Source organism: Pezoporus flaviventris, unplaced genomic scaffold, assembly GCF_033815535.1.
Source record: "Pezoporus flaviventris isolate CSIRO_AGI_PZ_B2104156 unplaced genomic scaffold, CSIRO_AGI_Pfla_v1 ptg000001l, whole genome shotgun sequence".
Lineage (NCBI taxonomy): Eukaryota > Metazoa > Chordata > Aves > Psittaciformes > Psittacidae > Pezoporus > Pezoporus flaviventris.
The window spans coordinates 963,330-1,098,235 of NW_026892549.1; the positions used below are offsets into that span (position 1 = coordinate 963,330).

At 45.9% G+C, this 134,906-nt stretch overlaps 1 protein-coding gene across 3 annotated transcripts; it reads left to right on the forward strand.

Moving 5' to 3' along the window:
• The first annotated feature begins 13,417 nt into the window (after positions 1 to 13,417).
• Positions 13,418 to 121,641, forward strand: MARCHF4 (membrane associated ring-CH-type finger 4). Of its 3 annotated transcripts, XM_061459123.1 has the most exons (5): positions 13,418 to 14,367; positions 14,482 to 15,749; positions 88,640 to 88,801; positions 97,414 to 97,606; positions 118,100 to 121,641. In XM_061459123.1, the coding sequence occupies exons 2-5, from the start codon at positions 15,276 to 15,278 to the stop codon at positions 118,459 to 118,461; spliced, it is 1,191 nt and encodes a 396-aa protein (XP_061315107.1). In that variant the 5' UTR covers positions 13,418 to 14,367; positions 14,482 to 15,275; the 3' UTR covers positions 118,462 to 121,641. The 3 variants fall into 3 exon arrangements, with proteins under 3 accessions (XP_061315107.1, XP_061315019.1, XP_061315201.1); XM_061459035.1 differs by having other exon boundaries at positions 13,418 to 15,749; XM_061459217.1 differs by having other exon boundaries at positions 13,418 to 15,749; positions 88,640 to 88,795.
• Positions 121,642 to 134,906: the final 13,265 nt, after the last annotated feature.

Here is a 134,906-nt window from a genome sequence, read left to right on the forward strand (position 1 = left end):
CTTGCTAATAGGCAACCAGAGCCCAAGGCTTGGAGGGTGCTTGGGTTTGGAGGAATGCTGAATCTGCATATCCCCACCCCACCCCATGCCAGTTCTTTCTGGGTATCTTGGACATCTGTTACTCACTTCTACTCTCCCCCTGCCGTCATGGCACATCAAGGACCTGCTGGCCCATTTGACAGCCCAGCTAGTACTGCAAGTTAACTCTGAATCAGGCCCTTTCTCCAAGCATCTTTGCAGCACCAAAGACAAAATTCAGAGTCTGCTGAATCCATCTGCCCTTGAAACTCTGATGAAAGAGGACCTGCAGAGGCTTTTTTTTGAGCTTTTCCAGCATGAGAAGGTTGCTTCCCTCCTCTGACTGCCAGCTGAGTGAAGACCACTTCTTTTTCCCTGCTCTTTGGCCACCCAGTGCAAGGAAAATTAGTCACCCTCCACTCTTTTGAAGCAGCCTCTTTTATCTGCACAGCTTGTTCCTCCCTGGCATGCTGAAGCCCTCCTGCTCTTGTTTATAGTACAACCCCTCCAACAGATTGCAGGGTCTCTTTTTTGCCTTCTGTCCTTCTTGGCTGGATTCCTCTCCACAGCTCCAGTCCAGAGCAATGGTCTGCATAGCACATGGCCTCTGCTTCGCTGCCAGGCCGCTGGCACACTCACAGGGCTGCTGAAAATCTAAACTGACTCTTGATCTTATGCGATGCAGCCCAGGTGTGGGGGTCAGTTTGCTGGCAGATTTTAAAGAGAAAAAACCCACATCATGCACTGAGATACAGACAGTGCTTCCAAAGCTTCTGTGTCACCAGCATTTAATATAGTGTGAGCTGTGATCCAGCTAGGGTGAGGGCATCAGCAATGTGGACTTCCAATGTCTTATAATATGCTTAAGATCAAGGCAGAGCACATCCCTCTGCTCTAAACGACTGTGGTTTTTTTGCTCCACATGCTGAACAAACCTTATCTTAGTGTAAACATTGTTGCACTCACAGAAGGGTGCAAAGTTAGAAGGAAGGACTTGTGTACACACAGAAAATTAACTGCCTAAGCTTTATTTCCATAGGAAACCAGTTTAAAACAAAGTTGCATTCCCAGTTCTATTCTGGAATTTAAATTACTGGCCTGGTTTTCAAGCTCAGAATAAGCAGCTAATCCTATGGCTTTAGTATTGATGTGAAGCCAACTTTTAAGATACTGTTTATTAAAGCTAGCCACAGTTTTCTGCCTTTTCTCTTCCTGTTGCATGAGAGACCAGAGATATGGAGAAGTCCTTTAAGCAGGAGCATCAGAGGTTACTGATGTTAAATAACTAACCACCAATGTAATATTAATGGTCCTTTGCCCTTGCACAGGAGCAGCATCTCTCCTTGGAGGATCTCAAAGCATACTCCAGACCGAGAGGAGCTCGTGGAGCAGCTGTGGAGTTCCATGGGATGCAAAGTCTGATGCCAAGGGGGCTTCCAAGAGGCAGACCTGCAGGTGTGGCATGCCCAAGACTTTCCTAAAAGCTCTGAGCTTACAGTGGGTTCTGATACAACTGTATTGTCTGTTGTGACTTAGTTGGGAGCAGCATAAGACTACTGCTTTAATTAGGAACATGGACTTAGCACAGGACTCCATTCTGCCTCAGTCTTCACTCAGCCAATGATGCAAGAAGGTTGCTGTCATCTTAGAAATCTCTGTGAATCCAGTGAATGGAAAGTGAGCTAGGATCTGGCCTTGGCAAACAGCATACTTACGCACACACTTAACTTCAAGAGTGTACTTAAGCTGGTTGAGCCTCCTCCTTCAACAGAGATGATTTTCCTTTATGTTGGGAGTCTCATCTGCTACAGAAGGGGGGAATCACAAGTTGATTTATTTGTTATACTTTGTAAAGCAGCCTGATCTAGGAAACACTTGCTGTCAGCTGCAGTATTTTGCTACCAGCTTGTCTCAGTGACTTCCACTGGGCTCCATGGGATAGCAATTATTAAACAACAGGGAGAGCTCTTGAAGTGTCTGGGCAGCATTCTCACAAGGTGCTGGTGCAGTCTGCCTGGGCGGTGCTGCCCATCTCACAGTATAAATAACATGGGTCATAGGCAATGAGAATGCACATGCCTTTATTGGGAGGGGGGGCATTTCCCCATTTTGATCACACCAAAAATTGATAGCCAGATCCTAAGAAACAGCTACAAAGTTTCCATTTAAAAGAATGTGGCTACATAAAGCAGATGCTCATCAAGTTAAATAAGGAATTTAATTAGCCTGCATTTTATCTTGTTTTCAGCAATATGATGACAAATCGCATCTTAATAAAATAACATCAGGGAGCAGCACAATTCCAGTGCTTCAGGAAATGAGATGTAGTATATATGCCTCTTCTCACCCAAAGACGTCATTCTCATTCAGAAATCTGACATGATGTTAAGATGGATAATGTTTTAGCAAAATGGTCCTCTGGCATTTAGAAAGATTTACAGCCCCTTTCATCTTTAAAAGGCTTAATATAGGGTGGTGAGGGAGAAGGAAGTGGCATGAATGGCTCAAGGGACTGGTAGTAAAATGAATATTTTTTATTCTTATGGTGGCACAGGCATGCAGGGCTCTTTACAGGTGAATGAAGAGTTGTTCTTCCTGCACTGGGACTATACTTAAACATAGCGTACATTGTACAACAAGCAGTGGGTTTAGTGTTTGTCATGTAGTCGAGTATGCCCAAATTCAATTACAAGCTCGCATTTGAAAAGAAAAAAGAGAAAAGAGTAGTGTAACATCGTGAGGACAGGCCGTGTCTCACCCTGAGAAAGGTTGATGAAGGATCTACAGAAAGTTTGCTCATGTAATGGTTTGGTAGGTGTAAAAGTTTGTCTAAGATCAGTTGTAACTTCTGAGACTCAAGAAACTAGCATTGTTTGGAATATTTCTGCCCAGTAAAAAGCATTACAAAACACAAAAGTTACCACAGTAAAAGATGATGCGATTTAGCTTCATTATACAAGAATAAAGGAACTATTCATCCCATTCAGCATGATTGTCCACTGAATCCTTTCTTTTGTCTGCACCAGGGATTAGATCCATGCTTTAGGTGATAAATCGTGGGATTGTCACATGGCTGGCCATGATAAAATGCACGTTTTGATCCTGGGTGGTATCTTGAGGCGATATATTTCACTTGCTGATCATAAAATGCAACAGCAGTTAATCCTGGTGGTCTCTGATATTTTCTGTCTTTCAGATTCAGTGGTTGCTCCATAGCTTTTGTATTAGGAAAGGAGAAAAGTGCAAGAGTTGTCTGATTAGATCTCCTGTCATGCAAGGGTGTACACATACACAGACAGCACACACACTGAGTTTATACATGTATACATATTTGCATGTGTACAAATATATATAATTGCTGATATAGTAATTTTCTGGATTTGTGATTTAATGTATTAATCTGAGATTATGCTGCTGCTGCTGAGGACAAAAATGCTTCAGAAGTTGTTGATGAATTTGGAGTCTTCTGCCAGTAACTTTTTGGCCTGCATTTTGCTTAGGTTGATGAGGGCTGAAAGCTGTTGCTCTGACAGCTGTTCACTAGTGTAAGTAAAATGAGTTTATGATTCTTTATTCAGATCCTAGAAAACAGATGTCTGTGCAACAACCCCCACCTTTGCTACTGAGACCCTCAATAACACTGTGTAGAGGGATAGTAATGTAGGTCTGCTTATTGCTATGGGGCAGTCTTGAATCAAAAGACAGTGTAGCCGTACGGGTTGGGAGTGGGTCTTCCCTTTTAACAAGCAACAAATTCCTTTTAAAATTATCTTGCAGGACCTAGATTTAAGGCTGAATGTAGAAGTGTGAGGTTTTCCCTTCTCTCTGTTGGTGGAAAAATTTTTGAAATGTATTGACCTGGAAAATCCAAGCTCAGAAGCAGCAGCTGGGTTTTCAGCAAGTCCCTTGATCCTTTCCCTGTTGTCCATCTGGATTCACTGTAACACCGAGAAATCAGGCATTGCCTATGAGATCAAGAAAAGTTTGGAAATGGCCACCATTTCCATACCGGTTTGCTGGGGTGGGTGGTGCTCTCCCATGCTGTGGGAACACTGCTTGCTGGTTGTCAGGGGCTCAGGTCTGTTAGCAGTTGTGGGCATGAATTTTCTCATTTGCAGAGCTCTTTGCAGAATTGGGCCTTAAGCCCTCCTGGTGCAAATTGTGAAGCAATACATAAGTCAAATCAAGATGCTGACTGTGACTGCATCACAGCACAGTATCATGCTGACGGAATTTGAGGCTAAAAGCAGTGACATTCATGTCTAGTGGTGTCTAATACATCCTATGGTTGTAAAGTGACAACTGAGTCCTGGAGGACAAAGACTAACCCCCCTATGCCCTGCAAATATTTTCCAGTCCACAGACAACTTAAAGACCAGGCCTTTAAAATCATTTGATGCAATGCCTGAACTTGATCTGTTAACAGCAGAACAGGTAGTTCCTTCTGAATTTGCACATGCTGTCAAGTTTTATTCATGGTCATGGCACCATGTGCTATTAATGTTCCCCGTGGATTCAACCAACTTTTTAAATAGATTTTCCAGACTTTTATTAATTACTTAATTGACACACAATAATACAAGAAATGAAGCGTATTCCTATAGGGCAGTCATATTTCAAACAGGCAACAAGCTTCCTGAAAGCAGAATTAAAAACAAACATGAGAAACATTTTCAGTTGTCTCTTCCTCTGTTGAAATCCCTGATTTCAACAATAAAGCTGTTATATTGCCAGTTACTGATCCCACTACCTGGGATTTGTCCAGGTTGAGGACTTATTAGTGCTTATTTGAGGGAAGAGGGAGAGAGAGAGAACACAGCTTGTGTAAATCAGATTAAAGTATTGACAGCTCCTAAGCAATGCTCATTCCAGGAACAAGCTCAATATGTGATAACATCACTGCTATAAAAGAAGCGCATTTTGAATGCATGCCACTTGGCAAATACCTGGTGGGTCATGAGTTCTTAACGCTTAGTTCCTAAAAGAGAAAACAGGGTTGCTGTAGAAGTTAAATACTCTGGATGGAGATTATCTAAATGATAATTATTATATAGAGGAGAGATTTAGCATCCACTGGACCTTGTTTTGTCTGTAGTTGATGGTCCAGAACCATCTTGGGTAAGAGTAGAGTAGCAGTTGTTGTAGCTGATACAGACTATATGAAAAAAATTAGGGTCTTGACTCAGGCCTAGTGGCCAAAGAACTCCACTGTGTGCTGTGATTAGCTTTGGCTTGCACATTCAGTGGGAAAGGCATGGTTAAATGTGAATCTAGAACAAACTCTTGTCTCTCCTCTAAGTGTGGTTGCTGGATGTCAGGGCCATTAATAGTGTATGTTAAGAGTCCCTCCCTCTGCCTGATACACAGACTGTGCATCTGTCTCTGCTTTCAGCCGTGGAGCTCAGCTCAAGCTGTGGACACTGGTGCTTCTTGCTTGGGAGCCCTTAATGCACCTGGCAGCAGGGCAGCTTTGCCACTGGTGTCGAGTCTGGGCTTGGCAGATGGCTTCAGCTTCCTGACTGTCATGCTGGCATCTTGCATCAGCACTAAAACCCTCTGTGTTATTTTTATTTGATACATTAGTCTCTTTTTTGCCTCAAAGCAGAACATGAGCAAAGGATTGGAGGCAACGTGAGATGACCAGAGGAGGGATGGATAGCAGGTGAGTAGGAAGGAACAGAGAGAGCTACAGCTACAGAGATCTTCATTGGCTCTACCAGTATCCCATCCGTTTTCCCCATCCCTCTTTCACAGACACACAGGGAGTTGAGCAGTGGCAGATGGGGAAAGAAAATAGATAAATAAAAGTGTCAGTAGGATGGATTGGTTTGCACTTGGTTTCCTCTCATCTCTCTGCATATGTCGGCTGGTATGTAAAGATCACACAACCAAGGGACTTGGCACTGACCTGCAAAATTTATACCACTGAACATAAAAATTAATCAAAAAGAAAAATGTAGGAAAGGGGTGGTCAGGGAAGAGAACAAAAGGACATTAATTATTTTTTTTCCTGTGTACTTCAGGATTACATTGGGACAGCAGCTTTGTGGGAACACATATTGCCAGTGCCACTGCCAGAGCAGCTCTGCCTCAGTAAAAAAAAGAAGCCTGGTGTGCAGTTTCCTGTGCTGAAATCCCTCATGGTTTTGATCCTTATGTGCCTAAATGAGGGCTTCCCACAGGGCAGTAAAAACCAGACGGGGGTGAGCTCAGCAACAGAATCCAAACACATGATGACTTCAGATAGAAGACATGCTCTCTCTGTATGCAAGCTGTCCTTATATCGCACACCCAAACCACATTGGGCAGGGCAGGAGGAGGATGTATCTCAAGGTACTCTGGGCCAATTTTTCTGTGAGTTTCCAATTTTCCTGTAAGTTTCCAATTTTCCAGTAAGCTGGTGTGCCCGGAGGAAACACTTTCCCTCGGTGTGGTGCCATCATGTAATTGGACAAGCAGCACCCCAAGGAAGAGATTGTCTGCCTGCCTGCACTGCCTTTTGCTTGGATGATGATGTCTTCAGCCATGGGCTTTGTTTAGCATGTGTCAGCAGCAGTTCCTCATCATCATAATTTATATATAGTACATAATGTACACTGCTGCAGACCTGTCAGCTTATGATTTCGCTATGGGTCTCATCAGACCCAAGCCCATTCCCAGAGTTACCATGGTACCACAACACCATGACCTGCAGGTGAAAAAAGCTGGACCTACACTGGGCTAAGATCACTTGACCTATGCACCCTCCTGGGTCCAGGGAGCCTCGGCAGAGACCCGTGACACTGCCACCACGATGGGGTTGGGTGATAGTTGGAAGCAGGAGAAACAACAGCCACCAGCTTCTCTGGTGGGACCAGGGCAAGCTTGAATGCCCATCACTGCTCCTCATGGGGTAGGTGGGGAGGATCTGGGACACCACGTTGCTGGCTCTCCTCCTCCATGTCTGGCATGGAAGCGCTACTCAGGACCACAGACAGCTTCAGTGGTGGGATGAGACTCAAATTTAGCCTGTGTCTTATGTATGGAAACCTTCGTTTTTAGAACATGCTGGAAACTTTTTCCTAAGGCACTGTTTATCCTCCAGGGCATCCTTTCCTCCTTCTCATTGATAGTTTCTACAGAAATACAGGAACTTTGGTGCTTAGTCACTCTACCATTCCTGCTGTTTATTGCCTCCAACAGGCGTAATTCTCTGCTCGGGAGAACTTAGCGAGTTGCTGTGGAAGAGCTGTGGGCTGTTGTCATCCAGTTTCCAGAGGGCAATAAACAGCAGCAGTCAAACTTCCATGGAACAAAGATTGTGTGATTATTCTGTCGTAAAGTGAGGGAAGAACAACAGATATATATTGTGTGTGTGCTTATTTGCACATCACCCAGAGATGTGCAAATTACTTTCAGAAGAGAGCCTTGCTATGAGGTAAAATAGGTCCCCATGTAGTGCTTCACTGGTAACTAGAATGAGGAAATTCTCCTGCCTGTGCCTCGGTTTCCCTTTGGAAATCGAAGGGTTTGTCGCTCTTGCCACCTAGCTTAAGTGCTTTCAGGGCCAGGGGTTTATTCATGCCCTTTGAGGGCAGTTCAGAAAGGCAGGGATGTGAGTTTGAGGTTGATGCAAGGGAGGGAAGTGTTTCTGAGGGTTAATGTCTTGTGTTTTTCCCCTCTTCTTGAATGAGAGCAAGCATTTTTCTAGGAGGAAGGTCCAGAAAAATGTATTAGTCTTAAGGTGGAGGGGGCTGGTATTAGAGCCAGCCTGTCACCACAGCCACCTTCGTCTGACCGGTGGGTTAAAAAAACAACACCAGAGGAGGCTAAAGCTTGTTAGGAAGGAAAAACCCCTTCAACAGCAGGGAATTGCTGCCTTTGTGCAGACAATGGCTTGGGTTGGAAGGGACCTTAAAGATCACCTAGTTCCAACCCCCTGCCACAGGCAGGGACAACTTCTACTAGACCAGGTTGCTCAAAACTTCATCCAACCTGGCCTTGAACACTGCCAGGAATGGAGCAGCCTTAACTTCTCTGGGCAACCTGTGCCAGGGCCTCACCACCCTCACAGTAAAGAATTTCTTCCTAATATCTAATTTAAATATACCCTCTTACAGCTTAAAGCCACTCCCTCTTGTCCTATCACTACATACCCTTGTAGAAGTCCCTCTCCAGATTTCTTGTAAGCCCCCTCTAGGCACTGGAAGGGTGCTGTAAGGTCTCTCTGGAGCCTTCTCTTCTCCAGCCTGAATAAGCCCAACTCTCTCAGCCTGTCTTTGTAGGAGAGGTGCTCTAGCTCCCTGATACTCTTTGTGGCCCTCCTCTGGACTTGCTCTAACAGGTCCACATCCTTCTCGTGTTGGGGGCCTCAGATCTGAATGCAGTACTCTGGGTGGGGTCTCAGAGAGCAGAGTAATTCTTTACTATGTGCCCTTCTCTGATTTCCAGTGTCCCCTCCCTTCTCGAGACCCACTATATTCAATGAGGGTAACTTCAGAGACACCTAAAATGACCTTCTCCTCATACCTGGACCTTGGCCTCTGCCAACATGGAAACTCATCTACTACTGAAGAAACTAATAAGATTATTTGGCTCATAAGTGACTTCACTGCCTGCGTTGTATTCATGCAGTATTTGTATATTTTCCTGCTGATCCAGAAAAAAACTGCTGTAGCTGAGAAAGATATGTGGGCAGCCTAAGATGTTAAATCCTAAAATACAGATTTGTAAGAATTTGGGAAAGCAAGTCTCAGATGTTCAAGATGTTTAGTATACTGAAGCAGAGAATTCACAAGGTTCATCTCCTGGACATCCTGCCATAGTGTCACCACACATGACCCCTTTGTGTCACGAATGGGTCATCCTGAGGACAGACATACAAAGATGCTTCTGTTTTCTTAAGCTGAGTATGGCAGCGTTGTGCCACAGTATAATCATGATGGTCCTAAGGGGAATATCCTCAGTGTTTCTGTGTTTTATTATGAATGCTAGTCACTAAGCAAATGCCTGGTGATGTGCTAGATCCTCTCAGTTCACCTTGATTTAGGGAGCATGGCATATCTCTCAGGATCAGCCCCTAATAGTCTTGTTTAACAACACTGTTTTCTCTCTAAATCCCACATCAGACAAGTGAGAGCTAGTTCAGGACTGTTGCATGTCGCTAAAATATCATACATCTGAGAATGCAATTAGAGACTTGAAACAAATTTGACTTGACTCAGGAGAGTAGTAGAAATATCCAAGGGACCTGTGATTATATACTTTCTCTTTTTTTAATGTCTAAATTCCAGGTCCTTTTAGGTTTGGTATTTCATGATGATTACTGCATTCCTGGGTACTTAAAACCACTCAACATTTGGCTCAGTGCCTTTTGAAGATATCCTGAAATGCACCATCTATTGCACCTGCTCTATTCAAGTCAGAATTCTGACTAGTCACCCAAGGGGACAAGGAATTCCTTTTGTAGGAGTTAGTGTAGGACTTGTTACCAGGAAAGCTCTATGTTTAGGGTTGTCTAGTCCTGAAGAGAAGTGCTGTGGCTTTTCAAGTTTGAATTTGAAATCCAGATCCTAAAGGAGGAAAGGTGGGGGCTGTCCTCATCAGCAATTGCATCAGCTGTCTCACATACTTCTGCACATTGACTGGCCTCAAGACTGCTTGTAGAGAAAGCTCAATAAAGCAAAGACCTGGATTTCTTACTATACCAAAGTCAATGCAGTTGTACTTCCCTGCTTGGGTGCCTGTTGTAGGACATGCCTGATTTTTCAAGAAAGAATAATTTCTTCTTTTCTCTTAGCAGAAAGCAAGCTGCTATGGAGAAAAATAAAACATTTTCTCTGTATCAAATAAGAGGCAGCCCATGATCCTTACAGGATGATAGTGAGTGGAAGTTCAGTCCCTGCTTGGGGAGAAAGCAATAGCACAGGGACTCCCTGTGTGAAGAGTATTATGCTTTTTGTTCCAGCCCAAGGCAGCAGATATACTAAGGCACAGCACTCCAGAAGTTATTTCTGATCTCCTTTGAGATGATCATTGCAATCAATATATGGATTATTTCTGGATGCCTGGAGGATGCATAAACCCCACAGGCTTCCCAGCAGCAGCATGCTTTGCATCAGCATATTTGCAACTGCCCAGAAAGAAAGACCAAAGAAAATGTGACAGAGCTCCTTCCAGCCCACAAGCTTTGTCAACTGAGTTATGGTAATTACATCACTTGAGATTTATTTAATATCTCCATCCGGGAAAAAGAACCAGGAAGTCTGGCTGTGACAAGCAATCAGAGGGTACTCAGCTGATGAGCAGCTCCCCATCACTAAGAGAGCAGTAGGAACCAGCGGTGGATTAGATTTAAAGTAATGGTTTGTCAGAGGGATGAGGCCCATGCCACAGCCATCAAAGCTTCTCTGCACCATTAAGAACCTGTAAGTGGAGCAGGAGGCACAGTGCGGCTATTGACCGAGTAGGTGGGCTTAAAAATGGGTTTAGGTAACTGTTTACTTCCTTAAAGGTGGAAAACAAAAAGACATGTTTCTTTGCAGCTTTCTGGCTCTATGATCCTGGCTGTCTGTATCAGCATTTATATTGTCTGTCTCTTACATACTTGTGCACAATGTTCTGTTCAAGCTGCAGTCCATGCAGAGGTTTCCTTCTTACATTTGCCTTCTCACTATCTCTACCATTTTTAAAATCTCTGACCCAACAATATTAAAAAATAATCTGATATGATTTTTTGTCAGAAGACCACATAGGCAGATCAAGAATCACTGCAGCAATAGCCACCCTTTCTTCCTTTTTCCACATCCTCTACACTGAGTGATGGCTTGTACAGAGAGGTGAGGAGGAGGGACACAAACAATAATTCTAGAGTTCTGGAAGACGAGTTAGAATATCTGCTGTGAAACTGGCCTGGCAGCTGAATCCATCCCAATGCAGGATCTGTAACAGTCGGGCATGCAGGTCTGCGCTGAGATACCTGGGCTTCTCCCCTTCTGATTTACTAGTTGGTAGATCAGATGTAGCCAATCAAGAGGAACAGTTCTGCACTCTCAGCTGATGTATCCGTGCTTTTTTTTTCTCTCTTTGTATCTGAGGACAGCAGGGGTAGTGTGTGCCAGAGCTGGTGCCCCCAGTATGTTTCCTCCCCGTGTTAACCTCATGACTATTAGTGAGCTCGAGACACAGCATACAAAACTCCTAGAGATAGGCCTTTCTGCAGAAGGACAAGGTGTTGAGCATTATTTGCTGCTCGTTGCTTTCCAGCTGCACTGGCCTCCTGACAGCCCCCTGCTCTCACTGGGATCTCACAAAAGTGTCTTGTGCCAGCTCTTTCCAGTGTGAGCATTTCAAGCAAGGCACCTTGATCCATACCGAAATACTTGAATACAGCATCCAAGTGTGAAAACATTGGCTGCTGTCCCATTTACCTAAAGAGGAATAATAATACCCACTCACCTCTGGGAAGCATACGGAACACTTCCGATTTATTATTTGTTTTATTTATTTTGTCACATTTATCAGCCATTCAACTCCCTGGGCATACAGCCCATACATTAAAAACCAGAATATACTACAAACATCTCTACCCTGAGAATATCCTTTCTGTAAAACCAGTCATGGGCAAGAGGGAAGGATGAAAGATGCTTTACAGAAGCAAAGAATGACAACAATGTATATTTTTCTCCAATTCTATTATTGACGGAACCATTCTAAAAGTGTTGGCAACATCAAGACAAGAAGATGTGGGCAATAAAAGTGTTGGCGACATCAAGAAGATGTGGGCAATAAAAAGCATGGGGGATGTAAAGGCCTCCTGAAGCATGGCTACAGAGACTCAGCCTCTAGCCAGCCTGTCTCATGTTCAGGAAGTCCCCTAGAATGCTCTTTACATTATTATTTCTCTAATGACCCCATTAGACACATATGAAATTCTGAGAATCCTTAGATGTGTTGTAGAGAGCCACATTGGCAGATCTGCCCAGCTCTTCTAAGAAACAGCAGGCTGCCGCGATGAATATTTTAGCTTTAGTGCATCCCAATGTGTAATTTATTTGCTGGAAATTAATTTCATGTGCTGGTTTCATTTTCCTGTAGCAAATAATCAGTTTTGCTCCCTTTTTAATTAGGTAACAACATAGATTCCTCTGCTGATCATGGCACAGTGGTTTATGCATGTCATGTCTTATTCTAAGAGAGACAATTTCAAATGGTTTTCTGGGCCCCAGCACAATTTTTGGGTGGCATCAGATTGTCTATCAGCTGTAGCTCCTTGATCACTGCCAATGAAGACCTCATACACAAGACCAACTAGAGAAAGAACTCGGCCTGGGCATTTGTACATGTTCTATCCTGCTGCAACAGGAGTGTGAGGAAACCCTATGGAGAAAGCAAATTGAGGACCCTGAAATTTCAATGGTGTTGACACGATGTCAGACCCAGGCCCAGCTCTATGTCATTAAATCTGGTGGGTGTTCACTTGCACCTGAACTGAAACATTGCACTGACATTAGCCAGATTGCGTAGACTAGAAGTCTTTGGATCATGTGTATCATTGATAAATTCGTTCCACATCAAACCTAGCACCTTTGTTAGCTCTTCCAGCTGGGATGGCAAAGGCAAAGCCCCAGGGGAGAGCTGACTTTCCCCATGCCTTTGAAGGCTGGATGGGGCTGCATGAACACACAGAGCAGGACAGTGTGGAGAAACCCACCTCTGGTGATGTTTGCAGAGAGAAGCTAATGGGCTTAAGTAGCAGCTGCTACTTAAAATTAATCAAATAGGCTGAATAGAGTAAAAACTATCCCCTTTAGCAGCCACTGGTTACTTTCAGCAAATCTCTAATTAAGAGATAGTGTTCAGGCATATCTGCCCTTCACTGGGCTGCAAGGAACCCGTATTTCTACTGAAATATATGCTCCTGAAACAAAACACGTCCATCAGCAAGCAAACGCTGCTGGAGTGAAGTGAAAAAAAAAAATTATCATAGCTATTAAACCATGTAATGCTCTGCAACTAATTAATCTGCTAGGGAAAAAGTTTGTTAGTGGGATTTCGGCTTCCTGCTGGGAATCTAAAGCAGACACCACTACCCGAGAAATCGCCGAACAGTCGGTCGCTGCCACCTGCCCCTGAAAGTTTCCTTGTCTCGTAGGTCCCTGCAGCGGCCGGTGGGAGGTGAAAAGCAGCTTGAAAACGCGCCAGAGCGCAGAGGTTTCGCTGCCTTCCGTCTCCTCTGAGGCAGCGGGGCCGCTCCTGCAGCAGCCGCGCTCAGCAGGGCCGGCTGCAGGGCTCCCCGGCGGCGAGGGGCGGAGGGGCCGGGGCTGCGCCCCGCGGAGCAGCGCGGAGGCGCCGCGCCCCGCCCCGCCCGCGCCTGGTGGAGCTGTCCGCGGTCCGTGGTGCTGAAGCCGCAACGGCTGCCCAGCCCCTTCCTCGCCCCTCCTCCCTTCCTCGCCGGCGTGGGCTCTTGCCGGCAGCCCGGAGCATCAAAGGTTGGGAAGGGACCCATTTCTCCCTTTGATTCTCCCCCTTTCACTCCGCCTTTTTCGCCTTTGTGCTGCTTCCCCTCTCCCCCTTTTTGTATTTTTTTCCTTAAGGCCGGGGGAGGGAGGAGAGCGCAGCCACGTTACACCCCTCCCTTCCTGCAAATCCCCGCTTGCACTGCAAACAATCTGCCTTCCCCATTGCATCTGAGAGAGATAGCAACAGCAACATCATCACGGCAAGCCGGATGGGAGAGCGGAGAGGAGGCTGCTGCTGAGGGAGAAAGACACACGCACACATCAGCTCGGTGTTGCCAAAGCGGTGGGAGCTGCACGAAAAATAAGCCATGCTGCCCCGTGTGTCTGGCGCATTGTGCTCCATCCGAGCCTTTTAGGAGGAAGAAGAGAATTATCTGCTCTGATTTTTTTTTTCCTCCGCCAACGAGAGTGCGACAGACTTGCAATGGTTGAATGTCAATGCCTGTGAGAGAGAACAACAGTCAGAGGAGGAGGAGGACAGAAGGGGAGGAAAATGAAGGTGGGGACGGTGGTGGAGAGAAAGAAGGAGCCTCGTCCAATGCATCAAAAGGAGGTCCCTGCAGTTGCTGATAGAGCCCTGGCCGCCTCGCCATCCACAATGGTCTGTACAAGCTGCCAATGCGTTTGATGACGTTCCTGTTTTGTGAAAGGAGGAAAGGAAACGTGACCATGTAAGATCCACGTTTCCCCGGTCAATTACACGCGAAGAATAGATCCGATTTCGACGGGATTTTTTTTTTTTGGTCCAGAATGGTAACAGTTTAGGGAATAATACAGCCGCCTTCCCTCACCAATTTTGCTCTGATTTTTTTTTTTTGGTGTGTTCCATACAGCTGCTGGAATAGAGAAGGTCAGAATATATAAATATATATAAAATATATATGATATATATATTATATATATACATATATTTATCTCAGTACGTCTGGGATTAAGCTCATTGAATGCTAATCATTTCTTTCAGGACTTTTAATATTTGCAATGAAATCTTTTAAAGGCAACGGTAAAATCTGAAGCCACCTGGGAGTACAGTGTTGGAATCGTAGGGTGTTTTCCCATAAACAATGTGAAGGTCTTTTTTTTTTTTTTCTCAAAGGGGCAATTTTGATAATAACAACAGCTACCAATTTTGCATTTTGATAGCCAGACCAGCTGCTATTTTGTCTGGGTGCACACCGGGTCTCGTGTGATCGGGTTTTATTTTTTAATTGAAAAGAAAAAAAGAAAAAGATATATATAAAAAATAGAAGAAAAAGGAAAAATTACTTGAGATGCCAAATACTGTTGAAAGAACCATATTCTTCCTCCTCCCCACACCCACCGGAGAAGACGTGGACCTTTCTTTTTTACAGGCTTAGGAGTTGGGAAGATCGGGGGCTTTCTCCCGAGCCCGCCGCCCGCGCCCCGGACCCGCGGGCGTGGGAGATTCATTTCCTCCTCCCGCTGATTTCTAAACAAACTTGTGGAGGGGGGAAAGGATCCTCCCGGAACGCAGAGCCGGGGGGGGGGAGGGGGGGGCTGGTGGTTTGGGATATTTTGTTTATTTTGGGGGATTTTTGTCATTGTCATCCTCGCCGGACTACCGCGGGCTGCCGGGGCATTCACCCCTCGCCCTCGGCCCCTGCTTGTGTCGTTTCCTCGCCGGCCAGCGCTCCCCCCGCCGGCACTGAGACCGCAGCGGAGCCCCCCCCGGCCGCGGGGCGCCCGGCTCCTGTCCTGTTCTTTCCCGCCCCGTCCCCGCCTGCCAAGGAAAGGCACATGTTAATTCCACCCGGCGCGGTCATTTTCTGTTACTGCTGCTGCGGGCTCCTCCGTCCAAGACAGATGTTGCGAAACCAAGGCCTCCTCAAGTGCCGCTGCCGCATGCTCTTCAATGACCTGAAGGTCTTCCTGCTGCGGAGACCCCCCGCGCCGCCGCCGCCCTCCCCGCCGCCGCCGCTCCCCATGCTCGGCGGCGCAGAGGCGGCGGCGGGCGGCCCGGCGGGGGCCGCACCGCTCGTGGGGCGCGGGCTCGGCTGGCGGGCGGCGGGCGGCGGCGGCGGCGGAGCGGGTAGCCCGGCCGCCGAGGAGTGGGGCAGCCCCGCCGGGGAGCCGCCCGCCTCCTTGCCCAGCAGCACCTCCTCGGATGACTTCGGCAAGAGCAAGGCCGAGGACCGCTACTCGCTGGGCAGCAGCGTCGACAGCGGCATCCGCACCCCACTCTGCAGGATCTGCTTCCAAGGGCCCGAGCAGGTGAGCCCGCTGGGGGCGGGGGATAGCGGAGGAGCAGCGATGCTCTGGCCTGCGGGAACCGGGGCCTGCTGCTCTCAGGGAACAGGACCTCAAAACCCAGAGGGCATCTTGGCCTCTGCCCAGGGCCTGTACTCCAGGATTTTGTGCCTCGGTGGTGTTTCCCAGGGAAATGTGGGGTGGAGGCTGGCTCCATCCCTCTCTGCTGCCTGGCAGCCTTGGCCCAGGCACTCATGCCTGGCCTCAGAGCCGTGCAGCCCTGGCATGGAATGGACTTGTGGACTCCTTTATGTTGCATGTGTATATTGTCTAGGGGGCTTTTTGTCACCTCCTGGGTACCCAGTTGCAATGAATGCAGAAGTGATGCAAAAGATGTATTTAATGTGCTGTTTGCTTTTAAAAATACAACTTCAGTCTGTATAAACACGTGGCAGGAGGCAGCCCCACTTCATCAGTGGTTCCCAGGGGATGGCTGGTGAGAGCTCTTCAGGTTTACCTCTGCTCCTGTGTTCCCAGTTGCACTAGCTGGAGGAGAAAAGACTGCTGGTTGCATCTAGACCTGCTGAAGCTGCAGCCTTGAGATGCTTCTTGGTACAAACTGAGGTTAGGCCAGTGAAGTTTCCCTCCACCACACAGGAGAATGAACCAAATGCAACATTACTAGAACTAAGGTGCCACCCTGGGGTGCTATTCTCCCTGTTTATGACAATTCAAAACAGTTCATGTATTTTCAGTCTGGCAACTTCCTTACAGTGATATACACAGCAGTATTTGTACCCAATGTGACATAGCTGCAGGTGGAAAGGAAGGCTGCAGACCTCTGCTTGTGAGATCAAGCCCGGATATGCGATAAACTTTATTTCTCAGGATAGCCTTGTTACCTGTGATAAGGGATCCTTGCATGAGAAAGGGTTGTGAGGTTTGACTTGGCTGATACCCATTTCCATTTTAGGCACAGATCGTAGCATGTAAGGCGATACATTGAAATCTTGAGCAAAACAGGTTTTGCCCCATGTCTTCTTTCCCATTCATAGACCTATGTGGTCTGTGAAAGAAAGCCAGTGCTAATCTGAGAGTGGCTATGCTCTAGCACACATCCTGCCTGTCCCAAGGCTGCTCACGTTTATAGTGCAGTGATTGTGCCTTCGCTTGTGTTGGTCTGAGGATGCTGGCGATGGGGGCTGGGAGGTGGGGAATGGGCTTCCATTCTTCTTTGGGAGAAGAGGGGCCTGCCACCAGCTCATCAGAATATCCACAGCTCTGATGGATGTGTCATACCAAGGGTTCTATAGATCATAGCTCAGTGTTCAATGAACTGTAGCCTTCTCTAATGGTTTATGCAGCTGACTGATAGCTGTGAGACATGGTTTTCACCACAGGCTTTCAGATGGGGGGTGGTGGAAATAATTCTTTTTTGAAGATGCTGTATGCCTTCCTCACGTGACTGTCTCCTTCCCATCTCTTCTAAAAGTTGGAAGCCATGCGACTCACTCCATCGGAATTTGCATTATTCCACATTTCTAGTACTCTTCCTTGGCTTGCCATTCTGCCTGCATACACGAGACATAGTGCTTGCAAGATTGGCTTACGTGTCTGAACAAATAGAGTCTAAGCAGAATTAAAATAGAGGCAACTTGCTTCCTTGGAGAACATTAGTGCTTGAAAATAATTGGATGCTAATTCTCACACTGAAAACCTGTGTAGGTTGCATTGTAAAAGTGAGATTATTTGCTGACCATCTGCCAGCCTACCTGAGTGAGAAGCTGAGCAGACGTGACTGGTGTCTAATTGCATTTCACCAGGATTTCTCTTTTTTGCTTCTCACAGTTTCTGACCAGTATAATAAGACATTGACAGCTGGATTCTGCCACTTGTCCTTGAGCACCACCTTATTCCATAAATATTTTTTTCTTCACCAGCATGGCTTGGGGAGAATCTGAAACCCTTTTTCCTGCAGCAGTTGGGAAATGTAAGTCGTTATGGAGGCACAACTCCTCATGGAGGCCCAAATCATGGGGTTTTAAAGCACGTCTAGGTCCTGACACAGCTTCCTAGAAGTATGGTTCAGAATAACTGAGAGCTGAATCAGTTCAGCTGATGTCAAAACCTGCAGTTTGGTTTATTTGGCCCTTACGTCAATAAAACTCCAACAGGGCTAAATCCCAAATTCCTTGTTCCTTTTTACTATGGTGGTTATTACTGGTTTAGTCTTTATTTCCCATTCATTTTCCAGCTCAACAGCTGAGCTAAGACTCTTCATGGTTTGGACCCTCACAACTATAAAAGTCATAGATGCACATTATTCTATTCCACCCCTGCCAAGATCATCATAAAAATTTATCCACTTGGAAAGAAAATGTAATTGCTAGTTCTTTACTCTGCAGATTAATAACAATGACAGATATAAACAGTGTTTTATTTACCTGTCAAAAACATCTGAAACTGCTGCAGCTGTGGGCAAATTTGCGAGGCTGCATCACAGTACGAAGAACAAAAACCTTCATTATGAATTGACTGTTAGGCACTTTAAGCTTATTTATCCAGATAGAATGACAGCGAGCCTCCAAAAGATGTTTTAATCCTGTTTCAATTTAAAAAAAAAAAAAAGTAAAAAATACAACAGCCAAAGAGGTTTCTTACTAATATGGCTTTGCAAGCAGGTTTTATTTAATATCTAACGCAAAACAAAATCGGTAGGGATTTTCACTTTAAATTTATGATTGCCCAGCATGCATGATACTTCAGGCTACTGAATTGCTTATATCTTAAGCTCCTCATGTTTGTTTGTGGCTCTTCTGGGTAAGCTGATTCATTTAAAAATGTGCTGAGGACTGTAGGAAGGAGTAAAGCTCATTATTGTGAAACTGTTCTGATACTTGCATGTTACTCAAGAGAAGCCAGGGATGCAGATGAGAAAGAGTGGGTCTGATGACCAGGTGATCATAGAATCTAGGCTCCTGTTTTGAAGGCATGAAAAGCAAGCCCTGCTCAGGTCTGGCAGTTGAAAAAGGCAACTGCTTTCATTGAAAATGAGAGCTTAACATCAAGAAAGCTGATGGGATGAACTCTGCCCTTGGTAATGGCATTGCCTTTCAGGGCCTTGATCGGCATTTTCAAAGGTTTCACTGATTGAACATCCTGCACCATTGTGTCAGCTAATTCTGCGACCCTGGATTGAATGGGAAAGCTCTGAAGAGAAAATGAGAAAGATAGATGCTGGAGTATTTGCTTCTGTTTTAGTTAATGCTCAGTGTTTGCAGAAATTTGTCTGCATTCCTGGATCTCTGACAGTGTTCTGCAAGAGAAAGAAACTCAGGTGAGCTCTGCTCTCACAAATGTTTCATGGTATTTGATATGGTTCCAAGTTGAAAGCAAGTCATGGAGAGTAGCAGAAAAAGACATGGGTGAAAAGCCTCTTCACATCAGTGGATAAACTGTTTGCCCATGTCACAAGGAGTTAGCAGTACTGTGGAGTTTAGGATCTCAAAGATGGTACTAGCTGTGCTGAAATAAAATAGAAAAGCATTCTTAAATGAAACTGAGTTCATTTGGAAATCAGTGTGTCTCAAGGACTGCTTGTTAGGTTGTCAGTTAGAGTGTGTGCACATCTTTTCTTACCTGTCAGTTTCTGTCTGCGTTTCTCTATTTCTCTGTTCTGGGAAAAAAAATGCTGTAAAGATGGAGATTTGAAAAGTCAGTGCAGATAGGACTGGCTGGCTAAGGAGGTTCAGAGAGAACAGACTGTGAAGTCTTTTGCCTGCAGGCTGCTAGTTTGGCTTGGCATTCAATGGAAGTGTTTGCAAATAAACTATTCCACCCATCAAAGTCCCCTCCAGACTTTAGGAACACCAGCTCATTAATACAAGAACATGAAAACCTTCAAGAAAATTGGAAGAGAAGACAACTTATGGATATTGGAACATGCATTTCCGTGTGATACATAATGAGGCTATGGACATTAACGTGACAAAGAAGTAAACTTAAATCTAATGAAGGATTGCAAAGCCATGTGGTTACTAAGAGTATCTAGAGTAATTGCAATTAATGGTAACACTTCTGAAAGTAAAATTCATGCTTTAGGTCTGAAGCCTATCTAGAGATGATGGTAACACTGAAGAGGAGAGCCCTGGGGCTATTGTCTATTGCCTGATCTCACCAGGCCCTTGTGCATGGGCAGTAGGACTCAACTCTCAAAATGCCTGTTTGGACTTCATGCCTGTGTAAATGTAATGTCTTCAGCATGTAGACACCTGCTATGCTCAGGACCTCTCTAGAGTTAAGGTGACACTGAATTACTCAGTCTGGATTAACACATAGTTCTTGGGGTCCCTGTGTAGGATTACTGAATGGTTAGTACCATCAAATGGTTGGTTGTTAGCATGTGTTGCTTGAAACAACTAGTGAGAATCTCAGCACTGTTCCTGTTACAAATACAGACACAGGCAAAAGCCATCATTAGCTTCCTGTCTGGTGGTGTCTGCAGAGAAGGCATGACCTAAGACAGGAAATATTGCCACTCTACAGTCTGGTCTCTAAGCAGCACAGAGGAGTGGATGAAGTCTCTGGGATGCTTGATTTCTGATTTACAACATTGTAAGACTGAAGAGAATCAGGTATCTCTTTACTGGAGTGAGACAAAGAGGAAAAGAGGTAGCCTGTGACAGAATTCAGGGGATGAGTATGGTAATGATTGAGCAGCAGAAGAAATAACTGCACAACCAGCATCACAAGCATGTCTAAAGCCAGGGATACTCAAGAAGGGGGATGCTGGTGTTTGCCGGGGTCTGTCCAAACTGCCTAGGCCGTCAGGACACTGTTTCTAAACATGTTGAATCACATAAGGATGCTCCAGGCTTCTCATCCATGTCCTTTTCATAGGTATGTTTCCACAGGATTCATTTACTTAGTGTTGAAAGAAGAATCATTCATTGGAAAGCAGCCAGTCCTGCTAAAACTGAACACAAGAGATGCCAGGATGCAGCGCTTTAGATTTCAATCAGTAGGTCATAATTTATGTTGAAAAGGAATGGAAGATACTTTATGTGACATTCAGTCCACTCCTCTGCCTTCCCATCTTTGAATTTTAACACCTCTACAGCTAACTGTCCCATTTCATCTGTCCCAGGATCAAATCTGTACTGTGCAGACAGAACATTTTTGGCTTTGGCAAAACCTTTGCTTGAGCCATCAACTGAAGGGAGCCCAGGATGTAATCTATTTTAGATTTAGACTCTGTTGCCACAGAGTTGATTGTCAAAGCTCCCATTAACTTCAACAGCAAAAGAGTAGGCATCCAGTAGCAGGGACTTGACCCTTGTATTTCAGTAATGTTGTGCACACAGTGGGATTTCTATAAATAATAGTGAGGGCCACTAATCCCGTCGACTTTTAATTGCTCCAGGAGACAGGGCTTTCACCTTTTGTGCCTGCTGAAACTCTGATGCCTGACCCATTTATTTCAGTGCTACTAGATAGCCTGAGGAGCAGTTTTTCTTTTCTTTCACTTTTCCCCATATAAAAGGCTTCATGAAGGAACTTGTCTGTGTTTGTGTCACTGTTTCCTAAATATACATTTCAGGCTATGATTAACAGTAGCTGATGTCAGTTAGTGACAGAACAAGCAATGCAAAAGCATGTAGCTCCATTGTTTGCATCTGTAGAGTCACTGTTTTTTCAACAAAGGCAACACTTGCTCCTGGAAGGGCTCTGTTTATACAAAACTGAATTGCATTCAAGTTGTCTTTCAAGTAAAATTCGTACTCAGTGAGGGCCTCCTGTGTGTCAGCCTTTTGCTCGCATTGGTATTTTTCCATTCAAGGTTAGCCTAGTCCAGAAGTTAGGAATATGGTTGTGCCAAAAATCTGTGATGCTGTGTGTCTGCATATCACTCCTGTGCCTGGAATAAGGTAGCAAGATAGACTGTAGTTGTTATTGATCCATATCTGTGACCACCACATCCCTTTTATTAGCTGATTGCTAAAGGAATAAAGCCAGGTGATGGTGTTAGATGTTAGAGTTTATGTTCATCAGCCCTTCTCTAAACCTGCTGGCCCATTTCAGCTAGATTTGGCAGAGAATGCAGATCTGAAAGGAATTAAATTCCTGAAAGTTCCATGAAAACTGGCTGCATGAAAAAGAGGAAAGCTAGAAATGTCATATTGTGGGAGAGATTATAGCATTGGCCATGCAACACACTAGGTAAAGTCTATGCAGGACAGAGCTTCAGCAAGAGCAACAGCTCTAACAGGAATGTGTATCCCATTAGACAAAAAGAAAAACCCAACATGATATGGTTTCCATGGGAAACCAGACTCAAATAGTACTCGCAGAATAGCTTGTTACCTTTTTATTTTTCTCCTTTTCCTTTGTTAATTAGAGTTACTTGCCTAAAATGAATTGCTTGTTGCTGAAGCCACTCTTAGCTTCGCCATCTTTCCACAACTGACCTATAATCCTTTTCTGATATATCTCTGGTTACAGTAGAACAGATTTCATTGTTGGATGGGGAGAGGGATGAGCGATGGATTTCTTCTGGTGAGGAAAATAACAGCAAGACCTGGAAACCTATATAGATAATAAATCGGCTGTCCCTATGCCCCTCTGTGGAAAGTGATAAGACAAAATGTTGGTGGGCAGATTGATTCTAATGGCAGGGCCCAGATCTTGAAATCCTCACACATCTTTTCTTCTGTCACATAATTTCTTTTTCTTTGCATTCTTTGGTGGTTTTCTCTTACCTCTTCTTTCTTTTTCTTGGCCAAAGTCTATTGACACATCAGCTGTGGTTCCACTCGTCCTGTCTGACTGTATTCTGCACAGGTTGTCCTCTGGTCTATGTACCTTCTTGTCCAAGCACCCTCTGTTTGCAGCATGAGCAATGTTGGCATCACTCACAACAGTCACACAGGTTTAACCCGCTTCCCTGGGTGAGAGTGAGGGAAGGGATAGTACAGATGGGAGAATGATAAGCAAAAATATGGTTTACATGTTGTTTTATTCTTTCTACGTGTGATGAAGAAACCAGGATGTGCTTGGGGAAAACTGTATAAACTCCATGAATGAAAAGGTTAGTTCAATCTTGAATGATTCCTGAGAAAGTTTTGTCTCCTCTGTAGAAGAACTTTGTACGGAACTTCCACTGTGGATGGAGAATAGGACTGTCATGGACTCATAGATGTTTTAGATAGCAAGCTCCATGTACAAGACAACTTTGCAGAACACGAGAGAGAAAATTAACTTGATATTCCACCAGTTTAGGATGCCAAAGATTGGTCCTGTCTTTGTGGTGTCCCACTGTGCCATGTTGCTCTAAGCAGAAGTTTATCAAGGGTTGCTTGATTGACAGTGTTTATGTTTTAGGCAAGGCCATGCGGTCACCATTTCCGTGCAAAAAGGTTGTGTCATTAGCTAAGAGATCCAAGTAAGAAGCACCTTTAAAGTTTGTAGTGCATTGAACATTTGGAGGGGTTTGTCCTCACTGGATGCAGACAGTTCTGTGGCTGTAGCCTCTGTAAAGTCATTCCCTGATGCTACCATCATAACCTCTGGTACTATGTGGGTTTAGCTTCTGTTACTTAATCCACTGATCATGCCCAAGCATCAGGCAATGCCCAGGTCTCTAAAGATCAATTAGTTCACCCATCCAGTATCCTGACAGAGGCTGATCTAACCAGTTCTCAAGGGTGATCATGGATTGGAGACACATCTTTCCTGCTGCAACCCATTTCTTCTTGCCCTGCCCATCAGGAAGAAAGCAGATTATTTTTACTATTTTCTTTTTTTCCAAGCAATAATTTAAGGTATTATCCAGTAGTTACATATAAATACAGTGAAAATTCATCCTTTGAGGACTTCACAAATTGAAGTGACAACTGAAGCCGTAACGCTGCTTGTTATTCTCTAGACCAAACAATCCAAATTCTGCCTTTGCTCTTATGACATAATTCTAAACCTTTAATAATCCTTGGTATTATCCTCTGGATTCTCATCAAATGGTCCATATTTTGCTTTACATGCATTGTCTAAAGTTGGGAACTGTTCTCAAGCTGAGTCTTTCTCAGTGCTGAGCAGTGCAGAAAGGTTTTGAATCCTGTGTAACAGATAACAGATGTCATCCATTCTAAGGCTATGTTTGCCCTATTTATTTATTTATTTATGGTTCAGCAGATTATTGATTGTTACTCAGCTCATGGTCCTGTATAATCTTTATGGCCTCCAGTTCTGCTTTGGGCCAGTTCTCCTCCACCCTGGCTCGCTCTGTGCATTTGGCATTACTGCCCTTGGTGGAGGACTTGTACTTGGCCCTGCTGAACTGCATCCTTTTTCATCCAGTCCTCTCCTCCACAATAGCTGCCCCTTCCAGGTGGGCCTGCAGATGCCGTAGGCATTAACCATTGAGCCTTCCATGTCATTAATGACTTGAGCTTGTCTGCCTTGAATCCTGAGGGGAGTTGGGAGGAAAAGGCTGGAAGAGCAGCTGTGCTTTTCTCTAAGGATCCCTTGGCTGCCAGAGATGAGACTTAGGACTGGAGCTGGTCCTGTCACTGCTCCGTTAAAGGCACAGGGAGGAGGAGAGAATGGATCCTCCTTGCTTCAATTCATGTGTCTGTTCTCTGCCCTCAATTAAAGCTACTCTCAGCAAGATGGAATATGACCTTTCCTGACAGATGCAGACCTCCAGCCAGTCCTGCCTGGAAAGTTGTTCCCACCACCCATTTCTCTCCTGCTTCTATAATCACTTTATCATTTATGGGGTGGCTCACATTTCCTCCACAATCCCCTAACGGTGTCCGTCAAAGCTCCTTTCTCCTTCTCCTTCCCATCTTTCTTCAGCTCATCCACATCCTCCATAATGTCAGCCCTTATGGCTGGCTCTGCAGTCTTTATTTGCTTCAGTCCAACCACAGATCTCCTTCTATCTCACAGACATCTGTTATTGAATGCTCTGGCATTAGCTCAGATTTCTTGTATCCAGCATTTTCCTCCATGTCCATCCTTTTTCTGCCTCTTTCTAGTGCTAGCACTGTCACATGGGGCATTAACCCTACCCTCAGCTTGAGCTTCTTTCCTCTCACTTTCCACCTGTGTATTCATGTTGTGCCCAGATCTTTGTTTTCTTTCTTTTGGGTTGCAAGACACTTGCTTGGATGCTCATTTCTTGTCTTCATGTCTGTGATCCCTTCTTCTACACCTTACCAGCAGAGGCATTGCCCTGCTTCAGATGAGTCAAAACCAAGGTGCAGAGATCACTTCTTTTACTGGTATTTTGGTGGAAGAAGTGGTTTTCCTGAGAACTTCCATGTGCACCTCTGCTCTCATCAGTGTTCCATGTCCTTACCTGTGTAGGTCCTATGGTGTTTTTTACTCCAATTCCCAGTCTTTGGGAGAGAAAAAGAAGAAGGCTTGGTGGATGGATCTGATGAAGACATAACATGCAGCACTGGCACACAGGAATCCTGTGAATGCTTCACCCACATCACATCAGCACCTGCCTTCGCAATTTCATGCAGGTAGTGAACTAAAGCTCAAAGGATGGTTTGTACTTTCTGCAAGTATAGGGCCATGAACTAAAGCTGCTCCTCCAAGCACCCCAGCACTTTCAGTTGTGTCAGGTCATCTTCTCAGCCTGTCTGGTATCTTGCATGACCTTGCCCTGATTGATGAATGAAGCACTTTTCCTTTCCTTTTCTCCTTGTTAAGCACACTAGGACCTGTCAGGATTAAAGGTGCTGGAGAAGTACAAGCCGATTATTATCCCATTCCAAGTGATATTAAAAGAACGTTAAGACGGATCAGATGATCATTCAAGAAAAGTAGGTAATAATAAACTACTATATCAGAGAGAAATAGCAGTTAAGTAGTTAAAAGAGAGGGTTTGCACAAGAGGCAGAAGTAAAGTTATGGGTGCTTCTGGCCTCTAGACCATTCTTTATTTTAATACTGTGGTAACCTTTGGAGGATGTCGCTATGTCAAGCATTGCACCACAAAGTGAAACAAAGGCTTTTGTTGCCCTAAAGAGTTCACATTTTAGAACATAGAACTGCAACATTTCCTTAACACTGAAGAGAGGTGAATTTTTACAACATTTAGGGCCAGAGGGGGTTATTGGGCTAGTCTAGTCTGAACCTTGCTGTAATAGCAGTGAAATAAATTCCCTCAATCAAATTCCTCCTTGAAGTGTAATAGCTGTGCAAGGACTGGAGAAGAAATACCCCATCTTGGTTTTAAAAGAATGGAAATTGTTGCAATGCCCAAGGAGAAAAATCTGGGGAAACACAGAACTGAAACTGTCTTTGAATATGAACTTTTGTGTTTTCTTATACGGAAAGGACTGTGTACTGTATGCATCCTTAGTAACCAGCTTCAGAAACTCTTGGGCTGGCTGGCAGACGTTTCCTTCATAGAAAAAGTTCTGCGTTTGAAGACAGTTTTATTCCACATCAGATTAAAAGCAAGAAACATGCAACCTGGGAAAACAGGCATGGAATTCAGTTAGTTAGGAAAAATTAGTTCATGGCCTCCTCTGACATATGAGAGCAGAAGTGCTGTCACCTACATTTAACCCACATTTGGAAAATTTTCTTCATAGACAGGATGGCTACATCATTTCTAAGAAAAACATTTCCACAGCCCCATAGCCTGCAGTGAGGACTCCTACTTAAATCCAGCTTTTGCTAAGCTGCCAGCTGCCATTGTTATTCTTTTTCCCAGTACTTACAGATTTATTTCTTGCCCTTCTTGCAGACGTGAAAATCTGCAGGGGATCCCCTGGCCTTCCCATCCTGCAGCTATTCAAGAGATTTCTTCTTTCTTTTTTTTTTTTCCTTAATGTTGCCTGACAAGATCTTCATCTCTTTGAAGGTGTGCTCAGGCATGTGATGCAAATGTCTGGTGAAGGTGACAATTCTGAGTGTTATAGCTCAGGTCAAACAAAATCACACAACCCCAGAATAATTTAGGATGCAGGGACCTCTAGAGTTCATCTTGTCCAACCCCCTACTCAAGCAGATCTAACCAGATCAGGTTGCTCTGGGCCCTGTCCATCTGGAGTACTGTGTCCAGTTCTGGGCTTCTCAGTACAAGAAGAACAAGGAGCTACTGGAGAAGGTTCAGTGGATGGCCACAGGGATGATCAGGATCTGGAGCATTTCTCTTATGAGGAGAAACTGTGGGATCTGGGTCTGTTTAGGAAAGAGAAAACTGAGAGGGGATCTCATTAATGCATATAAATATCTCAAAGGCAGGTGCCACGAGGTTGGTGCCAGACTATATTCAATGGTGCCCAAGGACAGAACAAGGAGCAGTGGCCATAAACTAAACCACAAGAAGTTTCACCTCAACATGAGGAAGATCTTCTTTACACTGAGGGTGGCCGAGCACTGGGACAGGTTGCCTGGGGTGGGGGGTGTGTGTGTGTGTGTGTGTGTGTGTGTGTGTGTGTGTGTGTATGTGAAGTCTCCCTCTCTGGAGACATTCAAAACCCACTTACAGGTCATGGAAGGAGGGGCTGGCCACTTGGGAGGAATATAAGGCTGCTGCTAGAGGATGTAGGAAGGCAGCTAGGAGGACTAAGGCATCCTTAGAATTAAACCTGGCAAGAAGGGTCAAGGACAGCAAAAAGAGCTTTTTTAAATACATGGCAGACAAAACTAACACCAGAGGCAATGTAGGCCCACTGATGAACGGGATGGGTGCCCTGGTGACAGAAGATAAAGAGATGGCAGAGTTACTGAATGCCTTCTTTGTCTCTGTCTACTCTGCTGCGGGCAGTCCTGAAGAGCCCTGTACCCCTGAGACCTTAGATGAAGTCAGGTCGACGGAGCGGTTTGCCTTAGTCGATGAGGAATGGGTTAGAGACCAGTTGAGCAATCTGGACATCCATAAATCCATGGGTCCAGATGGGATGCACCCGCGGGTGCTGAGGGAACTGGCGGAAGTCATTGCTAGACCACTCTCCATCATCTTTACCAAGTCTTGGGAAACGGGAGAGGTGCCTGAGGACTGGAGGAAAGCAAATGTCACTCCAGTCTTCAAAAAGGGCAAGAAGGAGGACCCGGGTAACTACAGACCGGTCAGCCTCACCTCCATCCCTGGGAAAGTGATGGAACACCTTATCCTTGGTACCATCTTAAGGCATATCAAGGATAAGAAGGTTATGAGGGGCAGTCAACATGGCTTCACCAGGGGGAAATCATGTTTGACCAATCTCTTAGCCTTTTATGAGGAAATAACACGGTGGATGGATGATGGCAGAGCGGTGGATGTGGTCTACCTTGACCTCAGCAAAGCATTTGACACAGTCTCCCACAGCATCCTCGCGGCTAAAATGAGGAAGTGTGGACTGGATGATCAGGTAGTGAGGTGGACTGCGAACTGGCTGAAGGAGAGAAGCCAGAGAGTTGTAGTCTATGGGGCTGAGTCTAGTTGGAGGCCTGTGACTAGTGGAGTGCCTCAAGGGTCAGTACTGGGACCGGTATTATTTAATATATTCATCAATGATTTAGATGAGGGAATTGAGTGTACTATCAGCAAGTTTGCTGATGACACTAAGCTGGGAGGAGTGGCTGATACACCAGAAGGCTGTGCTGCCATCCAGCGAGACCTGGATAGGCTGGAGAGTTGGGCAGGGAGTAACTTGATGAAATATAACAAGGGAAAGTGTAGAGTCCTGCATCTGGGCAGGAACAACCCCAGGTTCCAGTATAGGTTGGGGAATGACCTGTTAGAGAGCAGTGTAGGGGAGAGGGACCTGGGGGTACTAGTGGACAACAGGATGACCATGAGCCAACACTGTGCCCTTGTGGCTAAGAAGGCCAATGGCATCCTGGGGTGTATTAGAAGGGCGGTGGTTAGTAGGTCGAGAGAGGTCCTCCTTCCCCTCTACTCTGCCCTGGTGAGACCCCATCTGGAGTATTGTGTCCAGTTCTGGGCCCCTCAGTTCAAGAAGGACAGGGAGCTGCTGGAGAGAGTCCAGCGCAGGGCAACAAAGATGATTAAGGGAGTGGAACATCTCCCTTATGAGGAAAGACTGAGGGAGCTGGGTCTCTATAGTTTGGAGAAGAGGAGACTGAGGGGTGACCTTATCAGTGTCTATAAATATATAAAGGGGGAGTGTCACGAGGACGGAGCCAGGCTCTACTCAGTGGCAAACAATGATAGGACAAGGGGTAATGGGTACAAACTGGAACACAAGAGGTTCCACTTAAACTTGAGAAGAAACTTCTTCTCAGTGAGGGTGACGGAACACTGGAACAGGCTGCCCAGGGAGGTTGTGGAGTCTCCTTCCCTGGAGACATTCAAAACCCGCCTGGACGCATTCCTGTGTAACATTATCTAGGTGTTCCTGCTCCGGCAGGGGGATTGGACTAGATGATCTTTCGAGGTCCCTTCCAATCTCTAACATACTGTGATACTGTGATACTGGATGTATTCCTGTGTAACCTGCTCTAGGTGGCCCTGCCTTGGCAGGGGGGTTAGATTAGAGGGTATCCAGAGGTCCCTTCCAAATCTGGTCCAATATTTTATCTCCTTCATGGTGATTTTTTTTTTTTTCTGATTTCTAGTCAGAATTTCTTGTATTCCAAATTGTGTCTGTTGCTTCTTGTCTTATAACCATGCAACTTTGAGAATAGTCTGGTGTTCTTTGCTGTACTTTTCCAGGAAGTGGCTGAAGACAGCAGTAAGATCTCCACTTAGCTTTTACAGTGATTTTAGGAGGAGCTGTGCAAAAGATAGGATTAAATGTCTGCTCTGGCTCCCCAGGGTGGATTTAGACAAGGGCTGAGATTTTTGTTATGGTAGTCAGATAAATACCAAGGGAAAATAGCTGCCAAGCCATAGATTGAAGAATGAGAACAAGCATCACTAATAATAGCACAAGCTCAGATATTTCTGTTTGTCATAGCTAAGACACTTCTTGTTCCAATAATCACTAAACCTCCAAGAGGTGATACTATTTCAATTCAGAGTCTTACAGAAACACTGGTTGTAGAAGAGCTTGATTGAACAAGAACTGTTTCTGTTTAAGCAGAACAGAAGGAGAAGCAGAAAGAGATCTGTAACTAAGGTTATCAACTTCACAGAATCAGATTTTGAAAAATTAGGAATCTTTAAAAATATGGAATATAGCAGAAATTTATTTTACATTGTCTTATGACTAACAAATCAGCCATTAGTCTCTTTATTACAAACAAAAGCATTCTGTTACAACTGCTGCTTTCTGGAAGCTTACAGTCATTCTCCCTTTTATGGGTTGTTTTTGCTTTCTGTCTTCAATTAATCTGTTTGGAAAGCTGTTCAAAACCTGTCCCAGGTTTTTTAATAAAAATGAAGCATGTTCTTTTCTCTCTTTCTAGCTTGCTTCCCTAAGCATCAGTACTTATCCATGTAAGTCCTATTTATAAGTCCACAAGATACACTCAGTGACATTTAAACTTGTTAGCCAAATTCAGCCAACTTTGATAAACAAAGGCTGCAGAATTCCTAAGCTCTTATGAGTTGTATGAAAATATGTAGCCAAGTGGGGCATACCCTCACTTTGGGTTTGTGATGTCACGGAGGGGAACTGTCATAACAGCTCCACCAGTACGAGACATCAAAAGAAGGTATAATTCAGGGGGCACCTAGACTAGTTAGGTTAGACTAGAATAGTTAGGGTTGGAAAGGACCTTAAGATTGTCCAGTCCCAGCCCCCTTGCCATGAGCAGGGACACCTCACACTAAACCATGTTACCCAAGGCTCTGTCCAACCTGGCCTTGAACACTGCCAGGCATGGAGCATTCACAACTTCCTTGGGCAACCCATTCCAGTGCCTCACCACCCTTACAGCAAAAACCTTCCTCCTTATATTCAATCTAAACTTGCCCTGTTTAGTTTTTAACCCGTTACCCCTTGTTCTATCACTACAGTCCCTAATGAAGAGTCCCCCCCCAGCATCCCTATAGGCCCCCTTCAGATACTGGAAGGCTGCTATGAGGTCTCCACGCAGCCTTCTCTTCTCCAGGCTGAAAGGCCTCAACTTTCTCAGCCTGTCTTCATATGGGAGGTGCTCCAGTCCCCTGATCATCCTCGTGACCCTCCTCTGGACTTGTTCCAACAGTTCCATGTCCTTTTTATGTTGAGGACACCAGAACTGCACACAATACTCCAGGTGAGGTCTCATGAGAGCAGAGTAGAGGGGCAGGATCACCTCCTTCAACCTGCTGATCACGCTCCTTTTGATGCAGCCCAGGATACGGTTGGCTTTCTGAGCTGTGAGCGCACACTGCCTGCTCATGTTCATTTTCTCATTGACCAACACCTCCAAGTCTTTCTCCGCAGGGCTGCTTTGAATCTCTTCTCTGCCCAACCTGTAGCTGTGCCTGGGATTGCTCCCGCCCAGCTGTAGGACCTTGCACTTGGCATGGTTAAACTTCATGAGGTTGGCATCAGCCCACCTCACAAGTGGGTCAAGGTGCCTCTGAACGGCCTTCCTTCCCACACAGCTTGGTGCCACTGGCAGACTTGCTGAAGGCACACTCAATCCCACTGTCCATGTCAGCGACAAAGATGTTAAACAGGACCAGTCCCAACACTGATCCCTGAGGGACGCCACTCGTTACTGGTCTCCAGACGGACATTGAGCCATTGACCACAACTCTTTGCGTGCGGCCATCCAGCCAGTTCTTCATACACCGAGTTGTCCATCCATCAAATTGATGTCTCTCCAATTTAGAGACAAGGATGTCGTGTGAGACAGTGTTGAACGCTTTACACAAGTCCAGGTAGATGACATCAACTGCTCTGCCCCTGTCCATCAGTTCTGTAGCCCCATTATAGAAGGCCAGCAAATTGGTCAGGCAGGATTTCCCCTTAGTGAAGCCATGCTGGCTGTCACCAAGCACCTTGTTGTTTTTCATGTGCCTTAGCATGCCTTCCAGGAGAATCTGCTCCAAGATTTTGCCAGGCACAGAGGTGAGACTGACTGGTCTGTAATTCCCCGTGTCATCCATTTTCCCCTTCTTGAAAATGGGGGTTATATTTCCCTTTTTCCAGTTATCGGGAACCTCACCTGACTGCCATGATTTTTCAAATATGATGAACATCTTAGATAATCTTCTACCCCTGAGTGCTGTGATCAGAGCAGCAATACCAGCCCTCCCTAGGCTACAGGGGTAATTTCCACCTTCTCTAACTGCACCCTGAATGTTCCCAGTTTTTTAGCATGCTCTGCATTTTGGCCTGATTAGGCTATTTGTTCGGTTGTATTGCAGAGACAAGGAGTGGTGCTTAGGCACAAGAGAGTATGTTCTCTCTGTATTCTGTAAAATAAGGAGAAAATTTGCTCAGCTGGAAATGAAAAAACCTGGAGTTCAAAACCCACATCCATTGACAGCTGTTTTGCACTTTCATACACTTACCAGCCATCAGTACTGGCCAAAGTCCTTACCCCTAGGTAAATGCCCCTAAAGCACTTAGATTTTTGTATGCTGGAGATACTGATGAGTCAAAAAGAGGCTGTACAAACACACGGAGATTGGGAAGCCGTCCAGTTCCCTGCCATTTACCCTGCCTTAATCACATCTGGAACAAATATGCACCTCCTGAGTCGCCTTTCTCAGACTGCCCTGTGGTACTTGGTCCCCAGGGGTGAGGTAAAACATGAGTCCTCCTGGTGGACACTGCTTGGTAACCCTCTGACACAGCTTTAAGTATAATGGGTAGGCTGCAGCATGAATAATATCTCTTCCCATGATTTATACCCTGTCAAGGGGTAGGGAGGAATTTTTGACAGGTACCTATAAATGCATATGGTATAACTGCTGGGACATGGCTGCACTCATGTGACTGTCTTTTCCTTTTAAATTCTTTTAAAAGTCTGTTTTCTTTTAAATCACTGTGTCTGCATTGCCTTGAGGTGTTTTTCTTCCCTCCTGAAAATGTGCACAGGAGCCTTGGAGGTAGGTGTCGTCCGTGTTCCACTCCTAGACAGCATACCCTCCAGCACTTTCATGAGACGGTTGGAGGACCACAGAGGTCAGGGACCTTGGCTTCCACTAACACATCTCCTGACCCCTCTGTCTTTGAAAGTTCAGCATGATTTTCATGCAACAGCCGGCCACCATCCACTGCTTCAGCATGTGCTTATTCCAGCACTCACTATTAGGCAGGGATTGGGTGTGCACATGTTTGCGGCAGCATGGTGGAAGGCAGATGCCACCTGGCTGAGCCAGATTGGATTGAGTAGCAGATTAAGTGGTCACTTGTGGGTCAGCTTTTCCTACAGAGGGCAACTTGGTGTCATGGTGCACATCTGGGCTGTTGTGCAGATGCAGCAGAATTTCAGGCTGCTGCAATGCGTTTTCCTGGAAGTCGTTGCTGAGCTCAGTGCAGGGTTGGAGACACAACACACCAACCAAGAGCTTCCTCAGCCACAGACGTTTCTGCATAGAAAGTAGTCCTTAGAAAGGTGACTACTCTTTGCCGTTACCGTTGCATTTGTACACACAAATTAACACTGGCTGTTTTTCGCAGTAGCTTGTGCATGGCATGTCCAGTACAGCGTGGTGATTTGCAAGGTATCATGACTGGGCTGAATCAGGAAGGTTTGTCTTGTTTTTTCAGTCTCCATACCAGTGCTCTGTGTCCACTCACAGAAAAAGCTGACCTGGTTGGTCAGCTATGAGGTTTAGCAGCTCATGAAAGCAGGATGACGTGGAAAGATCCAAGATATGAGCATGTTTCAGAACTTAGGCTTGGTTTAGCCTTGAGCACTTTCTGACCCTGGGATGTCAGGACTGTGACTGTGAAACTGTAGTGGGCCCTTGCTGGATAATAAATAGGTCCCAATCCAGGTGGAGGGTTGCTCACTGGCTCTAAAAGGACACACTTAGAGTAGTTCCCCCATAGTGACAGCTTGAGTAGAGAAGGTTCCTCTTCCAGTTCTAGCAGATGAGCAGTGACCCAAGGATCTCTGCTTCTCCTCTGAGCTTTGTGAACATGCCATAATCCTGGGCATATCATTGAGGGGCGACACAGCTCTGGATTTCAGACACTTCAGTGTGAGTGTCGCATCATAGGTGTCTGCATGTGGACTGGGGTTTAGGCAGTGAAAAATCAGGAGATCAGGAGCTTGACTCATGCCCACACAATGACTTCTTAGCGGAAAATGTCTCGAGGTAGGTAATTGTTCCCCTAGTCAATACAGTCAGTGGAGCTGGAGGGCTAAACACCTACATTTGCTCAGCTGACTCATTCCTGGGGCTTCACTGTCGACATTGACTAGACCTCCATCGATTATATGGGAACACAGATACCCAGTGCACATAGTGCTGCTTCATCTAGATATAGTCTGTCTGGACCTAGATTCACCTGCAGTGGTATGTAGGGCCTTTTCATGCCACCATAAAGCAGGTCTAGAAAGCTTCACTTCCTCCTAGGAAAGCTGTAAGGGATCCTTGCTCAACTATAAAACACCTAAACAACTTCAAAGCTACATGCTCTGCAAATGCTGAGTGTTTGCATTATTGTAAGTAAACAGCAACTTGGAAATGCACGCAGAACATTGAAGAGTAGCAAACAGATGGGAGAAGTTGCCAAGTAAGGCCATGCTGAAGCGGGGAGCAAAAATAAGTGTTAGAGACTGTATGACATTTTTATAGCAATACAGACGCAGCCAGGATTTGTAGCATATAGCAATGAAATGGGGTCAAGGAGGTGAGCTGCCTTTTCTTGGCCAAGTTCTTCTCCTGTTGGGCAGTCCCTTCTATGCTCAGACAGCAAATGTTCCTCGTTGCTGGCCTAGCTGGGGGCTTTCAGCATAATCACAGCTCCAGTGGACAAGGCAGGAAGAGTGATATTGGTTTTGATGAGCTTCTGTGTGGGAGAAAAGAGATTTTAAACACAGCCTTGAAGTCACTGGGTTACACCAGCACTGGGCTGAGTTGAACTGACAACTACTAATTACGGAGAGAAAAATGACTCACTAAAACCCAATAAAAATTGTCTTACGTGTAATTAAAGTAGATGATTTACAATCAAATAGAAAACTACAGTCTTAGCACAGGGGACATGCAGAATGTGATGGACAGCCTGCAGCCTCGCATATTTCTTACAGAAAGAGTGCAAAAGCTGTGCAAGATGTACTGTATTTTAATTAACCAAAGCCCAGAGAGGCTGTTCTGTAGACCCGGGCAGAAACTGCATGACACTGTTCTCCTGGCAAGACACTGGAAGTCCAGTCTGATGCTGCTAACAGCAAAAGTCCTCTGGCTTTTGAGGGGGTCACTCTTTTTCCTTTTCCAATACCTGACTGGAATTGCTGCTAGAAACTCTCCTGTGGGGAGGAGAGAGCATCATCAGGAAGGGTTTCCACAGAGAAATAGTGAGAGGGAGCAATTCTTGGGCACTGACGTGGTGAATGTGACAGGCAGTTCTGAAAATTCATGTGTCTGTCAGAGACTTTAAAACTATTTCCTGTTGGTGCGATAAGAATGTATGAAATATTTTCCATGGTTTACACTAGTGCGGATTATGAGAAAAGCTCTTGTATTTTAAGGGATTACATAGTTTATTATCGTATATGCTACCTAAGTAGTACTGAGAATAGTTCTCATTTGTGTGTTTCTGGGCTACAAGGGAACAGTAAGCAAAAGGCAAATGGTGGTTGGTGGTCTCAGGTGTAATTTGGATGAACAGGCATGGCTTTCCTTTTTCTGGCACCCAGAATGATTTTTTCACCTCCATAAAGCAACCCGAAGTCTGTCTGAAAACTGAGCTGATGTTTTGGGGGTGAATGGCTCCACTATGCTTCTTGGGCATCAGAGCTCAGGGGATCTGTCTCTGGTTGCCAAACATTTTAACCTTGAGCAGGGAGTTCAGCAGACCTTGGGTCTGATTTTCAAGCTTCTGGGCCCACTCAGCAGAAGGAGGTGTCTGCTGAGGAGCAAAGCACATGGCATCTCTGGAAACAGCACCATCAGTTTGATGTAATTTTTGTTTCTTAAGAAGTTAGCTTAGCTGGCCTTTGCATTACTGTTACCTTCCCATGCATATATTGATAATTCCTTATTATTGGGTCATTTCTGGTTGTAAAGCACTTTAAGTACAGTTCAATACCAGTGTGGGGCACAGTCTTCCCTAGTGGTGGTGGCCTCCTCTTTGCCTCCCCTTCTCCTTTTCTCTCTCTCTTGCAGTTGCTTGAATGTTCCCCTGAGCCCTTGCTTGGGTGATTCACCCTGGACTCAAAATAGTAACAGCCTTAATTCAGGGGACTTCTCTAATCCTGGGGTCAGAGTGGAAGGCATGAGTGAGTGCTCTAAGCAGCAAGCCCATTTATGCAGTGTTTCTGAGCAGCATCATTGAGGAAGGATGAGATTAGAAGGATATCACTGGCAAAATGACTAAGAGATTTATCTCATTCATAGGCTTGGCTTGTACTTAAGGAATTTACATTATTGGGATTTTTCAAAATCTGAGCTGGCTGAATCTATCCTTCTTTCAGCAGTATCACAGATACAGAAGGATGCTTGTTTCCTTTCTAATTCATACCTTCCAGCACCAACACACTAATCCCATTGCTTTCTCTGTTGCTTTTCCACACTTGTTTTCAAATGCCAGGAGTACCACAGCCTTCCCCAAGTCCCTAATAGATTATCATAAGGCAATTCAGTCTCAAGATATTTTCCCAGGTATTCAGCCTGTTTTTTTCTTTTGCTTAATTAATTTATTCCTGAATTGTCTAGTTAATACTGTCTGGAAGGATTAAAAGGGATGCATCTCCCTCTGACACTAACATGTCTGGATATTTATAATTAAGAAGAGTTAGATCTTGAAACTTCTAGGTCAGAGATCCCCTCTAGAGAGGGAGCTGAGCCAGACCATAGGATGGAGATGGAGACAGATATTTCTGTGCATCTGTCCAGAGAGAAAATGCTCAGAAGGACAGACCTCAGGGAGCCCTTCCCCCAGCTGATACTGGGGATGCCAGCATGACACCAGCTTGCAATGCTGAGGGAAGTCCTGGAGTACCTTTACTCCATAGGAGTGTGTATTCACACAGACTACGTGGGAAATCAGCAAAACCCCCGTACTCCTCTGCTAATGAAGACTGACACCTTGCTGGGGGCTTTGGAGGGTTGACAGGGCTGTGCTGGGTGAGGAGTGGGGATGCCTGGCCTGGGCTGGAACCAACAAGGAAAGGCTACGTGGAACAAGACATTCAATGCTGGAAGGCAAAACATGCACGGTGAGCAAAGTCAGGCTGAAGTCAGTTCAGAAAGTCTGTCCTCCCAGTATGGTGTCTTCCTGCTCAGCAGCTGAGCCAGGAGCAGCAGGGACATTCCCAAGGGGAAGTTGAAGTTGAAGGTGAGGAGGTGGTAGGTGAGGAAGAAAGGAAGGCAAAAGCCTATTCTGTAACCTTCCCTCAGCGTAAGAATGACTTTCCAGTCTCTTGGTGGTGTGTGTTCATGAGCAAGCTGAGCCAATCTAAGTTCACACAGCTATAGTGAGCTGCAACCTCAGCTCTGCATTTCCACCCTTTCCAAGCTCTAGCACCAGTGACCATGCAGCCAGGGACTGGATCCAGCAAGAGCCAACTTTTACATCTTTATTGGCTTTCAGTTGGATCAGTACCCCAGTTTGACTACCCAGTCACCAGCACAGCACTGTTGAAGGGGCAGGGCAGCACACCCATGAGGGCAAGGGGGAGCGGGAGATGGCAGCACAGACCTAGGTATAAACTGTGTGTGGAATTGCATCCCGATACTGCAAATTTAACAACTCCTATCTAGCAACAATTAAGTATAAGGCATTTGAAGATATACCTCAGCAATTTCATTCGGATTATTCTAAATTCAGCCCAGTGAGAGAAAGCAAATTTTGGGTTCAGCTCTTCAAGAAAAGAATCTCCCTGCCTGACATCTGAATATCTGTCCCAGCAGGGAGTCTGTTTCACCTTTGTAAAAGGAAAAAGAAACCTAGTGGCGCTTTTAGGCATGGAGCCATGCCATTTTTGTTTTCACATGCTTTGCAGTTTTTCTCACATGACACTGCTCATTCCGTGTCACAGATGCAATGTCTTCTGGCAGCCTGGGAGGAAAGGCTGTACTAGGGCTAGATGAGGCAGTTCCAGTCTGCAGTTTCAGAGGTTTGCTTCTTAGTGCCTGAAGACCCCCCACAACAAAAGAGAGGTTGATCATCCAGGCTAGTCCAGTGGGGGCTGCTAAAATGGTAAAGAGGCAAAAGCACATAATGTGTGAGGAGACGTGTAGGGAACTGGGCTTGTTCAGTCTTGCAACAAGAAGATGAAAAGGGAAATCTACTGCCTTCCACTACTTAAAGCCAGATTAGATTATAGAGACCACAGAGCCAAAGGCACAGCAAAGGACAAGAGGCAATGGCACAAGTTGCATCAAGGGAAATGACCGTTGAATATACAGAAACAAACTTTCACAATGAAAGCAGTGCAGCTGTGAGACCGGGGGTCAGAGATATGGTAGAATCTGAGTCTTCAGGGATCTTCAAGGCTCAGCTAAACAAAGCCCTGAGCAACACTGAAGCTAGGTCTGGTTTGAGCAGGATGTTGGATAAGAAAATCCAGAGACTTTTCCCAACCTAAATTCTGCTACCTTATGAAAACCACAGAGTGTGGGGACTGACAAGTGGTTGCACTCATAGGATTTGAACACTTCTTGTTCTGGAGAAAGCATTTGGCAGAGAAGAAGGTTTTTATGCATGCAGAGATGGGCACCCATTCAGTTCCCCATTCAGGGGAAAGCAGCCAGAAAGGAAAAGCACTTATACGACTAACCTGGTTTACTACTGGTTACCCCAGGTCCCTCCAGTGTAACATTTCAACATTTTCCAAACATAAACAGGGAGATTTAGGTTAGATATAAGGAAGAAGTTCTTTACTGTGAGGGTGATGAGGTGCTGGCACAGGTTTTCCCATAAAGCTGTGGCTACTCCATTCCTGGCAACGTTCAAGGCCAGGTTGGACAGGGTTTTGAGCAACCTGGTCTAGTGGAAGGTGTCCCTGCCCTTGGTAAGGGGGTTGGAACTGAATGATCTTAAGGTCCTTTTCAACCCTAATTATTCTATGATTCTAACACCAGACCCCTGCTCTCCTGTTCATCAAGCCCTTTATTTTCAGTATTATTTCCAGCTCACCTTGCTTGTGCATCCAAGAACCCCATCCCCAGTGACTGTCACCTCAGAGCCACACTTAGCAGCACCTCTCTTACACCCCCATTTCCAAGCTCAGTACTGCCAATGCACTTGTGACTGTTCTCCATCCCCATCACCTGCGTATCCCCCATGCCCTGCTCTCCCAGTGGCTTTCCCAGCCCAGCCTCCAGGAGTGGTCCTTCCAGGTGCCCTCCCTTCCTCTTCTCCCTGGCTGGGGTGTAGGAGGAGAAAGCAGGCAAAACTGCTCCCGTAGAGTGGGTGTGCTTAATTTGGTGTTTGTTTTCAGTGCCGCCCGCTCAGTCACTGCTTAATGGAGTTCATTTCTGATGTTCAAAGTAAAAGAGAAAAAGAAAAAAAAAGATACATATCCCTGTCTCACTGCAGCACCTTCTGTGAAGGGAAAATACCTTCCCTGTTTGCCTGTGGATGCTGGTTTCTGTCTGTGATGTTCAGCTACCAAAAGGCTTTAGTGCGGTCACTTGAAGTGTACTTTGAAAAGCTGATTATTTTCTCCCTCAAGGAAGCAGGTGAAAAAATTTTAAATCTGGTCCTGGTCTGCCAAGGGAGAAAGTGGTGCCAAAATGCAGCCTGCCTGCCCCAGCAGAGGAGCCAGAAGGAGAAGACAGCTCTGGAAAGGCAGCATCACCTGGCCAGGTCTGGCCATCACAAGCAACCCCTCTATCTCCTGAGCATACCCAGCATCAGCAGAAAGGGGGTTTCTTCCCCACCTGCTTTTGCTGGGGACAGACCATCATCATCCCTGTGCTGGGGATGGCCAGGAAATCTCATCTGGTTGCTAGCCTGCCCACAAGTCCAGGCTACTTGAGACACATTTCATTTTGTGTCCACAAAGTCCTTTATTTAACCAAAGTCAGGCCTTAAACCTCCAGAAGTGTGAAATAGATGATTCATACTCCTTTAAATTGCTATTAATTTCCTCTTTTAAAGTCTCCCTCCCATTCTCCTGCACTATCTGAGTTTGGATTAGGTGCCACAACCAGCCTCTCTGTTCCTGGAGAGCGGCAGCTTTCCCAGCCTCCACATAGGGTTTGGTACCAGACCACTGATCTGCGGAGGAGCCATTTTCCTGACTGTGGCATGGGCTTTGACTCTTTCTCAAGCTGCTGTGAAAGCAGAGGCATTGGGGAATGGCTGTAAGGTCCCCAGAGAGCCAGAGCCAAGCAGAAGTGTGAAATGTCACTGTGCTGGTGGGTGAGAAGGAAGAAAGTGTGTTAATGCTTTTTAGAAGCACTGTTAGACCACAGACTCCATTTCTCAGCCATCCACCTCACCACCCTATTCAGCAAACCACAAATAGTAATACCTCCCTTCATCCCTCCATTCCTCCCTCTCCAGAGAGCTGGGAGGCAAAATTAACTATTGCAAAGCCCATTGGGCACATGAAACAAAGGGTCCAACGGGTCCATGAAAAAGCCTTTCCAAGGTGTAAATTCTCACTCAATGTATTTTAGGACTTTCATAGAATTAAAGATAAAGCAAGACAAGCCTGCTCCCAGCGCTCAGAGCTGGATATGTGTGCAAGGCAGATTTCAGCTCAAAGCAGGCACTGCTCTCCACAGCATGAGCAACTTGAAGCAGCCAGCAGCCTTGCATTGTGCTTTTTGCACAAAAGGATGGATTTTGAGGCTTGCTGCAAAGGAGTAGCCGCTGTGCTCCCACCTTCATTACGGCAGAGTGCACTGCCAGGAGCGATTAGGCAATACGAGTTTTGTTCTCTCAGAGAGCAAGAGCTCTCTTGTGGTGAGGTTGCTTCTCACTGCTAGAATGTGGCTTAGCTCAGGAATTTGCTGTGGTTTTTGAAGGGGTGTTGCCAGGCAGGGTAGGACCAACAGGTTGCATTATAAAGAGGATGAATGCGAAGCCGGGGAGCGGCATACAGGCTGGTTAGAGGAGGGAAGGATAGTGCCAAGATGAAACCTCTTGCCTGGCGCTTGGAAGCCTGTGATGCAAATCCCTGCTCTGCTGGAGACCTCCCATGTGTCCTCCAGTGAGTCTCTGCCCACAAAGCAGCCCCACCTGGGTGCTGGGGACACTGTGCTGCTCCTCTTTCCTAGGGAGACTATCAAGGTAAAGGCACTGACAATTACACAGCCCTCAGATAGTCTGAACAAAGGAGACATGCACACATGCCCAAGATAGCCACTATTAACCTTGCCTCCTTTTATATGTTTTTACAGCTGCAGCAGATACCTGTGTCTCCCTGGAGGGACATTAGGTACTTAGAACCCTTTCAGCTCAGACAGAGCTGCCTAGAGGAGCTGACAGCTTTGGCCCCAGCTCCACGAGGCTCCCTCCTCATGGGCAGGCTGATGGAAGTCGGTTAAATCATCCCTGCCCTGAAAGGGACTTGTGTGAAAGTGTGGCTGGGTTGGTGCTGGCAGCCGCTCACCCAGATCTAATTGCAAGCCCGGGACGTAAATAAGACAGGGGATAAATAAGGAAAGATGTGCTGGAAAGCCCCACAAGAGGAAATAAGGATATTATTATTGATTAATAAAGATAATAACAGTAGTAGTTATCGACTTGATCTTGCAGCATCATGTGCACCAGCCATGTTGTGCTAATGCAGGAGAGGCGAGAGGTGCAGCAAGCCCTGCATGCCAGTCACACAGTGTGTTTGCTCTCTCTGAGCTGAACCGGAGAGAACACATTTGTAAAATGAATAAGCTAAAGTGACCTGTAGGATTTTCCCACTACACCTCCCACCTGGGAGCTGTTTGCAGCAGTACCAGAAATACTTTTCTGTGCCATCAGCCCAGAGGGTGGGGGCATTGCTGGGAAATGTGCTGAATTTGTGGAGCTTTGGAGCTGGCTGGAAGAGTCTCGCAGAAGGTGGAGAGGAATTGAGTTTTGGTGTCAGGGCACTGCTGGCTCCCAGTCCCAGGCTCTGTAACAAACTGGTCTCCTGCTTTAAGCCCCCAGCAAGATGGGTGCAAAGAAACCTATCACCCACCCTCCTGATGAGGTCTACACAGATTCAAGAGGTGGAAGAAAACATGGGATTTTCATTGTGCTGTGGCCATCTCTGCTGTCCTTCAAAGTGATTTTATTTTTCCTATCAAAGATTATTTTCCCTGATCCTCCCTAGCTGCTTGATGCTTGCCTGGCCCTGGCCAGGGTTCTCCCTTTGCAGTGCATGGGTGATATCTGAGCATCACATCTCCAGGCACCCTGGCTGGTGGGTTAGACTGGCTTTGAGTGGGGACTTGAAGCAGCCAGGAGCAGGACATCCTGACAGGCAGCTCCATCATCCCCTTTCCCTGCTCTCAGTCCTATGGATGTACCCAGCAGGGGCTGCCCTGCCCCAGTTCTGCCTCTTTGCTTTGCCTCCTGTGTGTCCTCATTGGCTTGGTATGTGAAATGCTGATTAGCCAAATGGAGATCCCCTTGTGAAGGGCATTTTCCAGCTTATGGAGCTGCTCAATAGGGCAGGTTTGGTTTCTGGAAAGCCAGTGTCCCTGGCAAATCCCAGCTCCCTACAGTTTCCAGCTGCTTCCTTTGCCCCAGTTGTGCCTTGTTTTCCCCATATATGAAGTCCAAATGGGAGTAGTCAGCTCTGTTTGGTACTAGGATGCTTAGTGTATCAAAGATCACACAGCACCTGGATAGCCTCAGATGAAAGCGCATGGAAAATGGCTCCATATTTTTATTAAATACGTTTTCTACCATTCATTCTGTGCTTCCTCCCCAAAGCCACGAAGTCCCCTGCAGATGAGGCAGAAATCTTGTACCTAGCAGCCAAGACAGCCGCAGGGACTTGTTGGTGGCAGCCATCCCTGGGCTCACTGTAGCTCCCTGGGCTCAGGGCTGGCACAGCCATCCCTGGACATGCTGTGTGGTGGAATGGATCTCTCCTGCCCCAGCTCAGTGTACACACCCGGACCCCCAGGCAGAGGATGCTCTCCACAGAGCTAAACAGTAAATGTATTTGCTGTCCTCTGCTTTGTGGCCCCCCAGTCACCTCACAAGGCTTTTAACTGGGGAAAGGACTACCGGGATGCTGCAGCAGCTGCTGGCATGGAAAACAAGTTACAAACGGCACAAGCTAGAAAATGCTGAGCTTGGGTAGCTCTCACCCACAGGGGCTGTAGGATGGACACAGCCCTGACCTGGGTAAGAGGCTTATGTGTGTTACAGCAAGCGTATGTCATGCTGCACAGGAGCAGCTCATGTTTGCTTTGTCCTCTCACCCTCTAAATCTGATTTAGGGTGGCCTTGTCTATGAGGAAACATGTTTAATTCCCATTCCTTCAGCCTGTTTCAAATCACCCCACTGGCCACCGTGCTTGTGTGTGGATGTGTGTGTGTAGAAGGGTGTTAAGCCCTTTAGAGCATGAAATGTGATAGCTCTCCCTGCACGCAGTGAACTGGAGCTGCAAAGGGAGATTGGAATTAATTGCACCCAGCAGTAGAAGTTGATTGACAGCATCGAGGCAGTGGGGAGGTGAGTCTGCAAAGGAGTGAGCTTTATCAAAATGCTGAGAGTTGGCTTAATCAGGACAGTAGCTGGTAACTGGGCAGAAAAAATCATAAAAGAATTTGGTTTGATGTGACCGTAATAAGTTGGCCACAGACAAGTCCTTGGGATGGAGGCTGTCAGTGAGGGCTTGGGACTGATCTGAAATACCAGATTTAAAAGTAAATTTTGGAGGGAGGTAGCAATTTTCAGAAGTTGCTGCCCCAGGCAGCTGAGTTGGAGGATAAAGGACATTTAACTGCTCATCTTGAGTGAGAACCATTCGGCCTGGCATTTCTGGTCCCAGAGCATGGAGAATGAACCTGCTGTGCCAGGGCAGAGTAAAGCACATTTCTAGTCAAAGTTGTTTTTACAGTGTGGTGGGCAGCACTGATGACTAATCTCCAATCCTAGCTCCCTGTGGAAGACTTTATTAAACATCTCCGTAACCCAAAACCCACTTTGTACAATATGTTGATTCAGGGTCCCCTCTAGGGCTAGATCATCAGTGACTCCAGCTTGGTGTCTTTCCATCCTTGGTGCCATGGAGAGGTTTTACTGCATGCATTGGAGATGTGACCACCCAGGCTGATCAGTCCAAGGCTGACAGTGACCATAATGACAAATTACCCCATAGCTCTGCCTTTTGTTACAGGGCTATTGCCACCATGCCTGTGACATACAGATGACTCATTTTGCCCAGCGGTAGTGCACAGCCTCCTCCAGAATGGCTGCTAGTTACTCATGCACAGCAGCAATACGTGCTGGCTTACTGCTTCAGGACTGCCAGCTCCAGCTGCCACTTCAAAATGCAAGAAGAGGGTGATTTAGACCTGCTCCATGCCATAGCTGAGTGGGGCCAAAGCACTAGGTGGGCAAAAAGAGGGGCAGCAAATGGTCCCTCTATGGAGAGCAGAGTTGCTGAGATTCTACTGAGCATAAGGAATAATCAGGATTTCCATTCTTGCATAAAGTCATTTGAGCTGGTCTCAGTGGGAGGTGGGACTGGACAGCAGGGTCCCTGAGCCCAGAATTCAGCTCATAGCTGATTCACTGCCCGACAAGGGAAAATGAACTAGGGCTTGTCTGCACCAGAGAATGTCCCCCTGCACTAATCTGGTCTGGCAGGGGAGGCAGAGTGAGGTGCCAAAATACTTTTTTTCTATTTTTTCTTTTCCTTTTCATCCTCTTTTCAAATAGTAGCTCAGCTGATGGGCAAAGCATGGCCTAGAGTAGCATTTCAGGCAGCAGAAAATTAGTTCAGCTTTTACCCTCATTAGCTGATTGCCAGTAATTAACAAACACTTTGTCATTAACTACAGCTGCTTATGGCCTGCAAGAGAAGTTTGGTGTCTCCACATTAGCGCTCAGAAATGCACTGATTATGTCCATTTAATTGGCTGTTTGTGCCTCAGTTTCCTTATCTGCTAAGGGGAAAAAAAGTTATAATGACTCACCCCCACTCTCTTCTTCACATCTCAGTTTATAAGGGCTGTCAAAGGAGGATGTGCTGCCTCTAGATACGGTTCTTTTTTAGGAAGGTCAGCTTCAGCAGATGCAGTACTCTCTATAGTTTACCAGCCCTTTGCTTTAATGAGCCTCATTGTCATAATATCCTTGGCATTAAGTAATGGCATTAAGTGACTTTTCATTATGTCCTGGAGCTTTATTCAAACTATTATCTTCAAATAAGTGTGAATGCCCACAAGTGTATTCATGCCTGGTTTTGGTAGCACCTGGATCTTTTGTAGCTGGTTACACTAAGCTGGGGCTCAGGTGGACCATCCCATCCTGAAGACCCTGATACTGGTCTGAAAAAGCAAGCATAGCCTACCACCCGAGTCCCAAACTCTGCGGCAAACATTTGTGTCATCCTCATGCCTTCTTCCTCTTAGATAAGCTTATGTATCTCCCTGGGTTTTAGTACAAATCCTTCCATACTGCTTGTATTCTCATTAAAATAAATGCATTTATGTAGCAATGTCTTCTGCAGGAGTAACCCCACAGCAGTAAATCCATGTGTGAAGCCTAGCATTTCAGAGCAACAGTGTAATGGGAAATAAAGCCAGCTGGAGTTTCATCAGGAGAGTTGGAAGTGAGCTCCCTCTCCGCTGTGCGCACTACTCCTGCCTGGGGCACTAAGCATAGCCCCAGCAACATGATGTGGTTGTGCTTTTCCTTCCCTCCTATTCCCAATTCAGCTGCAGTGACCCCAGAAAACATGAAGGGCAGCAGCACTCAGTGCAAAAGTGTTTCCAGGAGGCTGCTGTGTCACTGAGTGAACAGGGAGCTTGGGTAGGTAGGAAGAACTGGAAAATCATGCACAATATCCTGCCAGTTTCCCTTTGAAAGTCATTCCTGTTTATGGCCCCAGCACACCCCTCTCCCTTTCCTCCTGCTGCTACTGGGAGCCTCAGCACTGCTTTCAGCCATTCCTCCTTCTTTGCCTACGTAGCAATTGCTACCTTTTGATGCTCTTTCTGAGCAGAGGGGTGCAAAATGGAGATTGACAATGGAGTTCAAAGGCCCTGGGGATCAAGCAGTGCCACTTTCTCACACTACAGTGATTCTGAGTCTGTTTCCTCTGGCTCCACATACAGGGTTGTACACCAGTGCCTCACCCAGGTATAGCTACTGCCTCTGCAGGCTGAGACAAAGGCTGTGGCACTATCTGGAGATAGTGGCCCTTTTCAGTAGGAGCAAATGTAGGTTTTCAGCAGATCTAAAGGCAGCTGGGTGTTTTCTGGTTCACACAGCAGGCCTGGCGCTCATCTGCTCTCTGCATGGGCAGGATGAGCTTGCATGTGCCAGCAAAATGCACATTGATGCAGCTTCCTGCACAGCAGCTTTGGCTGCCAGTGTGGTACCCACTGTATTTATATCCCAGTAATGCCCGAGTCACGCTCTTAATAGATGTCAACATCAGCACAAGCAGCTTTGACTTCCCTAGGGAGAGCTTGTATGAAGGATAGGAACATGAGGGCATTGCAGTACTGGGCTGGGGCTGCTCGAGCACACAATGGGAGTGTTGCTTTTGGAGTCTGGGTACCTGCTGTCATGCTGGGGGCACATGGTACAGTCACACCTGATGTAGTGTCAGAGCAGTGACCTATTGGGATGATTTGTAAGTCCCAGTGGCTGCATTAGCTCTGCCCTGCAAGTTCTGTCCCACTGGGGCAGCTTTGCACAAGGCAGGAATCCACAGTCTCTGCTCTTGGCAGACAGGCTTTCCTCATGTAGTAAAACCTCCAAACACCTACAGGATCCAAGTGGATGGAAGGCTCCCAATCCCTTTTTTGATGAAGTCTCTGCCTTTCGTGCTCTTCAGAACACCACCCAGTTGCCTGGGGTGACATAGCTGATTTGCAGGCAGAGGGGCCTGGAAAATTTGTTCTTCCTGCTTGTTAGATGCCTTCAAGGTGGGAGGATCCTCCATCAACAGCCTCAGCAAACATTGTCTCCCGTGCTGGCACCCTCATCCTAGCTCCATGGTTTCAGGAGGAAAAGACCCTGGGTCTTCAGTGGAGGTCTTGACAAAAAGGGTGGATCAAGGCTAACCAAGTCTGCTATCCTCTGTGCCTCTGTGCTTTGCAGTCAAATTCTTTGATGTTTAACCATGTGAACTAAAGCAATTTCCAGGATACTAGAGCATTTCTGACACTTGCCTTTGTGTCCTCTCCATCTTTGTGAGTACTCCAGAATCTAATAAGGAATTCAGCTCAGTCCATTGATTTTCATACTTTGGTAGGGTTTAATAAGGTTTTTCTCTTCTGCGCATTCCCCTATTTTTAAGAAACATAAGAAAATTTATTATTTTGGAGCCCTCCAATCCTTGCAAAATTTGGCTGAAAGTGGCCAATGACTTAAAAATGAGGTTTTGGGTGGTATACAGAGACCCACATGTTACCAACAATGTAGTCCTGTAAGCTTCATTTCCATTAAAAACCAAACAAAAAAAAAGGGGAAGATCAGATATCATCTGCAATATCCGATTAGATGAGGAAAGTCATGAAGAGGGAAGATGCAAGGCTATAGAGGTGGCAATGAAGATAGAGCAGAGGTGGGGTGGCCCTGACTGTGGGAGAGAAGGAAGACTTAAATTCAGCAGTGCTGCTAAAATGATGAGGTGTATCTGACATATGCTGGCTAAAGTGTGTGCTGGGATAATCCAAAAGACTGCAGTTCCTGCCAAAGACTGACATTTCAGGTGTGACAGAGCATTGGTTTGAACGCCTGCATTCTAGGATCTTGTGGGTTTTCTGGAGTTCGAGCTAGAGAACTGGACAGGCCATTGATGGTCACTGGGAAAATTTTAGCAGGACAGGAACTAGTGCATTTCTGCCTGTGTTAGTGCACAAGCATGTTGTGCCCTCAGGAGGGGCTTCAGGGCTGGACTGCCAAAGTGTCTAAAATGGTTTGGACAAGAAGGTCTCTGGCAAGTGCTCAGTGTGAGAATGGAAAAGCCCAAGGACATATTGCTGCCATTACTGTGGCAACTAGGAGAGAAAGTTCTTGATTCTCTTGGCCCTTTGGTCACCAGATGGATGCCAGCAAGACCATTTTGCTTGTTGGAACTTTTTCACTTATTAAGAACAACTGCTTCCAGGTGGGGGCTGGAGAGGCATCTGGAACTCAGTGTGAGCCTGAGCAGCACAGAGATGCTCCTCACACACCAGCAAGCACGAAAACGGGGAGAAACACGTTCCAGACTGGGAGCCAGATGTTCTGGCTAGATTGAGATGCCTTTGCAGCCTCTGAGTGGATCCAGGGGAGAAGGAGGGAATGTCTGTGCCCAAAAGATGTGGGGAGAAAACGATGTGAGAAGAGAGCATGGGGATGGGCTTGAAGAGGAGGCAGGTTGTTCTGGTCATGTATAGGCGAGGAGCAAGGGTCATAGTTACTGTAGGACCCTTGAAAACTGGAGCAGGAGAGGAAGAGTATGTGCAAGTGATTAAGAGTCTGATTAACATTCTCCCTTGGAGAATGTGTGTAACTGCATGATACACAGCTTAGTTCTGGAAGGCAACAGCTATGAAACAGACATTCAGAAGCCTTTAGGAAGCAAAGATAAATTCATGGATTTTTTGAAGTGGGTCTTTTATAAACCAGCTATCCAGTTTTGTTTGTTGTGTGAAATTCTAGCAGGTTCCCTGTATTTCATACCCAGTGACACCTATGATTTCAAACATAACCAGGTTTTGTTGAAGACTTCAGGAGCTGGAGGACCTAGTGCATCTCTCCATAGGTTCTTTAATGGCTAATTGCTTTCAATGTTTCAAAAAAAAGCACTGTATTTCTAGACTGTATCTGCTTGCCTTCATCTTCCATCCACTGGATCTTATTCTGCCTGTCTACCGGATTAAAAAGCCCTCCACTGTTAAAAGCCTTCTCCCAGTGGTATTACTTAAGAGATTGCAGCCATGTCATGTCTTCACCTCCTCTTCATTAAACTAAACAGATTAAGCTTCTCTCTCCACTCACCAGATAGGCAAGCTGTCCTAAACATGGACTCACAGTTCTGCTTTTGAAAATTGTAGGAGGGTTGTGGAGAGCCACGGTATACTCCAGATGGTCCAGATGACCAGAGTAACCTCAAGACACAAAGATAAGGTGCAGGCTGTGTTTGAGAGGCTAAACACACCTTGAGATGCTGATTTGCTAGACCCTGGTCAATGGAGTTGAAGTACAGTGCAATATCATCTTGAACACCTCACCTCTCTACCATATCCCCTTCCAGGACGTATTTACAGGAATGGGAGGAACAAGAACATCCTCTCTCCATCTGGCAGTCCTTGGGTTAATCTTGCACTTGGAAGGTTACTGATTCACAGAAATCTCCTGCTTATTTCTTGTGTATGCTTTGTTAAGGATAGGCCCATATGTCCTGTCTGCTCACCTAGTACAAAGAGGATTGACACAAATGAATGGTGCAATCCACAGCTTGATCATACTTGGTGTCCTTGCATTTGGCAGAGGCTGTAGAGCTAGTTTTAAAAAAAGAATAAAGAAAAAAACCCTGTAAGATGCTGTCAACTCTGCTTTCCTAAAGGGCTTCTTAGAAGGTGTAAGAATCTGCTCAGCATTTTTGTAATTTAATCAAGAGTACCTAGGGGGGATGAGGGAAGCAATCCGGAAGGTATAAGAATTGATCCAATTGATCCAGCCTGAAACTTACTGGAAGTTTGTAAGTTTGAGCAACTTCATGTTCCCATTGCTACTTTCATGAGCTCCCACCTTACTAACACTGAGACCAGGACCCTGAATAACAGAACTTCTCTAAAGCCAGGATATGTCCTGCCTGACCAGCTGTGCCAAGTCTTGAAGAGGATCTCTGCCTCTGGATTTCTGGCCAAGCCACACTCCTTGATGGCATGTTTCTCCCTCAGTGTAAATGTACAGTTTCTCATCCTAGCAGTCTGAGAAGATGCTGTCATTGCTGCCACCCGGGAGCAGTGGGTGCGATAGGCCTCTCAGCTGGGGACTGAAAGATGTACAACTTGTATGCATGCTGTTTGTGATGTTGTCTGTGAAATATGGATACCTTAGTAGTTGATTTGATTTAATGCACTCAGATTGTTTTGTGTCAGGAAAAGCCTCTCCTGTCCTCTCTGGTTTGTGAAGAGTCAGGAAGCGGATGTCTGGCTGACCAAACTGTGCCAGAAACTGAAGAGTCCTTGAAACTCAGAAGTTCTCGAGACAACACAGAAATCTTTAGTGAGGGAGAAGACCAAGCAGAAATCAGCTCCAAGGTTCAGGAGGGGTAGGAAAAAGAGTAATTGTTGAAAGTGATCCCACTGTCAACCACAATGGGCCTGCCTGCTGATAGGAGACCTTTCCAGTCCGTGCCCAGCAGACTGTCTGAAGAAGTGCTACTGAGTTAAGGAGATATCTCCCTCCTGCCTCCAGTCTCCAGTGTGATGTTAGGGTTTGTGTTTATCTCAAGAAGCTTGCTTTCAGTCAGAATAGCAGTGTCTCTTCCCACTGGAGGGTGTGAAAGTTCTCATAATGCTTTCGGAAAGGGCATCCAAACAACAGTGTCCTGGCAAAAGGGCATCCAAACAAGTGTCTGGGCTACTTGCCAAGCTGGGGAAATCACTGTGCCTGCAGTTGCCTAGATCCCTAGTTATTAAATTGTGGTAGACCTGCCAACACTAGTGGCATTGAGAGTAAATTACTACTTTTAGTGGCAGTCTACTGCCTCCCTGCTTTGAGCCCTAATCTGCCACATTTCCGGTTATCTACTGACGTACATACACCTCCTCTCCATGTGTCAGGTAGGTAAGTTGTACATTAAGCAATAATTTTGATGGCTTCACATGACACTGGACTTTCCAGAGCAACTTGACTTTTCCAGAAGGAAAATCTGCTTTCTCAGGACATGAGATGGTGATGGTTGGGTGGCAGCCCAGGAAATGCCTCTGGTGTGTCACACTATATGATGAAAAAGTGGTTGTGGGATTTCACACCTAGTGCATGAAGCTTAGGGATACAAGGGTACATGTTAATTGTTGAGTTGTGCAGATACTATGTGCATAATGGGGACCCAGTTCCCTTTCTGTCCTGTTAGTGCAACAGAAGTGAAAGGTCTTAGATAGGAAACACTCTCAGTTTCAATGTTAAGACTGAAAATACTTAATCCTTATGCATGCTAAGTAAAAGTTTAAGGAGCCACCTGCCCGTTTGGTTTTAAATCCCAACTAAACGTGTTTACCACATTCAAACATGTAATTTAACACTGACTAAATTTCTCTGTAAGCAAGGAGATCATTAGCTGTCTGGACAGGAAGAATGGATCACAGTTCTGATCCTTAGAAGTCAGTGCCCTGTGGTGGTTAAAATGTCCCCTCTGTGTCCCTGTGGGCTTCCACAAAACACACAGGGTATGATGTTTAACCATGTGAATTTAAGGTCAAGCCTTCAGGGGACCTGATAACACTAAATCCACTAACACTACAGAAGGGACTGTTCAGCACTGAGGAAATCTCCCACGCAAAGGTCCTTTTCCATGTGGCAGTCATAGGTGTTCACAGTATATACATGTATGGATTCATGTTCCTTTTTGTACCTTAAAAACATAGAAAATGAGAAAGTTGGGAAAACACAGCTATGAAAATAAAATATAAGAAAAAAGGAAAAGAAACAAAAATTATGTGTAACACAGAGAGTGTTGCAGTCTCTTCAGCTTTCTCCATCTCTGGATGCTGCCAGAATAAGCACCAGAACTGCAGTCTCTGCGCTGCTAGCACAGCCCTAGCCCTTGCTACTGGCGTGGTGTATTTTGCTTATCAGATTTCCCAAGGGGCAGGGAGAGCCTGATTGGAGGACAGTGGCTTGGTGGGCTATTACAGGAATGTGCTAATGAAATTTGCTGATGATACGAGGTTCAGAGGCATTGGCTGTGGAGAGGAGAATGAGAGTCTCAGCTTTGGATTACTCAGGGTAATAGAAATGACACGAAATGGAGTAGGGCTACAGGGAATAACAGCCCAGACTTGCAGTGTTGCAGCTGGAAAGGGCAGTGATGGACGTAGTAGGCCAGGTGTTTCCTGCAGAGGCAGGAAAATCATGAGCATGGCATTGGCAAGCTCTCCTCGGGAGGCCTGTGCAATGGAGGGCTTCTGGGAAAGCCACGGGCATGGAAGCCACATCAGATGACAGGAAGACACCAGCTATTTGTTTAGCCTAAGAAAGCAAAAGTCTGAAGGAGAAATGCTGGGCTATTCTAGCTCTGTTGGATGTAGAAGACTACAGGAATGTACACCAGTGTTCAGCACTGGTTCTCAAAGGAGAGAAATTCAGAAACAGCCTCTCAATTGGAATAACAAGAAGAGGAAAACTGCTTGTAAGAGGATCCTGAGTCCTTTATTTGGGATTGAGGCTTGCCTTGGAGTCATGCGACTTGATCTACCCAAGTTCAAAGTTTCCCCTATAGCAACAGTCAGTTCAGAAAAGTCTTGCATAAATCACCCACCATTTTATGTCCCAGAGTCTGTATCCCTACTGTTCTTCACACACCCAGCTCCCATTTGCCAACATTAAATAAGGTGGCATGAACAGGTAAGAAGGTGACATGTTTGGCTGGAGAGGAGGATTTGAGATTCCAACATATAGTACACCATTCTATATGTGCAGCTTGTAAATCCCAGCTGGATTTGTTTGGTTTAGTCATTTGAGACTCATCCAGTAGTAAAAATAAAAACTTCAAACTTACGACTGTTTCATCATCTGTGGTTTCTTCTCCCTGACGAAAAACTAGAGCTACAGTTCATCTTTGTAATCTACAGCTAGTTAAAGAAATGCTATCCTGGGTCTTAATCAGAGTAAAGCCTCCTTTGGGCACAGAATATTAAATTTGGGAAAAGTCTAGATCTGCACACACATTCTTCATCCCATGTAAGTAGCCAGGTCTGCTGTCAGGAGGCATAGAGAGGAGATTTTCCCTGGTCCAGCTCCTGCTGTCATAAACAAGGGCACAGCAAGCACAGACACTAAGACCTTGTCTTGGCCTTGTCTCAGCTCTCATGGCTTTGCAGAGAGAAGACAGATAAGATGCAAATCATTCAGGTCAGTGTTTAAACTTCCACTCACTGTCCAACTGGTGATCTGTCAAAACACGGCTATCTGAGGACAACCCAACTGATCAGCAGGCAACTGGGTTTGGCATTACCTGTAGCTAATTTCCTGCAGCTAGTGCAGGTTCTTCAGAAGTAACAGAAGTCCCACTGCACCTCAGCCATCTGTGGAAGGCAGTGCAACCTCTCCAGCACCTGAAGTTATGAACATACCTAATGATCTCTACTAGGCAAAACCTTAAACACTCCCAGCGTTTAGTGCCGCTGAGACTCGAGCTTCCTTCCTGGGCTTGACCAAGGGGCAGCAGACTTTCCATCTGGCATCAAAGGACTTACAGAGACTGTATTTTTCCACTGAGAAATTGCAAGGTCTCCTTGAAATGGGTAGCTTCATCTTTCCTGAGATCTCATGAAAAGGTGGAAAGTACAGGCAGACAGTCTTTGAGGCAGCTGATCTCCATGGAAAGCAGTCTCCTGTTGCCCCGCACCATGTGGCAGACCCCTGCAGACTGCTCCATCTAGAAATATCTCTAGGCACTTCACAGGCCCACAAATCAGGGTCCAAAAAAGGTGGCAGAAGGGTAGCTGAGCAGGCGGGAGTCTGGCCATGTGTGCTGGTCAATCCCAGAGTGATGTCTTGCATTTCTCCTTCACTCAGAGGAGGTTGCTGACCTCCATCAGCCCCAAGGTAAACTCTGTATGCAGTTATTCCTTCAGCCTTCACAGGTGGTAGGAGGTCATATAAACTATTCAAATGCCCCTCATTCAGTGTTCTCTTGTAACATGCTTTCTCCTGGTCCCATCTACACCCTACACATAAGACTCCTGGCTCTTGCTGGGCATCTCCAGCCCTGCTGGAACTGCTTTCCAGGGCATGGCAGACCTGATGCACAGGCTGGTTTGTTCACCATCAAAAACCCTGTTCCAAACCTACTTCATTGTGGCCCCCATGCAGACAGAAAACCTCCCTTCCAGTCTCAGTGGGCCTGGGAAGGGGTTTGCACATACCCTTTGATTGACCTGCCCTAAGACTGTGCTGTAGAGAGGCATAAATTACCCAGCTATTGCTGGCTGTGCAGAGAGCATTAAATGACTCACTAGGCTTTTCTGCCAATTTGTTGTTTTTTTTTCTCTTTATTATTTATCCTCCAAAAGTATTTTTCATATCCTCTCATCTGCTTTTAATGGAATGCACTCAGTTTACTTTTTTTTTTTCACCCAGGATTAAGGCATGATTTTCTGTTTTTAAACCTGGGCTGGTCATTATCTCTGTCAAAGTTTTTAGTATGTCTGGGGTTCCTTTACCATGTGCATTAGGGAGAGCAGGACTCGAAGCCAGAATAGACGTCTGACATTTATTCACTGTGCCTACTGTGAAAGCCGTTCCTGTTTGAAAAAAGTCTTGTTATCTCAAAGATGCCTCTTACTTCTGCAGTGGCAGCTGCCAGAGGAAATGCATTACGCTTCCAGCTTGTACAGGGGGGTTGTGGCTGCGTGTGTGGGAAGAGGCGTGATTTTACTGGAAGGACCCTTTACCCAAGTGCAGATGCCTTTCCAGCACAAAATACGAGGGACACCAGGAGAAGCAAAGATGGAGTCTGCTCCTCGGGAAAACATGGGAAGAGCAATTGAGATGAGTGGTGTGAGCATGTTGCATTTTTAGGCAGTCTCTACTGTTACTTGGCTCTGGTGAAGGCTAACATGCTTTTCTGGTGGAGCAGAGGGCCTCTAAGAGGAGCAGCACAGCCCTCAGTGCCCACCTACACAACAGCACATCAAGGTCTCAATCCCAGCCTTTCCTGAAGCCTTAGCCAGCCCTGAATATGGAGGCGTGTGTGGATGAGACGGGGGCTTCTCTGAGCAGCTCTCCAAGTGACGTCAGTGGAAATAAACAAGGAATACAGGCACAGTGCAGAGAAGGGGGAGGGAGGCAAACTGGGAGGGTGAGCCCAGAAGCAGGCAAGGGAGAGGAGAACAGCAGAATGCCAGAATCAGAGGCAAAAAGAGAGCTCAGTGCTGTCATCAACCCAGGAGGATCAGGCAAAAAGCATGGGCGTTCCAAGGACTATGCGGCTGTGCTGGGACTTGTGGGTGTATTTGCTGTCTGACAGAGATTGCACAGCATCTTCATCAACCCTATCTAATATATTGATTGTGATTAATGCTATTACATGGCATATCTGATTAATTAACAATGGCTTCCCACTTACGACTGCTCCTAGACCAGCAAGTGCATCAGCTCTTGCCTGGCAGATGCTGGCACTGATATTGCTGGTGCTGACAGTGTGGCTGCCTGCGTTGGAGCATGGTGGCCAGGGCACTAACAAAAGGACTGGAGGAGAAGTGCAAAAAGCACCACGTTGGTGGCAAACTGAGCTTTGTCACAGGAGGTGTGGGGTGGCCCATTCTGCCAGCAGGAAGGATAGCAAATGGGAGGATGTTCATCTGGTCAGGTGGAGCAGGAGGCTTGGAGAAGTCACAGTTTCCCCTATGCAGGGCCTTCATCTTCCTCACAGTGCTGGCTCCCAACCACCAGACTGTAGGCTTTGATCCCCCTCCAAATGGAGGGCTCAGCACTATTTGGACAGGCAGGTTTGAGGCTCTTCACTGCCTTATATGTCCTCCTTATTTGGCATTAACTGTTTTATCTCCCCTGTAAAGTTCTCCAGCTTTGCTAGGGAAAAGGCACAATGAGAGCCTCTTCTCCCTGACCTCCATGGCAGGGGAAATCAGGAGTCAGCATGGCTGCATCTACTCTCTTGTGCTCAAAAGCCATCTTGATCTGCTGCCACAGTAACCAAAGGAGAGTGGTGAATTTTTTGTAGCTTCTTGTGTGTGGAAGATGGCTCTCCCCCATCTTTCTCCTCATCCAGGGGCAAAGCCACCCTTTGACATCTCCTTCCCTGCTCTGTGTCCACCCTCCCCCTGCCCCAGTTGCTGTCTCTCCTTGTAACATTTTTTTTGTGGATGGTTTTTGATAGCTGATAACCTGTTACCATGACAACTGGCCTCTGCTGTGACATCGGTCTTGAAACAAGCCCAGGCTGATGGTTTTCAAAGTTCCCCCATGCCTCAAGCGGTCAGAGGGCTGCCTTTGTGCCCTCTGTTCATCCCTGGCATGTCTCTGAGGCCAAGAGGAGGGGGGTAAAGTTTCCCTCTAATGAGGGCAGTGGGTGCCCAGCTACATTTCTGTCTATTAGTGAACCAGAGAGAGATTAAAGGAAATAGGCTCCACTAAAGGATTAGCAGATTTGGGTATTCAACATCTCTTTAAATTATTATCCCTAATTACAAGTATGATGAAAGTCCACTTGGTGAGGGATTAGAAGAGTCACATGCAGCTCTTGGGGCTCTTTGCTAGTGCTGGGCTCTGGGGAAGACCTCCATGTTGTGCTTTTGTGTGCTCCGCTCTGCTCTTGCCTGTTCAGGTTAGAACAACCCACTTAAGGGCAGCCTGATGTCCTGGTGTTCCCCTTCCTCCCCTCTGAACCCAGTGAGATGTCCATGTACAGGAGAAGACAAAGGCGAGCATGACCCTGTCCCCTTCCTGGCTCTTCACCATCTTCCTTTGCTTCCATTTCTGATTGGACATGGTTTCTCTGTCTTCCCACATCATGACATGATTTCTCTGTCTTCCCACATCATGACATGATTAGAGCCTCATCATCTTTTGCAAATCCCCTTGAGGTCCTCATGTATGCTCTAGACAGAAAAATTATTAGTGTTTAAAATCCACTCTATCTGTAGTCTTTGCTACATATAGATCTTTTGCATCTGCTACATTATTTTCCACTTAAAGGACTCCAAAGTGGTTTTCAGGGCCAAGGCTTGGGTTCCTGCTGCTGATGGAACTTGTGGTGGCAGGAAAGAAGGTCACTGTCACCAAAGACATAACATTCAAATGGGTCCAGCCACTGAAAGTGCTCAGCAAATGGGTGAGCTGAAGGACAGGGACTTCTTCCTTGGAAGAAAGCTGAAATTGGGGCAGGAGATAGGGACCAACCACCTGTGCCTGCAAAGTGCACACAGAGAGGTTTTAGGTAATTTTGGGGGATGCTGATACCCCTTTTTCCTGGGAAGCTAGCACATTTCTTCCTGGCAGCCTGTGGGGTCTGGAGGGAGAGTCAACTATGATACAGTGCTGAGCACTGGGGACCAGAAAGGGGTCTAATTAAGCTCAAACACCCTCTGGGGAAGGATGAGGCTGAGCAGGGCTGGGGAGCGGGAGATGCAGCTAGTATCCAAGAGACTGGGTTTTGTCAGGGACTTGGTGGTAGTAATCCCATGGGACGAGCAGACCTTACTGGCAGCGGGGAGAAGGACCCTACAACCCTGTGTGTGAACCATGCCTCAGGAGAGCTCTTCAGAACCCCCAAAACCAGGGGCAGCAGCCTGGGTTCTCTTGTGGCTGGGGTGTTGTGCTATAGATTTGACTGAATAATTCCTTTCTTTGGGTGTTGGGTGTTTGGGGGTGGGGGAGGGTAAATCTTTGGCAAGCATTTGAAACACAGCAATTAATAGGATTAAAGTGTCATGGTTTACAGGACTGTGTACACAACTTACAATAATGAGAATTGTAAAAGTTCTCCCAACTGATGGGGAAGGCACAGCTTTGCGAGTTGGAGTGCCTTATCCAGCACACCAGAGCATCTTTTTGGGATGGGGAAGAAATGAGCAGCAGTGCTTGGGAATGGCATCACCTGGGGGGGAGGAGCTGGTATATAGGCTTGTAAAGGAAACCTGAGTGGGCCCAGATGGGGAATGGAAACCACATCCAAACCAGACATCATCATCCCTGCAGAGCTCCAAGTTACATCCTGGTAACCAGATCAGTATTGTTCTCAAATGGTGATAACCATGGCTTTGTTGAGCTTCTTGCTGAGGAGAGGGAAGGAGGAGATCAGAGAAATGAGAAACCACATTTTGATTACTGTGACTCACAGATACACATGATCTGCCGGTTTCACTACGGCCGTGACCTTAGATTTGTGTATCTGGTGGAATAAGATTGAATGAAGAAGGAGCTCTAAATAGGAGTGAGCGTCATTGTGGTGAATCAAAAGTGTTCTAGTGCCCAGACATCTGCTGCCTCTGTCACTGCCCTGTCTGCAAGACATTGTGGCTCCATGGTCCATGTCTCAAAGGGAAGGTCTTTGGGGCATGCTCATGGTGGTCAATTAGTAACATCACAATCCTTAGCCAAGAGGTGTCAGTAATTTGACTTTACCACTTCATTTCATCTGCAGCATGTAAATGTGGGGATCTCCCAGGGGGATCGTAGCCAAAGAGAGCTGGATTTTTGGAGGGTTTCTGTGTTGGGGATGTCTCTGGGTCTGGCTGTAACAGGAACTCCTCTTGGGCCCCTGCATATGGCTGACATCCATACCTGGTTCTCATGTATGCCCAATGGCCATGGGCTTAGCTACTTCCCAGCAGCTAGGAGGAGACCCAGGCTTTGTGCATTACCTGGGTAAATGGCGCATCCTGAGCAATGGTATGTTGTCCCTAGCCTGGCTGAAGTGGGAAATACCACCTGGTAAATAAACTAAGAAGCTTGAGAGAAGTGATTTGAGTACTGTTTCTACAAGTTTCATCTCACACCATTAACAACAGAAGATGAATTTTACCTGTTAGTTTGCAGTCCTGGTGCTGTTTCTGTGGTGCTGTTGTGTATTGGCAGGCTCAGATTCAACTGGTCTGACTGACTCAACCCCCTGTGCTCCACAGCGTCACAGGGATTTAGACCAGCTACAATGTCAGTGTTGTGGGAGCTAGCACATTCCAGTGGGATCTGCCACTTTTCTTTGTCTGCCAGAGAGCCATGGAGCTTCCCATAAATTGTTCCCTCACTAGCACAAATGTATAGTCCAAAACCATCTCACTTTTCCAGGAAAGAAGCCAGGATTAAGTTCCCTGTAAACATCAGCCTTGTCATCATCAGGTTTCCAGTTGAAAATAGAGTCAAGCCAGTCTACATTGTCTAGTACACCAGGGCTGTGACCTCTGAATCAAATAGCTCCCAAATTACGAGTCCTCTTAGCCAGTGGGGTCACAAACCCCCAGGAAATACATCCCTAGAAATGGAATGAACCCAGCAGTGCTGTAGGAAGTAGATCATCCATAAGAAAGTCTGGATACAACAGGGCTGGAAACTACCACCACAAAGAAAGCTGAGATTGTCACTGAAGGGGAACAGGTCCCACTGGCAGGAGAGGTGGCACACAATCTGTTTCCTTTAATTTCCACGGGAACACCCACTGTAGGCAGGAGCAAAATATGTGTCCTTCTCCTGACACTAATCAGCAGTTACCAGGTTCTTTGTGTAGAGATACGCACAACGACACTGCAATATTTGGGGGATGCGAAGGGCAGAGGGTGGACTAGATTTATTCAAATCCAATTTAGGAGAGATTTCTTTATGTATTGACTCTGAAATTCACAGCAAGGACCGAACAAAGCTCATGCAGCACAAAAGCCTCACAGGAAAAAAAACCCAAACAAGTGAGCAGCTCAGCATGGGCACTTAATCCCTTATTGTCAAGGAAGGCCGAAAAGCAAACCTCCTCAAGCTTATGATGTGCCCACCTTCCTGCCAGCCTGGTCTGTAAAATCTCTGCCCCTAGCAAAGACTTCTCCTAGCTCTGTGCAGCTGTTGCTTCTGCACCATTTCATCACAGACCTCTTATGTCATGTTTACAAGGTGCTGATGGAAACCTGATTCATAACTCTCAGATGAGGAGCTGGGCCTGTGTTGAATGAAAAGCAAGAGTTAGAAGCAAATGTTGCCTTGGATGAGATCAGTTGTTACAGGTTTACATTTCTTTCAGATTTATATCCCTGTCCAGCCCTCCTCTGTGCCTGGGGGTCACTGCTGCAAATAATAGATAAGTGAAATGCTGTGCTGAGATTCCTGCATTTAAGCAGAAACGCACTCCCTCTTGAGCTAGTTTTCTGATGGCTGGCAAGGAACAGAACAACTCAGAACTCCCTGTCCCTTTAGCTGAATGCTTTTCCGTCATGTTTCAGTAACAGCATTCAAAGTCACTCTCTTGCTGATTTCAATGTTTCACAGCTTGCAGGGCCTTAAATGAGTTGTGTATTATGAACAATAAATTATATCACAGCATGTGCAACTGGGTTCAGCCTAAACATGAACACTCCTTTTCTTTTCTTGAGTCAGCGAGTTTTCCTGGATAACTTTTAAGGCCATGTGTGTTAAATATCATCTGCACAGAGGATCTGGGACCTGTCTCTTTGAATGCTGAGGTCAATAACTGCCTACTGAATGCCAGCAAGAGCAATAAGGATTTTAGTTATCCACACTCCTTTTGCCAGAGAGATAATTGCTTTGTTCACAGAAGTCTGTACTGGCTGTTGAGTCCTGAGTTTGACTCTTAAGTCCACATTTAGTCCCCCTGGGGCATTTGCCCTTACCATGCCTCAGTTTCTCCAGCAGTAAATTTGAAATAGTGGCTCTCCCTCCTTATAAAGTGCTATGAAGTAATCCTGAAAAACAACTCATGTAGTTTCAATATGGTGTTAATAAATCCTGCAATAGGAATTATTTGGTAGCCTTACATATAATTATATACCCTCCTTAATTATTGAACAGATGCTTTAATAAAACATGCAACAAATAAGTCCAAATCTATTCAAGGAGAAAGATGTACAAAAATTCTTCCTGTAAATATGTACAAAAAATAATTTGTATATTATTTAAAAACCAGAGTAATCCTTTGCTCTGTCTGTAGAGAATAATTGAATAGAAAAATATTGAAGTTAGCAAACAGCAAATTAATAATTCACATAGTATTTACAGACACGGTACACCATATTTTCCACCAAATGCATGTTCTCTTTGTCAGTCAAACAGATAGATGCTGCAGTCTAAGGCACTTGTACTGGGTGCTTTTGTGAGCCATTTTGTGACTGGGAGATGCTGCTATCAGTGACTTATTAAGTTGTCCAGCTGACATTGGGGCTGGTGAAATCCTGCCAAGACGGAAAGCCAGTCCCTGACTAGAGGTCTGCAATATTTCGGCTCCAGCATCCAGAGCATCATACAACCCATGCTTCATGTGAGGACCAGTGGTCTCCTTTGTATGATCTGCATCCTGGTCCCATTGTCATAGACTGAATCCAGTTTATGACTCACAAAGAAATTGATTTTAAATTATTTTCCTTGCTCCTAGCTCTGCAATGCTCAGTTTTGGAGGTGATTGTCCTATGTTAACATTTATTCTTCTCTGGAATTGTCTGAAAATCTATTGTTTGGCCTGTGCCAAAATCTGTGCATTGCTCAGGAGAAATAAGTGGTCATTTAGGGTTCTCATTTAAAGAGGAAATGGCAGTAGGAACCAAACTTTGCCACAGATCTCCTGTGGGATCTTGGTGAATCACTCTGAGCCAATCTGAAACCATCACTCGAGTGTGCAAATTTTGAGGAAAATAGAACAATTTGGCTCACCTGCTCTCCTGAGCCCTCCTTCTTGCCCCCCTAGGGGGCAATGCTGAGAGGTGCTCACCCTCAGTATCCAGGTATTGGGTGCTCAGGGCCCGTCAGCGCTGAAGCAGCACTGCTACAGGGGTGGTTTGAAAGCAACTGCTTGTTGTGGAAACATGAGATGGTGTCTGTGGTGCAGCTTGAAGACAAGCAGGTTGTACCCCCAAAAGGCAGCCTCATCCAGCAGCGAGGGCATCACTGCTCTATCCCTGTCTCCAGCCATGACATGGGGAAGGTGTCCTCACACCTTGCACACACAGCAGTACTGGAGGAGAGATACCAAGAGCAGTGCTGGGCCAACCTCCATAAGATCAGACACCGGGCTGGGGATGTCTGCACCTGGCTGCAACCCCCTGTTAAATCAACCCCCGGCACCTACTGCTGGGGAGGCATTTACTGTGGCTTTCAACTCCCATGCGTACAAGAGGCTGAAGCCTAAGAGTCAGATAGATTTAATGTGGGTAGCCATCTGGGGAGGATTTCAGACCTGAACTCAGCAGCTTTTGGGCCACTTTAGTTCAGATTGGCTCCAACCTTACACTTTTGCCAATTACATTGCCCGGGGCATGTCTCCCTAGAGTTCAGTGCCTTCAAAATTTGTGGGGATTTTTGCGCTAAATCTTAGGGGACAAGGCCTTTTCACAAGCTCTTTGAACAGGTTTTCTTAAGATCTAGATTTCTATTGTATCCCTTCCCTTTCTTCAGACCAAAAATTAAGTACTGCCTGACTTCTCCGGGAATTTATCCCCAGAATGGTGAGCTGTTGCTTCCTTTTGAAAAGCCAGAGCATTCACAGCATCCATGAGCTCAAAGGACTGGAATCAGGGAAAAGAAGTGTTTTTTCCTTTCTAGCTCACTGGTCAGCAAATGCCCATGCAGGGTGATCCTGTCAGGTGAAGAGCTGAACCATGTTCTTTGTCCCGAGCCCTGGACAGGGCAGTTTCAAAGGAGTGAGAAGCCAAGACACGCTCATGGCTAGACATTAACAGGGCTGAGATGGACTCAGGGAGCTTTTGGGAGAGTCAGGAGTTTTGGTGAAAGGGGAGCAAGTGGTAGGTGGCTCTCTAGCATGGGCCGTGATCAAGGAGAGGCCAAGAGCAAGGAAACATGTCTTCAGCCAGGACTTAAGAGCGCTAAACCCCAAAAGAGTGGAAGTGTTTGTACAGAGCAGGGGAAGAAGGAGCCAGTGGCTGCCTTTTCATGACTGAGAGACCAGCCCTTCGTGGGGCATCTGGATCTGCTGATGAGGGTGGGGAGGGAGTCACCAGAGATTTGCATCAGGGTTATTTCTTCAATCAGGTTCCTCTTGCGTTTCCCCCCAGGAGGCCCTGACTGGCAGCTCTCCAGCAGGGGTTCATGCCGTGCTGTCAGTCATTCATTACTGCCAGAGATGCTACGTGCTGACGGCAGCTTCTGGTGGAACTGCAAAGGTGCGGGAGGTGTCTGAGGGGCAGGAGCTACATTTTACTCCATGTATCATTTCGCTTCCTTGCCAGGGCTCTCGTGACTTCGTATCTGGCAAAGACAGGGGTATTATCTTCAGCTCTGTGACCAGATTTTAATGAGGCCATTCTTTCGTTTCTGCTTTACATTCATTGAATGCCTGGGTGCGGAGAGGAGGCATTGCACAGGGAGTAAACCATTATCAAAACTGCCAACAGTGGCAAGTGAGAGTTGCCATTCATGCTTCTTGTCCCAGATCTCCCACAGAGGCTGTGATAGACACCTTGCCGCAGTCAGGAATTTCAGTAGGGGTGATCAGGCAGTTTGGGGTGAAAGTCATTTATGAAAACCAATTTCTACAGGGTTAAGGCAGTAAGACCATGGAGCATGAAAGGCTCACAAATGTTTCACAAATGTTGCCTTGCCATCCAACAGGTGAAGGATGCAGGTACAGGTTATGACTGACTCTACTGGAAGCTCTTATATGGTGAAGGCTGGTGGGGCTGAGTGTAGTGATGTGGCCAAATGCCCACTGATACGAGAAGAGACTGGCCCTGGACTGCCTCAGATGAGAGCAGGGAACATGTGTTATCCTGAGGGTGCAGTGTGGATGTATGTCAGGTCCATCCTGGTCAAAATGACCCTTTTGGTTCATGTCTTTTAGTGGATTTTCTTGGACACTCATAACCACGTTAGGGAAAGCAGAAGCAGAAGAAAGTGAAAGGACAGGATCCACATGGCAACACCTGCTAATTTTGCTTCTCCATCCTCTCCCACACGTTTAGCTCACATCATCTCTAACTGCTTGCTTAGGTGAGGTTCTCAGTCATGGCCTTGCTTTGGTTACAGGGCAGTGCCTGGAGAGAGGTGCCTCAGATTTTGTGTGGTTCATCTCTCCTGGCACCCCTGCAGTTGTCCACTTACAGGTACAGTCTTGGCATAGTCCCACTCATTGGGTAGCACATTGGCAGGGGTCTAAAGTTAGAGCCTGGCTGTTGCTGGTAGCAGTATCTGTTCTACCATCCAGGTGGATCAAGGGGATGTTCTGCTCCTTTATAGTTTTATCACTAGAGATAGACTTCATTGCTGCTGTAAAGAACTTTTTCTGGACCTTCGGCATGTATTTAATATATTTAGCATCTGTTTTGTGCTAATGCTGATGTTTTCTTTTGCTCCTGAGAGCACCAAAAGAAGAACTGAAATGAGATACAGATTTTCTTCTCCAAAAAATATAAAGGGCATTATTCACAGTACAGATATATTTAAATCAACTGAAAGTGTCTTCCCCTCTATATACATATAGAGCAATTTCAACTAAAATTTAAAAATGAGAAAGTTATCTCTATAAAAGCTAATTATATTCAATTAGTGTAAATGAGACATTGACTGATCCAAAATATTTTTGCATTTCTAAAAAATTTAAATTCTAGTCAGCCTGATTGTGCAGGAAAAAGCCTAAAAATGTCACATCTCAGATTTCTTGATATATAATTTCTGCCAGTGAGATCAGAGAAGGGAAATTTCCAGGTGCGCAGGGAAGGTAAGCACACTGCACCCCATACACCTGCAGAAATGTCCAGAAACTAAGCACTGTCCCCATGGATTAATAATGGATATGGCACAGCTAGAAAGTGTCAAGACCAGCTCATTGGCCATGTCTGTTTAATGGTTACTGCTACAGCTCCCAGCCTGAGACTCTTCCCTAACATTGCTGTCATCACATCAAAAAGCAGGTGTCCACATCTGTCCCAGCTTCCATTAGAGACAGCAGGCGGTAGAACAGGCATCATCTCACCCAAAATAAGCCAGAAAACCTCTACCCTCTCTCACCTGCCTTGACTCACCCCTAAACCAGGAGCCTAGAGACGCAACCTCAGATGGAGATGTCTGCACAGGAGCACTGCGCATTAGATGTGATAAATCCCACCCGCACGTCTCTCAAAGTGTTTCTCTTGCTGTCAGTGCTTTTCTCAATGTCTCTCTTCATTCCAGATTTTAAAAAGGCTGGTGTTGCCACTATCCATAGGTTATGCAAATATCTTTTTTTTTCCTTTTCATCCAAAATACACCACCATCTGTGGAATACACCTTTGCTGTGTTTCTACAAAGCAAGAAGCTGAATAACTAGCTCACCTCTGCTTGGTGAAAGAATTATAGTGGGAATTACAGGATAGAAGTCTGTAACATCCAAAATGGAGTGAAGTGCAAGAACAAGGAACAGGGGGTTGGAACTAGATGATCTTATGGTCCTTTCCAGCCCTAACTATTCTATGTTTCTGTGATTCACTGTTTCTTCCAAGGTTGCCCAGTTACCAGATAACTGGTCAAAAGGCAGGAAAAAAGGCAAAATGCATCAGCTGGAAGCTTATTTCCTTGGGATGTCATGGGAGGAAAGAGACTAAAACAAATGAAAGAGGGATTAGCAGTTATTGAACTCAGTGGTCCAGAAGTGACCTCTTTCAATGAACTTTTGGTCTGACCCGACCCCATTCTTATGAAGACTGTCACTGAAATATTAACCCCAATCACTCTTGTAAACCCCAAGAGGAATACTAATTAAAACACAGTTTCCTGGTCCAGGGCAGACAGTCCCCAGTAGCAATGGGAGGAGATTCAACGGATACTGGTGACTTAGAGGCAGTATCATCTCCTGTCAACAAAGCAGAGGAGCCCAGCTGGACTCTAGAAATAGGAAGCTGATCTGCATAGCCTCAGGCAAACCATTTCCTTGGTATTGCTTCTGACCCTGGTCTGTCTTTCTAACACGATGGTCACCACTGTAGGGCAGGAGCAATCTTTTACTATTTGTCTGTTCAGTTCTTAGGAGAAATGAGTCAATCTCTCAGGCAGTGCCTCTCACTGTGCTTGCAGTAGAGACCCAAATTGGCAATAATTATGTCTATTATAGAAGAAAAAAAATAATCCAATCCACTGTGTATTTTATCCTGTATATTTGAAGCTGTTCCATTTACAGACACCCTCTATGTGTCACTCCATTTACAGACTCTGATGCAGATGGTCCAATTATTTATTAACCTGGTTTTAAAATATCCTCAGAGTGTTTCAGCAGGAGACACTTTCTTCAAGGTCCCAGCTTCAGCAGAGTCAGTAAGAGTTTTGCTGTTGAATTTGCTGGAGAGCAGGATTGAGGTTTCTTTCGTCCTTTCTAACCTTCCCTTTCACATACTACCAACATCTCTTAGACCTGGGAGAGGCATTTACTCTTGTGGTGCATATATATTTTTTAAATGTCTGAAATTGAAGGGATTGCATCTTAAATCTTTGCCTGCATCCTTTGAGTGCCTCATACTCGCACAAGCCAAGGGAACATGGATAAGAAAAAGCATAAAAATTTCTGTGAGTTAAGTGTTAACGATCTGGGTGTTTTTTTCTTACTGCCACATGTCCCAGAAGACTTAGAAAGGTGGAATGTTTGCTACAGGCCTGAAAGAACTGGTTTTAGTGGCAGCTCCTTGGATTTTACCCCAGTCTTTGAGTATATAAAGCTGACCAGGTGATTCATTCAATCCAGGCACCACAGCTGAATCAGGCATCACTGTGACTCAGGGTTTTCCCTTGCTGTGACATGAAAAATGTTTCACTGCAGAATACGCACGATCTCTTTTAGCCAGCCATCAAACTGTCCACCAGCCACATTCATGGGCTAGGACACGTGTGCTGCACTGAAACCCAAAGGCCAAATTCACCCAAACCACAGAGGACTTTAAACATCACCCTGGAGATCATGCCTTTCCTGAAAAAGCAGAGGAAGAAAAATGATAGGAAACTAATTTGCCACCTTGGTGTTTTTCCAGCACCATTAGTTGAGCACTGTTGCTGATGTGCTCAGGGCATGTCCAGCATCAAAAGGGTCCAGACAGCAATCTCAGGTCTGTGCCTACAGCCTGGCTTTACAGGATGAGGTTTGAAAATAGCCATAGCTTTCAGAAAATCACAGCAGAAAATAACACACACAAGACTTTCCTCTTGTGCATCCTGTGAACTTGAGGTCATGGTACAACACTGCTGTTGCCACAACCAGCCTGAGCACACCTGGGAGAAGGACTGCTTGTACTGAATGGCACAGGGTGTATTTTAGACATCCGAACCTCTGCCTCCAGTTCAGTGCTGTGCCCCACATGCGGGAACATCTGGAGAAGCAAAAATGAACAGGGCAGCAGGCTTTCCCATGACAGGTTCTTATTTGTCCTCATATCCTGACCTGCCTCTCAGAAGTACCTTTCATCCAAATCCCATCATAGCAAGGTTAAGATCCCTTTTGTTGCACCAAGTGAGTAAATTTACAAAGTCAGTTAATTGATATACTTGTTTTGTAACCATTAAGTTACAGTGCAGCAGAAAAGCTTTTCCAGAATAATTGTTTTATTCTTGGCAAGTGAAAGGAACTGTTTAATTCCTTTTTGTAGTGAGCTGTTTGGATAACACAACATTTGAACTAATGGGTAGAAAACAAAGGAATTCTGCTATTAAAGAAAAGCGAAAGTCCTCCCAGCACTGCTGCTGATGGAGCGATCCTCCCACTCCCAGCTCCATGGCTGAAAGCATCACTGCTCTTGGAGGGAAACACAGACAAGAGGGATATTCAGGACTTCTGCTTTGCTGAAGGAAATCTTCAGCTCATCTGGGCTTTTGCTGCCATGCTCCTCCATGCTTATTCTCCATACTTTCTGGCTTTTGTAGCCAGGGGTTTCTGTTGTTTAAAGATCCTTTGGCTTCAGGATCAGATTAGATCCTTACCCTGCCACTAAAGCATACAGGATGTGGATGGGTATTGTGGAGTTTAGTACAAGATGAGACTTGGGCAGGTCTGGAGCTGATCTAGTGTGGAGCAGAGCCAAAGATTATAAAAATCCTGTTATAAAAATCTCTCAGTCCCTAATGCACAAATATTAGACATTTTATAAACTTGTGCAGTTTGTGTAAATTTTATAAACTTTGAGGCTTCCACTTCAAACATGCTGGTCTCAGAAGGCTCCAAAATACACCTTGTGGTACAAATAATATTCCTACGTTTGCTGCTGTAAAGTCCTGCACACATCAGAAGCATAAAGATGTGTGTTTCTTTCTTCCCCTAGAAGAGAGAAGGTAACTGAGCTCCTTGAGGAAGTCTGGTATCTGTGTCTAACACAAAGACTTGGTGTTGTCACTGAACATATGGTGATTTTGAATGAGGGAAGGCCTTCAACCAAGCAGCAGTGCAGAAACAGGCTATGCATATAACTAAAGCAAGGTGGTCTCATGAGCAGGAGTTTGGAAGTCCAGGAAAAAGAAACAGCTGCCAGAGGACCTGATTATCCCTGTAAACCATAGAATAGTTAGGGTTGGAAAGGACCTTAAGATAATCCAGTTTCAACCCCCCGCCATGGACAGGGACACCTCACACTAACTGTGTCACCCAAGGCTCTGTACAGCTCAGCCTTGAACACCAGCAGGGATGGAGCATTCACAAGTTCCTTGGGCACCGCATTCCAGTGCCTCACCACCCTTACAGTAAAGAAGTTCTTCCTTATATCCAATCTAAACTTGCCCTGTTTAAGTTTTAACCCATTACCCCTTGTCCTATCACTACAGTCCCTAGTGAAGAGTCCCTCCCCAGCATCCCTATAGTCCCCCTTCAGGTACTGAAAGGCTGCTATGAGGTCCTCAGCCTGACAAAATACACAAGAGGGAGAACTCCAGGGATTGGAGGGGTGGGAAGAGACCTGTTCAAGCCCCCCACATTATTTTGCAACAGGAATACTTAATACAGATAGAACTGGAATGAATTTAGGGTGAAAATCATAAGTAAGTTTCTAAATGACCAAGTACTGAGGTTTTGGATATTTGCAAAAAGAGCTGGGGCATTAAATTGAACTGATTTTGTAATGGAGCAGAGCACATTTGCACGCAAATTTATATGACATGCAGTAACAGGAGGCTGGAGCTGGCCACTGAAGTGATCTCTTCAATCTTATAACTGCCTGTTCAAAGCAGGATCCAGTTTCTTAATGTGAAGGCATTTACCTTAGTTAGGATAGGAAGATGTGTGGCAGGCCACCAGCACAAGGACCCCTTCCCATAGCCCAGATCTGCTTCCCATGGTCTGCCCTCTCTGTGGTTGGGCTGGAGGCTCCCAATATTTGGTCTAAGGAGATACTGTCAAGGTACTGCTCAAGGCAACAGAAACCACTGCACCAAATAAACTCCCTCCTCTAAAGCCAGACCCGACTGTATTCTCTTTCTGGAAGAGCCTCCCTTGAACGCTGTCGTGGTTTAAACTCTTGTCAGCCACGCAGTCTTGCTCACTCACTCCACCCCCCCACCCCCCCCCAGAGGGATGGGGAGGAGAATTGAAACAATGTAACTCCCACAGGTTGAGATAGAAGCAGTCCAGTAACTAAGGTATAACACAAACCACCACCAATGATAATAATGATAAGGAAAAGAACAAGGGAAGAGAATATGATACCACCCGCTGACTGATAATACCCAGCCCGACCGAGCAGTGAACCAGCCCTTCCAGGTAACTCCCAGTTACATCCTGGGCATGACGTGCTATGGTATGGAATACCTCTTTGGTCAGTTTGGGTCAGGTGTCCTGTCTCTGCTTCCTTCTGGCTTCCCCTCCTCCCTGGTAGAGCATGAGGCTCGCAAAGTCCTTGGTCAGACCAAACATTTGAGCAGCAACTAGAAACATCAGTGTTATCAGTGCTGTTCCTAGGCCAAAAGTCAAAAACACAGCACTGAACCAGCTACTAAGGAGGAGAAAAAAATGACTGCTACTGCTGAACTCAGAACAAAAGCTTTTAGGATTTTTTTTTTACCACTGGCTACAAGGATGAAGGTGCAATCCAGAAAAAGCACCCACAGAAACAGCAGAAGCATCATGGTTCACGATACCTGAAGGCTGAACCAGAGTCTGTGTTAGGGGAAGACCCTTCCCAGCCCAGGAGAGCATCATCCAGCCTAAGGTGGACCCTTGTCATGGGGGGATTTTTGTTCAATTTCTCCCATTGCTTCTCCTTGAACTTTGCTAAATAGTCTCTCTCCTTCCCCGATCTCACAGCTTTCAGCAGACTGTGTGCACAGTGGGACTACCTGTCCCTCTCCAGCCTTTTTGCTGGCTTCTGCCATGGTACTCCCCTATGATAACCCCCCTCTGGGTTTTGTCAATTGGAAACAGGATAAGCAATCCTCAGATCAGCCACAATTGCTGAAAGCAGCCAGCTCCAAACCCACATATACGTGAAAGCACAAGTAAATCTCAAACTGGTGAACAGCTTATTGCTCATTTAATATTATCACTCAAAGCTCCCAGATTGCTAATACACCTGTGTGATCTTGTTGCAATTACTGTTGAATTGCAGAGGAGCATCCTCCAGAATAGTTTCAGGTAGATAGTACTTGGCTGGCAGATAGCTCCGAGTAGCTCCCAAGTGAAATATGTACTGTTTCCACCTAAACAGGACCTAACAAGCTGTTCAGGAGGATAGAGAAAAAACAAAAAAGTCTTTGCCCCAAGGAAAAGCATCCAAAGAACTCAACAGCATCTCCAGCCTGCTCCTGGCAGGGCTTGTCTCACAGATAATACCGGCAACATTAGTTTGCTTAAAGTGTAAAGGAAAATACAGAATTAGGTAGAGGAAGTCTTTGGGATACAGATTTTGTAATTGCTCCCAAGAGTCTCAGTATTCAGTTTCACAATACCTTATCCTGTCACACTTGCAAAAAAAAGATAGTTAGATATGGATTGTGGTGGTTGCAGAGAGCCAAAGACAGGTCAGCTGAGTGGTGGCTCATCGCAGGTTCATGAAGTGCAAGTAGCAGCGTTAGCACTGCCAACAACCACTTCACAACTCAAAAGCACAGAATTACAGCAAAATTACACAGAAGAAAAGTGAACACCTACCTGAAAGGCTGCAGGGCTGTGACAACCCATTTCTATGACTGTGGGGGTAGGGCAGGAAGATGCAGTTCTCCATGCAGTCCTGTAGTCCACAGCAAGGTTTGCAGAAGTGGTAATGGCTTTCATCAGCTGAGCTGATAGTGGTGAAAAAAAACAGCCTGACCCAGGGGAAAACCTGTGTCAAGTAAAGGCCAGATACTTGGATTAATCTGGTTGTACAGGAAGAGGTCATGGTGGGCAGCCCCAGGAGGTAGCTGGGTGTTAGAATGAGGAGGGAAAGTCTGCAAGTCCCAGATGGAAAGAGAAGGATGCTGAGCACCAGCCAAAACAAGGTAAGCAGCCCCATTGCTGTGGGCCTTAAATCTAAGAGAACCAGTGGTTCATGGAGAAAAAAAATGATTTTTAGCCATAAGATTATCTCAAAGTCTTGAGGATCAGAGAAGAACAACAGCAACAAAAGAAATCAGAGCTGGATGAGCTCTCTGGTGAAAAATATTCCCTGCCCATTGACTGAGTGTCTCTATTCAAGTACACAGGAGAGGAGACAACTCTGGAACCTAAAACACAACAAGGGTGAGGTAGGTTAGACATAACCTACCATTCTTCATACCTATGGCAGTTCCATTTTCTAGTCTTGGATGGTGCAGAACAGAGAGGCTCCTCTAGGGACTGGAGAACTGTGAGGGGCTTCTGAATCACAGAAGCTTAAAGATAAAATGTGGTTAGCATCAGGTTAGAAAGCTCATGGCAACTCTCTGCTCACGTTCAGCCATTTATCTGCTCTTAAGAGATTTTGTACCTGAGAAACATGCAGAGTAAATGTGCATGCAGGAGGAAGCACAGTCAGATCATTGCAGAGCTTATGTTTCTATTTGCACTATGTTTCCTTTGGCTGCATTGTGGACTAGGACCAACAGATCTGTCCCCAAGAGCTCCAAAGTGACCCTAGGGGCTGCCCAGCCAGTTTGGGGGAAGAAAGTAAATTCCATGACGAGAGAGTGGTCTTCAGGTTTTTTCTGGCAATTTCAGACACCAGGTGACTTTTTCTTCCCTATACAATAGCTGTGATTTAGGAATAAAATGAGTTCATATTTTGTTTTTACACACTTAAAATAACGTGCCTGGGAATGAGCACACACAGGCACTACATACCCATTCAGAAACAAGCAGAGGAGACATGGGAAGCTGAAGCTTAGAAAAATCAAAGGTACCTGCTCTCCATGGGACCACAAGACCAGTACAAAACCCTCCTAGGCAGGAAGTACAGGTTAACTGTGTGACTCTACCAGGAAAACTAATTCTGCATGACTCAGAGTGACATATCATGACCTACTGAAGCCAAATCAAGGCCATATAACCTTGCTGCCTAAAAGGGAGCACAACTCCCTTCCACTCTGCTTCCAAGAACAGGTTCCCTTCTGTGTATCTAGCCCTTCTCTGGCCCACCAAAGCCTTCAGTTTTTCCCAGGCTGGTTTTCAGCCAGATCAGCAGAACTGGACCAACCAAGTGCCAGCAGCAGCACTAAAGAGCCAGCAAAAAAATCTCACGTCTATGTGACCCACAGTAAACGCATACCCAGCAACCTCTCTGCCTTAATAGTGGCTTCTAAAAGTACCTCCTCACAGCTGCTCTGGGATGCAGTTCAGCTACAGAGGCTCTGCTCCTGAGGATGCTGGGACTGTTCCTATGTGGGTAGCCTGAGACTACCCCAAGAAAAGACCCCACTACCACATCCAAACTCTAAATCAGCCTTACTTTCCACTTTTAAAGGGTGTATGTACGATGCTCACATGTGTCTGATAACAAGGGACAGGGCTGTGGAAATAAGCCACATGGCTTTCCACAGGTGCCTTTAATAACCGAGTTAAAGAGAAAGCTTGGGCAGAAGCTCTGGGATGCTTTTTGGTGAGGTATAGTGTTGCAGCTGCTGATAGGCTGTAATGCTGAGGATGTCTGAGCTGGAGAAATCCCACATTCTCCTCAGGTGGTATTCTAGGATGTTTGGTCTCTGAAATTTTTTTCTGCTTTATCTAGGATGCTTTTAGTTTTAATTCAATATTAATACTTGAAAACAAAGGCTGTAATAAGACTCTTTTCATGTTCTAGGGCATTTTAGGATCTCACTGCTTGGTCAAAACAGGGAAGGTTTTCTATGTGTGGCAACCTCCATAACTGAGTATCAGTGTGCAAAAAGCTCGGGTACACACACACTGATGATGGATAATGGCATTTCCCTCATAGCCCTCTGCTTCTGCTGTTTGTCCTCAGACATCTTTCATGGCTGTACCATATGATGCTTCTCCCAGGAGAATTTGGCATGATGTGGTATAAGCAGCTGTCTCTTGCTATGTGCTCCCAATAGTCTGGGATGAAATGAGAAACTGGTGCATGTAGAGAGGTCATGTAAAGAGCAGACAAGGGAGAAAAGGAAAGGTTATGGCAGAGTCATTCAGGCAGGTTTGAGTGACTGGCTTTGCATATCTGAGCTTGTTTCATAGTTGATGCAGGGAAAATACTGGGTTTGGCTCTTGAAAACAATGTGCTGGGACAGTACAAAGCCCTGCTCTGAAGGGCTTGTGTCCTGGGACGATGAGCAGGTAACCAATCAACCAGCCCTGGGATCCCCCTGCCCAAAATCCCACGGCCTGAAACAGTCAAAGCACCACCCGGGTGAAGGCAGGACTGGACCTGCTGGCAGTCTCGAGGTGGTGTGACTTACACACGTTCAGTCCTAGCCGCAGTTTATCCCTGCCTCATGGGGAAAACCAAATCACAGATCTCCCTGGGTTGCTGCCTTGCTGTTTCTGCACAGCCGGCGCTGCAATCGACTGTGGCCAGCGTGCAGTAGCACCGGGCAGGGCTCGGCGCCTGCTGCCCGCCTGTGTTTACTCCTCACACCGCAGCTCTCTGCGTCTGTTTCCTTTGCAGTTTCACACCTCGCGGTGACCGCTTCCCCTCTGCCTTCCCTTTTGTGCGCTGCAGCCCCAGCGCTGAGCCTGGCCTTCACACGCCCTAGTTACCTGCAGGCTGTGCAAATAAAATCGCTCCCTCGGTGACAAACGTGCCTGTATTTCTGGCTCACACTGGGGAAACTCTCGCTTAGCTTATGTCCCTGATTCCTTGCAATCTAATCAGGTAAGGGGGAGGTGAGCTCCCCTCTGTAATGGTGGTCAGAGCTAATAGTCACAGGCTTGGACTTTTATTATTCTTTTCCTATTAAGCAATGAATTTAACCAGAAAACAAGCTGTCAGGAGCAACCCGGGCACCCTGCTCTCTGCAATATAGCCAGCCTGAAACACGTGGCAGCCTAGCAGAGTGTGTTTCAAGACCTGTCCCCTATGTTCATCAGTGCTGTTACCGGGCAGACTTTCATCACTGACATCTCCGAAGAAATTAAAGAAAATAAATTAAATTAAACATTAAAATACTGTTGCTCTCCTCCCAGCAGCAGGAGGGCAAAATTGCTGTAGATCCTGGACAGAGAAAACCAGGATGCAGGTCCCACCCGGAGATCCCACTCAGCTTCCCTGGCTGCTGGCAGAGCCCAGGGATGGTGGCCAAGCACAAGGATAGGATCTGGAGAATGCAGAAGCAGCATTTCCTCCTGCCAGGCCCTGGGGCTGTCAGAAATCCTCCAACTTCTCAGGATGATTGCAGGTACCCTTGCCAGCAGGCACCACTGCTTTCATTTCCTACTCACTGCCCTTCAAAGACAATCTCCGAGTGAATTTACTGCCTGTGGAAATGCGGGCATGTGAGAGATGAAGGCAGATACGGCTTGGCAGGAGGCATGGATGCAGGTGCCATGTCTCTGCTAAGGCACCTTGACCCCTTTCTACCATCCCCAGAGCCAGGAACCTCACTGAACACTAGCACTTCACAGAGGCTTGCATGGTAGCTGGAGGTACTAATTTTGGAAATTAAGTATAAAAAGTTCATCTCCCACTGCCTGTTCTTTTCAGCAAGGACACAGAAATCAGACTGACGATTTAGTGTAAGCATACTCAGTAAGAGAAGCCTCCTCACTAGCAGGATAGCTTCTGTTCCCTCAAAAGCTCAAATTGCTTTAACATAATGCTTCCAGACAACTCTGAAGGACACATTTCATGTAAACAGTCCTGTGGGTGGACAGGGCCATTGCAAGGGATAGGACCTTCCTCCAGAGTTGATATAGGCTGCCCCAGTACTCAAGGCTGGGACACACTCTGATTGCCAGAGCAGCAAAGGCACACAAGTGAAGATCAACGTCCATGCAGATGGGTGGCCAGCCACATTTAATCATTTGCTCTTCAACAGCCTTATTTATTCAAGATCTTAAAGCCCTTGAATAATGCAGATAAATGAAGTATTTGGTTGGCCATGTGCAGTGGATAAAAGTCATTACCCTGACACACAGAGCAAGGATCCCAACGTGGAGATTGCCCCAAACACAAACAGCATGTCATCAGCAGAGCTGCAGGAGAGAGCCGAAGCCAGGACCTGCTTTTCCCATGCTGACCTGAGACAGCTGTGCTTCCTGGTGTGCTGCAGCCCATGAGGAGCATGCCTGGCTGCTGCAGATATTTCTCATTCCTGGAGCATCGCAGTGAAGGGTGATGGCTGAGTAATGAGTTTCTTTAGTCTTGCCTGAATGCTTTTGGCTTTGCAGACAACTTCTCAGCGTTCAGCACCAAAGAGCAGATGAGTAGCTGATTACACACTACCCTGCCCTCAACACAAATCTGAATAATTAGTGGGACTTCTTCCAGGTAATACACATCTGTGAATAGTGATCGTTCTGTACTTATCTCTCTACCAGCCCCAGTTCTGCAAAGGCAAGAAAAAACCCCACAAACTTTCAAAAAACCTCTTAAAATCTTCCTGGCGTATTGAAGCTGAGGAGCACCTCACTAAAAGGTCTCAGCTCTTGGGACTTGCACCTCTGGACACTTTGCATCCATAACACCCAGAGCAAAGCAATGAGACCAACATCCATCTTTCCTCTTCCTTCTCTGATGGCCCAGCTGGTGACCATCTTGCTTCCCAGCTGCTTGCAGCATCAATGATAGTGAAGGAGTAACTAGTCATGCCAGAAGACAGCAGGTTATCGTCTGGGAAGCAGGCTGGCCAAGCATCACATCTCCATGTTGGTCTTAGCTTGGTGCACCAGGAAGTGGAGCAGCTGGGTGGAGGTAAATGACAATCCCATCCTAAAAGCTGACTGCAGGTTAGAAGGACAATAAAATCTCTACCCTGGAGAGTGTGATGGAGTGGTGTCTCTGTGCAGCTTAACTGGCTGCAACCCGTGGTCAGTGCACACAAACATTTTTTCCCCAACACTGCCCAAGAACAGGCTGAGCAGCAGTTTCATTGCTTATGTCTTTGGCTTCATTACCAAGGCAAAAGGAAAGCCTGGCCAGGAACAGGCACTTGACCCTTCCTGTGCAGAGACACCACTTGCTAAGGGTTGCTGCTAAGTTGTTGCAGAGATGTGTTGTTTCAGAGGAAGGCAGCTACCCTCTAGGTAAAGGAGGATGTTGGAAGACCTGTCACAGCCCAGTCTGACTGGACATAGCTCCCTGAGTTAAATAACCTAATCCAGGTATGGTAGGAGGAGCCTCATGTGGCAAAACCAGGTTCTGTAAATCCCATGTGCAGGTTTCAGCAGGTCCCATGGGGAGGGAGCAGGAGAAGCAATGTGACAAAGCACAATAAAGATCACCAACAGAGAGGGTAATAATACATATTTCAATAGGGCATCTTTCATGCTGAGAGATAAAACTCATTTGGCCACTGTTTGAAATTCAGCCACCTCTGGAGTGGAACATAGCCATGCATAACATCTGACATTGCCTCAGTGTTGATGTGTTTGTTAATATGCAAATTACCAATCAGTGTATCTTCAGAAGTTTATTGCACAGTCAGATAATATATCAGCTCTATGTAATGCTTAGTATCTGTACACTGACAGTGCTGAAACCTCAAAGCCCTGGCACTATTTATATATTCATGTCCCTGTGTGTGTATTTCACTCTTACACACACAGTCATAGAATCATAGAATTGTTTAGGTTGGGAAAGATCCTTAAGACCATCAAGGCCAACTGTCTTCCAAGCTGCACCAGAAATGCGGGTGTATAAACCTTATATTATTCTTGTGCAAAAGAGAGACTGAAAGAAGAAATCGAAAATGGCCTCTGTAGCTCACATTACTGGTGTTATGGCTACCTTTTACTTCTACCTGTTTTATACTCTACCTGCAAAAGTGAAAGCTGTATTCCCCAGCTGGAGCAGGAAAACATGACAAGGCTTTTCAACAGGAGGTATAGGCAGGCAAAGACTGAAACACATGGATTCATGCAGCTTCTTATACAGGAGGCCTTTGGCCAGGGCAGCACTGAAAACTCAGAATTAATGTTGTGCAGCTTCCCCCAGTGACAGTGCAGCCAGCGCCACTGCTACCTTCAGCTCTATCCTCTAGAGCTTCTCTCAGCTGGAAAGTTGTCATGCAAGGCAAAAGGATTTGGGGATTAAGCTGCCTCTTCTCCTTCCCCATGGTTTATTTTTGCTGCACTTCAACTAAATGAGCCTATGGGTTTATGAGCTCTGGACCACGCTCCTGCGGTGGAGTGTAGAGGAGGGTGCTGAGAGTCAGCAAGAGCATGCTCACCCACCTCCTAATCCCAGTATTTCCCCAGGGGATTTCACCTACTTTTCTAGTACCCAGGATGCCTTGAAAGTAGGAAGAAATTGAAGGGGCAACATGACCACTCTTGCTATGGCCAAGTGGTTTGAGATTCCCAGCTTTTCTCCCCTCCCTCATCCCATCACTTTTTCCAGCTGCTCCACACTGCCACTGGTTACCCCATTGAATTTCCAGCCCTGTGACTCTCCCAGGCATGACCCTGAGCTGCCAGCCATGCAGACACCTAGCACCCCAGCCCCATGGGTCTTTCCACAGATCCCATTGAAGATGTATTACCAGTGGTGGTTGATTTGGCCTGTTGGGGTTTATGAGCAGCATTCGTCACTCCTTCACAAGTGCATCCTGCAGTCAGTTGCTCTGCTGCCGCTTCACCCACCAGCTCGGCATATACCTACTGAAGAAACATTTTATATTTAAGGCTGGTTTTTAGCTCATTGCCAGTAAAGGCATTTCAGCTTCACTCTGTAACTACATCATTTTCCAAAGGAGGTGCCTCTAACTCCTGTGCACGTTTGTGCCAGCAAGCATTTTGGCTTTCTGCCAAACATTTAAGTGACCTTATGGCAGGATTGAAAGGCAAGGCTCTGGAGCTCCATCATCCGTGGTCCCTGAGGGCCTCTGTTCTCTCCTCTGCTGCCTCCTTCATATATTTTTGTTCAGCATCTCTGCTTTCAGGGTTGCCTGAGACATTGAAAATAAATGCCTTCTCCACTAAGACAGTGTGTAGTAATGAGGAACTTGATCTCACATAAATTGGGATGTTCTGAGACCGTTTTAATTTCTGCTAATCACAGATGAAAAATGAATTACTTCAGATGTCATGTCCTACTGCACGAGTCTTGTAACATTTGGAAAAGCCATAACAAAGTTACCCAGTAATTGAAGGGCTCTACATGAGTGAACTTTGTAATTGCGTATTCTTCTCCTCTAGACCGGGAGGCAGAAAGGAGAAGCGGATCAGGCCACGTCTTAATGAAACAGCTTAGTCCTGCAGCACTACCAAAGCTAAAAGTAAACAAACCATGCTCATTATTTTATATCCCAGCTCCCTGGCCGCTGCCAGCAGCCCTGTGTGTGATGTGCTGTCTCCCACTTCACTGCCCCTTTACCACTTCTGCTTTCAACCCCACGCCATACTGCCCTCAGCCTTTACCCTGAGTGCACTTGAGGCCAATGGCTGCCTCTGTCCCAGCACAACTCAACAGAGCAGCGGACACAAATGGCTTTGGAGACACGAATGGCTTTGGAAGGTTTCCTTCTCTGAGCTGCTGGTCCTGACCAGCTGGGGCAAAGCAGGAAAAGCTCCTGCATAACTGTCCCCATCCAGACCTGTTGGGATGGCCTTTCCTGCCAAATCCCCATCTCCACTCCCAGCTGGGAAATGCTGTCTTCAAGTGCTTGAGACATGCTCTGCTCTTCTGTCTGCACCTTATTTTTGGCTTCTACTTATTGAATGTGTACATAGCTCCCCCATTTCCCACCCCACTGCCCTTAGTCCTGGCTGGGGATCACTTGAGGGTACTATGGCAAACAGGGACCCCCAGATCCTGTGGTACCCTCATTTTCCACTCCTGTCCATTGATGAACTGATGGTACTGGCATGAAGCAGCTCTTCAGCAGTTGCTGCACTTTCAGGAGGAGGATCTCACTGCTGTAAGGCTGCCGCAGCACCTGAACATTTTCTCATTTGTGAAGAAAGTGGGAAGATGAGGCAAATACAGAATAAAGTTTTTCTTAGCTCTCATGTTGAAGAGTTCTTCAGCTGTCTCAGGGAAAAAAAAATTAAGGAAAAAGAAGTGTATTGCTCTCTTTGTTTCACTCTCTTTAAAAGTGGGATCTATCATCTGGAGAGTCAAACCATCATCCATTTCTGTGGATTTTCCATGGCTGCTGCTCCGCGACTGATGGCATAATGTTTTCCGAAATGGCCATTAGCTGAGTGAGTATCTTTATGAACAGCTTCCCAGGGCAGTAGCTGCAAAGTTCAATTTGCTAAATTATAAGCACATCTCTGATAAGAATTGCATTATACGGTACTTGCATGCTGAAAGCATTAACTTTATACTTTGAACTTTTAAAATACGCATTGGTGGATCTGATGAGGACTGAAGAAGTAGAAAGGTGAAGGATTAAAGAAAGCAAGGAATAATTACTGCCTTTTTTTTTCCCCATCAAAAGAAGTGGTATATTTAGAAGAATTCTATTTAGCTGAGGCTTTTTCACTAGAAAAAGCCATTTGTACATTGAAAAAATAAATAGAAGGCCTCTAATTGGTTGAAAATTTATTACAAGCCATATCTTAAGGGCACTTGATTTGTGCTGAAGAGCTGTTTGGCTTCATGGAGTCACATCAGATTTACCCCAGCATCCTAGGGAGTAAAATTGTGCTCACCCTTTTATCTCACACAGAATAAATCTAACTGTTGTCTGAAATAATGCATTTATTTTTTTTTAATGAAGAATAACCAGAGCGAAACGACAGCAGATTTCCCTTTCAGAAGAAGCCAGATTATTCTAGCTCACAAAGTGGATGTGATCTTTACTAAATCCACAGAAGTTTAAAGCTTCAATACTTTGGGTGAAAGTCCAGGAGCTACAGGCTAGAACACTTCTCTGGGATGCTGAGCCAGCTCCTCTGTGTGTTCAGGATAAGTCTGAAGCTGAACTTCCTCTAACAACCAAGTGTTCTGGGTGTTCAGGTATCTCGATTTCACATGCACAGGGCTGTGATATCTGTGCACTGAAGGCTCTTTACTTGATCGATGCTATTATCAGACCTGATGAGGCACAGCAGGTGATATTTGAGATGCTTGCCTTTTGATTCCTTGCCACTGAGCAGCATTTAGTAAGAATTACTTAAATCAGCTAATCAAAAATATGTTCAGTGATATGAAGTGGGCTCTAGAACACCTAAGTAAAGATATTTTTCTTGGGGAAATCCTTTTGTAGAGAGAAAAGCAAATAAATCCCAATGTGATCTATATTTTATAAGCTCTCTGCTCCTTGGGCTATTGATAATTCCTGAAAATCCTTTGTTATTCCATATTTTGGGCAAGGTTTGACTTTATTCTGATGGTTGGTTTTTGAAAACTTTTTCTGCTCATATTTTGGTGGCACAGCTGAGACTGGCCAAGAGCTTGTGATAGCTGCCAGAGCAAGGGCACGCAGTACAGCTGGGCTCGGCAAACATGCCTGTGCATAACTGGGACAACCTGGTGTCTGCCTCCCTGTGGCAGGGAGACAGGATGGTGGGGCTCTTTGCAGGTGTGATATTGACGGTGGTACATACATGCTGTGGTATGGTCCTTTGCAGCATTGGTTCACTAGTTGCCTTTTCTGTTGAATGGGTTGTCATTCCCTAGGTAGGGTGTTCTCCAGCTTTAGGAAATTAATTTGCCTGGCGTTTGACTGCTCAAAAGGGCTGATTCTGAAAGGACAAAGTGGTAGAACCATAAAGGTGCGAAGTGTGAAGCTTGGCTCAGTGAGCAGAGCAGGGTGCAATTCATCTCCAGCTTCTGGTCACTTGCTCCGTCCATGTGGAGGGGACTGCAATGTTCCATGCCACAGAGGCATGAGGGCCTGGCCAGGTACACTGGGGACACACCACGAGACTGCACAGACTCTGCAAAATGATGGCTTCCAGTTTGCTGATGAACAAAGCCAGGGACATTGCTGTCAGACTGCTGGAGAAAAACACTTGCAGAAAGTCATGGCCCATGTTTTCTCCTCTCTGAAGTTGGTAGAACCCTTCTGCTGGCCCCATCCGCTGGGCACAGGGCTGGATCAGTCCCAGCTTCTTCTTGGGTTCAGTGGTGGCAGCAACAGTGTGGCAGGACTGCTTGCAGGTCCCTGTGCTTGCTATTTTTCTTGCTCTGAGGACTGATGGTTCAGGATTCCTGTTTAGAGGAATCTCTTCCTGTAAGGTAGTGTTTTGGCAGGACTTGCGCACAGAGGTGGAGCTCAGCATTTTCCCTCTCAGTTAAAGGTACCTTTAAAGACTGTCCTTCCTTCTCAGTGTCTGTCCTAGGTGAGAACCAGCCCCCAGCATCCTTTTCCATGCTGGCCCCCTTTCATAGCCGAATGACACTTACATCTTAGGGCTTTCTGCCCTTCATCTTTCACTGGCCTGAAACCAGGTGTTAAAATCCTCCATTGCTCATTGCTCTCTGATTCTGTTTCTCACAAAAAAAAAAAAAGGGTGTGCTTTCTGCTCCTTTGAAGTACTTTCCCTTAAAGGAAGTTGGTGTTAAACCATGAGACATCTTGTTCTACCTGTACCAGCTCCCTTTGGATGGGATGTACCTAGAGCTGGTGGTTTCTGCCTGCCTATGGGCGAGCAAACACATGAGCAAGTTACTGTCAGGTAAATATTGAAAAAGCCCTAGCCTAGATTAAACCCCATTCCCCCCCCCCCCCCCCCCTTTTTCGCGTGGGAAAGGGTAGGGCTATGTCCAAATATTTCACATTAAACTCTGCAACATTCCTGCTTTTTCTATTTCTGAGGCATTGCGCAAATGTGTCCCAGCTCCCTGACAGCTCACATTAAGCTCTGTGGAACTGCATTCAATCACCTTCCCCTGGAAATCAGTGAAGGAGTGAGGGCAGCGCCATGCGGCAGAGCCACCTCTCCCGACTGCTCCCAGGATGAGTCACAGCAGCAAAGGCTTGTCACTCTAATATGCGCTGGGCTTCCTGCGCCACGGTCTTCTCCAGCCTCTTCCTCCTTCTTTCTTTTCTTCCTGAGTTTTTATTCCTCGTCTTCATTTCTCTTGAAATTGCCTTAAGTTTCTCGTCTTCATTTTCTCCTGTCCTGCAGAGTTCTTTAAGGTTTGAGCAATTAAAGGCAGAAAAAAAGCCATCCTTTTTTCTGCTCCCTGGCAGGCTGGAGGGCTGATCTGCTTGCAGAGGAGACTGGCCCTGCTCAACCGTCTTGCACCATTGCTTACCCCGTGGGAAAGGTGGAGCATGGAGGTTGCCCTCAGGCTTTTTGAACGTGGCACACATCCTTGTTAATAAGTGGTGGGGATGCCATGGGGGAACACAGGCAGTGCTGTGGGGGTACTGCTTTTGAACATGCCATTCTGAAGTGGCAGAGGAGGAGCCAGGCAATTTGGTAAAGAGGACAACCAGTGCCATGGTGGAGCTCAGGGTCCCTGTGGGGCTTCTCTGTGTTCTGCTGACCAAGGCACAGCCCTGGAATGGTGTTTGGCCAGATGCCTTTCTTCTGAATCCCTGGACTGTTGTTGGGCATGGAAGCAGAGGGGTTTTACCTGATGTCTTCCTCCAACATAGCTGAGCATCCTGAGTCATTCACTTGAACAGAAAAAGACATCTTTTGGTTTAAAACTTGCTGATGCCCTGGTGAGCAGCCCAGATGGAGTGTTGGTCCTCTAGCTCTGCAGCAACAAAAAGTCCCTATGGGGATTAGTAAGGTTTAGAAAATGAAAGTCTCCCTTCCCCCTCCTCCATCCCACTCCCAGATTCTGAGCTGCCTCCTCTGGCTGTGGCCATCCATCCATCTGTCCCAGCATCAGTGACAGGCACTGAAGATGGGAAGTAGCAGAGATCACTTAAAATTCCCTTTGGCCATGGTGAAGCCAAAGGCTGTGGGCAGCAGCTGCTCTGCCAGAAAGTTGTGTCTCTTGCAGTAGCGGTGGGATGAGTTTTCCCACAGAAGGGGGTTGCGGACCAGGTCCCACCCTTCCCTCCCACAGCTGTAGCTGCAGCCTCTCGTATTTTCATCAGAGAGGTGCAGAAAAAGCCTGTGCAGCGTGTCAGCCTTGGTGCTCCTCGCAGCTTCTGTGGGTGGAAAGGCAATTTGTGCTGTTTTCAGAGGATCAGGCGCTCTGCAGATGTGATGGATTTTTCAGACAGGACTTGCTCTGGAACAAACATTTGTCTCAGCTCAGGACCATGTGAGACATATCCCTCTCCTGACCAGCATCCATGTTTCCAGACATCACCAGAATACACCTTATGGTCCCAGAGAGGTGCATGGTGGTTTCACTGAGTGCATTACAGCTGAGCTGCCTTTCTGCTCACACCCAGCCTATAGGCAGAGAGATGCCTGTGTTTTGTTGCTAGATTAGTCATCACCCTGTTAGGGAGAAGTGTCCCATCCACAGGGCTGCCAGAATAGCTCATACCTATTGAAAACTGCAGAAAACCACAAAAAGGAAGAGCTGTGCCAAATACACCCATCTCAGAGCCCCCAGGTTGCCATGCCCAGCTGTGGCTGCTCCTACTGCCATGGGGATGAGGAGCAGGGGTGCATGGTCTTGCAGAGGAGCTGTGGGATGAGCCAGTCCTGGTCATGGAGGTGGCATGGCAGCAGTGGTGGCACCTGGGGATGGGAAGGGAGCTGCAAGGATTCTGGGTGGTGTCTTTTTGTAATCACTAGCATAGATTTTCCTATAGGTTCCTCAGGTTTTAGGGAGCTGCCCAGTTGGTGGATTCCCTGCCAAGAAAAGTCTCTCAGCAAATTGCTGCCACAACAGAGATTGGGCTCAGCACCCAGCTCTGTCAGGGTTCCTGGGGAGATGCCATCTCACCACAGAGGTACGTAACCATGTCCTTTGCTGTTCTAAGACCACAGGAGATGTAAGCCCACTCTTCTCTCAGTCCACACTCTGCATCAATTTCCCACAATGCTGGAGAATTTAATGCAATATATATATATTTATAGATACTTATTTCATGCCCCTTTTTCTCTATTGCTGGTTGGCACTGTGCTTGCACACAGGAGGGTACTCACAGGAAGCATTTGAAATGCTGATAGTAATGTCTGTGTTTAGTTTAAAATGATGGAAGGGCAGTTCTTGAAAGTGTGTGTGAAGACAGAGTGATTATTAGTACATGTTTATTGAAGTTTACCAGCTGTGTAACAATGGGGTTTTCTTTGCCATTGGACTTCATTCCTCTGTAATTACGTTCCTAATATAGAAATAATTTGACATTTATTTGCCATAATAAAACTTCCCATTGCATTTAAATTTAATGTGAAGATTTAAGTGTATTTAGTAGACTCAGTTGAAGACCTGAAATTAAATATTCCCGGTTTCCTCTTCCAAACGAGACAAACTCAGATATATCCTAGCATTCAGATCCATGCATACAGCTACTCCCATGAACAGTGGCAGCTGCATGAGCATATCCAGACAGAGATGGTAGCCCTTGTGATGTGGCAGCTCTTTCAGCATCTTCTCACTGCCTTGCTCTGGTCCAGGGCACTGTGTTATGCTGATGACTGATGCTCCTTTGTACATCTGACCAGGGAAAACACACAGTTGAGGAAAAACTGCAGGTGCTAAACTCACCATCAGCCAGCCCAGTTGCCTGTACAGCTTGCACTGGTTTTCAGATTTTTTGCTTTAACAGTTGTGGTAGCAAGATGTTGCTCTTTCCAGCTGAGCTGGTGCTCAGGAGCAGCCCAGACAGCAGATGTAGGTCAGCAAGCTGGAACTGGGACACGCCAGAAGATGACATCCTGTCCCAATGACACCATCGTCCCCATGTTCAAAAGAGACCGGGTGGGCAAATTTCCTGTACTTCATTTATAGTTAAAAGAATGGGCCTGGGAAACACATCCCATGAGTGCCTGCTGGTTTAGTGAGCTGCTGCAGCTTCGGTAGCAATGCGTGGATGGGCTTCCAGCACTGACACACAAAACATCCAGGTGAAACACTGACATCAGCACTCAACAAGGGTGTTGCTGCTCCTGACATCATTTTCTCCCTGGATGTACCAAGCATCAGAAGCACACACACTGGCAATATTTTTTTTTCCATCCTTTCTCAGAACTCCTCCCAGTAGCTTAAAATAGCAGGGCCCAGATAATTGTTAACCACTTTGACACATTGCAATGGGCACAGATTGGGAATTCATAAGGAGAGGACAGAGCTGGAACAGACTCACACTCCCCATTCATCTCCAGCAGTATCATCCATCTGAGGGTAAAGCCAGTTCATCCTGGCCTTGCCCTTGCTGCTCCTAGAGACCAGCTCCCACCACAGACAGAAAGAGGGAATAATATTCTATATAATTGCTTAATACATTACTTTTCTCAGAAGTAGAGTAATATATAGGAAAGAGTATTTCATCCATATGTTGAGACGGTTATGGCCAAAGCCAGAGCACCCTTCCCTTTTGTTAACTCTGGGTTTTCACCTTTGAAATGAACCTCAAGTTAGACTTGGATAGTAACAAAAAAAAAAAAAAGGCAGGTGCCCTGATTCCAAAGCACACTTGGTTGTTTCAGGGGAACAAGATGGTACTGAGCAAGCTGAGGATGAAGCTTGCAGCTGGGGGACATTTCTCTGACAAAGCAGAAATGCTGATCCAAGTAATGGGATGTAACTCTAAAGGGAAAACTGCCAAAATAAGTGTTGGGAAGAAGAGCCTTCAAAGGGTCTTTGGAGAGCAGTCCCCAAAGGGAATTGGTGGGAACACTGTTGTTTGAAGCACTAGAGAATATGTTGTGCAGAGCCGTTTTCTGCAAGCCTACAGAAATCGCCATGGGGATTTAATTTCCATCTCTAATTGCTGCGATCTGCACCTCATTTGGGGCTTACTTTTGTGTGCTTGTAGCTTTTAGCAGAGGTCTCTGCGCAACAAATCCTTTATGAGTACCACAGCCAATGGACTGTTCCTGAGGTCACTGTACAGCCAGCAAGGAGGCTCATTCTCCTTTACTGTACAAGGGATTTATTCCCTTAATATGCTGCTGGTGTTTATTTTTCTGCTGGTATAGGAGCACGTGCTTGTATGTGTGCATGTGGCAGTGTTTTACGAATGCTTGCTGTGGACAGAATTGGGCTTCACAGTATGCAAAAATAGGTATATGCCACACTGAAGGATAAAATATTTCACATGGCTGGAGAAAATGTGGTAAATCAGGGTTTTGCTGGATTTGTGAAAAATCAAGAAACTGTGGGATTTGTCTCCACAGTTGAGTCCTGAGCTCTTGAAGGAGCTGGCAGGTCTGCCTAGATTGAAAGGGGACTGGGTCCCCTCAGCAGTGTAGGGTGTCTGTGGACATCTCTTGGCTCTGAAGAGACAGCCTTAGATTTCACAGACTCATTTATTACACAGCCCAAGAAGCCAATGTGAGTCCAGGCTGCAGCTACAGCTTTCCTCCTCTGGCTTTGCCTCGAGGTTGTTCCTCCTAGTTCCTGCTCCATTCTGCCCCATTCCTGATCCCTCATCACCAGTGCCTCCAGCTCCTCATTAGACAAAACCCTGTCTCTTACCATTTTGAGGGAAGAGAAAGGCAGGGACGCTTCACATTTCACCTCACACTGGGAGCTGGAGTTCCAAGTGTCAATGCTCCTTCCCACATGCACCCTCCTCCCCTCTCATCCTTCCCTGCTTCCCTTCTTTTGGCTTGTCCTGTCACACCTTTCCAGGTGAAAAAAGTTCATGGGTTCTACAACCCTCCTTGCTCCCTCTCTCCCTTTTCATCCCCTCTAGTGTGTAGTGAAAAGTAGTGACAGGTAGAGCTGATCTGGGTTCTGTAATGTAAACAGTTATTTACAGTTTTGCTAAAATTTCACGGAAGGTGGCATTTTTAGGTCACCTAGCTGAAGCAAATGAGCTGATTAAACTGTTTGCATTAGGTTTCATAAAAAAAAGTAGCATTCTTGCCCAGTGTGGTTCTCATTTCCTCAGGTTCTCAAACCTGATGTGGTACTCTGAAAGCTAAGGCAGTTTCCCACCAAGGTTAGCAAGAGCAGGATCTGGTTTCCTAAGTTAAGGCAGTTGGATGAACAACTCACTGTGTCCAGCAGCCTCAGACACCGGGGTCTGTTATCCTGGAGCTCCATCAGTGGTAATGATGGGGCTGATCTAGGGGTGTGAGAGGAAATATCCTCTTCCTAACACTGAAAGTATGATGCCAGCCTTCCCATCCCATACATTTTCCTGTTCTACCTTTTAAGGTTTTTAAATCATGGAGTGCACTACTGGAATCTATACTGTGGGCTTTAAATACTAAGAGGTGGGGAGAAAAATGTAGTGGCTCTGTTCTTCCCTAAATAAGTGATGGCAAATGGCTGTAAAATGAGCTCCTGAGCTTGTGTGTGCAGAGAGGAATTTAGTCCCATGGTGAATAGGATGATAGCAGATGGATCATAATAATACTGTTTTTTTTTGTGGATATCCTGTTTAAAGCTGCACCAGAAACAAGGGAGCGAGTCAGGAGGTTCAGTGTTATGGCCACCAGTCATAAATATATGTGTCTCACAAGCCAGGACTCAGTTTGTTCTTCATCCCATTTGTTTGTAGGGTGGAAATAGGCAGCCCTATTGGCTATGCATCACTATGACTCACCTTCGGGACAGACTGTCTGGGGGAAGTAGGGGATGTGTGAAATTTGAGGACCTTTTTCCCTGCTGGGCTATGGGTACACAAAGACCTGAACCCAAAGCACAAACCTGCCACTCACAGTCAGGTTCATCCCTCTCAGTCCAGGAACATTAGAAAGGAGACTCCTGTGTTTCACACTGCAAATGCCCACTGACTGGCAAGTGCTGGGAGGTAGCACATAGCGCTGGGCTCAGTCCAGCTCCTGGGGTGGAGTGGCATCTCCATGGCTGGCACGAGCTAACCTGCGCAGAGAGTCCAAGAGCCACTGTGTCTGTGCTTGGCTGGGCTCAAGGAAGCTGCCCTGGGCTGAGCAGGACGGCAGTCTGCAGCAGAGGCTGTCCCACAGCTATCCCCACACCAACCATGCTTTCTGAAATAGGGAGCAGAGAGACAAACCTGAGCAATGAAACAGTGGCATCTGGTATCCAACAGAGCTGTGTCCACTGGTTGTGGTCTAGTGTGGGTCCTTTGGTGTCTAGTTGTGCTTACCTAGTTTTTCCTTCATCAGTGATGCTAGGCATCTTTTATCTACACAGCTGTCTCTTTCCACCAAAAAAAAAAAGTAGGACCCAAGTATTTGGAACTGTTACATCCCTGTCAAACTTTATTCACATCAGACAAGAAGTATTTGAGGGAAAGCAGGTGGAGGCAGCACAATTAAAGCCAAACCAGGTAAAAATGAACAAAAAGCAAATGGGAGGATGGAGGTTCTGCTATGCCAAGCCATGCCATGCCTGTGGGAGGAGGGGTGCCTCGCTGATGCTGTCTGTTTTTTCCAGGGGGAGTTGCTGAGCCCATGTCGATGTGATGGATCGGTGAAGTGCACGCATCAGCCATGTCTGATCAAATGGATTAGTGAGAGAGGCTGCTGGAGCTGTGAGCTGTGTTACTACAAGTATCACGTCATTGCCATAAGCACAAAGAACCCTCTGCAGGTAAAGGTACTAGAGACATTTCAAAGTCTATTTATTCTTGTTTCTGTTTTTGTTTCTGGGAGCAACTGGATTTTACCTGTGTGGGTCTTCCTTCCCTGCACAGAGTGATCCATATGTCTGAGACACTTAGAAAAGGTTGTCAGGGGCTGGTCCAAAGCAGCCCCATGTTCTGCTCAGTGGTACTGGGGGCATCCCTCGGGAGTCTGCTTCTGCTCCTTCTGTCGTTTGACAATTCCCACGTTCACTTGCCTCCTGTTGAAACTGCCAGTGTGATCACGATAGTGCTGTTACACCTCACAGCCCTTCAAATGTGCTCATCCCCTGGAGACCACAGGTATGCCGCTGTCTCCAGGGGTGGGTGGGGACGGAGCTCTTACGGGATTTGCTACAACAGAGCACGCAGTCTGTGACAGAGCAGTATCTTGAGACTCCACTTGCCTGTACTTGTGCCACTAACACTGATCTGCTGAGCCTCCTCTGTGTTGGCACGAGGGATGGAGAAGGCGAGTGGAGGGCTCTTACAGCTCTCCTCTGTGATCCTGCCACCCTTTTCACTTTACTGCTACCCCATGATCAAATACATCCTGGCATGGCACAAGGGGTGTGTGATGCTCTGGCCTCTCCAAGCCTGATTCTCAGTGGATGCTTGCAGATGTGCACACATCTTAATATGGGTGGCTGTGAAGGGTATCAGAGGACCCACCTGCTTTCCCTTCCAAGTTCAAAAGACTTGTGTTTTAACAATCCCCGCTGCAGGCTGGTAATTTCAAATCAAGATTCAGAATGGGGAAACCTGTGTGACTGTTAAAAATGAGATCAATTATCCTTAATAGCTATTGATTTATTGTGGGGGCTACACCTGAAGATGGATTAATTGCTGCATGGCTTTGGTGAGCACCATTAGTGCCTTGGATGTAAGGAAGCATATTACATCTAGGTAGTACTGCTTAATTAGCATCATCTGGACTGGAGAGATATTACAGCAGCATGCTGTGCTTAGAGATGGGGGTAATGTCAGTAATAATCTGTCCAGAACCTGGTGGAGCTTTTTGACTCTCTGCTGATCGCCCTGCTCTCTAACAGAAGGCAGGGACTTTGCCCCAGTTGTAGAGGAGTAGGATGGAATGCAAACTCTGCTCTCTTTTCCAAACTGCAGTCTGTCTTTTTCCAGGCCTGAGGTCACTAGCTGCAGTGAGGAAACAGGAGCCCTTTAGGACTTCAGATTTAAATGAAGTAGTGAAATTAGTGTGATATCATGGGGAACTTTTGCTGGGATGAAGGAAAAAGACTGCCTGCTCTCTGTGAGTCCCTGCAGCTTCTGATTTGATTTTCCATGTGCCCTGGGACCGAAAAATCAGTAGTTTCATCCCAAGGCCCACACCCAGGGTGTTTTAATTTCTCGGCTTTAGTAACTCAGAGCAGATTGAAACACAGGAGGAGAGATGGACAAAGCATTTGTTTATTTCTGGAAAGATGGTTTATGAGTGCCCTAATGCTTCCTGTGTCTTAGATTGGGGTGCAATGCCGAGCAGCATTGAAGGTTTGTGGGTACAGATTTGTAAGCATGTGTGTAGCCAGTCACTGAATGACCTTCAAATGCTCTACACCTTCAGATGGCTCAGGGCAACGGGTCAGTGACTTTCCTCCTGTTCCTCATTCAGTTAACATTTGTTGGAGCTTTCACAGACAAGCTCCCCTCCTATACACACATTTCAAAAGCCTGAGCAAAGCATTGGTCTTTCTGGACTCCCCTGTTAGAAAGGGGCCTGATCTGATGGCCTTTGCCACGAATACAAGGAATAAGTGGCAGGAGCAACAGAGAGAGAGCTGAGCTCCAGACGCGAGGGTCCCAGAGGACCGTCTCGGAAGCTTCATGCTGCTGACTCAAGACTTCACAGCATGTCTTGCAGAAGCAGTGAGAGGTTTGGGGGGTGGGAAGAAGCAACTGTAGTGAAAAGCCATGCGATCTGGAACAAATGCAGCATGTGTGGAGTTTCAGCTGTGTGCCCGGGCGCCCTGTCTGGTGCCAGCACAAAGGCACTTCTGGGAAGCAGATGCTACACTAGCAATAGTATGTGAAATCCTGTGGGAAGTGGCTGATATACCAGGTCTCAACTTCCCACGAGGACTAAGGGCTTGGGCCCCCCGTAACCCACTACCACATATGTCTTGTTCCCCCATGGCTCTCACCATAGTCTGACACTGGGAAAGGGAGGCAGAGAGCACCCAGGTGGCTGCAATGCCCTGACATGATGTGCCATAACAATATGTCACAGCATGTGCAGGTGGGAAGAGCATCTTTTCTGCTCAGTCTTCACCCCACATGTGGATAACAGGGGCCACCTGGACATACAAGCGTGTCCCTAAGTAAAACAATAGTCCCTGACCTTCCTTCTCAGGGTCTGATGGAACTTCTGCCCAGCTTTATTCTTACTAGAGAGTTCCAAATTTCTCAAACACAGGTTTTAGAGGGCAAATCCTGTAGAAATTCACTGTTTTCTTTTAATTCCAGCCCAGCCATCATGCAGGCAAAGACCACACAAACCTCACCTCCTTGTCAACCTAAATCTGTTTGGATGATGCTCTGAGCATGGCTAGATTTTAACCAGCAACGTGGCCTACCTATCCCCTGCATCCCCTCCTGTGACAGACTGCTGGAAAGCCAAACCCAGGCAGCTGGGAGGCCCTGGGCTCCCTGAGGCATGTCCAATTGGTCCAAGCACACCCAACACCCACATATTCCCCGGGACCTGCATGTTCCTCTGCCCATGTTCATATCTGCTGCCCCATTTTTGGAATTCCTAGAAGCACAGCATGGGCCAGATGTGTGTGGAGACTCATGGCACGGGCAGAGAAGTTGCAGCGGGGGGAACATGGTTCATGCATAATTAACACAGACTCCCTCCAGCCTCCAGGCTGTTATGATGTTTCGTACCAGAGAGAGGCCTTTAGTCTGGTATTTTGGCAGAATGAATCTCTATAAATTAAAGCCTCCCATCCCATCCATGTATTGCAGGCATTTAATAGCAAAGGTCTTAAAGCAGCAATGGGTGCAGTAAAAGACTTCTTGGCCCTCCTTCCTCCCTGCTGCCTTTCCAGTATCTGAATAAGCCGCAGCATCTGTAAGTGTACAGCAGGGAAGCTATCATAGTGGTAGCATAACTTTGCTTGATGAATTCATAAAAAGAAAAGCCATCCTCCAGAAGATAATTGAGGAACATGGCCAGGGCCTCATGACAGCAGTGAGTGGAGAGCCAGACCTAAGCAGTTCTGGGAATGGTCCACTTCAACCTTCTAGGAAAAACTTCTGCCTGCTTGTGATCCTGGGTCTGAAGATTAAATTGCTGACTAGCACGGCTCAGGATGTAAATGATACGTACTAAGGGGACGTGTCAGATACAGCAATAAAAATAAACTGAACTGCCTGAGGCGGGCAGGGGGGAGCTCTCAGAGGAGTGCAGGGAGGCTTTTCCAGCAAGCAAGTTTTCTTTGCAAGCTGCTGCAGTGAGACACAGATATCTTCTGCAGGCAAATATCTGCCTCGGATCTGCTCATGCTGGTGCTTAGGAACCTTTGGAGACTGCTGGTGCCAAAGAAAGGGAAATATGTATCAGGACTTAAATACTATAGTAATGACATTATTAATCTGTGTTACATTAGCAGTGGGAGTCTTCCCTTACAAGCCTCTGAGCAGAAGCTCTAAAGCAAACAGGGAAACAGGTTTGTTCCTGTCCTGGTTTCAGCTGGAATAAAGTTATTTTTGATTCTTACTATCTGGTGCAGTGCTGTGTTTTGGCTTTAGTCTGAGAGCAATGCTGATAACACACCGATGTTTTAGCTATTGCTCAGTAGCATTTACCTGGCTCAAGGACTTTTCAATCTCATGTTTTGCAAGTGAGGAGGGGCACAAGAAGCTGGGAGGGAGCAAGAGACAAGGCATGTGACCCAAACTGGCCAAAGGGATATGGGTATTCCATACCACAGGGCATCATGCTCAGTATATAAACTGGGGGGAGTTGGCCAGAAGGGACTGATTGCTTCTTGGGTCAGGCTGGGTACTACTCAGCGAGTAGTGAGCAACTGTATAGTGCATCACTTGTATTTTCTGAATTTTAATTTCTCTCTTTTTTTTGTGTGTGTGGGTTTTTTGTTGTTTTTGTTGTTGTTGTTTGGTTTTTTGTTTTTTTGTTGGGAGTTTTTGTTTGCTTGTTTGTTTCCTATTATTACCATCAGTATTGTTGGTATTATTTCTATTATCATTATATTTTACTTAATTTCAATTTTTAAACTGTTCTTAACCTTCTTCCGATTCTCTTCCCCATCCCACCTGGGGGGGGGGGGGGGGGGGTGGCAGGGAAATTAGCAAGTGAAGTGGCTGCATGGTACTTACTTAGTTGCTGGGTGGGTTTAAACCACGACAGTCACAAGTACAAAATGTAGGTTATGAAACAGTGTAAGAGGATGGGAGTGACACGACTGGCAGGCACCAGTCCTGGGCCCCTGGATTATTCCAAATGTTAGACCTGGGCTCCAAAGAAACCCTTTCTGAGGCAAAGGAGAAACTTGGGGAAAGTCAGTCCAAGAGAGTGTTCTGTTTTGCACATGCACATCTGGGTGGTGTGCCAATGCACTCTGCCAGGGGGGGTGGAGCAGAGGACAGACAGCTCCTGAGTGAATGAGGATATTTCTCCAGAATGGTCTGGAGGGATGAAGCCTTTTTTCCAGTACAAGTGGCAAGCCACTGCAGAGAGCTGCTTGGGCATGCTCTGAAGCCATTGTTAGCCTGGCACTCACAAAGCTGCCCCTGTTATGCTGCAGGAGCCTTTAAAGCTTTCTGGTTTCACCAAGTCCTTAGTTCTGCCCTGTTCAGCACTGGCAGAGCATCTGTAGAGCTTCCTGCCTGCCTAACAATCCTGATTGACAACCTGGGTGAACTGGTTGTTAAAGGTGCACTTCAGTACAGCTCAGCAGCTACCTGGGACTCAACAGTCATTATCAGCTGAGGAAAGAAGGTCTCCCATTTAGGTTTGCCCTCTCCCCGCAAGATGGGATTGCTTGACACTGTGACCTTGCTGGAATTTGAACGTTTGAGCTGGAGATCTGGAGGGAGGGAGGTGTCTGCAGCCCGGCATTCACACAAAGAGCATTGGGGGTTTCAGACGTGCTGGTAAAGGAACTCTGCAGCGTAGCTGAGACCTTTCTTTGAAGCTCCAGTTGTGACCCAGGGACTGTAGGGTTACCCACCAAATCCCTGGTCTGCTGGCCATAGTGATGGTAGAAGGGGATTAGGAAACTGTCTGATTTTACAAGGGCTGTTATGAAATCTGAAAGGCACAGCTCCCGAGGTGAGCTCCCAAGGCCACCAGTACACAGATGCATCAGGGCCAGCTTCTGCAGCTGAAATTTACCAGTATCTTCCACCTCTGAACAGCTCTTGGACCCTTCTGTGTGTGCTCTCACTGGCTAACATGCTTTATCCTCTGTCTCACCCCTTTTCTTCTCTCTCTGAAAGCCTCATACCATATGTACCAAAATGGAATTAAGAGATTAAAAATAATGACTCCAGTCATTGGTGGCTCTGGCTAGATGTGGGATGCTAAATTGCAGCTCTTAGGGTTGTCAGAGAGGAAATACAACATTTATTATTTACTTTTTTTCTGGAAAATTATTAAATTCTCCTGCAAGCTGGTTATTTTCCTCAGTGTTCAGCTCTAACCCATTTACCTCCTTGCCAGAGGGTAATCACACCCCAGTGCCACCTCCTGAACAGAGTCGGGACTGCTGCTGCGTGTGTCACTGTCAGTTAGTGCCAGATGCGGGGGGGAGAGTCTCCTACCCCCTGGCACGGCTGACGCACTCCAGCCTCTTCATTATCACCACAGTGAACTTCCCCGGAGCTGCTGCCAGCAAGGCAGCGTCAGGCAACATCCCTGCTTGGGTTTCAGCCTCTCTGTTCCCAACCAAAGGGAGCAGGACTTCCTTGCGCTCAGATGAAACTTCTTTGTGCTCTGAGCTCCATCCCTTTGACAGTATATTTAGTACAACACCTAAGCCTCTCTCTCTGCAAAATGGTGGTGCTGGCTGTGCATGGCTGCTAGTTGTAGAAAACAGCTCCTTCTTTTTCTGTCTTTAATTGCTACCTTGGAAAGACCCCTTGCCAACACAGGCCTTGCAGTGTGCCAGACAGATGGTGAGGAGCCAGTCCATTGCCACCTCTTGAGAGAGAAATGATGCAGAATGATTCGGCTGGCACAGGCACGCATGGGTCAGCGTGAGAGACCTGCAGTAAAACCTTCACACGCAGCACCAGGCACCAGGCTCCCTTCACTCCCATCCCCTCAGTGTTTGACAGTTAGTGGAAGGGAAGATGAGGTCTGGGAAAAGCTGCAGGGGTGAAAGTGCAACCCCGTGCACATAGCCAAACCCCCTCCCTGCCACATGCCTCTAGTCCTGGAGCTCTGAGCTGATGACACCGGTTGTGGATTTGTCCTGCATTGGCTTACAGTGCTGTTGAGAACGAAGCTGAAGAGCGGATGGGAGGACAGCATAGCTTCTGATCCCACCATCAGAATTCAGATTTGGAGGCCATGGGTGCTGGGTGGCCTTTGCTCTGTCTTATGTCAGAAGAGTTGCAGAACTGTGCATCTTCTGTGGACTCCAGCACCCCTGCGTCTAGCTTTGGCCTGTTTCAACTGGTACCACCAAGCTTCCAACCCTAAGAGGAGAGCTGTTCACCATCTCAACTTCTTCATGGCACAAAGGGGCCAATTGTGTGGCTGGATTTGGTGGAGGTGTGGCATACATTGGGCTACGGCAGAGTGGGAACAAGCTGTTGAAGGGGTCACTCACTGAGCATTCCCAGTGCTCGGTGTTTGCCTTTGGCAGGGCCAGCTCCTGGAGCATATGGCCGGAAGAGGACTGGAGTAAGCTGAGCCTGGGGTGGGGATGTGGCCCAGTCCTGCTTCAGCAGGGAGCAAACTCTCTCTCTGCTCTGCAGCCTTATGGCCATTTACTCTGTGGCCAACTACAAAATAAGCTGTTACCACCCACCTCACTGATGATGCACATCCCTGACATATGATTTGAGAGCTGACTGCCCCTGCAGGATGTAAGCCAAGGAGCAAGGCTGGCAGAGGCAGACACTTCAGCTCCCCTCTGAGCCAAGCCAGGCAATCTCCTTCCAGTTGCAATACACAGACTTCAGTCCCAGGCAGAAGCTCTCATCTGTGCCTTTCCAAAGGCAGCCCTTTGCAGGGGAGTGCATTAAGTTCAGGGGTTGGTCACTGGACTGGTAGCAATGCCTGACTGTACCACCACAAGTTGTCTGTTGTACTTCAGCCAGGTTTCAAAGTCCTCCCTACCTGCCAAAAACACCGGTAACTCCTGGTTAGCCTGCATATTAAAGAGGGACCCAGCAACTGAACTCCCTTCTTGCCCTGAAAAAGGATGGGCCAAGGCTTGACAGGTGACCCTGCTATTGCAGGGTATGTTTGACAATCACGCAGGGTGCTGAGGGCTTGACAGAGATGCATCTTCATAGGGACACTGAGTTTGGGCTGAATCCAGGCTGAACATTTTCAGTTCCTCTGAATCCTTTATACCTGCAGGAGGTTGAAGTCTGCATTTATTCTTCTGCCAGTCCCACTGAGATTTCAAGGGCATGTATCTCACAGCTAAAGGTGGCCTATATGCTTCGGTGCCAGGAGAGACTGTCTCTCCCCAGCCTGTTTATTCATTTGATTTCTGATCTGCAGGAGGGGCTACAGACCATGTCCCCAGGTCTTGTTAAAGAAAGTAATTTCTGCTCTTGGTTTTTTACAGGGCAGCTCTCTCAGCAGTGTAAATCTGAGTGGGGAGGTTTTATGCTGGATGACAGAGAGGCTTAGGATATTTATACCGTAGTTTATACAAAGCTGTTTGACACAGTGAATGGATTTGGGGAAGTTATTTCTACTTTTTTTTTTTTCTTCTGGGAAAGAAGCATTGACGTTTACCTTGGAACACAGCCTGAATGTGTCATCACCTAAAGACAGGGTGTCCTGACCACAGCAACTTGTGTTCTTTGTAGCATGTTTTGTGGGATGTGCCTACCTAGTGCTGTGATCCCGTCAGATCTCACAAAGTGGCACAGAGCCAGCTCATGGGAGGCTTCCAAAGGAAAGCCTGGCTCTCTGAGACAGTTCTCTTGGTAGTAGGATGCCTTGGCTGAGGATGCTGCCTGACCTCTATTTGAGGTAGCAACTGAATGTCCTGCTTGTAATGGGCACCACAGACCTACTGTCATGGGGATGTTATATTTGGTGTCTTGCACCCAGGCCATCCTGCCTCCCTCAGGTCTCTGTGCTTTCCTGGTGAAATGCAGGATTCCTCCTCATTGCCTCCTTCAGCAGTGCTGTCAGGAAACATGGGGCCATGCACTGTTGAACAGCTGCCATGCTCCACCCCAGAGCATGGGCAACCTGTGGACCAGGTAAAAGCACTTATAGATGCTCTTTGAGATGTCCAAAACCGCCACCTATAATGTAAACCAGCGACATATCCCAAGTAACTAATCTCTTCTCTTTTTCATTCCTCCTTCCCCTTGTCCCCTCTCCTCTCTCTGTTGCCTCCCCTTGCAGTGGCAGGCCATCTCTCTGACAGTCATTGAGAAGGTTCAGATTGCAGCAGCCATCCTGGGTTCCCTCTTCCTCATCGCCAGTATCTCGTGGCTCATCTGGTCGACCTTCAGTCCTTCAGCCAAATGGCAGCGCCAGGACCTTCTCTTCCAGATCTGTTATGGAATGTACGGCTTCATGGACATTGTCTGTATAGGTGGGTGATCGTATCTCATGGCACGGCCGAGGTCGCCCACCTGCTCACCCATGGAGAGGAGCGGGAGATGGTGTAGAGTCAGCCTGTGCAACTCAGCTCATATTGAGCCTCCCCAGCTTTTCCTCCTGTTTGCTTCTGTGGCACCTTTTTTACAGTGCACTCTGCTCATCTGGGGAGCCCTGGAGTGTTTCCTTGGCTGGGCAGGCAGAGGGATCTGCAGCAACCCTAGAGAGACACAAATCTCTCTTCAGAGCAAGAAGAGGGTGGGGAGGTCTGGGGGAGACTGAGGAGTGTAAGGCTTTTGAGAAACTCCTTCTTTCCTAGAATAGCCAGTCAGAGCTGGTTGGGTATGGCAGGGTCTCTCCACATGCAACTCCTTGTCTCTCTGCCAGGAAGGGGTGGCTGCCCCTTCTTTGGCCCACCCTGGAGCTGCAAGACCCAACCAGCCCAGGTCATGGCCCAGCCTGGGGTCATCATCAGGTTGCTGCTACAGAGCAGATCTGAGGGCAAAGCTGCCCCACAGTGGGCAAGCCCAGACAGCAAAGGAGATGGTGGCACTGGTCCCCAGCAGGGTCTCACTGCGAGCTTGAGCTGTATTCCCAGTGCAGGTCTGCAGGATGAGGGATCATAGCTGACAATACCTACGGGCAGAGGCACTCACCAGCCAGGCTGCTGAAAGACTGATGGTTACCATAACAGTTCGGTGATCACCAGCTACCTCCAAACATGCTCCTGAGCAGTGTCCACCCAAGCACAGGCCACCAGATAATGTCTGTTCAAGTGGCCCTGCCAGGAAGCAAAGAGGGTCCCAGAGACCTCTTCATGTCTGGGTTCTTCCTTCATTCATATAAAGGCAGAAGGAGCCTCCCAGAAATTTGGTGGGACAAAGCAGTCTTCTTGATTTGGTGTATATATGTTTGTGTGCCACTCCAGAGGGAAGGAGCACAGCCCCCAGTTCAGCCCTCAGGAGGAGCAGGGCTATATCACAGAGCAGCAGTTGGTGGAATTGGGATAGAGAAGTAAACCAACCCTAGCAACAGAGACAGAAGTCTGGATTGCACACCATAATATCTGCATTCAAATGGATCATCTGGGTTCAAATGCTATCATTATCGTTCCAGCACAGGACTTGGGCCTGCTGAAACCCAGGCCAGTTTCTCCCACTGTTACCACCACTGTACTGACAATGAGATTTGAGCATGACCTGTAGAGATTACCCTGCTCCTTCATGAGATGCTGGTGGAGCTACCATATATCTTCAGGAACAAAGGGTGGCAAAGGGGATGAAAGAGAAATGGGAATCACCCACATGTTGGCACAATAGCCACTGGTGACATCCTCTTGCTGATGGAATTAAGAGTGGAAAAAATTAAGATGCATGTTGTGTGTGCTTATGTTGCCTTGTTGGCAGAGGACAGAACTGGAGAGCCATGGGCTGGGTGGACATCAGTACCATGACTAAATGGCTTTGATACAGCTTCAAGAGCTAAGGGGAGCTGATTAGCTCATCTGTCAATAGGAGCTAAATCCTCCCACATGGCAGAGAACAAACCACACTAGCCATGAACTGCAGGGGAGCTGGGCAGACAGATTCAGATTGGAGATTCCTTATTTCTTTCTTACTAATTTTTTAAGGGTCTGGCCTTTATTTCTCTTTTCCACCTTCTCTGAGGGGAAAAAAAAAGCCCCTTTGCATCTCCACTGATGTCACCATTAAGCTTAACGCCCTAACCTGGGAGCTATGACATGACTTTTCCAGCCAAAGAGCAAGTCTGCCAGAAACTCAGTGGGACAAAGCAGTCCTCTTGATTTGGTGTATATATGTTTGTGTGCCACTCCATGGGGAAGGAGCACAGCCCCCAGTTCAACCCTCAGGAGGAGCAGGGCTGTGTTACAGCCATTCTGTTCCCAGGAACACTACAGAGCCATGGCTGGGACAGCCCCTTGTCTCATGGTCCTCCCTGCTGGGTTGCTGGCTTTTTCACAAACTCAAAAGCAAGTGGGAAGCATTACAGATGCTGTGAGTTACCATGTCTGTCTATGGCTTCTCTTGCTCGGCACCTCAGAGACTACCCAGAGGTGACTCCACTAGTGCCATGTGCAGCATGCCTGCCTGTGCTGCCAGGCAGCCCTGCCATGCTTGGTCAGGAGAGGTGATGTTCTGGACCATGTGAGCCTTCATATACATTTCCCTAGAAAAGCTCCCATGTGCATGCAGCCAGCCCTAGTGTAAAACTTGCTGGTATTGTCCACCAGTACTTTTTGCAGTCCCAGCTGCTGCTGCGCCGGGGTCTGCAATGGAGGGGAAAAGGAGCTCTGAGCCATGGTAGCTGAGATCTGCTGTTCTCCTCCTCCTCCTCTCTCTGCCCAGGTTGAACCAAATGACAAATGAGGTCTCCCTGGGGAGCTGTGACTCCCTGGTTAATGGAGTCAGGTCTTTTCCTCTGAGTGACTTCTCTGCTCCCCCACTGATTTCAGGGGGCTACACTAGTGCTAGCCAAAGGTTGGTCTATCCTGTGGAGAGGCCAGGCCGGATTAGACCAGCAGAAGGGGCTGATCAAAGGGAACTCTGCAACTGGGTTTAATTCCTTGTTCATTTTAGCTATGCTCAGCTGTGATGGATGCAGCAATGCCAGCTCCCTAGGAGACTCACAGTATGTTCCTCACTGTGGAACAGCTATTCTCCCCCTCTTTCTCCTTCTCCCTAACCTTGCAGCCTCACATAGGGGTTTTGGTCACAGCCAGGCAAAGCCAGCAGCAGAGATTCAGAGTTCTTCTCCTGACTGCCAGCATGGCCTGAAGGCTCTTATTACTCCTCCCTGGGCTTTAGTCCCACTTCTGGAAGTTCAGGATACAACCTCTCACAGATAATCGCAGTGACAACAGTTCTTGAACTACCAGGGTGCTGTCTGTGCATTTTGGTGACTCCTCCTCTGCAGTCCAGCCCTTTTCCCCTTTTGCTTTCCAGCCTGTGGGTGGGTAGGAAAGATTAAGGGACTAAGAAATGCTCAGTGATGGGGAAAGAGCAGGACATAAAGTGAACTCAGTTCTACTACACTTGTTTTTTTCGGCTAGCGTAACACACACACTGTGCATTGCTTGGTAACAGGCTGTACAGCCTTAGCTAGCAGAATGTTATACTGTAGGTCTAGACTAATTGTATGAATTCCTATTGTTCCTTTCCCCAGTTTGACCCCAAGTTTTGCTTTCACTGGCAGAGGAGCAGAGGTTTGAAAGACAAGGTATTTACTAAGGAGCAGATGTGCTGAAGCAGAGTTCCTCCGTAGTTCCGGCCAGTTCACACTTTGGTTGGCCTTGGATGTCTCATGTCCAATGAGTTGCCAGCAGTATTTGTCCAGGAGGCCAGTTTACATACCCTTGCATTTGGAGGTGTTTGGTAGGATACCTCCTCTGGCACTGTAGAGTTTCACAGCTGTAGATGACACCAAATCTGCAAAGATCCTAACTACCATCAGGCAGGGAGTACACACCTAGTCAGAAACTGCCCAGCTGTTTTGTGTGATCTCCTTTCTACCAAGTCGTTAAGGGAATTAGGTAGTAATTTGCCAAGACAGAGGTATCTGTGGCAATTTGTGTAGGCAATCACATTGCAGCTCTATGCTTTCCATTGTAGAGGCAAAGGTGAGGACATGGATGCTCACTTGCCTTTATAGCTCCGTAAGCACAGATCATTTGGTGGTTGTTATCTTCACTTGAGCTATACTTGATCTGAAATGGTCACATTATCTCCAAGCTGAGTTCGCAAAATATGGCTGTTAACTCCAACTATTGATCCATGCATCAAAATCCAGGGGTCTTGGGTTTGACCCTCAGCCACTCACATTCAGTAGTACACTAGTTTTCTTTGAACTTTGCTGCATCCTAGCATGCTTTGTGAAAACAGTTACAAGGGACAGACACCATTTGCTACTCTTTCTGCCACCATGGAAACAAAACCACAATCAAAGTAAGAGGAATCTACTCCTCATGACCAGTAGGACAGATGGTATGGCCCCCAAGTACTAGAAACTACGTCCATCTGGGCAAAATGTGCAAGATGGCCTTTCAACATTGTTCTCCCCCTCACTTTCAGACATCTAATAGGAGGGCAAGAAGCACTGGAAAGGGTTGCTTGGGATTCATGGGAGTCTCCAATACTGGAATTTCTGTTAAGGATCTGTTAGAAAACATATGTCAAGAACAGGTTGCAGAGAGATGATCCCAGTTTGTGAAGGAGGAACAAGACTAAATGCTTCCTGATATTCAGCCAGCCCCAACTTCCTTGATTTTGATCTCTCGTGTCTACTGTCTCTGGTCATGGCTGTAGGAGATACGAGAGCTGGACTGAACTAGAAACTGGTAATAGTGCCAGCATAGGTATTGCTCTACTGTGAAAGTATCTATAACACAGACATTTGAGATCAGCAACCAGGAAGTGAATAAAAAGTGAGATGGGGACTGTTCATTTGATTAACTACTCTCTCCATGGGTCCATGAGAGGTAAATCCAGAAAGCTGGCATAGAGAGGGATTAGCAGAAATGCAGTTATCAAAATACAGAGATAAATGTAGTGAGCCTTCATAGGACTGATTTACTGAGTAGTGAGAGTGTCTGCTTAGAGCTGGGCTGTAATCCTGAGACATACCTGCCTGTTAATTAAATGACAGTTCTTGGAGGGGAAAGGAGAAATTTGCCTCTCTCTCTGTCAAAGTGCAATTAGAAAAGTCATAGTTTGTAAATTAAGGTGTCATGTGGGGTCAGGAGGACAGGAAACCATCTCCTTTAAGCAAGGAGGAACTCTGCCAGATAATGAGAGCATGTCACAGTCTAGGCTCAGGCATTACCAGATTGGCTCTAAGGGGGAAGTGCATCTCAGGAAGGCCATTAGCAGGCTGTGTGCACAGGGCCATCATTGTGCCAACCTGCTCGTGCTCACACGGGGGTATCCCTGTGGTTGGTATGCTGTGTGGCTTACTCCCAGTGATGCAAAAGCAGTCTGATCTGCCTCCCCTTGGTGGATTCACTCTCTGGTGGGGACTGTTTCTTTGCCTGTGCCCACCCAGTCCTTGCTCTCTTGACTCACCTTGCCTTGGTGCTGACAGCAGTGCAATTTTGTAAGCAGTAAATCCTCATGCTCTTCGAAGCTTTTCCTGCTTTCCTTGGCAGCCAGTCCCTCAGGGTAGATGCCTTCACAACAGTAACTGCGCTGCAGCTCAATAGCACAAGAGACAGGCAAACCAGGACCATTCATCCTGCCAACGATTTTTGTTGGCACACCATGGCAATCCATTACAGATCAAGAAGTGTGTGCCCACTGTTTTTAATCCCAGCTGCCAGCAAGAATAATCAAAAGCATCCAGTACATCTGACGGCATCTCAGCACAACTGTAGGTAATAACATAAGAAATCGATAGCCAATTAAAACTGATCCACAGTATTTGATCATTCATAGTGCAATGGGAACAGTAATTAATGGAGCTGCCTTGAGACAGTCACAATTCAAGCTTCCTGCCAAGACTAATGTGGGATCATTTTAAATGAGATTTTTTCCTAAAGGAAATGCCAGGCTGCGGTAGCCTCAGGGTGTTTTCTAGCAAGGTCACTTGTGCCCTCAGTGTTCAAAAGATTTAGGAGTCCAAGCAAAATAAGGAGAAACTGATAAATTAGGTGTCTTCAAGGTCTTGGTCTTCATCTATATTGATCTGATTCTCAAAAGGAAAGCAGGTGTTTTCAATTCAGGTCTGCATAGGCCCCAGGGTACAAAGCAGGAAGATTTGCTACGGTAGCAGGGAATCAGTTTTGGGAAGCACCAAGCCCTAACATTGGTTTGATGGCACCCTAAAGGCAGAGCACAAGGCAGAGAAGTTCAGCAAATGCCTCTGAAGGAGAAACCTGAAGCCAACAGACAGCAAATGTATATGACTTCGACATACCTGCAAGAGACCTATGAAAGTATGCAGAAGCCTTCCATGCCCTTCACCTTAATGCACTGCTTGCCATGCTATGCATACACTTCTTTCCCAGTTTGCCTGTAAACCAGAGCTACCAGGAGATAACTGGAGTGACCAGATCCAGGCCCTATCATCAAAGTGGGCAGCTGGGATAAAGTCAGGCAGCCTATTCAGGGATTTTTTTTCACTGTAAATCCTGGTTTGCATACATTCAGCCATGGGGTGCGTGCTTGAAAAATCACTGAGCAAATCATTGATTTATCAGCTGTAAAGGGGAAGTAGAGACAGGAACAGTCCCCAGAGGACACGTCATGGGCTCTGGATCCAGCTGGGCAGGGACCATCCCTGAGAGCAGTCACGGAGGGGCCTGTACCTGGGCCAGCCGCAGGAGAAGCAATGCTGCACAACTGATCTGCTGACTGACTTCTTGGCTGCTACCCAGGGAGAGCGGATGCTCAGAAAAGTCAAGACATGCCACCCCTCCGTTCCTGAAAGATGGCTCCTATTTTTATCTAATGCTGCATTGATTATTCAATAAGAGAGCAGAGTGGGACAGCTGGCATGTGTGCATGAGTGCTGCTTTCACCAGCAGGCATTCCTGCAGGGCTCAATGCACCTACTGAACTCCAGTGCAGCTCCGGCAGCTCTCCGCAGAACAATCATGTCACTGCTGAGCAAAGAGCCGTGGGGTTTGGACCTGGCTCTGAGCCCCCTCCCTTCTTGTAGGGAAGGAGCTTGGCTTCCATCACAGTCAGAGCAGCACCTTTCACACATGTCCTTTAAACTCCACACTCCTTCACTGCATCCATCCCCATGCAGTTTCTCACTGTTGCAACAGGGCTCCAGAGATATATTTTGTCATGAATAACCATATGGTACTCTCTGCTCCAGTGGATCAATGTGTTTAGCATTTAATGAGGGCAACATAATTAACATTTTTGAGGGAGAAAATAAATCCTTTTGCCTTATGAACTGCATCTTGTGCTTTTGAGGGTGATATGTTATAATCAGAATGATGCTTCCCTATCACTAAACCCCATGCTGGAATCAAGTGTCTGATGTCCCTGGGTTAAGTTCCCACCAATGGGCAGAGGCAGAAGCACTCACCTGCCTGTCATAGCTTCTAGATTATGCAGGAGATTCCCTCATTGGCAGCTGGTAGGAACTCCTGCACCAGCTGCATAAATTGTGCTGTCTAGTGAAGGATGGTAAAAGTCCTCAGCTCTGTGCCAGGCTGTGTTTTTACAACTGCCTTCTGTCCCATTACTCCTCCTACTACAGCTTCTATCCCTGCACACACATTACTCCTGGAGGTGGAAAGCTGTGGTCTGTGGCATGTCATTGTGGCCATAGCAAGAGAAGTCAACTCTGTAGTCAAAGATGAGGCTACAGGGGGTCATTCCACATGCATAGGGAATGGGGCTGATTTTTGTGTGTCACCAGCTCTGTAGGGAGCCAGAAGCAGAGGTAAGAAGAGATTAATATGAAGCCACATTATTCCAGGTCTGGGGTAGGTTCTTAAAGTAGTGACTGATTGGTTCTTTTCCTGGAGAGATGGCTACCTATCAACAGAGATATCTGTCAGACCTAGACAGAACAGTCTGTAAGCAAGAATACTGCAAACAGGCCCATGGACTAAATTGCGAAACCTCTTCTGCCTGGAAGTTACTCCCTGAAGCAGCACTTTTCTTCCTGATCCAGCCTGAGTCTTTCTGCCCCCTGGCAGAGCTGGATCCACAATACCTATATGACCATGCAGTGTTCAGCAGAAGTTGTTCAGTAAGATTAAATAATGCCAGGGAACCTGTGCCCAGTAGTGCAGCCATCACTTTACCTTCTCAGAAGAGGTACAGCCAGCAAACAAACTCACAGCAGTGACATTCAGGCAGGGACAGCATGGGGCAGGCAGTTACCACTACCTGCTGAATGCAGAGAAGCGTGAAGAGCTGAAGGTCCAGGCATTTACAATGCCAAGTGGGACAATTCACTGCTCAGCCATGGCTGTATCATGGACCTGTCCTACAAGGCTCTTCTCTAGACCTTTGTTTCTGGCTTAGCCACTCTCAGTTCCTTTCATTGTTTTCATTCTTGTCAGCTTAGCACTGATGGATCCCATAGATGCGTATGAACTCTTACCTGCCCCTTTCAGCCTGCATCAGCATGCAGTCAGCTGGGGGTATTGCAGCTCCTAAAAAGGTCTTCAGATCTGCTGGAAGAAACCTGTATACCCAGAGCAGGAAGGCAAAAGTTTTGCCTTCCCAAAGATTCTAGCTAGTAATAGATCAGAAATGATAGACCCCTGTCCTCTTGGGTCCTACTGCCTTCCTTAATTTTGTGTAGTGCCTCTGTGTGAGAAGTGAAGACTTTTGTAGGGGAGAAAGTGGGATGAGACCTATGGGGACACTGAGGGGAGCAAACAGGAGAGGCCATGGCACCCAAGGTGTAAGGGTCCTGGAAATCTCACAGGAATTCTGGGGTCTGCAATGAAAGATTTTGTCATGACTCTGGAGGACAAAGCAGACAAACAAAGGCTGCACCATGGTGTGTCCCATTGTCCTGACAACAGGCTAGCAAAAAAGCACCATGAGCAACTTCTGCTTCATGTCCTTGAGACGCCTTCCTACATGGCAGAGGGGAATCTCACTCTTAACAGGAGAGTAGAAGCAATCGAAATGCACACACCGACTTGAAACTCCAGAGGCACTCCCAGGTCCATTAATTTGGTCTGTGTGCCTGCATGACTCTGGGGGAACCTGTGTTAAGGGTAATTTGTACTCACCTTTATGCCTATCCTAACTGTTCCCTATTCCTCTTAGTGGAAGATCACTTGGGTGGCTGGAGGGACTGGGCTCAGACAGGACCTGCATCCCTTAGAAAATTAAAAACTCTGAAACTATTCCAATTTTTTCTTACAGAATTTCATTTGCTAATAAAAGCAAAGAGGGAGGCACTAGTTCTACCTTCAATAAGCAAATGTCTTGTTTTGATCATTATTGAACAAAGCATTTAGATTTAGCATTTAGAGATGACTGCTCATGCTGAGTATTTTAAATTCAGTGTCAGAACTGGAATACAACATTTTAAAAAATTCAAGACCAAATGAAACATTCTCACCTGTCTGAAAATACGTATTTATTCTTCTATTCTGGGGGACAGCGTGACTTTTTCAAGTCTCACTCCAAGAAAGTGTGAAGCCAGATTTCCAAACCCTACACAAACCAGTGATGTTTAGCTTTGCCTTTAAAGAAGTGTCCCAGGAATGGCTGAGGATCTAGGATCACTGCACAGGCAGCGCTTTAGTGAAAGTAACATTAGCTATTGGATGGGAAGGTTCAGGATGCAGACCAGGAGGACTGACTGCCGTGGTAGAAGCATAGTGAAATGAGAGCCTGTCCTGGGTTCAGCAGTAGCAGCCATTTTTCGCCTTCTTAGTAGCTGGTGCAGTGCTGTGTTTTTGACTTTCGGCCTGGGAACAGCGCTGATAACACCAGTGTAGCACCAGCACTAAGAAGGAGAAAAATGACTGCTACTGCTGAACCCAGGACAGAGCCATGTATTTTTGATCCCCTCACCATGACTATCCACCTCCATGGACTTCTGTAAGGGAACGTCTGGAAACCTAAACATAGAAAAGATCCATAAAATCACCCAGAGACCAGGGTGTGCATTTGTCCAGTGCTCCCTTCAATCTAGTGTGAAATGATTAGTTATTCCCTTCTTTGAAAGACCTAAGAGTATGTGCCATGCACGCAACTTGGGCACACAGTCTTTTGAAGATACGGCGTGTTGCTGTCATCTCCATTTTAAATCTGAGAAATAAAAGCATTAAGAGGTTCTATATAATCCTAGCTCCACAGCAAGAAGCGGAAACTTTAAGAGAGCAAGGGGGCATATAGGTAATGCCTCCAAGCCATCCTATACTGGCACAGTTATGGGCAGACTCACAAGTGGGGAATGCTGCTGGAGATGCATGAATCAGAAGCAAGGCTGGTGTGCCGGTGGAGCTCTCATCTTCATTTATTTATTTGCTTTTTCCAAGAAGAGTCTCATCTATTGCTGCCTGCATAGCTAGAGACTGCCCTTTAATCCTCTGCTTTATTGTGCGCTATGAATTAAATAGCACATGAGTACAAAAGCCCTTAAGGGCACAACATCCATTTTGCTGTAGCTGTCTACAGCCAGCTGAGTTTACAGGAGTGCTTTTATTTGTGGTTTATCTGTTGCCTGAGCAAGGGTTTCTCTGGTTTTTATTTTACCTATTTTTCACTGTTATTTCTTGGTTTGTTTTTTTTTTTTTGTTCCAGTTTTGAGGCAGGGTGTAAAAGTGCTAGTCTGGTCAGGGCAGGATAAGGTTGTGGTGTTTAGTAGCCCATATGCTTGCAGTGGAAAATGCTGCAGCATTTCTAAAGCAATGGTGGTGCTTTGTGTGGTTCCCAGGGTCAGCCCAGCTCCTCTGTCACAGATGGCATCCTACAGACAACTGAAGCTGGTTTTCCCACTGCAAATAAACCATGTGGGAGTTCTGAACAAAAAGGAATTTCCTCTCCCTTGGACAGCTGCTACCAGTGCCTTAATTTTGCCAGTCTTTCCTCATTTTGGGCCTTACCAGCTCATCCCTACAGAGCCCAGCCTGTGTCTTGTAGAGGAACATGCCAGTGAGCAGAGGACATGGCTGAGGATGGCTGCTCTGTGATGAAGGCAGCACCTTGCAGAGAAGCTGGCATCTACCTTCTAGCCATAAAAGTTCCCCGAATGCTCCTGCAACGTACTGTCTCTAGCACCCACCAGCTTCCCAAGCCCTGTGACAGGCAGCCCTACCTGTCCTGTCAATTCATCCCATTGGATGAAGTGTTCCTTCTTCCATAGCTACAAATGCCATGTATGTGAGACGGATTGCTCCTTCTCCCAAGAGGAATCCATAGCATCTTATGCACATGGGAATTACTGCCACATATATGTATTACATGAACTCATGATGTGCTGCAAAGTCACGACCTGGAAATTGTCTCTTGCCGTATAGCTCAGGAGCATCCTGCAAAATCACAGTGATGCCTGCAGGAGAGACACTGCCTGCTGGCACATCAAGAGCTCTCTTCAGGAATAGAACACCTGCCTCCTTTCTCTGGCCCCCCACACTCTGCCCCAGTGTGGAAGGTGCTAAGGTCTGCCATCATTGCTTACCTGGTGGAACAGCAACTATGGGGACCACTGGATCCATCTCCCACCTGGCAGGGCTCTTGATGAGTCTGGGGGTAGGTGTTAATGGCTGCAGGGGGCTTGGGGTGTAGTGTAATCACCCACCCAGATGGGACCTGCTCTGCCAGATGGAGTGGAGGAAGCAAGGAAGGAGAAGGGCTCTTGCTGCCTTTGTGGGGGGTCCTGGTCCACCTGGGGCTGAGGAAGCTTTGAGGCAGAAGCATCCTTGAGCCCCAGCTTGCATGGGAGAAGATAAGCTGTAATAAACACAAGGTTTGCTGGTTAGCTGTGAGTCAGCCTGTTTGTGCTGTTAATGACAAAAAATGCAAGAGTTCCCACCTCCATAAAATACCTCCCCAAGACAGCTGGGAGCAGCTTTTCCTTATACACTGGTGAGGGCTCTGCCCAGGCCATGGAGGTCTCACCCTCTGGGGTGCAGTTTCAGTTTTGCTGGAGTTGTGGCCCCTGTGGCCTGAAGAGATCTAAGCATGGCATACACATCACTGTGAAAGCTGCCTGTCAGTGGAGCCCCATTACGGCAAATGTGCTTAAAGGGCAATGAGCAAAAGGAGCGTTTTATCTTCCCCAGATCCAAGTGCTCCATGATGGCACATGTCATCCAGTGATAACAGTACTCAACAGGGTCCAGCCATGCAGCCACCCTGCTTCTGCCAAACCAAAACACAGCCCAGATTTGTACATATTTAATCAGTTCTTGAGAGATTTAAAAATGTGCATGGAGAATGATTGATGCCTGATTATAATCAGCTAATTATTTTTTCCATATGCCAAGAATTCACTCAAGCGCTAACCATTAGGAACACATTTTCAGTTTATACTATATGTCATTCAATGCTGGCAATTGCTAAGCTTGTACTATACAACCTGCTTGTATAGTTCCAGCATTATTCAGAGCAGACCTTTGCTAGATGTCTTCTGGAGTAGAGACATCCTGCTCACTGATCCAGCGTCCTGCAACTACTCTAAAGGACAGCACCACAAGTTCCCATTCACCCATTACCTGAACTTTTTCTGTATGCAGAATAAGCTCTTGAAACATTCTGGGAACAGAATTTGTATTTTGGGAAGTGTAGGTGACAGTTACGAAGAAGTCTATGTTTCCTGTTTGATTCCACCAGAAAGCAAAGGATCCCTGAAAACCCGAATGTAGCAGTAGTTTGTATGAGGATTGACTGTGCGATGAAAGCATCCCTGAGCTGAAGAAAAGTATGATGTGAGGATAATGGACTCCAGAAAAGCAGCGGCAGCAGCCTCAGGGGACCAGAGCAGGGAGTGTCTCCCGGGAAGAGAATCTGAAGGATAAAAGAGCTGCGAACAGCTCACGGCTGCCAAAAGGGATGATACTAAAGGCACAACAGCAAACTGTGCCTATGCAGGGAAAAGCACAGAAGCGTGGGAAGAGAGCACTGAGGCTGCATTAGGAGCTCTTTGAGGACTCAAAATCGGCAGTTGCAATCATACAAGGGCAGAAGGAAGAGCCTGCAACTAATGAAAAGTCCCTAGAAATCACACAGGCAAGGGGAGCTGTCAGAACCAAACCCCAGGATGACCATCCAGAGATAGAAAAGGCAGTAAGAAATGGGTCCATAAGCATAAATAAAGTAAAAAGAACACGGCAAGTCTAAGAGCTCAAACAATATTTGATACAAAAAAGGGCCAAAGCATTAAATGTTGCTTTTGTTTCAGTCTTCAAAACTTAACTAAAATAATTTTAATGAGGAGAAAGAAGCCCAGAGCAGAATCAGGAAAGAACAGACTCGAAACCATTCAAATGAGTTAGCTTTGTCCTTGTCAGCATGTCCTAATGAAATTCAGAGGAAGCTGTAGGGGCATTCTCTGACCCATGAGCATTTCATCATCAGGAACTCGGGGGGGACACAGGAGGTGCCAGGCAGCTGGGGAAATGCAAGCGGAGTACCTAGCTTTAAATATAGTCTCTGTCATTAAAGAAGGTAGAACTGAGGATCAAGAAAATGAAGGGCAAATCAGCTTTACTGATTCATAGAAAGATATTGGAACATTTTTGTAACTAACCATGTGATGAGCATGAGAGTATAATTGTATCTAATCTGGGAGTGGAATTGTCCTAGGGGCTGAGGAGGAAGCAGACAGGTATGCAGTAATTTGGGCAGTGCTCTTGGTGCTTTGGGTTGATACTCCTGAGCAAACCAGAGAAATGTGGTCTAGATTAAATAACTATAACACAGGTGCACAGCCAATCAAAAACCTGCTTTCTCAGGGGTTGTCAGTGGTGTGCTGGAGACTGGAAACACATTTCAAGTAGGACTGCTTTGGAATCTGCTCTCTTCAATATTTTTATTAATGGCTTCGATTATGAAACAGGAAGAGCTGTTATAAAATTCACAGCTGACACCAAACTTGGAAAGGCTGCAAGCAGTTTGGGGGATCAGATCAGCAATTGAAATTATCTTGGCAAATCGGAGAAATCAACAAGATGGAATTGAATAAAGAGAATTGCAAATAGCTACCCTTATGAAGATGAAATCAGAATCCCAAACACAAGCTGGGCCAGGCAGTCACACTGCCAAAGACAGTGACATGACAAAAACTGTAACATGCCAGTTTATTTCATCATGGAATCAAAAGGAAGGTGTACAATCCTGATCCTTCACCTCTCTGCTCAGGGGACTGCACCCTCCTGGGGAGTTCAGTTGCAGAAAAAGAAGGACAAAATGAAGAGGTTCTGGAGGAGATGAACAAGAGTGAGGAAAGGGAGGGTATTAACCTGATTCTCCACCTGATCATTGCCAATGTTCACATCTCCTCTCCCAAATCAGCCCAAGTGCAGAGCCACACTGGTGCTATGACATTACTTTCAATTATGAATCTACTTCTCCCCATGCCTTGGTACATCTTCTTGCTCATTGCCTTCAGAACTTAGCTCTGCAGCCTTGAGTCTCAGCCACTGGAGGATTTAAATATGCTAGATTGTTTAAAGAACTTGTCATATTCAAGGGAGCTGACCCTGCAACAATATGGGGGGATGCCACATACTAGGTCCACATTTCCCATCTCATATTTCCTGGAAAAGGTCCCTCTGGCTCTCTTTTCCCTGTTTATCAGCAAGGACTATCATGCGTCACGGATGAGGGATGAAGTAGAGAGCATTGCAGTGGAAAGCAGTATGATTGGAAGGGTCCGGTGGGAACTCAGTGACTCATATCGCACATACTGTGAGATACTTGTGAAGCTGGGATGAGGCAGATATTCATGGTTATTTCTAAAGCCCTTTTTGGAATGGAGTAATCTTATGGGGACTATGTATGAGACTTTGGGAAGTGGTGGGGCAGCCTAACTTGAGTAAATGCAGAGCAAAAGTCTATATACTTTACTGTACAACACTAGAAACCTATGGTTAGGGTGCATAAATGAGCCAAAAGAGACCACCTGTGGCTAGGTATGGCCCGTGCAGTGTGCAGAGCCCATCAAGCAAACATCACTCTCCTGGCTTTGTTTTTACACCTCCCTTGTACTGTTTTCCACTGCTAGAGACAGGGTGCTATAAGAGACAGACCCCTTGTGTGAACCAGTGCAGCCACTTTTCTACTCTTGGGTTAAAAGACAGCTAGGATGAAACATACAGGATGAGATTAAGGCAAAGAGATAATTGAGGGCTGAGCTGCAGGAGCTTTGGAAATAAAAGTGGGGAAATTTGAGATTGTCACAAAAGATTAAAGAATTCCCAGAAAGAGAGAGAAGGGTTTGTGTATGCAATGATGTCAATAGAGAGAAAGGCCAGCAATGAACATGTTATCTCCCAGGAGGGCTGGTTTACATTGGCCTAAGTCACTTCTTCTATGGATGCAAACCTTTGCATGCTTTGATCAGAACTGCCATAACCTTCCCTTGGCACCCAGCAAGGAAAGCACCAGAAATGGGCTGAAGCATGGCAGCTGTGTCTGAGATGAGACTGCATTTGGAAAGGAAACTGAAGGGTGAAGGTGCTGCTGAAGGTGGAAACAAGAGGTGACCTCTCAGGTGGCAGGACAGGGGCTTTATGAGAAGCAGGACGGAGTAACTGGCTTGAATGAACTGTGATTTTTTTCTCCTGTAGGTCATATGAATGTCAGCGCAGGGGTGATGTACTCACTGTCAGCAGATGCCTTGTTTTTAATGGTTTCTTTACTGGAATAGGAGAAACAGTTCCTGCCCCAAGATTTTACCCATCTCTTTCAATAAAATATGTGGCACATGTTGGAATAAGAGGAAGGTTAATTAGAGGCTGAAAGTCCTGGTGACAGGATCACTTGGTGGCAGAGTCTGACAATGCGAGAAGGGGACTGCTTGTCATTTCTGGAAAAGTACTGCTCCAAAGTTGCCTTAAATTGGAGGCTCACAACTGCTTAGGTTAATCTCAGGATGGTGGCACACCAACTGACTCCCCCTCATCCATCCAGAGGCACAAACAGAATTGCCCTTATTACATCTGGGTTTTGCCCATGTTCTTCCAGCAGCCCTTCTAGCTATTGGGCTGAGGACCTCTCTCTTGACCAGTCTTGCCATAGGCCTCCTGATGGCAATGCACCTCTGTCCTGACTAATCCCAAGAAACAAAGGGACACCTGCACACAGCCCATATGTGTCCACCCTCAGCACCAAGAACATTTCCTTGCAGAGAGACTGTCCATGTGGATCATGTTGTGGTGGGGGCAGGTATTTCAAGGCTTAGAGAAATCTTGCAGTGACATGAGGCTTACCTCTGTGCTATGATATCCACCCTTAGTCATGCTTCCCTTTTTAACTCTGGTATTTGGAGAGCCCAGGTCAGGGTTAGCTGTGGCAGTCAGTAGGACATAGATATTAAACTGCTTTCACCACTGCTAGCTCTGCTGCAGACTGCATCTTGATCATCTGGAAAAGAAACGGGCCAGTTATTCTTGCTCTGGGATGAAAAGGGGTGGGAGAGTGATGGTAAGTGGAAAAGATGTCTTTCTGCAGAGTCAACAGTTGTCAGCTTGTTCTCCCAGGTGCTGTGAACATGCACTGATTTGGCATTGAACTGCACTGACACAACCCTTGCCTAGCTAACCTGTATTGATGTTGCTTACCTGTTTCTTTAAATCAAATCTGGCACCAGGATCTGTGCACTTTGGAGCTGGGTCACTTACTGCCAGTTTTGCGTTAGAGCTGTGGTGAGGTTCTGGGTACTCTCCCATGTATAGTAAATGAAAGGAAGAGTAAGATACCAGTGTAAGCAATGTGTACAGGTTTGGTATGACCTATTGCCAAGGTCTGTTTGTTCACATTGTTCTGTTTGCCTGTGCTGTGAAGCACAAAGCAACTTCTCAGCTCTGGGAAGTAATTGCTGCACCCGGTACCATCACTAGTCCTGCCTGCCTGGACTCTACAGTTCCACAGGGCTGACCATGATCTGTCCCTCTGCATGGACCCAACAACAAAAAAAAGCCACAGGAGAAAGAGCAAAAAAGGCTAACATAGAGAGAGAATGAACACAGTGAAAAGAGATCAATATGGTTTCCTGTACATACTGTTTCCAATTCAGAATATGTTAATTCAGAGCACTGCACTGGGTTAGCCCTGCCATATTAGCTCAGAGTTACTATGTCTTGTCCTGGGAACAGCACAGCTGCACCAACATAGCAATGCAGGCAGAGGCATTAGAATTACTTTTTTTTTGACTTTGCTGTCAGGTTAATGATCCCACCACATCATATGGGCTGCCTCCAGCTCCAGAGCCATCTGGGAGATCTTTTCATGGCACAAGCCATTGCAAGTAGAAATATCTAAGAATATAATGGCCAAGTCTCCATCTAGCCAGCTGCCCTGCTTCCATCATTGGCCATGAACAGCCTGAAAAGTGAAATAAGAGTGAAATAAGAACAAGACAAGTGTATGATATAGCTCCCCTGAATATTTCTTCCAGCATTCAACAAATTTTCAGCTCAAGGAATTTCTGATGCTGGTCCAGCCAGGTCCCTTCATGAGAAAATGGTAATGAGAACAGCATGTCTCCGTAGGAGTTTCCTTTTGCCAGCACCACAAACAACAGATTTCTGGACCAGCATGTTTTGCATAAAACAAGAGATTTTCCTTCTGAAGAGGATAGTTTTCATGGAGGATCCATTGAGAAGAGATTTTATGAAGCAGGGAGGGCAAGATAAACTCAGGAGGAGTGGAAAAAGATCAGGCCACTACCAGAATCCATCTGAAGTTCTCATACAGACATTTCTGCACTGAAGAGAGATAAGTGCACAACATGTAGCTCACACCAACCTACTGTCTTCCCCACATACACAGGATTTTGCTTATGGAATAATTGCTTCTAGCTGGACAATCCTAGTTAAATACAGTTCTTCCTGAAGGATTTCCCACTTAAGTCTGCCCTTTAATTGGAAAGTTTCACCTCTGTAAATAAGAATGATGCTAGAGGGAGGAGTGTTTCTATAAAGGGGCGGAAAGAGCTGAACATAGGAATTCCAATCCTAATTTATCTCAGGCAGACAAAATTTGTTTCGATGGGAGCATTAAGCATCCTGCAGCTTGATATAAACTGATGGGCTCTTGCTTACTCTTGGCATTTACTCTTGCAAATGAATCACTGTTACTTCCGCCTCCCTGCCTACCCCTCCACTTGGTTACTTTTTAATTTTACAGCTTCCTGAGCTTGACACTGGGAAATCGATAAGTAATTTACAGCCCAGTAAATACAGATGAAAACAAGTTACCTTGTACTTTTATAAATATTGGGAAACCAAAATAATCTAAGAAAACAGGTGCTCAGTTGACTCAGCAGCCCATCCATCAGCATCACACAGTTAATTGCGTAAGATCATAAACATTTATAATTAGAAGGCAAACAAACAAGAATTTTATAAACAGCCCTCTTGAATCAGGCTGTGCATTAAATATTTGTGATAAGGTAATTAAGAATAGATTTACAGTTCTGGCTCAGTGTTTAATACTTCGGAGAATGGATTTGATTCCATGGAGAATGTTCTACAGCCAAGGAGAAAACGTTCGATTTCGGCTCTTTTATCCGAGGCTTAAAGTGGTCTCAGAGAAACATTGGCTCTGTCATTGATCAGAGAGGAATTTCATTCATTACAGATCAGACAGCTCATTTAAATATATGTCTAATGTCTCTTGTCATGGGCTGATCCACTTCAGGCCTGCTTCAAAGCTCTGTCTCCTTGGCTGGATCTGCAGGCTTTCCCTAAGTCCTGCTTTTTATGATTGATGCTTTGATCAGAGGACATCAGAATTCTCAACCATGTCTCAAAGCAGGGAGGAAACCCCATGTTTTTCTATTAATACATCATGGTGTTTTGTTATGAAATGCCAGCATAACTACAGGATTACAGCTGTGTAATTTCAGTGGTCTGTGGGAACTAGAGGGAAGATTTCTCTCACACTGTAGTGCCCAGTGCCATTCCCTGTCCCAGAATACCCAGATCTGCATACTTCAACTATCCAATGTAATTACTTCTACAGCCAGCAAGCAGGCTCAGCACTCCAATACAACAACTTTGAGTGTCCCCCTGAAGCTAATCTGTGATCAAGTCAGCAGGGCTTCTAGTTATGCCTAAAACCAGAGAGGCTAGAAACTCAATCTGTACTTAAAGTAGGGTTTAAACTCTGGAAAATCAGATGCAAACTCTAAGAAACCAGGGGTCTGCACCCCGTCAGTAGTAATGGCGAGATTAGTTGTAAGGGTAAGATGACCTTCAGATACTTTGATTTTTGATATAGTACAGGTTTACTCCAGTAATTATTTGTTATCAGAAACTAGAACAGTCTGGAAAAGGTGGGTGGAGAGTAAAGCTGTAGCATTTGATTCATCAGGGATAGCCATAAGCCACTTTATTCTGTGGTGACCATCATCTCTCCACACATTGCTGGTTAAGACAACCTCCTCATTCAGGCATGATTTTGCTTCTTATTTCTTGTGGGTCTTTTGTTCTTTGCTGTTGTATTTATATGCTTGCAACAGGGCAGGGAAGAGAGCTGTTCTTCCTAGAAACATTTCTGATAAACTTGATCCTGAGCAAGAATGGTGAAGCCATTGTTATTAAGAACAATGAAGCTATCTATGCGCTAATTTACCCAGTCCTATCTTGCTGGTCTGGCTTCAGTTACATGAGACACAAAAGCACTTTCCCAACATGCAGGTTGCTGCAAAACAAGGAGATTCAGACACACACCCCCCACTTCCCCCCATTCTGCATAGATCCCACTCTGTAGCAAAGCTTGTCAGTTACAGTACAGTGTGTCAGCTAAATCAGTCTACATGAGATGTTGCAACTTCCTCCAGCCTCACGGGAGAAGAGCAATGCAGTGTTGCAGTTACTGCTGGACCTAGTGCTTTCAAAGGGTCTATCCAGAGCCCAGCAGCTTGAATAATAAGATCTTAATGCTCAAGTACTGTCATCATCTGAACAACTTCTAACATTATTTAATCCTTCTATCTTCTTGCAAGGGTAGGGAGGATGACAGAGACTGCTGGCAGGTGAGCTAACTGGTGGTGGAAGTGCCTGAACTGTTTGTTGCCTTGTTCAACTGTAGAGAACATTAGAAGTCAGGTATTCCATAGCTTAGTACCATCCCCTGGACATCAGCTCTGGTATATGCAGATGGGTCACACACATTACATGCATACTCGGAGCACTCACAGCGTAAGTTCATCTGCCCTTCCTTTCAAGTATGTTTTTTGCCCCCTTGGAAGGGAGCAGTGATGTACAGTGAGGGACCTGCTCTGCAGATACTTCATCGTATGCAAACTTTGCCTAGGATGACAAACCATTTACAGGTATTGACAGACCTTTTGTTTTGCTCTGTTGCGGCCTCTGGCCTCCGTGTGCGTGTCTGCTCTGCTGCTGTGTGTGTGGGGAAAGACTTGAGCTGAGCACACACATGACGCTGGTGCAGCAGACGTCACCAGCACGTCAGACCCAGGTACACCCCCTCCAAACACATGCCATTTGCTGGCTGAATCATGCCTATGCAGCATGCGAAACTAGTCCAGTGACAGATAAACCTCAGGCGTTTATTGGTAAACAGATACTGTTTTGCTGTAAGGGCATAACTCTGCTGCATTTACGATCCCTTTATTGATTGCTGGGATAAAGCTGGAATCCTTTTAATTCAGGGGAAAAAGGATCCAGCAGAGCAGGAGCATCGGTGCTGTGCCAGTTGGTAATTAAAATGTGATTTATCGTTGAATAAACACTGGCTGGGGAAGAGCTGAGCTAACCAGCTAGCTGGGGGCAGGGTGCTGGGGTAGGTTTATGGTTCTTTCTAAAGTTTTGTTTCTGTTTTATGTTTATTTCTTTCCCCCTTCCCTCCAGGTCTAATAATACATGAAGGGCCCTCGGTTTACCGGATTTTTAAGCGGTGGCAGGCGGTCAATCAGCAGTGGAAAGTGCTGAACTATGACAAAACAAAGGACATGGAGGAACAAAAAACAGGGACCAGGACAAATCAGCGCCCCTCCTCCCAAACCACCCACTCGTCCTCCACTGGTGGTACAGCCACTAACTCCGCTCCAGCCGACAGCGGGGCACGGGCTGCCGGCCATGCCACAGGCACCCTCTCTGACCACCACTGTGCTTACACCATCCTGCATATACTCAGCCACCTGAGGCCTCACGAACAGAGGAGTCAGTCTAGCAGTAACAGAGAGCTCGTCATGAGGGTCACGACGGTCTGAGCCGAGGAATTCAGGAGGCCTTAACAAAGCGGAGGAGACAAAGAACTCATACAGCAGAGGAGCATGGTGTGCCTTTTTCTTTCTCTTTCCTTTTCTCCTGTTTTTTTTTTTTAAATTCCTTTTTTGTTTGTTTGTTTGTTTTTTCTTCTCCTCTCCTTTTCTTTGTTGGAAACTGCACAAGATATAAGAGGCGGCACTTGGCCAGCTGAGGAAAAAAGCAGGTGGAGGGAGAGCTGCACACTCATGCTAAAGAGGTTAATGTTTTCCAGCCTGTTAAAAAAAAAAAAAAAAAAAAAGAAAAGGAAAAAAATAGAAAAAAAAAGTCAACAAAGCAAATCACAAAAAAAAAAGCAAACAACAAAACAAGTGCAATACAGACTACAAACTGAGTAGGCAGAGTTCTGGGGAAGCAGAGGAACAGATGGTTTAGCATGTCTTACAAATCTTGTTACCTGGAATAGGTAACGCTCTGTACGCACCCCCCTTACACACATGCACGCGCACACAAACACACAGAGTGTGAGATTTATAAAAACAAGGAAGGGAATGAAATATTTTGGAGTATTTTTGTTTTCCAGACTGTGATTAACCAGGGCTATGAATTGTTTTGTTTCATGAATCTCTCTGGAGCCTTGTTCAATTTACCATAGGATATCTGAAGTGAAATGGCTGGGGAATTTCCAGTACTGATTCGCAGAAAGAGAGATTGAATCATCCCACCAAGAAAATCTAACAAAACCCAGGCATACCCAAATTTCACCAAAAATCCTGATTTTTTTTCCTAAGGTTCCTGACAAGGGGTTTGTGAGGGTGGAACTGGGAGGGGGGAGGATGCTCCATGATCCTTATTTGACATGTAGGCATTTTTGGCAAATTTTATACAAATGCTCCACAGGTGTTTCAAGCACAAGTACTGGTGTGATTTATGCCTTCATAACCCCAAATCCGGCATCCAAATCTTGCTGCTCACATACATCATTTTCCATGCAAACATTCCAGGTTAATTTCCTTCCATTTTACTCCGATCACAAGAAGCTGACCCACCTTAGTGGGTTTCTGCTTCCTTGTTGATTCAGACAGTCATGCATTAGACATATACATCCTTTTTTTGTTTCGGTGTCTGTATCCCTGCTGCTCGATTTGAAACAGTCTCACTCAGTCTTGTAGGCTGAGCCTTTCGCATCCGGTCTGTTAGTTGATTATAGAGTCTATTCCATTCAGTTGTTCAAGAGAGTTAGTCTGAAGAAGGAGCACAGTTGCTGATCGAATATGTAACACTTCAAATAGTCTCCTTCTCTGGGATATATCCTTGAAGGTACTGGTTGCTCTTCAGGAACATTCTCTTTCAATGCACAACGGCCGAATCATTTGTGGATATTAAAGGGACACTGTCAAGTACTTTTTAAATAGTTTTTAGGGTTTGGGCTTTTTTTACTCTCCATTGTTTGTAATATTCTCTTACAAGCTTGAAAATAAAATTTCTTTCCCTACTGTTTTTGTCCTTTTCCATTTGGGCATGTATCGTTCTCTCTGCTCACCCCATTCCTTTCACCTGTCCTCATCCTCCCCTTTCTTCTGCAACAGGAGGAAATCTGCATTACTGATTTCCTGCTGTCTGTCCTTGCTCTGTGGAGGGTATGTCTCGGCTCTACGGGGTTGAGCTGTTTTGCTTGTGCAACTTCTAAAAAGGAAGCATAAGAGCAGGAAACCTAAAAATATGGAGATTGGCTAATTGAGGAGCAACAGCTCAGCAATCCCAAAATAATCAACCCATAGTGATCAAGCCTGAACCCAGCTCTGCCCAAATTTAAGATAAGGACTTCAGCCAAACTGCATCCATTTAGCAGCAGTGCTGAGCAGCATTGCGCAATGGCTGTGTCCAACTGCCCTCCATCATCTTCTCAGAATCTCTCACAGCATCTATTGGAGCCAGGGTGAACATGGGCCACCAGCTCCTTTTGGCAGCTAGATTCTCATGGCTCAGGTGTTTCTGGACCAGAGAAGGTGTCAAACTTCACCTTCCAGGTTTGAACATACTAGCCATTCTGAAACATTCAAGAGGGAAGTTAGCATCTTAAGGCAGGTCATATTTTTCACCTCGATTACTTGACAGTGTCCCTTTGAATATCAGAATGCAACAGAACAGGTACTTCTTTGGCAGAGAATGTGGAAGGCGAAACACAAGCCAAAAAAGCTGACTTACTGAGGACCCATGTGAAACAGCATGGTTTCTGAGGCCACTGTACCTTTATCTGACCAATCCTATTATCTACCAAAGAGTGCTTTTGGCAGAGGACAGGGAAAGGATGTTGGTGAGCAGAGGAAGAGGGAAGGGGCAATTCCAGTCATCTCTAAAAGCAGCTATTCCCACAATGAAGGTGTTGCAATGAACAGTCTCTGGAAGAACCACTTCTGATCCACAGTAGAGAGAAACCTGGCCAAAGCAAGCAATCACAGCAGCCTCTCACCCCAATGCCTGTCCTGGAAGCTGTCCTCCTTCCAAGAAATGAGTAATTATGGTGGGTTTTGGAAGGGGGAGGCATACACAGATGAAGGGACAGGTGTCAGACATGATGTTGTTTCCCTCCCTGCCATCCGCTCATTTAATATGGAGAAGTCAAATTCCTTTAATTTGGCTAATGGTTCATGAGGTCAGAAGCACAAGCTGCCATGAAAGAGTGGTGTGATCTAGTACACTGAGCACACAGGACTCTGCATACTCTCACTCCAGCTCTGCCACTGACTCTGTAGCCTTGGGCTGTTTGGCTCAGTCCCCCGTCCAGGCAAAGGGGGAATAACAATACGTACCTACCTCACAGGGGTGTTGTGAGAATCCACGTTGGTAAAGCCTGTTGAAGTGCTAAGTCTACCACTGGTAGTCACAAAGTGTGTGGTGGGGGTGAGCAGCGCTGCCCTTTTGCTGGTTACAGTCCGAATCACTCAGCGGGAGTCCCATCATCCCTCTCCTGCTTGGAGATCCTCCTTGATCTGAAGCGGAGGGTGTCGTCCGAGTGCCCTCTCCTCCATTGCATGACATTTTAAGCGGCTGTGAGGTGCAGGGTAGTGACAGACAAGAAGTCCTACTTGACCAGGGATTTGCTACAACGTTTTCTATATCTGTGGGGTTTGTTGGTTTGTTTTTTCCATATATTGTGCTTAGAAATAAACTTTCCACTTAGGGCTGGCGGTTTGGGGTCTATTCTGTTGCATGGCAATGTATACAAGTCTTACTGTCTGTCCTACTGTGCAAATGATCCCGCAGCCCAATTTCAGAGATGGGTATTTCAGGTCTGAGCCTTTTCATAGCGGCATAAGACTCAAAAGCCTGTCTAGACTGTTTAATATTTAAACAACACTATGAACTTGTCAATTGTATGTGTTCTGTGCAATACAAAGCATGTCATTAGCTGGCTTGATGGGCAGAGGGGCTAAAGAAAGGTCAAAACTTGTTCCAAGAGCTCCATATATGTGCCAGATGGAGCTGAAGGGCTGCCACCAGCAAAGCAAACTCGGGGAAACTACTGGAAACTGTTTTTATAACAGTTAACTCCAGAACAAGGTACTTCTGAGTTTATGAACTTCTAGGCTGCCAGCCTGAGAGAACAAGTGCAAATGTAGTGTGGGGTTTGGGGTTTTGGATTCACTTTTTCTTTCCTCCCCAGAGTATTGATAGCAGAAATACTGATGAGGGTCTCTTCCTTCCATAGCACAGTCCTCTCCTCTCCCACAACCTCCTTGTGCTATCCCCTCTGTGCTACTATGCAGGACTTTGAAAGGTGCAAATGAAGATAGTAAGCTCCCGAGACATGCAAAATACATTGTGTATTGGGGGATTCTAACAGACAGAAGAGATGGGGCAGAGCTATGCTGCAAAAGGCATCTCTTCCCCCCCCCACATCTTTCCTCTAGTCTTGCACGCTGGGTTCCTGAAGAGACGTTCTCTGTATTTTGTTACAAGTCAGTCAGACCAGCTTCCACTGACAAACAAAGCTTGCAGAGTTTGGCAGCTGTTTCTCCCAGTGGAGAAAATTCCAGGTCCTACCACTGTGGAGACCCCTCAGTTCTTGGGCTTTGTGGTCCTCCAATGCAGTTTGGGGGTGGTCAGTGTGGAGGACTGTGTTCAGCCATCATCAGAAATCGTGTGTGTGGTCCTGCTCATTCTTGTGATTTCTGCTAGTCCCCTGATTTTCCGTCAGTTTTGACAGGTCTTTCTGGTAATGCTTTTCTGGTTATGCTCTTCAGAGGTGTTTTGCTCTGTGTCAGTTGCCAATGCTGTTCTTGCCTATTGAAACATCAGTGCTGGCCTCCAGCTTTCACAGCTTTTCTGTTCTTGCCATCCAGTTGCTTGGTAAATACCCACTGCCAAGTTCAGACCCTCTTCCTCTGTGCCTGCAGTGACTCAAGCACATGCACTAACCCAGTGGTCATCAGAGAACACAGGGACCATTAAGAATCTGCATCAGTCAGCTCTAACCATCAGTCAGTCCTCTCTGATATATTCACTTTCCCAGTCTCAGTGTCTGCTGTTAATTGGTTGCCCCAAAACCCCCATAATGCTAGCAAAACCCATATACCCACCTAACACTTGGCTTTCAGTTTCAAATGTCAGGAGTGATGGACTGTTTTTTGTTTTTCAAGTAAGTCAGGTGTGTTCCCTGTTGTGGTTTCCCAAGCAAGGTGCAGAAGAGGTCCATGTCTTACCTTACCATGATGGATAACCCAAGGAACGAACAAGTCAGCAAGATAGATTTGAGTCAAGAGAGGCATTGGCTGTCCACTGTTTTTACTCAGGGAGACAGAAAAACACTGCTTTTGTCTGCCAGGTCCCTGACCTTTCTCAAAGCCCTTTTATCTGGCAGCAGTAAACCATCAGAGCCAATGCCTGTAAATGGAGGACAATTCTAAAGTTTTTCCGGTTCTGAAGATGATCCCCTACCCACATGTGGTGGTCAGTCCTTCAAGCACCTTCTCTTTGTTTTCCTCAAGAGAAGAAAAGATTATTTTGACTAAGCAAAGTACTGCTACTCTTTAGTATAGGAGGAGGCTGCAACATTATCACTTCCAACCTGTGGTTTATCCACCAGGACCCCTGCACATCTCCTTGTGAGGACACATGACCAGAAAACCTATTCCTTCCTCTTACTGTTATATGTCAGTCAAGCACATGGAGGGAAGTGCTTGGTCAGCAGTGCCATTGTCTTAGTGACTACTTCCTGAATATTCTAACCTTCCATCTACTCTCACTTTGCTTGTGACTGCTCCTTCTTGCTCCTGAGCCAACAGATACTTCATTTCCTTTGCCAACCCTAAACTCCAGCCCTGAATACTTCTTGAGCAGACAGACACAGGGTTCCTCACAGACTCATTTTAGAGTCTTCTACATCCTTCCTGTATCCATTCAGGCAAATTAACTTCATTGGTAGATAATGACATAGTTGAATTCTGAGAGGAGGAACAAGTGTTGGAGTTTATTACATTGACCTTCACCTCTTCTTCCACATTGAAGGAGATACAGTGAAAACATCAATTGGCTTCCATATGACATCAGCACTGAGCTGATGGCTTTATGAATATTTCCCTCAATAATGCAAGTCTGCCATGCTGCAGTTACTGAAGGCAGTCTTTGATCTCACATCCTTCATGCTGGATACAAGGAGAACAGAACCTGACACTTCTGTTCTGTTTACACAAACATCAGAAACTATCTTAGTTCATCATTCAAATTACCTCCAGGTCAGTGGGTAAATTTCTCCTTTGATGAAAGAATGATGTTTTCTCTTACAGAACTGGCATTGCAAGCTAAAATATAAGTGTACATTTACATATATATTTAGAAATGTTATCCTGAAAACACAAAGAAAAAAAAAAAACCCAAACCAACAAATAAACCTGAAAGAACACTTAACTGTATTGAAAAAGCCTTCAGAGGAGCTAAGGAGTTGCTGTGTGGAAAGTATGACATACGATTTGACTTCAAGAAAAGGGAAGACAGAAGAGGGAAATGCTTTCATGTGACCTCTGGCTCATCTCTGGTTTATGTTCATTATTGTATAGCATTTAATAAATGTAGAAGTATGTGGAAAACAGACATTCAACTCCAGTAGCAGGAAACAGACTGAAGACCCTTAAACTTATCTGAGCCATACTCAGCAAGCACAATGATGCAAAAGCACAAACACCTGCCATCACAGGTTTGAGAAGAGATGGATTTCTGAACAGGGGCAAGAACTCAAAGAGAATTTTTTTCCAAGCCACATTGACAGTATTTTTCCTTGCTTGTTTACTTCCTATTACTAACCCCTTTTTTTTTCCCAAGCATCTAAAAAAAGAAAATAAAAGATAAAAAGAGGATTCTGATACACAGGACTTCAAGAATTAAGTAGCAGTACAGAAGTACGAAGCAAAGATGCTCCTTTATATGTTATGTTATGCATCAAGATGTGCTTTACCAAACAGAATTAGGACATCACATTCAATACTCTCCTTGCTCAAATAACATCTGAGCGATTTAGTCTGCTCACAATCAAGGAGCCTTCCTAGAACTTAGCCTTCTACAGGAGACCACAGCTTTCCCCTAGATGGGATAGCCAGCATCAGACAGAGATGTGCCCCTCCCTCTATGTCAAGATGACAACCTGCTGTTAGCAGGTTGTTAGCAAGTCACTGCTGGGCAATGGGAGCATCTATCAGCTTATAAGTGTTTTGTTATCAATAACCATAGAATTTGCACAAGCCAAGTGTGCCCCTGCAAGTTGCACCTCTTTCATCCTTTCACAGTTGAAGTTGATGACAGTTACTCTGCTCCTTGCTCTTCATTGCAAGACAGCTTTCATTTAAAATCCAGCCTGCTGTACTTCTCTGGGAGTTTTTCCACTGCATATTATCTGCTCAGTTTAGTCTTTTTTCCTAGAAGGAGGAACAGATCTCTACCTAACCCATCTGATCATCTTTCCCAAGTACAGAGACAAAAATTGGTGTTTTCTGAACAGCTCATCTCAGTACCTGTGTTCTTACGAGGTTATATTCTCCCTCCTCTTCCACTCACTACTCCATATCTTTGGAAAGGGGTTATTCATGGTAGAGCATCTGTCTGAGATGGGAGTGTGAACAGCCCTTCTACTCCTTCCTAACAGGCACACAAACCTTCCTCCTATCCTTCTAGACTGGTGTGGCCAGCAGAACCCTTTTTCACGGAGTTTAGCTTCTTGATCCAGAAGAGCAAACACTTTCAGGTATGTCCTTCACTGCTATTGAGCTGTGGAACAATGGCATGGGTAACTTGTTTTTTCTTAGCCTCAGGGTAACTAGAGTGAATGATGTACCTGAGCCAAAATCACAGTATGGAAAAAGCACTTGTATTTTAGGTGGTGGTAAAACTGAGTGAGGTCTGCTTTGATGACAGGGAAACCAGAATCTTTGTCAGATTTACATGGTAGCAAAGCAAAAAGGCCACTTCCCTCATGTTTTAGCTCATACACATCAGCTCTCTGTTACAAACAAGCTCTCTGTAGGCAATGCAGGCCAGGCCTGGAGAGGAAATCTTCCTCATTCCAGAAGCACAACCAGCCCATAGCTATGCATCAACCCCTTCGGGACTTTTACCCAAGAGGCTGAGAGTAAGAAGGGAGGTAGCTAGTGGGTATGGCAAGAACACTTCTCTGGATCTTCATCCCCAGCAGGCAGAATCCCCAAGTAGGCTAAATCTGCATCTCCTCATGCGAGTCCCTTTTGAAATCACTCCCAGGCATTACGGTCTGATCTTTCACTACTACAGGGTCTGCCTGGGAGAGGAAGCAGTGTCTCTGCATGGATCTCCAAGGTCTGTTAGGGCCCTGAGTCATGCCTGGAAGAAATCACTATGTTCACTGAGGGATGAGTCAGTGGTGTGTCCATGCAGAAATACGCTCTTTGAGATTCTACAGAGATACCTGTGGGGTTGGGAGGGGAGTAGTTTTTGTTTAGGGCAGGAAGCACAGGGAAGGGAAGGCTGTAATGTAAGAAATAATCAGCCACAAGGGAGGGGTTGACCGAGAGGAATGACCATGTCAACTGTGTTACTGTCCCATCATTCTCCTGGACCCAGAATGGAAACTTCCAAGTGCTCTTCATGAGCTTACATTTACTAGAAAACTATTCCTGGGTGTTCAAGGTTGTTTTCTAATGAAAATATACATAATAAAAAAGCAAATGAATGACTCTTGTTAATCTTTTCATCTCCTCTGTTAACCTGTAACACACACTGTGAAACTTAACTCCTTCCTTGTTTGTTTACTGCCATTCCTGGTCAATAAAATCTCTCTCTTTCTGGTCACAATCTACACAGGGCTTTATCCAGTAAGCTTTCATCTTCTGCCTACATATCAGAGCTCAAGACTTCACGTGAGGGATTTGAACAAAATGCCATGGCTTAGCACACATAGCACAATGTTTTAGTACTCTGATTTATCATTTGTTTATGGCATTAAAGAGCAAAAATCATTTACCAAACATCACAACAGCGTTCATGCGTGGTGCCTTCCCTGTGTGTAAAAGAGAAGCTTGAGGTAACTGTGGAAAGTACAGGCAAGCACTGGAAAATGCCGCCATTTTCAGAGTACCCCCTCTGCTGTGCTAGGTCCTTCCCAGGGACACCACAGAACTGCCCTTGACAGTGAACATCTCCTGCCTAAGCAGTACTGGAGTCAGCCCTTACTCCAGGGCTTTATCTTCTACAAATTGATGTGTGAACTTTAAGACGGAAGAAACACTCAGAGCAAGCATGCACAGAGAAAGTGAAGATGAGGGAAGCCATCACCAATGCCATAGTAGGAAGGGGTTGATAACAAGCTAGACTAGAGCCACAGCTCCCTTCCTGAATGCTGGGAATGACAGCAGCTGTACCCCAGGACATCTTCTGAGGCTGCCACTTGTTTCTGTGTGCCCGCTGAATGACTATGCCAGAAAGTCTATTGAAATACACAGAGAGGGAAAAGGGAACAAATGGAGTAAAGGAAACGGGCAGGACAAGGAACTGCTTGGAAAGAAGCAGCTGTGCTAATCAGAAGTGGAGGACAAAAAACAAGGGAGGGGATAAGGCAGTGGGAGCAGGGGCTGGAAAAGAAGATAGGGAGCAGGGATAGGACTGGCAAAGAGAAGGGAGACGTGTTGAGAAGAAGCTGGTGGCAACTATCGATTACTGCAGCCTGATGATTTGGAGAAAAGAGGGCAAGACAGGCTCTAGACAATCCTCACGGAAGGGAGGAAGAGGCCACGAAACACAGGCAAACTGGACTTCACAGGGTCCTCTCCAATCAGTCTTTCTATGAGTCCAGGACCAAAACTGGGTCTTTTCAGACGACAGCCTGACAAACACCCTTCTTGTTAGATTATATCTCCTGATTGTCCAGGATAGGCAAACACAAATAACTGCACATATCATCTTACCCACAACTCATTCCTACCAAAATGTATTATTCCTAATTCAAGGCAGCTTCCCAGGGCTTGTTTTATTTTGTGCACACAGCTACATTGCTAAAAACTGTAATGTGCTCTGCACCTGCTCAGATCAAAAGTAATTTCCTACACCAGCCAGCCAGGGCTCTACTGAACTGTAGCAGCTATAAAATGCTATGGTCTTTGCCACCTCAGTGGATTTCAGGAGAACTGAAAGGCTTTCAGGGGATGCTGAAAGGCCAGGTTCCTCTAAAGACATAGAGGAGGAAACAAGGAGGTTTGAGTAATATTGCAGCCTGGATTCCTTCACACACAGACAGGAGTGTTGCCAAAACACTGGGATCTGAACTGAAACTGCAAAATTCACAGCAGAATCGTAAAAATTATAGGCTTGAGAATAAAGGCATTTCGGGCAAGGTGGTGGCAGGAAGAAGTTTTAACCACTGGCAACATGAAACTATTTTGGTTCAGAAATGGGTGAAAAAATTCAAAACCTAACTTACAATGAATATAAGTGTATTTGTGTGGGGAATATATTTATCTGAATCTTAAAGAGATAATAATGTTTGCAAATTTCAAACAGAGAATAAATGTTTCCCATCCAGAAGCTACTGGCCACTTCCAGAACAGATACAACGGCCATCTGCTCAATGGCCAGAGGATGCCGATCCCTGAAGAAGATGGCTAACAACTGTGTGCAATTACAGTGATAAAATTCCCAATACAATATAGGTCTATCAAATAACTGGTTTATTAATTTTGAACAAGATCAACTCAGGGACTGACATAAACCTATATGAAATCAGCAGGATTTTCCCTCGGGCTTTAGTGGGCACATAGGATGAGGACTGTATCCCTGAGGCATTTCATGCTCCCAGCTCCTCAGTAGTTGATTCTTCTCGTCTTGCAGTCCAGAAGCACAAAGCACAGGAGAGCAGTGAATGGATCACCTCTGTGAGGCCAAATGAGTCAGTCTTACCACACAATTTGCACAAGTAACTATTTTTAACATTCACCACAGGAAAAAAAACTCATTTCGAAGGGAATTAATAGCCATTAATCTTTAAGCATCATCTCTGCAACAAAGTCTTCATGAATTTGCACACCTATGTCCAGTCATGCTTACAGGTGTAGTAAACATATGCTTGTGTGAGATGGCACTCAAACTGCTATAGGCACACACAATTAGTGCAAGGCCTGCTGGGGATGTGCACTAGCTATGCTGTGATGACCCCCGATGTACATGGTCATACCACCCAATAAACTGGCAACAACTGAAGTGGAAATGCAGTTAGTTACCTTGCATCTGCAGAGGGAAAGAGCCTGTTCACAGACAGTTATGGTAGATAAGCTGAAACGATGTGAGTTCATTACCAAGATCAGTTATTCATCACTATGAATAAGCAAGGCCTAACGTCTCCAGAAACAGCCAACAGTAGCCCCATGCATCCAGGCAAGACACAGTCACAGAGTTGCACATCTTACAAAGCGTAAATACAGTATTCCCCTCCCTCTCATTCTGAATTTAGCTGGGAGCAACAAGCACTGATTACTCAAGGTAAAGATTGCCCTGGTTATTTAATGCACTAAATAATAACAGACACCGATAAACTCACTTATTTTACATACTTTTTAAATGCCCACAGCCTTGTCTAGTTTGTGAGTGCTATGAACCTTATTGCACCACTAAAGCCTTATGAAACTTTGGAGTAGTCTCAGATCAGAGCGTAATGGATCATTTTCAATGCTATAAACAGAGTAAAGGGAGACTAAATCATTTCACTAGATTCCCACTTTCACATACAGTCCGTGTACTTGTCCTTTCCATTCAGTAGGGTTTCATGATGGTGAAAGATGTCAAATCTGGAGTTGTTTCTGTTCACAGCACATGGAGTAACCCTGAAAGCTACATCTGTCCTCATATGGTTTCTCAGTCTCCAGTAACTACCTCTATAAGTTGAACAATGCTTAATGCCATATATTTCAATGTGCTTTTATACGTATTTAACGTAGGCATCTACAGTTCACCCAACTTCATACATCTAAAGGCCACTTGTCAAACTCTGAGCTGCCTTAGTAATTGTCAGAGAAAAATAGGTACCTCCTAGGAATTACTCATCTCAATTGTATTCAGCACCAAACTGCCTACACAGTTGTCTAATATAATTTGATATGTTTGACTGGCCTCCAGTGTCTCAATTTTAAATTGATGCTCATCTCTAAAGTTAGGTAAAAAAAAAAAAACACCCACCCCTCTTTTGCATGTATTGGGTAGCCAGCAGCCAAATTGGTCATCTTTCTCCTGACTTTATGAATCAAAGGAAGTTAGGCTGCCCAGGCTGAATACACGATGTGGTCCCTGAAACACTGGTTTCTTCACTCATCTTACTGAAAAAGGGTTTTGTGAGGTTCTCCCACCACCCACAATCAGGATGAGACTCCAGCCACCAAACATCTTAACCCTGCACTTGTTTGCTTACAGTCTACAGCTAGTTACATCTGTTGCTTGCAACCTCTCAGTCTCAACTTATTCTGCATTTACAAAAAGGATGGAGCAATTCAGGGTGTTCAATTCAGGGGACTTTTTTAAAGAATACTTTTCATAAAAGTAAAAACCCCACTTTCTAGGCAAATTTAGGCCCTTAAGTTATTGCTGCCTCCTGAAAATGCAGACCTGAATTTCTGAATTCTAAATTAATAAGCAACATTTTTTTAAACAGCAAACACTGCAAGGCTGTGAATGAAGCCTGGCAAAAAAGCAGTTTTCTAAACAGCAAGGCAGCTAGTCCTGTGACTGTCAGCACTTGTGACTCGTGATACTGCAGAGATCTCTCATCATTTTACAGTTAATCTTCCTGTATCAGAAGCATCTTTCAGAACTTTCAGGGATTGTTTGTTTTCTTGTTTAAAGACTGCAGAAGGGTGGGGGTGGGAAGCTGGGTATCCACTGAGTATCCAGGCAGAGTGGAACAAACACAGCCACAGTAGTCAGCAAGCTGGCCTGATGGAAAACACAGCCTCATGCTAAAGAACAGCCCCTGGATTAGAAATCACCCCTGAAAATGTTTAACTAAGGCACTGCCTGACAGTCAAAGCAAACAAGCAGCAGCATACAGGGGTACACTGAAGCTTTAAAATACTATTTGCAAGGCTGAAGGAGATCGGGGCTCAACAAGCCAAAGCTGTTGGTGCCCATTCTGTTTTCCAAAGTAACAGATCTATGAAAGGGAATCACTCATGACCCCGTACAACAAGCAATTGATGTTTTATAGGGAGAGCTCCACAGCCAGGAGATATTCCTTGGACTGCCTTTCTCAGTTACCCAAACAGTCGTGCTCATCTCCTATCACTTGACCTGCAGCCTGTCTCAGCCTCCTCTTCTGGAAAGCCAAGACTTTCTATTCCACAGAGCAGGGGCAGATGTCACTGGCTTCCCATCAGAACCCCAGCAACCGGGCCACTGGGTGTGAGCTCACAAGCACTGGCATCTATGGCAATATTATCCTATACTTCATGTGGATATCATCAAAAGGGACCAGCAATCCTGCTCCTTGTGCTGGGCTTCATTTGAACCTATCATGTTAAACTAAAACTACAGCCCAGAAGACATTTGAAACATTCACAATACATTTCTAAGCACACTGTCCTTGAGCATGTATAAAACAAATCCTGTTACTTTATGTCTCCAGAAAAGTCCACTGTTGCCTTTGGCATCTGTCTCCACACTTCTTCAACACTTTCCTCTGGGCTATGGTGGTATTTGCTGCTGTTGTTCAGATGCAGGAGATTATGCAACTGTCTAGCATTTTGATTTAATCAGCTAGGGGAAAAAAAAGCTGTTCCAAATTCTATTAATAACTGGCAGTCAGCTCCCTCCTCCCCTCCCTCCCCAAATTCCCACAGAAAGAGGATCACAGACAGATCCCTGCAAGCACAAACTAGCAGCCTGACTGGATCAATAACATCCATGGAGCCAGAAATCTGCAATGAATTCTGGGTAATTAATCTGCCAGGGAAAGACAAGCTTAATTAAGAAAAGCCAAGCTGTTCTTTTCTCAAACCTTTTGATTAATAAAGCCACAGTATTGGTTTGGCTGAGGAGTTTGGTCTAAGCTTTAATGGGTTTTGTGTTCCTACCAAACGTTTGAAAGCAAGCACACAGGCAGCAGTAGAATCTTCAAGCAGCACTCAGTGATGTAAACTCTTTACTTTGCCTTCTTGACACCACATTAAATGATGTCATTAGTTAGGATGGCCTCAGTGTTTTGGGGAGAAGCTTGGATGGACAGTGACGTGGGAAGGTTGTCCCCACCTTCACATAAAGAGGTTAAGACTGTTACCCTCCCTTTCTTAGGAAGAGTATCCAGGACAAAAGGTTTCCTCTGAAGACCAAATCTGCTTTCACATCCATTTCAGGCAATCCTGGAAATATCATTTGGAAGCAAAGGCAGCTTGCCAGCACCCATATTAGATTGCAAGCACAAGCAGCCATTTGGATATGAACCTTTGTACAGGTCACTCCAAAGTTCCTGAAGCAGCTGTTGTTGTGAGGCAGTCATCAGCCCTCCTGGGAGCCATGTCAAGATTTAGGAGGGGCATTGGGTATATTTCAGAGATGAGGGATATAAGTCCTTTGCTCTTTTGCTTCTGGTTCTACTTCAAACTCCTTATTTCATGCATGATAAGTATCCACGGCAACATGTGCCTAGTATGCTCAGGACCTTTCTCTGGTGCTAATGCAAATTGGTACAGACTCAGCCAAGTCCAGAGTCTTACTCCTCAGGGAAAAACGGTGGCCACATCCAAACTGCCTATTGATCCTAACCTGTGTTAACTCCTGAACCATGCTGGGTACTCTCATGGAGACATCCTGGGCTAAAAGCATGTCAAAAACGAAGCTAAAAACTTACCAAGACAACTTCAGTGCCTGAAAGTGTATCCTGGGTATCCATTCAGACGGAGGACATGTCTCAAACCACTCTGGAAGGGCATATGCAGAAACACCCAAGAAGCTCCCCTCAAAGTGGCATTATTCCCTTAAAGGACTTGGTCAGCTGTGAGCAAAACCCTTCTGCAGCAATTTGCATATCCAGTTTTGAGGGGTTAAGAGGTGAGTTCTTGCTATTTTCCCATGGTAAGAAGGCTGTTTTGGTCTGTTAAACGTGTGACAGTTGATCACATTTCTGTCTTGACACAGCACAAAAAGCCAGCAGACTAGACAGTTCAGAACAGGATGTTTCTGGAGGCGCTGGGTAAGTCACAAAAATTCCAGAGACTTTCAAAGGGAACTTTAATCTCACCATCCCTGCTCATCTTTGCAGGTCAAACCCTACTCACCTGTCTGAAGCCAAGGAGGTTCTACATATTTATTGGAAAAAAAAATGCATTTTCCCTAATGGTACCCTGGATACAGGGTAATTATGGTAAAGACTGATGAAAATCATTTAACTCCTGCTATGGGGACAGCATGATGGCAGCTAGATTAAAGATGTCCTTTATAAACCATTACAGAGCAAGAGAACTTGATAATGAATGAGTTAATTACACCAGCATTTGAGGCTGATACTACCCATCTGCTGCTTTGACTAATTAAAACTCTGACTGACAACAATGAGGCCCTTCTCAGGTCTGAGAGCAATTAATTGCTGAGGTCCTCAATAAATCTAACAGCATCACTGACTGAACTGGCAGAAAAGACCACTTCAAACAGCCCCAGAGGCAGCAAAGCAGATTATGGAGTTTGAAGCATCCCCAACACGATGCATTAATCTTTCGATGTAACACTGGGAGCTGGGGCCTAATAATTTTAACTTTTTATTTTCTTCTCTCTCCCCTTCCTTTCCTCTCATGAACATAGGAAGAGGCAATCTCAGTAAAGGACATGAACTGCTGAGGAGATTGTTAAGGACACATTGGCCCTTTTTGTCCTTTGTCCAGACTCTCCAAGATGTACTGAATGGGTTAAAATTTTGCTCTTAAATGTCTGCTCCCCTTGGACCAGTTATAACCAGTCCTGACAAAAAAGGATTTTGGAAATGCAATGGGGAGCCGAACTCTTCCAATGCTTTCCCTGTTCATCATTCAAAGAATGACAAAAAGAAACAACAAGCCCAGCAAGTGGTGTCAAATCAAATCCCACTATGGGCAGGTCAAGGAAAGACTCTGAGAAACCAGAGACCATGGGGGTCAGGAGCAAAGGCAGAGCATAAGCAACAGAAGATGAAGCTGATCAAAGGATTTTCTACTGTGAGAAATCCTAGACTCCAGAACTGCTTTCCAAGGTAGGCAAACACGGAAAGCCCTAGTGCACAGCCATCTATGAGCAAAAAAACTTAGTCAGTGTACTGTAGGGAAACTGGCCACAGCCAGCAGAGGGGAGGGATTAGGCTTTGCACTTTTTGTCCTCTGTCTACCCTGAATATCAGTCTTGCAAACTAAACCCAGCTGGGGCACAACGGGATTTTGAGGGAACACCACAAAAGACCACTTTTTCAGCAAACAGGGCTAGGGGACATAAGACATCTTCAAAGCCAGCACACCTCAAACATGTAGTTTGGAGACCTTGCACAGGAAGATGCTGCTTTTTCAGAGGTGGAGTTAAAAAAAAAAAAAAGCCTTTTTTTCCCATTTTTATCCTACTTGTGCATTGTTAAGCAGCTCTTCATTTTACCTCGAACACTTTCAATTAAGGAACTAAATCTTCTTCATATTACAGATCCAAGACAATGATTAATAACAATTATTAGCACTGCTTAGTTAATACGACCATAATACAACAATCCCACTGCCTGCCAGTCACTTGCAGGCATCAGTGCATTGAAGCATGACAGCTGCTCTCATTAAACACTGCCTTGTTCCTAAGGACAAGAGAAGAATCCTCTTCACAGAGGCAGTCTCAGACGAGTGTGATACAGGCTGCAACTTCCCATACTGGAATGGGGCAGGAAACAGAGTTTAGATATGTTGAAGTCAATACAGGGATCATTGCTCTATAGTTATGTCAGAGAGAGGGT

Coding starts and splice junctions, on each gene's coding strand:
- MARCHF4 (XM_061459035.1), top strand. CDS start 15,276: ATGTTAATTCCACCCGGCGCGGTCATTTTCTGTTACTGCTGCTGCGGG. Junction 88,802..97,413: donor AGAACCCTCTGCAGGTAAAG/GTACTAGAGACA, acceptor CTCCCCTTGCAG/TGGCAGGCCATCTCTCTGAC. Junction 97,607..118,099: donor CATGGACATTGTCTGTATAG/GTGGGTGATCGT, acceptor CCTTCCCTCCAG/GTCTAATAATACATGAAGGG.